Source organism: Heterodontus francisci, chromosome 17 (assembly GCF_036365525.1).
Source record: "Heterodontus francisci isolate sHetFra1 chromosome 17, sHetFra1.hap1, whole genome shotgun sequence".
Taxonomy (NCBI): domain Eukaryota; kingdom Metazoa; phylum Chordata; class Chondrichthyes; order Heterodontiformes; family Heterodontidae; genus Heterodontus; species Heterodontus francisci.
The window spans coordinates 88,257,236-88,388,133 of record NC_090387.1 but is presented as its reverse complement, the minus strand read 5'-3'; the positions used below and the strand labels follow the sequence as shown (position 1 = coordinate 88,388,133).

The window sequence follows — 130,898 nt, the reverse complement described above, 5'->3', positions numbered from 1 at the left end:
TGCATAAATGGGACAAGAGTTGTAGACCCTGCTTAAGAGGGCACAAGTAAAAGAGTGTTGGGAGTAATCCTGAAATATAACCCATATTGATTATCAATTTTCTGCAGCTAGAGATGAAGCCAGGATGATGTGTTGCCTCCCTGGTGACAGGGTCAAGGATGTCACTGAACGGCTGCAGAGCATCTTAAAAGCGAGGCAAGGGATTCTGTGAGCAGCCAGCAGTCGTGGTCCACATTGGTAAGAACGAGATAGGCAGAAAGAGAGGTGTGGTCCTGCCTCAGACTTAGCAAGTAGCACACTCAAAAGTAGTAATCTCCAGATATGTATGTATCGAAATAGGAGGATAAAGCAGACGAATGTGTGGCTGGAAAATTGGGACAGCGCTTTAGGATTCTTGGGTCACTGGGGGAGATGGGGCCTGTACAGGCTGCACCTGAATAGAACTGGATCGGAGTTCTTTGCAGGGTGTGATTTGATAGTGCTATTGGGGAGGGTTTAAACCAACTTGACAGGGGGTGTAGGAACCAAGAGGTAATAGAGGGGAATACCAAGGTGCACAGAATACTGGGAGAGCTGGAAAGAATTAGAGTGGGGAACAGAGTAAGGGAGAACATAATAAAGTCAGAATCAGAGTTACTGTGCATGTTTGTGAATGTGGTAAAGAAGATTGGTGAGTACAGGCACAGATTGCCATGTGCAAATGATATTATGGCTATAACAGACACCTAGTTCAAAGACTGGCAGGACTGGGTATGGGCATGGTCCTGTTTTTTTTCTGGGAATATGTGGTTTGTCTTTAAGGCTTGCCAAGGATCAGTATTGCTTTAAGAACTGACATGCCTCAGGAGTTACAGAAAGGTGCAATTTCTGTTGCCATTAGAAACAGCCATTTGGAGACTGCAATTCAAAGGGAGTGCATTCTTATTACCACGGATACAGCCACTGGGAGTGGGTCTTAAGCAATACATTTGTTACAATTCAATTTTGAACTGGCTCTTTAGTTGAAGACAGTTTGTTCTAAACAGAACACAGATGCAGAGGACACAAGCAGTCAGCTGTGGTGTTTAGCACTCGAAGAAAGAGCTCGCAACCATTTAAACTCAAGGAATAGGATTTTTAGTCTGTTTAATTATTATCTCTCAAAATTCTAACAAAAAGTCAAGCCAAAACAGAGATCTCGGGTAAATTTAAACTGAAGGAAGGGAAGTTAGATTGTGACACTTTATCCCTCAAAAACTCTAAAGTCAGATTGATTCTATTGTAAGTGTTTGCAAGTCGTTAATTATTGAAATTTGCTGGAGAAGGAAAGCATCACCGACTGCTGAAGTTAGACTATGGACTGTTCTACTGTGGAAGAACCTTTCTTCCCGCATTGGACGACTGTGAGGACGTCAAGCAACATTCTGTGAGGACGTTAAGCAGCATTGGACTGTAAATTTGCAAGGACTCTATTTTTTGTTCTATTTAAAATGCTGTTTATATCTTCATAGTGTTTTAAGAATTTAGTTCTAATAAAAGAGGTAATTTGTTGATTTAAAGACACCTGGTTTGGTTAGCCTCATTCGGGGGTTAATAGTTGGTACAATTTGGCTGGATCTTTCTTTCATTTGCAAAGTTTAAAATGATATGTTCAGCGATCTGTGGAGCGACAGAATTGAATTATCTGTGTTTCTCCCACCACAATTAGAATCATATATTTTGATTGGGGGCTTTGACAGGAATGGTCGGTCTTAACAGTATGAAATATTCTTGGCTATGATATGTATTCAAGAAAGATAGGAAAGGAAGAGAAGGGGAAGGGGGTTGTGGTATTGATTAAGCGTAGAATTGCAGTGCTGGAGAGAGATGAGGTTCCAGATGGGTCAAGGACAGAATCTATTTGGCTAGAGCCAAGAAACAAAAAAGGTGCTCAGTGTAGTCTATAGGCCAACAACTAGTGGGAAAGATGTAGAGGAACAAATTTGCAAGGAAGTTACAGAGAGGTGCAATAATTATTGAGTAGTTATAATGGGGGACTTCAATTATCAGAATATAATCTGGGATAGTAGTATAAAAGGGCAGAGAGGAGCAAGAGTTCCTAGAGTGTGTTCAGGAAAAGTTTCTACAGCAGTATGTTTCCAATCCAATGAGAAAGGAGACATTGCTAGACCTGTTTCTAGGGCATGGAGGTGGGCCAACTGCATCAAATGTCAGTAGGATAACATTTAGGAGGACAGTGATCATTGTATCATGAGGTTTAGGTTGGCTATGGAAAAGGACAAAGAACAATCCACAGTCAGAATAATTAACTGGGGGAAAGTGAACTTCAATGGGGTAAGAATGTGTATGGGCCAGATAAATTGGAATCAAAAGTTGGCAGGAAAAACAGTACTTGAACGATGGGCTACCTTCAAAGAAGAGATAGTTCCAGCACAATCAAGCAACATCCCAGGAAAGGGAAGTGTGGGGCATACAAATCCAGAACTCCCTGGATGATGAATGTGATAGCGATTAAGATAAAGAAAAAGAAATGTGCTTATGACAGATGTCAGGCGGATGATATGGCAGAGAACCAAGCTGAATACAGAAGGTTCAGAGGGAAACTGAAAAAGAAAATGAGAAGCAAAGAGACAAAAAGGGAATCCCAAAGTTTTCTATAGGTATACAAATAGTAAAAGGGTGGTCAAAGGAGGAGTGGGGCTGACTACGAACCAAAATGGGGATTTATGCATGGAGGCTGGAGATATTAAATGAATATTTTGCATGTTTCTTTACCAAGGAAGATGATGCTAGCCAGGTCACGGTGAAAGAGGAGGTAATTATATACTAGAAGAATTTAAAATTGATGAGAAGGTATTGGATAGGCTGTCTGTACTGAAAGTTGATAAGCTACCAGGACTGAATGAGATGCATCCAAGGATACTGAGGGAAGAGAGAGAGTGGAAATTGCAGAGGCACTGACCATAATGTTCCAGTCTCCCTTAGACTCTGGGATGGTGACAGAGGAATGGAGCGTTACAAATGGTACGCCCTTGTTCAAAAAGGGTGTACTGATAAGTCCAGCAACTACAGACCACTTTAACTTCACTGGTGGGGAAACCGCTAGAAACAATAATTCAGGACCAAATTGATAGTCACTGAGATAAATGCAGGTTAATTAAGGAAAGCCAGCAAGGATTTGTGAATGGAAAATTGTATTTAACTAATTTGCTCAAGTTTTTTCCAAGAGGTACCACAAAGGGTTGATAAGGGTAAAGCTGTTGATGTGGTGTACATGGACTTCCAAAAGGCATTTGATACAGTGCTGCACAACAGACTTGAGAAAAGTTATAGCTCATGGAATAAAAGGGACAGTAGCAACATGGATACGAAATTGGCTGTGTGGCAGGAAACAGTAGTGGTTAACGGATGTTTTTTGGTCTGAAGGATTGTTACCCAGGTGTCAGTGGTGGGACCCTTGCTCTTCCTGATATATGTTAATGACCTAGAGCTTGGTGTACAGGGCACAATTCCAAAATTTTCAAATGATACGAAACTTGGAAGCATTGTGAACTGTGAGGAAGATAGTCGAGAGCTTCAAAAAGGACAGACAAGTTGGTGGAATGGGTGGAAAAGTGGCAGATGAATGTGCAATGCCGAGAAATGTGAAGTGATTCATTTTGGTGGGAAGAACATGGAGAGGCAATATAAAATAAAGGGTACAATTCTAAAGTGGGTGCAGGAGCAGAGGCACCTGGGTTCATAACTACATAAGTCATTGAAGGTGGCAGGGCAGGTTGAGAGCGATTAATAAAGCATGCAGCATCTTAGGCTTTACTAATAGTGGAATAGTGTACAAAAGCTAGGAGTTTTGTTAAACTTGTATAAAACACTGGTTTGGCCTCAGCTGAAGTATTATGTCCGGATGTGAAGGCATTAGAGAATGCAGAAAAGCTTCACAAGAATGGTTCAGTTAAGAAAATAGATCAGAGAAGTTGGGACTGTTTTCCTTGGAGAAGAGAAGGCTGAGAGGAGATTTGATAGAGGTATTCAAAATCATGAGGGGTCTGGGCAGAGTAGATAGGGTGAAACTTTTTACACTCATGAAAGGATCGAGAATGAGGGGGCATAGATTTAAGGTAATTGCCAAGAGAAGCAATGCCGAAATAAGGAAAACTATTTTCACACAATGAGTGGTCAGGATCTGGAATGCACTGCCAGAGAGTGTAAGGGAGGCAGGTTCAATCAAAACATTCAAGAGGGAATTAGATAGATGTCTTATAAGAAAGAATGGGCAGGTTTCGAGGAGAAGCCAGGGGAAGGCACTAAGCAGGGAAAGCTGGTGCAGATGCAATGTGTCAAATGGCCTCCTTCTGTGATGTAACAATTCTGATTCTGTGATACTGGATAATAACAGTGCCAATAGCACTAATGATGCCCAAGCACCAATCTATCATTGTGTACCAGTTTCAATCCTCTTCGCAAATCAATGTCAGCTCAGCACCTCAAAAAGTACTGAGGAAGGGAACCATACAGTCCAGCAATTTTGAACATCACCTTTGCCAGCACTCTCACTGCACCACAGTCAAGCATGATAGTTATTGGTTGCAAACGAGTTGCCAAGCACAGATGGCATGGGGCAAAGAGCGATGGGTGTTACCTGTCCTAAAACAGACTCAAGTGGTTGGGTGGGAAATTTGAAAATAACCCTTCGAAGATCACCAGACGTTTTACAGCCTGAAAGATGTTAAATAAATGTCATAAAAACAAAGTGCTGGAAAAACTCAGCAAGTCTAGCAGCATCAGGGGAGACCATCCATGGCACCTTCCATGACTGCTTCTGATATGTCTTCCTTTTTCCTCAACTGAGGATTCCCCCCCACTGGTGGTTGACAGTGCCCTCAACTGTGTCTGGCCCATTTCCCGCACCTCTACCCTCACCACTTCCCTCCCAGAAGAGCAACAGGGATCCCCTTGTCCTCACTTTCTGCCCCATCAGCCTTTATATTCAAAGGATCATCCTCCACCATTTCTGCCACCTCCAGCATGATGCCACCACCAAAAGCATCTTCCCCTCCCTTCCCGTCAGCATTCCAAAGGGATCATTCCCTCCGTGACACCTTCTTCCACTACTCAATTATCCCCACCACCTTAGCCCCTTCCCATGGCATCTTCCCCTGCAATCGCAGGAGGTGTAATACCTGCCCATTTACCTCCTCTGTCCTCACTATCCAAGGCCCCAAATACTCCTTTCAGGTGAAGCAGCGATTTACTTGTATTTCTTTCAATGCAGTATACTGTATTCGTTGCTCATAATGTGGTCTCCTCGACATTGGGGAGTCCAAATGCAGAAATGGTGACCATTTTACAGAACACCGCCACTCAGTCTGAAAGCATGACCCCAAGCTTCCTGTTTCTGGCCATTTCAACACCCCCCGCCCCCACCTCTGTCCTGGGATTGCTGCAGTGTTCCAGTGAACATCAAGGCAAGCTTGAGGAACAGCATCTCATTTATTGATTAGGCACCCTACAGCCTGCCAGATTGACCATCGAGTTCAATAATTTCAGAGCATGACAGGCCCCCCATTTTACTTTTATCTTTAGTTATTTATTTTTTATTTTTTTGTGTTTATTTTGTTTTAGTTTGTTCAGTTTGTTTCAACTGTGTCTACTCACTGATTTTTCATGTTTGTGCTTGTGGCTGTTTTGTTTTCAGTCCATTAACACCCTATCTGTACTTATGCACACCATTAACGTATTGTTTGCCTTTGCTCCATGACCTTCTGGTCAGTTATTCTGTGACCTTGTCCTATCAATACCTTCTCTTTTGTTATCTCTTGCCCCACCCCTGCTTTACTTGCTTAAAATCTTTTACATTTCTTATATCTGCCAGTTCTGCAGAAGGATCAGTGATCTAAAATGTTAACTTTGCTCCTCTCTCTCCACAGATGCTGCTAGACTTGCTGAGTTTTTCCAGCACTTTGTTTTTATTTCAGATTTCCAGCATCTGCTGTATTTTGCTTTTATTATATAAATGCAAGTTGTGTATTGTATTGTTGTATTATTGTTGGAGAAAAATCCAGATTATGCCCAATTATTCAACAAATTCTCTGGACGCAGACGTTGAGAATAAACACTTTATTCATGATATCATGGGGTGCACACCTTACCTAAAAGCGGTCCAGTGCTACTCCACAGAACAAAGGAAATCCACAACGGATATACAGTTACTCAGCCCATCCCGGCTGGACACAATCCAATCAGAATGGTTATTGATTACATACATTACACATAGTACCAATTAGATTACTGATTAGGCATCATGTGGCTACATGATTAGCTCATGCAAGCCCCTGATCACCAATTGATGAGCTCAGGCCCCATCAATTATCCTGGAGTCTTCCAACTGTATTGGGCCTGCATTCCTGAGGGTTTCGCGCAGTCTGCAGTTACACAGATAAGAGGGGCCCCCTTTTGGTATCTGCCATGTTGTACCAAGCTCCAACTGTGAACTAACTAATCTGTCTCACAATGCCTCGGATCAAATACTCCATTTTGTACCAATATGTAGCTATACTTTCAACTTATATATGAAAGAATATATGTATACGTATTCACTAGGATTATATTAATCTACTTAGTCAAATAACAGTTATAGAAGCAAAAGCTCAGTGAACTTCTCCCACAATTATTCATCAATTAATGTATTATGGAAAGTGTGATGACGGATGTGTGGGTATCTTGCAAATATTTAATGTCATTTCCTATAAATTAGCTCTCCACGTCAGCAAGTCAATGGATTCCTAAATGAAGTCCCTGTTAAGTATCACAACCTTTGATGTTATTGTGGTGTCAGAGTTAAGCAAAGGCAGACTCCTATGGACAATAAAGGAAAAAAATATTGTAATATCTCAGCAGATTTAATGAATAGAGAACAAGAAACTTTGTAGATGTATTAGAAGAATATGAGCAGGCTGACTTTTACCTTATCAGGTGCATTTTAAATACATTGAGGAGCTCAATGAAGACTGTCAGGAATGCCTGAAATCCAACGAAAACTAAGCTCCACTGAGAAACTCATCAAAAATGGGAACACTGTCCCATCCAGGGAAATTCTCCACTGCAGGCTTGGCAAAGCAGAATTTTGCACTGGATAAACCGACTACATACTTTGTTTTGCACTACTTTCCCGCCCAACAGGATTCAAGTGAGGCTTTGAGAATTTCTCAGTGATTCTGTTCTGCTTAACTTCCCTTTCTCAGTGAAGCCTAATGATAACTGAAACCAGACGCATAATCAAAAAAAGTCAAATTTAAATAGGAACTTGCTGACTAATGAGCCAGGTGATTAAAAAAAGGTAGAACGACACGAGGGAATCAACTGAATAAGTCTGGCACCGCCGTGAGAAACACATGCCAATTGTTTGCCATACCTTTGCTAGAAGACTTGCGAAAACCCTGGAGAAACGGCATAAACGACACTTAGTCCAGGCCTCTGCCTTTTCTGTGGATCTTCTTTCAAAATAAAAAAAAAAAAAGTGTACAATGAGGAGAGAACAACCATGGAAATTCAACCCACACTATCTAACTTTGAAATATCTTGTAATTGCTGCAGATTTAACTTCACCCGTACCCACATTGCATACAAGAAGTCCAAGTGACTGAGCAGGCAGCTCACCTCTTGGGTCATTTTCTTCTGATCTTGGACATGAACTGCGAGCCTCAGACAATTCCTTCTGCATGTGATTCAAGATGGCTCACTGGTCATGCCTGATTTCATTCACCTGAACTCCATTTCCAACTTTCACAACACATGACGGAGGCGGGAGGCGGGGAACATTTTCCTTCAGGGATGGATTGCCCGCAGAAGTGTGACAGGATCAAAATAACACTGCTCCGACCCTATTGCAATCAGATACCATTTTTCAAAATGGTGAGTCAAGTAAGTATGCCTTTTCTTAATAAAAGATGAGGAGACACTGGATTGGCTCAGTCTCAAACAGAAACTAACACAAGTGCCCCTTTTAAATGAGAAGAAAACAAACCAAATCATTAGAAACAAAAAGAATCTCATCCAATTATACAACAATGTTGCAACCCCTTAGGTCTCACGCATAGGGAAATATGAAAAGAAACTTGCAAGGGATTATCAAAAATCAACATAAAAAATTATATAAAGGAAAAAGAGGGTGGTCAGGAGAATTGGAGCCACTTGAAAATTCCAAATATTGTTGACGGAAATAAGGACAGGAGCGATGTATTGAATAATTGTTGTTATGGACAAAGAACTGAAATCCCACTTCCCTTGCCTTCACCATCTGTAATCTGTTTTTTGAAAAGGAATATGGGTGTTTAGTACCTAGAGTGTGTGGCCAATTTGAATAATTAGCAGTCTGCTTTTCATGGGTTGAAATAAAGAGGATTTATTTTTATTCACATGCTCATCTTGAAAGACCATTACATCACTCATACACTCACAAGAAAGAAAGACATTAAAGAATTTACAAATTACAAACAAAGTAATAATTCTGGGTACTGCCTGTGTGGAGTTTGCAAGTTCTCCCTGTGTCTGCGTGGGTTTTCTCTGGGTGCTCCGGTTTCCTCCCACAAGCCAAAAGACTTGCAGGTTGATAGGTAAATTGGCCATTATAAATTGCCCCTAGTATAGGTAGGTGGTAGGGAAATATTGGGACAGGTGGGGATGTGGTAGGAATATGGCATTCATGTAGGATTAGTATAAATGGGTGGCTGATGGTCGGCACAGACTTGGTGGGCCGAAGGGCCTGTTTCAGTGCTGTATCTCTTTTTCTAAAAAAAAAATCATGTCTCCCCTCAGCCTTCTCTGCTCTAAGTAAAACAACTCTAGCCTATCCAGTCTCTCTTCATAGCTGAAATGCTCCAGCCCAGGCAACATCCTGGTGAATCTCCTCTGCGCTCTCTCCAGTTCAATCACATCGTTTTTATAGTGTGGTGCCCAGAACTGTACACAGTACTCCAGCTGTGGCCTAACTAGTGTTTTATACAGCTCCATCATAACCTCCCTGCTCTTGTATTCTGTGCCTTGGCTAATAAAGGCAAATGCCTTCAGTGATTTATGGACAAGTATCGGGGGCACAGCTCTGCAGGCATGAAGGGAGGTGGGAGGGGGGATGATATTACTGGGGGCACAGCTCTGCAGCCATGAAGGGAGGTGGTAGGTAGGAGGGGGGATGGTATTATATCGAAACTTAGAAAGTAGGAGTAGGCCATTCGGCCCTTCGATCCTGCTCCGCCATTCATTATGATCATGGCTTTCCCCCAATATCCTTTAATTCCTTTCGCCCCAAGAGCTATATCGAACTCCTTCTTGAAAACATATCATGTTTTGGCCTCAACTGCTTTCTGTGGTAGCGAATTCCACAGGCTCACCACTCTCTGGGTGAAGAAATTTCTCCTCATTTCAGTCCTGAAAAGTTTACCCCGTTTCCTTAGACTATGACCCCTGGTTTAGTTTAGTTTAGTTCAGTTCAGTTTAGAGATACAGCACTGAAACAGGCCCTTCGGCCCACCGAGTCTGTGCCGACCATCAACCACCCATTTATACCAATCTGACACTAATTCCATATTCCTACCACATCCTCACCTGTCCCTATATTTTCCCTACTAGGGGCAATTGCTAATGGCCAATTAACCTATCAACCTGCAAGTCTTTGGCATGTGGGAGGAAACCGGAGCACCCGGAGGAAACCCACGCAGACACAGAGAACTTGCAAACTCCACACAGGCAGTACCCAGAATTGAACCCGGGTCACTGGAGCTGTGAGGCTGCGGTGCTAACCACTGTGCCGCCCTAATTGATAGGTATGGATAGGAAGGAACCTTTTCCCTTAGCAGAGGAATCAATAACCAGGGGGCGTAGATTAAAAGGTATGGGGCAGGAGGTTTAGAGGGGATTTCAGGAAAAAATTTCAGAGGTTGGTTAGAATCTGGAATACACAACCTGAAGAGGTGGTAGAGGTAGGAAACCTCAACATTTTAGTAGTATCTAGATGAGCACTTGAAACACCATAGCATACAAGGCTACAGGCTAAGTGTGGAAAATGGGATTAGAAGAGAATAGGTGCTTGATGGCCAGCACAGAGTGGGCCGAAAGGCCTCTTTCTGTGCTGTGTAACTGAGTCTAAAGGCCTGTATGTCACTTTCATAGACCTCACCAAGGCATTCAACACTGAGCAGAAATAGACTTTGGAAAATCCTTGAAAAACTTGGATGCCCACCCAGGTCCCTGGCCATGGTGAAGCAGTTTCATGAAAATCAGTACGGACAAGTCAAGCAAACCAGTGACTTCTCAAGTCCCTTCCACATCTCCAGTGGCATGAAGCAGGGATGTGTGCTGGCCCTATTCATCATTTTTAGCATGATGCTGCAGCAGGCAATGGAAGACCTTAAGGAGGGAGGTTACATACACTTCCAGAGTGAGGAAGGCTTTTAAACCTCAGGCGCCTTCAGGCTCACACAAGGACACAAGAAAAACTAATCCACAAACTTCTTTTCACCAATGTCTGTGTTCTCCTGGCCCACAGTCAGTCAGACCTGCAATGTATAACATTTCAGAGGCAGTACAACTCTTCAGACTAAAAATAAGTAAAGAAAACTGAAGTCCTGCATCAGCCTGTACCCCAAGAATCATAGACTACTGAGTATTGTCAGTGGGAACCGAGCTGAATGCAGTCAAGCAATTCACTTATTTGGGGAGCGTCATTTTGATACCACCATAGACAAGGAGGTGGACAATAGACTCAAAACCAAACAGTACATTTGGCAGACTCTACAAATGTGTGAAGAGCAACCACAGCCTCAGAACACAGCCCAAACTCTGTACAAAGCCATAGTCCTCACCACCCTTCCATATATCACCAAGTCATGGTTCTATACTGCTGCCATGTACACCTTCTAGAGTGCTTCTATCAGTGCTGCCTCGACAGCTTCCTCAAGATCCGCTGGCAGGATTGCATCTCAAACCTTGAAGTCCTAGAAACAGCCAATATTACCAGCATCAAGGCCATCTGCCTGCAAAGCCAACTGCATTGGGCGGGTCATGTTTTTTGGATGGACGACAGTCACCTGCTCAAGATGGTGTTGCATGTAGAGCTGACCACTGGTAAAAGGAACAGAGGGACCCCATGCAAATGTTTCAAGGACTCCCTGAAGAAGTCTGTGTGCCACATCGACCATCACCAGTGGGAGGTGCAGGCCATAGATTGTGATGCCTGGAGATGCTACATCAGGAGGGCTACAGACACCTTTGAGACTGAGCGAAGAACCAGCATGAAAGAAAAAGGGAGGATAGATCCAATTGCCCCCAGCAGTGACTACACCTTCACTTGTACCCACTGTGGTAAAATCTGCCGGTCACAGATTGGCCCAAAACCGACGATGGCAACCTTCCCAAAATCTTTGTCCGAAGAAATGCCAAGAGGTCCTTGTGAACACTTGATAGCTTTGAATATTAAGCACCCAATCCTCACCGTTTTTAAGCCATGTTTCCATTATTGCCACCACATCATATTCCCATATTGCTATTTGAGTTTGAATCTCAACCAACCTTATTCACCACACTTTCTTCATTTACATACATGCATTGTAATCCTGTCTTTGCATTCCTCATAGCCTCAGTCCAATATGAAACTACTTCAATCTCTACCAACATGCTCACACTATGCATCTTATTCCTCTTTTCTACTTCTATATGGTGCCCATCCCCTGCCAATTTATTTAGTTTATTAAATAGATGAGATTCTCTCCTCAGTCCCTCCCTGCTTTCCTTAGTTTCGCTTTAAAAACCCCACAAGCAAGAACTATCCTTCCAGAAGTATCTGAAAAAACAGCAGCAAATATAAGGCATCACTTGGTCCAGGGATTTGCATTCACTAAAATAAATTACCTCCACACATCCTCATTACTTTCCATTTAGTTCTAAGCTCTATTTATCTATGACACCCTGAAACATGTGTCATGAGCTGAAGACAATGGGCTGGATTTTCAATCAGGGTTTGGGAACTGGAAAGGGAGGCTGGTTCCAGCTCCTGACCATACACAGCATGCCCACAGGGATTTTTAAATCCTCAGCCAATTAAAGGCCAGGGAGCAGGCTCACCGCCCCTGACGTTGGCCCTTGACACTGGAGGGCCAGTGATCAGCAGCACAACTGGACAAGGTGGGAACTGCTACACAAGAGCAAGCACCTGAGCCTCAATTGGCTACCCACCTGGAAGCAGTGGACAGCCAATCAGACCCCAAGCAAAATGGCTCAGGGTCAGGATTGTGGCAAGGACCTGGCCCAGAGGCACCAAATTGCATGCCTGCCCAAACCAACCACATTTAAAAATCTAGCCCAGGTCTTGGATCATCCCAATATTTAAATATAGGAAATTACAACTTACCCAGGACTAAGTGTTGAACAAGTAGTCTGACAACACACAAGGAATGGAGGGGTCAGGAGAGGTAGTGATAGTGAGGAGATGGAGCTGGGTGTCTTCCATTTACATGGAGAGCATGACTCCACATCTGCAGAAGACATTGCCACATGGCAGCATGAAGATGAGCAAAAGACTGGGGCCAAGGTAGGGTCACTCCAGGTCTCCAGAGGAGACTGTGCAGGGGCAGGAAGAGAAGCCATTGAAGGAGATTCACTTATGAATCTTATGCAAGAATGGATCCAAGCTAGGACAATCCCATTTGTTTGGTTGACACTGGAATAGCTCCAATCTGCACCAGACCTTGTGTCGATGCCCCATTAAATGGAAACTCTTCTTGACACAGCCCTTTAGCCATATGTTATAATCCCTAACTTGCCTATCCTAGCATATGGCAGGGAAAGTAATCCAGAAATTGGAGTCCAGGCCTTCACTTACCCATGTAATTAGTTCCTATATGGAACAAAATGACAGCCTGCTCTCTTCCCTTACATAATCTTTCTTTTTCCAAAACATCCCCTATTCTAGCATTTAGATGAAAAAAAATCTTGCACACAGTCTGGACTGTAGAAGTTGGCAGTCATTCCTTGCACCTCCAATTCTTTGCTGAATTGCTAGCCTCCCACCTTCAGCCATCTCATTTTGTTTTGTTATTTAATCATTGCACCTAAACCTTGTTCTAGTTAACCCTCATTTTTCCCAAGCTGGACATTGGGGTGTGATAACTGGCTGCCATTTTAACTACATTAAAAACAGTTACTACAGTTCAAAAGTCCTTAATTGCCTGTAAATCCCAACGTTTAAGACACTGTATAAATACAGGTGTTGATTTCTCTTTTGTGAATAATCGAAACTCACTCCTCCAATACTAGCGTCCTCTTGTATTCCAATACAACTTTTAATCCAAAAACTCTTTACGTTCAGAGACAATAGAAGGGTCACTCACCTGAAACGTTAACTCTGCTTCTCTCTCCACATATGCTGCCAGACCTGCTGAGTATTTCCAGCATTTCTTGTTTTTATTTCAGATTGCGAGCATCCAGCTTTTATTATTGCAGCTGCTCAATCACCAAGCTGCTAATCAGCTGCTACCTTTTAGCAGTAATTCACCAGTTGCACAAATTTACATTTAAAGTTGTTAGACAGTAAACGATACGTGCACAATACACATGGAATTCTGAGCTAGTTACCCACTAATTACACCCCGCTTTCACTATGTTTCTACCGCACTCCATTACCAACTCATTCTGTCCTTTGTTCTCCACTTTCCCAAACACAACATTAACAGAACCATCAAAGTTTAGGATGAGATCTTATATTGAACACTGAGGGAGGGGGGGAAGGGAGGTGTCACATGACCTCTCTGCGCGGAGCTGGGAGAGAAAGAACATGGGAAGGGGTGGAGCTATTCGGCAGGATCGCATTGATGTCACAAAAGAGCGCAATTCCCCAGAATGGTCAGTCTGAGTAATGTATCACATGTGGACTAAATATCACAGTGAGAGGGGGTGCTTTGTTTTGTTTTCAATGTAATTTGTCGCTGAATGTTATTAACTGTTATACATATTGAATTAACATTGTATTCCATCCATTCAGGCAGGTAGAGTCTCGCATATTTGGGTAGATGTTCGATCTGGCAGATCAACTACTCGTTCCAGACCGCCCGGTTTCCAATTCAATTCAAATCAACAGAAATGAATAGATAAAAGCAAAATACTGCGGATGCTGGAAATCTGAAACAAAAACAAGAAATGCTGGAATCACTCAGCAGGTCTGGCAGCATCTGTGGAAAGAGAAGCAGAGTGAACGTTTCGGGTCAGTGACCCTTCTTCCGAACTGACAAATATTAGAAAAGTCACAGATTATAAACAAGTGAGGTGGGGGTGGGGCAAGAGATAACAAAGGAGAAGGTGCAGATTGGACCAGGCCACATAGCTGACCAAAAGGTCACGGAGAAAAGGCAAACAATATGTTAATGGTGTGTTGAAAGACAAAGCATTAGTACAGATTAGGTGTGAATACACTGAATATTGAACAGCAGCAAGTGCAAACCTGAAGAAAAACAACCTGAAAAAAAACAGTGGGTAAGCAAACTGAACAAACTAAGATGAAATGAAATAAATGCAAAAAAAGATTGTAAAAAATGTAAAAAGGAATGTAAAAAAAAAGGAAGAAAAAATAACTAAAAATGAAAGTAAAATGGGGGGCTGTCATGCTCTGAAATTATTGAACTCAATGTTCAGTCCGGCAGGCTGTAGTGTGCCTAATCGGTAGATGAGATGCTGTTCCTCGAGCTTGCGTTGATGTGAATAGAAATGAATAGATGTCGGTTTTTACAATGGGTCTCTGATCGTCAACGCCAGTCTACACCCGGGCGATAAATTGAAAGTCTATCCTGGTATCACAGTTTCTTTCCATTCCATGATCAGCAGTAATACTGAGTAGAGGCTGGAGATCTGCCAGCAAGGCCAGAGCGAGTGGTTAACAGAAGGCAGCGGGAAGCCAGCGCTGAGAAGACGGGTACAGAAGAAAGTGGCAAAGAGAAGCGTAATGGCAGGAGGGAGTGGGGGAATATTGTAAGTGGGATGGAGGTGGCGAAGGCAGCCACTGAGGGGATATACGGTTTAATTTTTTTGTGATAAATTGAACAGCGCCATCTTTAATCTTGGCAGCTGCCTGAAATGTCGCAGTGACGTTTCAGTGGAAGAGGCTGCATTTGCGCAGGTGCGCCACCTAGTGGTTGTGTTGTTAGCAAAGGCAGCCTTCAGCAATTGTTATATCATTGAACATCAAGTCCATTTGAGCTGAAGCATATTAGATGTTCAGTGCCTGGGATTACCCCTTTCTGCCCATTCAATATATTATTTAATGCTGTTTCTCTGAGAGATTAGCTGTTATATCATTCGTCTTTTTTATTATTTTTTGAAATATGAGGATGTGGGCGTCACTGGCCAGGCCAGCTTTTATTGCCCATCCCTAATTGCCCTTGAGAAGGTGGTGGTGAGCTGCCTTCTTGAACTGCTGCAGTCCATGTGGGGTAGGTATACCCACAGTGCTGTTAGGAAGGGAGTTCCAGGATTTTGACCCAGCGACAGTGAAGGAACGGCGATATAGTTTCAAGTCAGGATGGTGTGTGACTTTGAGGGGAACTTGCAGGTGGTGGTGTTCCCATGTATTTGCTGCCCTTGTCCTTCTAGTTGGTAGAGGTCGTGGGTTTGGAAGGTGCTGTCTAAGGAGCCTTGGTACATTGCTGCAGTGCATCTTGTGGATGGTACACACTGTGCGTCGGTGGTACAGGGAGTGAATGTTTGTAGATGGGATGCCAATCAAGCGGGTTGCTTTGTCCTGGATGGTGTCGAGCTTCTTGAGTGTTGTTGGAGCTGCACCCATCTAGGCAAGTGGAGAGTATTCCATCACACTCCTGACTTGTGCCTTGTAGATTGTGGACAGGCTTTGGGGAGTCAGGAGGTGAGTTACTCACTGCAGGATTCCTAGCCTCTGACCTGCTCTTGTAACCACGGTATTTATATGGCTACTCCAGTTCAGTTTTCGGTCAATGGTAGCCCCTAGGATGTTTATAGTGGGGGATTCAGCGATGGTAATGCTGTTGAATATCAAGGGGAGATGGTTAGATTCTCTCTTGTTGGAGAAGGTCATTGCCTGGCACTTGTGTTGCGCGAATGTTACTTGCCACTTATAAGCCCAAGCCTGGATATTATCCAGGTCTTGCTGCATTTCTACACAGACTGCTTCAGTATCTGAGGAGTCACGAATGGTGCTGAACATTGTGCAATCATCAGCGAACATCCTGACTTCTGACCTTATGATTGAAGGAAGGTCATTGATGAAGCAGCTGAAGATGGTTGGGCCTAGGACACTACATTGAGGTACTCCGACAGTGATGTCCTGGAGCTCAGATGATTGACCTCCAACAACCACAACCATCCTCCTTTTCGCTAGGTATGACTCCAGCTAGCGAAGTGTTTTCCCCCTGATTCCCATTGACCGCAGTTTTGCTAGGGCTCCTTGATGCCATACTTGGTCAAATGCTGCCTTGATGTAAAGGGCAGTCACTCTCACCTCCCCTCTTGAGTTCAGCTCTTTTGTCCATGTTTGAACCAAGGCTGTAATGAGGTCAGGAGCTGAATGGCCCTGGCGGAACTCAAACTGAGCATCACTGAGCAGGTTGTTGCTAAGCAAGTGCTGCTTGATGGCACTGTTGATAACACCTTCCATCATTTTACTGATGATTGAGAGTAGGCTAATGGGGCGGTAGTTGGCCGGGTTGGATTTGTCCTGCTTTTGTTTTGTGTACAGGACATACCTGGGCAATTTTCCACATTGCAGGGTAGATGCCAGTGTTGTAGCTGTACTGGAACAGCTTGGCTAGGGGCACAGCAAGTTCTGGAGCACAGGTCTTCAGTACTATTGCCGGAATGTTGTCAGGCCCCATAGCTTTTGCACTATCCAGTGCCTTCAGTCGTTTCTTGATATCACGTGGAGTGAATCGAATTGACTGAAGTTTGGCAGCTGAGATGCTGGGGACTTTAGGAGGAGGCCGAGATGGATCATCAACTCGTCACTTCTGGCTGAAGATTGTTGCAAATGCTTCAGCCTTATCTTTCGCATTGATGTGCTGGGCTCCCCCATCACTGAGGATGGGGATATTTGTGGAGCCACCTCCTCCAGTTAGTTGTTTAATTGTTTTCCACCATTCACAGCTGGATGTGGCAGGACTGCAGAGCTTAGATCTGATCCGTTGGTTATGGGATCGCTTAGCTCTGTCTATCGCATGCTACTTATGCAGCTTGGCACGCAAGTAGTCCTGGGTTGTAGCTTCACCAGGTTGACACCTCATTTTGAGGTATGCCTGGTGCTGCTCCTGGCATGCCCTCCTGCACTCTTCATTGAACCAGGGATGGTCTCCTGGCTTGATGGTAATGGTAGAGTGGGGGATATGCCGGGCCGTGAGGTTACAGATTGTGGTTGAGTACAATTCTGCTGCTGCTGATGGCCCACAGCGCCTCATGGATGCCCAGTTTTGCATTGCTAGATCCGTTTGAAATCTATCCCATTCAGCACGGTGATAGTGCCACACAACACCTGGACGGTATCCTCAATGTGAAGGCGAGACTTTGTCTCCACAAGGACTGTGCGGTAGTCACTTCTACCAATACTGTCATGGACAGATGCATCGGCAGGCAGATTGGTGAGGACGAGGTCGAGTATGTTGTTCCCTCGTGTTGGTTCCCCCACCACCTGCCGCAGACCCAGTCTCGCAGCCATGTCCTTTAGGACTCGGCCAGCTCAGTCAGTAGTGGTGCTACCCAGCCACTCGTGGTGACGGACATTGACGTTCCCCCACCCAGAGTACATTTTGTGCCCTTGCCACCCTCAGTGCTTCCTCCAAGTGCTGTTCAACATGGAGGAGTACTGAGTCATCAGCTGAGGGAGGGCGGTAGGTGGTAATCAGTAGGAGGTTACCTTGCCCATATTTGACCTGATGCCATGAGACTTCATGAGGTCAGGAGTTGATGTTGAGGGCCCCCAGGGCAACTCCCTCCCTACTGTATACCACTGTGCCACCACCTCTGCTGGGTCTGTCCTGCCGGTGGGACAGGACGTACCCAGGGATGGTGATGGCAGTGTCTGGGACATTGTCTGTAAGGTATGATTCCGTGAGTATGACTATGTCAGGCTGTTGCTTGACTAGTCTGTGGGACAGCTCTCCCAACTTTGGCACAAGCCCCCAGATGTTAGTAAGGAGGACTTTGCAGGGTCGACAGGGCTGGGTTTGCCGTCGTCGTTTCCGGTGCCTAGGTCAATGCCGGGTGGTCTGTCCGTTTTAATTCCTTTTTATAGACTTTGTAGCGGTTAGTTACAACTGAGTGGCTTGCTAGGCCATTTCAGAGGGCATGTAAGAGTTAACCACATTGCTGTGGGTCTGGAGTCACATGTAGGCCAGACCAGGTAAGGACAGCAGATTTCCTTCCCTTAAGGACATTAGTGAACCAGATGGGTTCTAGTTGCACTTGCGTAGGTGGTGGTGAGCTGCCTTCTTGAACCTCTGCAGTACATCTGGAGTAGAAATTAGAGTTTGAGAGTAAATTAGCAAGAAATATAAAAACAGACAGTAAAAGCTTCTATAAATATATAAAAAGGAAGAGAGTAGCTAAAGTATGTGTTGGTCAATTAGTGGATGAGACTGGAGAATTAATAATAGGAATCAAGGAAATGGTAGAGACTTTGAACTCGTATTTTATGTCTCTCTTCATTGTAGAAGACTCAAAAAGCATCCCAAGAACAGCAGAAAATCAAGAGGCAAAAGGAAGGGAGGGACTTAAACCAGTCCTATTATTTCAGAAAAGTACTAGGAAAACTAATGGAACTAAAGGCTGACAAGTCCCCTGTACCTGATGGCCTGCATCCTATGGTCTTTTTTTAAAAAACCGTGTGGAGACAATGGATGCATTGGTTGTAATCTTCCAAAATTCACTTGATTCTGGAACAATCCCAGCAAACAGGAAAACCACAAAAGTAACACGTCTATTCAAGAAAGGGGTGGGGGGGTGGTGGTGACAGAAAGCAGTAAACCATAGGCCAATTAGCCTAACATCAGACACACTAGAATTCATTATTAAGGAAGTGGTAGCAGGACAATTAGAAAATCATAATGCAATCTGGCAGAGTCAACATGGTTTTATGAAAGGAAAATAATGTTTGACAAATTTATTCAAGTTCTTTGAGGATGTAACAAGCAGTGTGGATCAATGGGAACAAGTCGATGTAGTGTATTTGAAATTCCAAAAGGTATTCAATAAGGTGCCACATAAAATAAGATAACACAAGATAAGAGCTCATGGTGTTGGGGTAATATATTAGCATGGATAGTGGATTGGCTAACTGACACAAAATAGAGAGTTGGGATAAATGGAGCATTTCTAAATTGGCAAACTGTAACTAGTAGAGTGTCACAGGGATCAGTGCTGGGGCCTCAACTATTTACGATTTATATTAATGACTTGGATGAAGGGACTGAGTGTATTGTAGCTAAATTTGCTGATGGTACAAAGATAGGTAGGAAAGCAAGTTCAGAGGAGGACACAAAGTGTTTGCAAAGTGATATTGATAGGTTAAGTGAGTGGGCAAAAATTAGAAAATGAAGTATAATGTGGGAAAATGTGAGGTGGTCCATTTTGGCAGGAAGAATAGAAAAACAGAATATTATTTACATGGAGAGAGACTGTAGAATGCTTTGGTACAGTGGTATCGGGACGTCCTTGTACAGGAATTGCAAAAAGTTTGCATGAAGGTACAGCAAGTAATTAGGAAGACAAATGGAATGTTAGCCTTTATTGCAAGGGGGATGGAGTATAGAAGTAGGGAAATCTTCCTACAACTGTACAGAGCATTGGTGAATCTGCACCTAGAGTGCTATGTACAGTTTTGGTCACCTTACTTAAGGAGGAATATACTTGCATTGGAAGTAGTTCAGAGAAGGTTCACTGGGCTGATTCCTGGGATGAAGGGCTTGTCTTATGAGGAAAGGTTGAGCAGGCTGGGCTTGTACTCACTGAAGTTTAGAAGATTGAGAGGTGATCTTATTGCACATATAAGATTCTGAGAGGGCTTTTCAGGGTAGATGCTGGTGCTCTCATGGGTGGAATCTTGAATTAGGGGGCACAGTTTCAAAATTAGGAGTCTCCCCTTTAAGATGGAGATGAGGAGGAATTTCTTCTCTCAGAGGGTCATTAATCTTTGGAATTCTCTTCAGAGAGCAGTGGAGACTGGGTCATTGAATATATTCAAGGCTGAGATAGACAGACTTGAGATTTACAAGGGTCCAGGGTTATGAGGGGCAGGCAGGAAAGTGGAGTTAAGGCCACAATCAGATAAACCATGATCTTATTGAATGGTGGAGCAGGCTCGAGGAGCTAAACGACCTACTCCCTCACCTATTTTTTTATGTTCTTGTGTAGGTACATCTACAGTGCTTTTAGGGAGGGAGATCCAGGTTGTTGATCCAGCAACAGCAAAGGAGCAGAGATATAATTCCGAGTCAAGATGGTTTGTGGCTTGCAGGTGGTAGTGTTCTGATGCATCTGCTCAGTAGTAGAGGGCATGGGTTTGGAAGATGCTGTCTAAGCAGCCTTGTTGAGTTTCTGCAGTGCATCTTGTAGATGGTACACACTGCTGCCACTGTGCATTGGTGGTGGAGGGAGTGAATGTTTAAGGTGATGGATGAGGTGGTAATTATGCGGGCTGCTTTGTCCTGGATGGTGCCAAGCTTTTTGAGTGTTATTGCAGCTGCACTCCTCCGTAAAAATGGAGAGTATTCCATCACACTCCTGACTTTTGCCTTGTAGATGGTGGACAGGCTTTGGGGAGTCAGGAGATGAGTTCCTCGCCATAGAATTCCCAGCCTCTGACCTGCTCTTGTAGCCACTGTATTTATATTGCTGGTCGATTTAAGTTTCTAGTAAATGGTAATCCCCAGGATGGTGATGATGGGGAATTCAGCGATGGTAATGCCATTGAATGTCAAGGGGAAATGGTTAGATTCTCTCTTGTTGGAGAAGGTCATTGCCTGGCACTTGAGAGGCACAAATGCTACTTGCCACTTATCAACCCAAACCTGAATGTTGTCCAGGTCTTGCTTCAGTATCTGAGAAGTTATGAATGGTGCTGAACATTGTGCAATCATAAGCAAACATCCCCACTTCTGACATTATGATGGAGGGAAAGTCATTGATGAAGCAGCTGAAGATGGTTGGGCCTAGGACACTACCCTGAGGAACTCCTGCAGTGATGTCCTGGAGCTGAGATAATTGACCTGCAACAACCACAAGCATCTTCCTTTGTACTCGGTATGGTTCCAACCAGTGGAGAGTTTTCCCCCTGATTCCCACTGACTCCAGTTTTGTTAGGGCTCCTTGATGCCATACTCGGTCAAATGCTGCCTTGATGTCAAGGGCAGGCACTCTCACCTCACCTCTTGAGTTCAGCTCTCTTGTCCATGTTTGGACCAAGTCCGTAATGAGGTCAGGAGCTGAGTGGCCCAGGCAGAACCTAAACTGAGCATTAGCAAGCAGGTTATTGCTAAGCAAGTGCCGCTTTATAGCATTGACGATAACACCTTCTATCACGTTGCTGCTGATCGAGAGAATAAGAGATGGGGTCATAATTGGCTGGGTTGGATTTGTCCTGCTTTTTGTATACAGGACATACTTGGGCAATTTTCCACATTTGCAGGTAGATGCCAGTGTTATCACTGTACTGGAACAGCTTGGCTCAGGGCATGGTTAGTTCTGGAGCACAGGTCTTCAGTAATATTGCCAGAATGTTGTCAGGACCCATAGCCTTTGCAGTATCTGGTGCCTTCAGCCATTTCTTGATATCACGCGGAGTGATTTGAATTGGCTGACGACTGGCATCTATGATGCTGGGGACCTCAGGAGGAGACCGAGATGGATCATTCACCTAGCACTTCTGGCTGAAAATGGTTGCAAATGCTTCAGTTTGTCTTTTGCACTGATATGCTGAGGTCCCCCATCATTGAGGATGGGGATATTTGTGGAGCCTCCTCCTCCTGTTAGTTGTTTAATTGTCCACTGCCATTTATGACCGGATGTGGCAGGACTGCAGAGCTTAGATCTGATCCATTGGTTGTGGGATCGCTTAGCTGTGTCTATCGCATGCTGCTTCCGCTGTTTGTCATGCATGTAGTCCTGTATTGTCGCTTCACCAAGTTGACACCTCATTTTTATGTATGCCTCCTGCAATCTTCATTGAACCAGGGTTGATCCCCTGAGTTGATGATAATGGTAGAGTGGAGAATATGCTGGTCCTTGAGGTTACAGATTGTGGTTGAATACATTTCTGCTACTGCTGATGGCTCACAGCGCCTTAAGGATGCCCAGTTTTGAGTTGCTAAATCTGTTCAAAATCTATCTCATTTAGCATGGTGGAGGTGTCAGACAACACGATGGAGGGTATCCTCAATGTGAAGACAGGACTTCGCCTCCACACGGATGTGTGGTCACTCCTACCAATGCTGTCAAGGACAGATGCATGTGCGACAGGTAGATTGGTGAGGAGGAGATCAAGTAAGGTTTTCCCTCTTGTTGGCTACCTCACAACCTGCTGCAGACCTAATCTAGCAGCTATGTCCTTTTGGATCAGCCAGCTCAGTCAGTAGTGATGCTACTGAGCCACACTTGGTGATGGGTATTGAAGTTCCCCACCCAGAGTACATTCTGTGCCCTTGTCACCCTCAGTGCTTCTTCCAAGTGGTGTTCAACAGAGAGGAGTAACTTCATGGATGAGGAACTTCAGTTATGAAGATAGATTGGAGAAGTTAGGACTGTCTTCCTTGGAGAAGAGAAGGCCGAGAGGTGATTTGATTGAGGTATTTAAAATCATGAGGGGTCTGGACAAAGTAGATAGGGAGAAACACTTCCCACTTGTGAAAATATCGAGAACGAGAGAGCACATATTTAAAGAAATTAGTAAGAGAAGCAAAAATGACATACGGAAAAGCTTTTTCATGCAGCGAGCGTTTAAGGTCTGAAATGCACTGCCTGAGAGTGGGGTGGAGGCAGATTCAATTGAAACATTCAAAAGGGAATTGGACAATTATATGAAAAGTAAGAATGTGCAGGGTTACAGGGAGAAGGCAGGGAAGTGGCACTCGGTGAAATGCTCATATGGCGAGCCAGTGCAGACATGATGGGCTGAATGGCCTCCTTCGCTGTAAAAATTCTGTGATTCTGTGTACTAATTCATCACCTGCGGGTGGGTGGACGGTAGGTGGTAATCAGCAGGAGGTTTCCTTGCCCTGTTTGTCCTGATGCCATGAGACTTCATGGGGTCCAGAGTCAAAGTTGAGGACTCCCAGGGCAACTCCCTCCCAACTGTATCCACTGTGCCGCCACTTCTGGTGGCTCTGTCCTGTCAGTGGGACAGGACATACCCAGGGATGGTGATAGTGGTGAAATGTCAAATCTTCACTAGCAGTAATTCTCTAGGATGAAAGTATCTGAACTCACTTGTGAGAATGAAATGGCATGTGATGTGAGGATGAGGTAGGAACATAGGAAGAGCAGTAGGATTTTTAGCTCCTGGAGCATATTCTGCCATTCAATGAGATCATGGCTGATTTTGACCAAGCTACATATACCCATCTTTTCCCCATTTCTCATAATACCATTGATGAACAAAAATCTACCACTCTTAGATTAAAAATTAACAATTAATGTAGCATCAATTGCCATTTGTGGAAGAGATTTCCAAACTCCTGCCACCATTTGCGATTAGAAGTGTTTCCTAATTTCACTCCTGAAAGGTCTGACTTTAGCTTTTAGGCTATGTCCCCAGTCCTACACTACCCAACCAGTGGAAATAATTTCTCCCTATCTGTTCCCAATAATATCTTGCAAATTTTGATCAACTCACACCTTAACCTTCTAAATTCCAGAGGATACAACCCTAGATTGTGTTATCTCTCCTCGTAACTTAACCCTTGGACACCAGGTACCATTCTAATAAATCGACACCGCACTCCCTCCAAAGCCAATATATCCTTCCTAAATTGTGGTGCTTGCAGTGTTTCAGGTGTGATGTAACCAAGGCTAAGCATGATTTCTACCCCATTGTATTCTATTCCTCTAGATATAAAGGTCAGCATTCCATTAGCCTTTTCGATTATTTTCTGTACCTATTCATGACATTTTAATGATCTATGTCCATGTAACCACAAGTTTCTTTGGACCTCCATTGTTTCTAGCTTTTCACCAATTAGAAAGTACCCTGTTCTTTAAGTTTATGTCCAAAGTGGATGGCCTTGCATGTGCCTATATTGAAATCTGTTTACTTCAGTTTTGCCAATTCATTTTATCTGTTGATATCCCTTTATAATTTTGTATACACCTTGTCATGGTCCTGTAGTTTTTTTTTTCCGGGAATATGTGGTGTACCTTTAAGGCTTGCAAAGGATCAGTACTGCTTTAAGAACCAGCAAGCTTCAGGAGTTAGAGAAAATGCATTTTCAGTTGCCGTTGGATACAACCATTCGGAGACCGCAATTCAAATGGTGCATTCTCATTACTATGGATACAGCCACTTGGATTGAGTAGCATGCAATACATTTGGTACAATTCAATTTTGAACTGGCTTTTCAGTTGAAGACAGTCTGTTCTAACAAACTCAGACAGACAGCTGTGGTGTTTAGCACCTGAAAAAGAGCTCTCAACCATTTAAACTGAAGGAAGGGAATTTTAGTCTGTTTAATTATTATCTCTCAAAATTCTAAAAAAAAGGTCAAGCCAAAACAGAGATCTCTGATAATTTGAACTGAAGAAAGGGAATAGACTGTGACAATCTTTTATCCCTCAAAAACTCTAAAGTCAGATTGATTCTATTGAAGGTGCTCGCAAGTTAATTGTTGAAATCCAACACGGAAGAAGGAAGCATCACCTACTGCTGGAGGTAGACTACGGACTGTTCTACTGTGAAAGAACCTTTTTTCCCCATCGAACGGCTGTGAGGACTTCAAGCAACATTGGACTGTAAATTTGCAATTTGTTGATTTAAAGACACCTGGTTTGGTTAGCCTCATTCAGAGGTTAATAGATAGTACAATTTGGCTGAGTCTTTCTTTAATTTGGAAAGTTTTAAATGATATGTTACACAACCTGTGGTGGGACGGGATTGAATTATCAGTGTGTTTCTCCCACCACAATCCGAATTGTATATTTTGATTGGGGGCTTTGATTGGAGCGGTCGGTCGTAACAATCTATAATTCCATCTACACTGCTTACAATGGCATCTATCTTTGCATAAATAGCAAATTTGGATTTGAGGCTTTCTATCCCATCATCTAACCCCTTAATAAATACGATGAATCATTGAGGGCCCAATACAGATTCTTGCGAGACACCACTAGTTACATCCTGCCAGTTAGAGTACCGACCCATTATTCCTACTCTCTGTGTCTTGCTATTCAACCAATTTCCTAACCAGGGGCCTATTCGGGACAAAGAGAGTAATATATGCTTAGAAGTGCAAGGCAAGGCTAATCTATTTAATGGGTACATTGTATCAGTGTCCACTAAGGAAGAGGAACTGATATGGTATAAAAGAAAAAGGAGGAAGTACTAAAGAGGTTCACTATGCTTGGGATAGATAAGTTACCTGGTCCAGAGGACATGCATCCTGAGTTGTTAAAGGAAGTAGGGGTGGAGATAGCAGAAGGGTTTGCCATAATCTTCTAGTAGTCCCTGGATACAGGGGAGATGCTAGAGATTGGAGAGTGGAAAATGTGACACTCTTATTCAAGAAAGGGTATAAGGACAGTCTGAGCAACTACAGGGCAGTTAGTTTAACATGCAGTTAGTGGTTGGTAAGGTTGTAGAAACAATAATCAGAGAAAAAAATCAATAGACACTTGGAGAGGTTTGAGTTAATTATGGAAAGGCAGCACTGATTTGTAAAAGGGAGATCAAGCTTGACTAATCTAATTGAATTTTTTGATAAAGTAACAGAGAAGGTTGGTGAAAGGAATGTGGTGGATGTTGTTTATATGGATATTAAGGAAAGCACTCGATAAGGTACCACATAAAAGGCTGGTTAATAAAATTGAGGCTCATGGAATAGGATAGTCAGCGTCTAATTGGATAAAAAAAATTGGTAATTGGTTTAAGGACAGAAAACAACTAGTCTTAGTAAATGATTGTTTTTCAGACTGGAGGATGGTTGACTGTGGTGTTCCCCAAAGATCAGTGCTGGGACCACTGCTTTATTTGCTATATAAGTGACTTAGATGTTGGAATACAGCGTAAAATCTCAAAATTTGCCCATTACAGCAAACTTGGAGGTGTGGCAAACGGTGAGGATGATATGAATTGAAACAGGCATAGATGGGCTAGCTGAATGGACAGACACGTGGACATGGAATTTAATACTGACATGTGAGGTGATGCATTTTGACAGAATGAATACAGGGAAGCAATATACAATTAAAGGCACAGTTCTAAACTATGTGCAGGCACAAAGGGACCTGGGGGGATTCATGTGCATCGATCTTTGAAGATGGTAGGACATATTGAGAGAATGGTTTGTAAAGCAGCGGGATGTTCAGCATCATAAATAGAAGCATTGGGTACAAAAGCAGGGAAGTTATGCTGAACCTTTATAAAGCTCTGGTTAGGCCCCAACTGGCTATTGTGTTCAGTTCTGATTACCACACTTTAGGAAGGCTGCGAGCATCATTGAGAGGATGCAGAGGAGAATTATCAGAATGGTTCCAGGGATGGGGGATTTTAGTTACATGGTTAGCTTGGAAAAGCTGGGGCTGTTCTCCTTGGAGCAAAGGAGATTGAGGGGAGATTTAATAGAGGTGTACAAGATTATGACAGGCTTAGTTAGGTTAGATAAGGAAAATTTGTTCCTGTTAATAAATGGCAGAAGGACTAGGGGGCACACTTTGAAGGTTTTGAGCAAGAGGTGCAGGGAGAATGAGGAAGAACTTCCTTAAGCAGCAGGTGGTAATGAGCTGGAACTTGCTGGCCACAGGATGGTGGAAGCAGAGATAATCAATGATGTCAAAAGGAAACTGGATGGACACTTAAAGGACATAAACTTGCAGGACTACAATGATAGAGTGGGACTGATTCAATAACTCCACAGAGAACCGGCATGGACTCAAGAGACTGAATGGCCTCCTTCTGTGCTATAATTGACTCTATGACTCCATGACTTGCCTACAATTCTATAAACTTCAAATTTGTGTTATAATCCCCGTGAGACCACCAATAAATGAAAAGAATTGAATCCACCAATTGATCCCAATTTAGGAAACCAAATCAAAAAGACAAGATTTCACATTTATAAATTTTACTTGACCACTCAAACCAAAACCAACATAAATAAAACATGAAGCAACAAACTGATCAAAGTCAAAATATATATATATATATATATATAAAGAAATAACACCTTAACTATCAGATACAACTGAGATGGGTCTCACGGTTTCACTGGGCAGTCCATCCAGCATATATGGCATCAAATTACGGTCAGACAATTCTTCACAAATCTGAAGTTCCTCAGGTTGATTTTCAGCTCTTTCTTCAAGGAATTAGTCTCTGTTCTTCTTCCGACAGCAGTCCCCTCTTAATCCACACTTCATGGCTGTGGCCTTCAACACAAGGCGCACTTCTCCAGAACCTCCTCAGCTCTGCTCTCATCAGTCTTGATGACATGGATTTACCAGTCTTCCCTTTATCCGAGTCCTTCAGCAACAACCTGTGCACTATATGGTCGGGTGTGGTTAGTCAGCTACTTTAAATAACAGAAACAGCTCCTGGATTCAGTCTTCATTTTCTTCTGCTCACCAGCACCGAACTCCTGCCTCACCTGCCTGGTCTGGGGAGGACTCTGTCTCCTTTTATCTGGTTCTAACCAGTGTCAGTTTCCATGGAAACCTGAAGTTATTTTTCCAACTTCTGTTGCAGTTTTGCTTTCCATTTCTGTTTCAGTTCTAGTTTGTAATTCACTTCTAGTTTCTGTTACAATTCTAGTTTCCTCTTAGTTAGGGTCTAAAAAAAGGACAAGATTAGCAACCACAGATTCCATCACATTTAGCTCACAGTCTCTAATGAAGGACTTTATCAAATGTCTTCTGGAAGTCGATGTAAATAACATCCAAAGACATTTCCCTACCACTAATATAGCCACCTCTTCAAAAAAATTCCATCAGGTCCATCAGGCATGACCTACCTTTTACAAATCGACGCTGGTTCTCTCTGATCAGCTGAAAAGTTTCAATGTGTTCAGTCACCCTACTCTTAGTAATTTTCTGACAACAGATCTTGGATTTGAAGGGTGATTGTGGTCGAGAAACTAATGGGTGGGCATGATCTTTCCTTCCTTGCCCTCTTCAATATCATCCTCTTCATCTCTGTCATCCTCATCAACAATGAAGTAGGAGCTCTGTTTCTCCTCTTCCTTCTCATCAGCATCATTTTCTTCCTCTTCCTCCTCCTGTGTCCCTATTGCTGTGGTGGATCTACAGAAAAGGAGAGTATGGGTGAGAATTACCATCTATAGATTTCGGATATGCTGTCTAGCTCCCCTGAATCTCATGGAGATTGCAAACCGGCTACTCCTGCAAATTAGGGGAAGGCTAACTGAGGACTGTGAGCTAAGTGACTTCAGGCACCTGATGTAAGCAATGTGACGGTATCACTCTGTTACAGTAGAGAAAGGGATTTGATATTTTTCATGCAATGGGTGGAGACGGAGCCACCTACTGCATGAGCCCCTTAAATGGACTTAGAGTGTGAAGGGTTAGTTTTAGAGGGTGAACATGGTGCTGGTGTCCAGGCTGCCCAAGGAAGAAAGGATTTGTTACCTTGCCTGACCTACTTAGATTATTGAACTTCTTGCTACACTGGTCTGTGGTTCTGGGAGTGGGTGGGTTGGCATTAACTGACAGTGTCCCTTCCCTATACATGGAATGAAAGATACTTTCTGGAGGTTTTCTCCTGTGGACACATGTCGTGAAATGTTTGGCTTTGTGTGATAGTGTGTAACTAGAAATATCAATTCAGCCAGCTGTTCCAAATTTCTCCCAATTTTCATTTCCATTGATTTCAATTTAAAGAATCACAGAGCAGAAGCGAGTGCTTAATGTGCACTGCTGAGGGTAGCTGGTTGCTAGGCACTGAAAACCATGTCATGAAGCCTTAAGGTTTCAAGGCACTGGGGGCATTTTTGTCCCTTTACGGCCCAACTTGTGCTTGAGAATTGGGCTGTTGGTGGACGGCAAACAAAGTGACTGTTAATCCTGCCCAATCACTGTTGCTCCTGTGACTCCAGCCATTTTCCAGCAGCCACTAATCTTTGCAGGAACCTCATGAGTTCATGCAAGTAGGAGTCAAATGATGTCATTAAGCTCCTGATGACAACCATGGGCCATACAAGGAGGAAAGGGCCATTTTAAATGATATTTAAAGGGATCCTCAACTGTTGTCAGATAAATATTATTTGAGGCAATTTTTGTGCATATCATCTTTCTTTTAACCTTAAAGTCTTCTCCCTGCTGTATCAAAGCTCTGCAGGTGGAAGTCCTACCTTTGCCTCAGACTCAGAAAGTTCAGAGGCTTTTCCAGGTTGACAATCTCAGTGCAGTGTTGAGGGAGTGTTGCACTGTTTTCGATCTTCAGTTGGCCTGAGAAGGTGGAGGTGAGTCTTCTCCTTTAACTGCAGTGTGGCACAGTTCTTCAACTGAGTGGCTTATTGACCCAGGTCAGAGGGCAGTTTGGAGCCAATTATTAGGTGTGGGACTGGAGTCATATGTAGGCAAGAAGGGTAAGGAAGGAGAGGTCCATTCCTGAAAGAACATGAATGAGCCAGTTGGGATTTTAATGACAATCTGGCAACTTCATCGTCACTTTTATGAATACCTACTTTTTTTTATTAAAACTGAATTAAAATTCAACTGTCATGTTCTCTGGATTATTTAACTTCTGATGAGTTGTTAAACCCTATCTGCTCTCTCACATGGAGGTAAAAGATCCCACGGCACTATTTGACGAAGAACAGGAGAGTTCTCCCCAGTGTCTTGGCCAATACTTATCCCTCAACCAACCTTTTCAGCAGCAGATTATCCGATCAATGTTACATAGCTGTTTGTGGAACCTAGCTGTGTGCAAATTGGCTGCATTAAAACAGTGGGTGCACTTCAAAAGTATTTTATTGGGCTGTGGGATGTTGTGTGGCTGTGAAAGTTGCTATATCAATGCAAGTTTTTTTCTTTCTTTTTTCCTGAGGGCAGCTCTCAGTACTGCAGCTGATTGAAAAGCAATTGTCCAATGACAAGGACAGTATCATCACTCTCACAGCCTCCCAGCCCCTACCCACTGTCAGCCACCACACAACCCCCCCCCCCCCGCCCCCCCCCCACCTGCCCCCTCCCTTCCTGCTGTAGCTGCAGTCATCCCCCTCTGGATCACTGAGCCTGAGGACCTTCAGCACCTTCACAGGATCACAGAATCGTTACAGTGCAGAAGGAGGCCATTTGGCCCATCATGTCTGCACCAGCTCTCTGAAAGAGCAACTCCCTCAATTCCATTCCCTGGCCTTCTCCCCATAACCCTGCACATTCTTCCTTTTCATATAACTGTCTAATTCCCTATTGAATGCTTCAATTGAACCTGCCTCCACCATGTTCTCAGGCAGCGCATTTCAGACCTTAACCACTCGCTGTGTGAAAAAGTTTTTCCTCAGGTCACTTTTGCTTCTCTTACCAAATACTTTAAATCTGTGCCCTCTTGTTCTCAATCCTTTCATGAGTGGGGACAGTTTCTCTCTATCTACTCTGTCCAGACCCCTCATGATTTTGAATACCTCTGTCAAATCACCTCTCAGCCTTCTCTTCTCCAAGGAAAACAGTCCTAACTTCTCTAATCTATCTTCATAACTGAAATTCCTCATTCCTGGAACCATTCTTGTGAATCTTTTCTGTACTCTCTCCAATACCCTCACATCTTTCCTCAAGTGCAGCTCCCAGAATTGGACGCAATACTCCAGCTGAGGCCGAACTAGTGTCTTATACAAGTTCAACATAACCTCCTAGCTCTTGACTCTATTCCCCTATTAATAAAGCCCAGGATACTGTATACATTATTAACCAATCTCTCAACATGTCCTGCTACCTTCAATAATTTATGCACATATACACCTAGGTTCCTCTGCTCCTGTACCCCCTTTAGAATTGTGCTCTTTATTCTTTATGTTCTTTCTACCAAAATGAATCACTTCACATTTCTCTGCATTGAACTTCATCTGCCACCTGTCTGCCCATTCCACCAACTTCTCTCTGTTCTTCTGAAATTCTACACCATCCTCCTCACAGTTCACAAAGGTTCCAAGTTTTGTATCACATGCAAACTTTGAAATTGTGCCCTGTCCACCAAGGTCTAGGTCATTAATATATATCAGGAAAAGCAAGGGTCCCAACACTGATCCCTGGGGAACTCCACTACAAACCTTCCTCCAGCCTGACAAACATCCATTAACCAATATTCTTTGTTTCCTGTAACTCGGCCAATTTCATATCCATGTTGCTACTGTCCCTTTTATTCCATGAGCTGCAAGTTTGCTCACAAGTCTGTTGTGTAGCACAGTATCAAATGCCTTTTGTAACTGCACCTGTTTTGTTCCTTAGCACTCGTCAAATTGATTCTGTCCTCGACCCCTCTGGGACGTCCTTTTACTCCAGCACCGTAAAGCTCTCCTTAATCAATACCGCCACCCTCCCCCTTTTTTCCCTTTCCTCTCTTTCATGAACACCTTGTATCCAGGAATATTTAACACCCAGTCCTGCCCTTCTTTGAGCCAGGTCTCTGCTTTAGCCACAACATCATATGTCCACCTGGCAATCTGCTGGTTCCATGACAAGTTGTTACAATATACAGTTACTGGGCTATATGTTCCTGGGATCTTATTGTTTTATTTACAATGATTTCCCTCACTGACCTGTTGTGCCAAGGTTATGACCTTTTGTAGAATACAGATCGCAAAAGACATGGCCGGGCAAACCAAATATCTGAAAATACCAAAATGAGGGAGAAAATAACCTGGAAAATTTATCTCTGACCCTTTCAGGTGTTTGAGGCCAGTCCTAGAGACCACATGGACGCAGTGTTATCTATAAAGACACTTCCCTTCTATATGACAGCAACACATTCCAGAGGATCACAATTCTCTTGGAAGTGAATAACTGCCTAACATCCAGTCTATTCCTACTGTTGTGCACTTGAAATCATGTCCCCTTTTCCTCCCCAATCTGTGAAACCGAAATAATCTATCCATGGGTATGTTGTCCACCCAGTTCCTTATTTTATAAACCTCCATAAGATTGCCTCTAAGGTTATGCTGCTCTAAATTAAATAGGTCAAAGTCTTCAACCTATATGAATAACAGAGAAACACATTGGGCCCCAAACCCCTCATGGGTTTTTCTAGTTTCCTGCTATAACTTTGGAACAAAATTACTGAAATTCCCAAAGAAATGGCATAAACGGTCATTTTCAACCATCCCCCAGGGAATTGTGCCACAGCTACAGTCTGAAAGAATCCCAGGGAAATTTTTAGCACTGCTACTCAGAACTGTAGAATAACTCAAACAAAAACAAGAAATGCTGGAATCACTCAGCAGGTCTGGCAGCATCTGTGGAAAGAGAAGCAGAGTTAACGTTTCGGGTCAGTGACCCTTCTTCCGAACTGACAAATATTAGAAAAGTCACAGATTATAAACAAGTGAGGTGGGGGTGGGGCAAGAGATAACAAAGGAGAAGGTGCAGATTGAACCAGGCCGCATAGCTGACCAAAAGGTCACGGAGCAAAGGCAAACAATATGTTGATGGTGTGTTGAAAGACAAAGCATTAGTACAGATTAGGTGTGAATACACTGAATATTGAACAGCAGCAAGTGCAAACCTGAAGAAAAACAACCTGAAAAAAACAGTGGGTAAGCAAACTGAACAAACTAAGATGAAATGAAATAAATGCAAAAAAAGGTGAGAGAAGGGTGGAAATTGGAAGCAAAGTTGATAGAGTTTTCTAGTTCGGGGCGGGAGCAGGAAACGGCACCGATACAGTCATCAATGTACCGGAAAAAGAGTTGGGGGAGGGGGCCTGAGTAGGACTGGAACAAAGACTGCTCGACATATCCCACAAAAAGACAGGCATAACTAGGACCCATGCGGGTACCCATAGCGACACCTTTTACTTGAAGGAAATGCATGGAGTTGAAGGAGAAGTTGTTCAATGTGAGAACAAGTTCAGCCAGGCGGAGGAGGGTGTTGGTGGATGGAGACTGGTTGGGCTTCTGTTCCAGGAAGAAGCGGAGAGCCCTCAAACCATCCTGGTGGGGGATGGAGGTGTAGAGCGATTGGACGTCCATAGTGAAGAGGAGGCGGTTGGGACCAGGAAACTGGAAATTGTCAAAATGACGTAGGGCGTCAGAAGAGTCACAGATATAGGTGGGAAGAGACTGGACCAGCGGAGAAAAGATAGAGTCTAGATAGGAAGAAATAAGTTCAGTGGGGCAGGAGCAGGCTGACACAATGGGTCTGCCGGGACAGTCCCGTTTGTGGATTTTGGGAAGGAGGTAGAAGCGGGCTGTCCGGGGTTGTGGGACTATGAGGTTGGAAGCCATAGAGGGAAGATCTCCAGAGGAGATGAGGTCAGTGACAGTCCTTTGGACGGTGGCTTGATGTTCGGTGGTGGGGTCATGGTCCAGAGGGAGGTAGGAAGAGGTGTCTGTGAGTTGGCGTTGAGCTTCTGCAAGGTAGAGGTCGGTACGCCATACAACAACAGCACCACCCTTGTCTGCAGGTTTGATGACCATGTCGGGGTTAGACCTGAGAGAACGGAGTGCCTCAAGTTCAGAGGGGGATAGGTTAGAGTGAGTGAGGGGGGCAGAGAAATTGAGACGACCGATGTCTCGCCGACAGTTTTCAATGAAGAGATCAAGAGCGGGTAAGAGGCCAGGGGGAGGGGTCCAGGTAGAGGGAGAGTGCTGGAGGCGGGTGAATGGGTCCGCTGGTCGGGGGGAGGACTCCAGGTCGAAGAAGTGAGCCCGGAGGCGGAGGCGACAGAAGAAGAGTTCAACGTCATGCCGAGCGCGAAATTCATTGAGGTGGGGGCGTAAGGGGATAAAACTGAGGCCTTTGCTGAGTACAGAACGCTCAGCATTAGAGAGGGGGAGGTCAGAGGGTATAGTGAATACACGGCAAGGGGTCAGATCAGAAGGGGTGGGGTCAGAGGGAAGTGAAGCGGAAGGAGGATCTGGAGGGGCATTGGTCCCCATCAGCTGCTGGAGCTTGCGTTCCGTAACACCTGAAAGAAGAAAAAAAGTTTTTTGTTAATGCGTCGGATGAGACGTAAGATGAGATGAAACTGCGGAGGAGAACAGCTTTGAGACAAGGTGAGACGGTGCTGCTGGAGAGAGAGGTCCAGTGTGTGCATAGCACTGAGTGTGGATCTCAGGATGCGGCGAGAGTAGCAGTCCGAGGAACGTTGTATTTCTCGGAGATACCTGTGATCCTGGGTGGTTTCAAAGCATGATGGGTGAAACTGCAGTTGGAATCCACGTGGAATAAGTCGGAGCCGGAGACAGTCACTGAGGAAGGAGATGTGGCTGTGAAAACGAGTTTTGGTAGATACCTTATCAAACACCAGGAGGGAAATAGAAAGCAATGAAGGTGAACAAGGTAAAAGAGACAAACGAAAATCCCGTCGGAGAGAAGAGCAGAACTTCTGCAAGGTAGGAATTCCTGGAAGAGAAGTGGCAGTGAATTAAACACTAAAATAAAAGCAAAATACTGCGGATGCTGGAAATCTGAAACAAAAACAAGAAATGCTGGAATCACTCAGCAGGTCTGGCAGCATCTGTGAAAAGAGAAGTTAACGTTTCGGGTCAGTGACCCTTCTTCGGAACTGACAAATATTAGAAAAGTCACAGATTATAAACAAGTGAGGTGGGGGTGGGGCAAGAGATAACAAAGGAGAAGGTGCAGATTGAACCAGGCCACATAGCTGACCAAAAGGTCACGGAGCAAAGGCAAACAATATGTTGATGGTGTGTTGAAAGACAAAGCATTAGTACAGATTAGGTGTGAATACATTGAATATTGAACAGCAGCAAGTGCAAACCTGAAGAAAAACAACCTGAAAAAAACAGTGGGTAAGCAAACTGAACAAACTAAGATGAAATGAAATAAATGCAAAAAAAGATTGTAAAAAATGTAAAAAGGAATGTAAAAAAAAGGAAGAAAAAATAACTAAAAATGAAAGTAAAATGGGGGGCTGTCATGCTCTGAAATTATTGAACTCAATGTTCAGTCCGGCAGGCTGTAGTGTGCCTAATCAGTAGATGAGATGCTGTTCCTCGAGCTTGCGTTGATGTTCACTGGAACACTGCAGCAATCCCAGGACAGAGATGTGAGCATGAGAGCAGGGGGGAGTGTTGAAATGGCAAGCAACCGGAAGCTCAGGGTCCTGCATGCGGACTGAGCGGAGATGTTCCGCAAAGCGGTCACCCAGTCTGCGCTTGGTCTCCCCAATGTAGAGGAGACCACACTGTGAGCAGCGAATACAGTATACTACATTGAAAGAAGTACAAGTAAATCACTGCTTCACCTGAAAGAAGTGTTTGGGGCCTGGGATAGTGAGGAGAGAGGAGGTAAATGGGCAGGTATTACACCTCCTGCGATTGCAGGGGAAGGTGCCCTGGGACGGGGACGAGGTGGTGGGGGTAATGGAGGAGTGGACCAGGGTGTCGCGGAGGGAACGATCCCTTCGGAATGCTGACAGGGGAAGGGAGGGGAAGATGCGACTGGTAGTGGAATCACGCTGGAGGTGGCGGAAATGGCGGAGGATGATCCTTTGGATATGGAGGCTGGTGGGATGAAAAGTGAGGACAAGGGGAACCCTGTCACGGTTCTGGGAGGGAGGGGAAGGGGTGAGGGTAGAGGTGCGGGGAATGGGTCGGACACGGTTGAGGGCCCTGTCAACCACAGTGGGGGGAAATCCTTGGTTGAGGAAAAAGGAGGTCATATCAGAAGCACCGTCATGGAAGGTAGCATCATCAGAGCAGATGCGTCGGAGACGGAGAAACTGGGAGAATGGAATGGATGTCCTTACAGGAGGTAGGGTGTGAAGAAGTGTAGTCGAGGTAGCTGTGGGAGTCAGTGGGCTTATAATGGATATTGGTAGACAACCTATCCCCAGAGATGGAGACAGAGAAGTCGAGGAAGGGAAGGGAAGTGTCAGAGATGGACCATGTAAAGGTGAGAGAAGGGTGGAAATTGGAAGCAAAGTTGATAAAGTTTTCTAGTTCGGGGCGGGAGCAGGAAACGGCACCGATACAGTCATCAATGTACCGGAAAAAGAGTTGGGGGAGGGGGCCTGAGTAGGACTGGAACAAAGAATGCTCGACATATCCCACAAAAAGACAGGCATAACTAGGACCCATGCGGGTACCCATAGCGACACCTTTTACTTGAAGGAAATGCATGGAGTTGAAGGAGAAGTTGTTCAATGTGAGAACAAGTTCAGCCAGGCGGAGGAGGGTGTTGGTGGATGGAGACTGGTTGGGCTTCTGTTCCAGGAAGAAGCGGAGAGCCCTCAAACCATCCTGGTGGGGGATGGAGGTGTAGAGCGATTGGACGTCCATAGTGAAGAGGAGGCGGTTGGGACCAGGAAACTGGAAATTGTCAAAATGACGTAGGGCGTCAGAAGAGTCACAGATGTAGGTGGGAAGAGACTGGACCAGCGGAGAAAAGATAGAGTCTAGATAGGAAGAAATAAGTTCAGTGGGGCAGGAGCAGGCTGACACAATGGGTCTGCCGGGACAGTCCCATTTGTGGATTTTGGGAAGGAGGTAGAAGCGGGCTGTCCGGGGTTGTGGGACTATGAGGTTGGAAGCCATAGAGGGAAGATCTCCAGAGGAGATGAGGTCAGTGACAGTCCTTTGGACGGTGGCTTGATGTTCGGTGGTGGGGTCATGGTCCAGAGGGAGGTAGGAAGAGGTGTCTGTGAGTTGGCGTTGAGCTTCTGCAAGGTAGAGGTCGGTACGCCATACAACAACAGCACCACCCTTGTCTGCAGGTTTGATGACCATGTCGGGGTTAGACCTGAGAGAACGGAGTGCCTCAAGTTCAGAGGGGGATAGGTTAGAGTGAGTGAGGGGGGCAGAGAAATTGAGACGACCGATGTCTCGCCGACAGTTTTCAATGAAGAGATCAAGAGCGGGTAAGATGCCAGGGGGAGGGGTCCAGGTAGAGGGAGAGTGCTGGAGGCGGGTGAATGGGTCCGCTGGTCGGGGGGAGGACTCCAGGTCGAAGAAGTGAGCCCGGAGGCGGAGGCGACAGAAGAAGAGTTCAACGTCATGCCGAGCGCGAAATTCATTGAGGTGGGGGCGTAAGGGGATAAAACTGAGGCCTTTGCTGAGTACAGAACGCTCAGCATTAGAGAGGGGGAGGTCAGAGGGTATAGTGAATACACGGCAAGGGGTCAGATCAGAAGGGGTGCGGTCAGAGGGAAGTGAAACGGAAGGAGGATCTGGAGGGGCATTGGTCCCCATCAGCTGCTGGAGCTTGCGTTCCGTAACACCTGAAAGAAGAAAAAAAGTTTTTTGTTAATGCGTCGGATGAGACGTAAGATGAGATGAAACTGCGGAGTAGAACAGCTTTGAGACAAGGTGAGACGGTGCTGCTGGAGAGAGAGGTCCAGTGTGTGCATAGCACTGAGTGTGGATCTCAGGATGCGGCGAGAGTAGCAGTCCGAGGAACGTTGTATTTCTCGGAGATACCTGTGATCCTGGGTGGTTTCAAAGCATGATGGGTGAAACTGCAGTTGGAATCCACGTGGAATAAGTCGGAGCCGGAGACAGTCACTGAGGAAGGAGATGTGGCTGTGAAAACGAGTTTTGGTAGATACCTTATCAAACACCAGGAGGGAAATAGAAAGCAATGAAGGTGAACAAGGTAAAAGAGACAAACGAAAATCCCGTCGGAGAGAAGAGCAGAACTTCTGCAAGGTAGGAATTCCTGGAAGAGAAGTGGCAGTGAATTAAACACTAAAATAAAAGCAAAATACTGCGGATGCTGGAAATCTGAAACAAAAACAAGAAATGCTGGAATCACTCAGCAGGTCTGGCAGCATCTGTGGAAAGAGAAGCAGAGTTAACGTTTCGGGTCAGTGACCCTTCTTCGGAACTGACAAATATTAGAAAAGTCACAGATTATAAACAAGTGAGGTGGGGGTGGGGCAAGAGATAACAAAGGAGAAGGTGCAGATTGAACCAGGCCACATAGCTGACCAAAAGGTCACGGAGCAAAGGCAAACAATATGTTGATGGTGTGTTGAAAGACAAAGCATTAGTACAGATTAGGTGTGAATGCATTGAATATTGAACAGCAGCAAGTGCAAACCTGAAGAAAAACAACCTGAAAAAAACAATGGGTAAGCAAACTGAACAAACTAAGATGAAATGAAATAAATGCAAAAAAGGATTGTAAAAAATGTAAAAAGGAATGTAAAAAAAAGGAAGAAAAAATAACTAAAAATGAAAGTAAAATGGGGGGCTTTCATGCTCTGAAATTATTGAACTCAATGTTCAGTCCGGCAGGCTGTAGTGTGCCTAATCGGTAGATGAGATGCTGTTCCTCGAGCTTGCGTTGATGTTCACTGGAACACTGCAGCAATCCCAGGACAGAGATGTGAGCATGAGAGCAGGGGGGAGTGTTGAAATGGCAAGCAACCGGAAGCTCAGGGTCCTGCATGCGGACTGAGCGGAGATGTTCCGCAAAGCGGTCACCCAGTCTGCGCTTGGTCTCCCCAATGTAGAGGAGACCACACTGTGAGCAGCGAATACAGTATACTACATTGAAAGAAGTACAAGTAAATCACTGCTTCACCTGAAAGAAGTGTTTGGGGCCTGGGATAGTGAGGAGAGAGGAGGTAAATGGGCAGGTATTACACCTCCTGCGATTGCAGGGGAAGGTGCCCTGGGACGGGGACGAGGTGGTGGGGGTAATGGAGGAGTGGACCAGGGTGTCGCGGAGGGAACGATCCCTTCGGAATGCTGACAGGGGAAGGGAGGGGAAGATGCGACTGGTAGTGGCATCACGCTGGAGGTGGCGGAAATGGCGGAGGATGATCCTTTGGATATGGAGGCTGGTGGGATGAAAAGTGAGGACAAGGGGAACCCTGTCACGGTTCTGGGGGGGAGGGGAAGGGGTGAGGGTAGAGGTGCGGGGAATGGGTCGGACACGGTTGAGGGCCCTGTCAACCACAGTGGGGGGAAATCCTTGGTTGAGGAAAAAGGAGGTCATATCAGAAGCACCGTCATGGAAGGTAGCATCATCAGAGCAGATGCGTCGGAGACGGAGAAACTGGGAGAATGGAATGGATGTCCTTACAGGAGGTAGGGTGTGAAGAAGTGTAGTCGAGGTAGCTGTGGGAGTCAGTGGGCTTATAATGGATATTGGTAGACAACCTATCCCCAGAGATGGAGACAGAGAAGTCGAGGAAGGGAAGGGAAGTGTCAGAGATGGACCATGTAAAGGTGAGAGAAGGGTGGAAATTGGAAGCAAAGTTGATAAAGTTTTCTAGTTCGGGGCGGGAGCAGGAAACGGCACCGATACAGTCATCAATGTACCGGAAAAAGAGTTGGGGGAGGGGGCCTGAGTAGGACTGGAACAAAGAATGCTCGACATATCCCACAAAAAGACAGGCATAACTAGGACCCATGCGGGTACCCATAGCGACACCTTTTACTTGAAGGAAATGCATGGAGTTGAAGGAGAAGTTGTTCAATGTGAGAACAAGTTCAGCCAGGCGGAGGAGGGTGTTGGTGGATGGAGACTGGTTGGGCCTCTGTTCCAGGAAAAAGCGGAGAGCCCTCAAACCATCCTGGTGGGGGATGGAGGTGTAGAGCGATTGGACGTCCATAGTGAAGAGGAGGCGGTTGGGACCAGGAAACTGGAAATTGTCAAAATGACGTAGGGCATCAGAAGAGTCACAGATGTAGGTGGGAAGAGACTGGACCAGCGGAGAAAAGATAGAGTCTAGATAGGAAGAAATAAATTCAGTGGGGCAGGAGCAGGCTGACACAATGGGTCTGCCGGGACAGTCCCGTTTGTGGATTTTGGGAAGGAGGTAGAAGCGGGCTGTCCGGGGTTGTGGGACTATGAGGTTGGAAGCCATAGAGGGAAGATCTCCAGAGGAGATGAGGTCAGTGACAGTCCTTTGGACGGTGGCTTGATGTTCGGTGGTGGGGTCATGGTCCAGAGGGAGGTAGGAAGAGGTGTCTGTGAGTTGGCGTTGAGCTTCTGCAAGGTAGAGGTCGGTACGCCATACAACAACAGCACCACCCTTGTCTGCAGGTTTGATGACCATGTCGGGGTTAGACCTGAGAGAACGGAGTGCCTCAAGTTCAGAGGGGGATAGGTTAGAGTGAGTGAGGGGGGCAGAGAAATTGAGACGACCGATGTCTCGCCGACAGTTTTCAATGAAGAGATCAAGAGCGGGTAAGAGGCCAGGGGGAGGGGTCCAGGTAGAGGGAGAGTGCTGGAGGCGGGTGAATGGGTCTGCTGGTCGGGGGGAGGACTCCAGGTCGAAGAAGTGAGCCCGGAGGCGGAGGCGACAGAAGAAGAGTTCAACGTCATGCCGAGCGCGAAATTCATTGAGGTGGGGGCGTAAGGGGATAAAACTGAGGCCTTTGCTGAGTACAGAACGCTCAGCATTAGAGAGGGGGAGGTCAGAGGGTATAGTGAATACACGGCAAGGGGTCAGATCAGAAGGGGTGCGGTCAGAGGGAAGTGAAGCAGAAGGAGGATCTGGAGGGGCATTGGTCCCCATCAGCTGCTGGAGCTTCCGTTCCGTAACACCTAAAAGAAGAAAAAAAGTTTTTTGTTAATGCGTCGGATGAGATGTAAGATGAGATGAAACTGCGGAGTAGAACAGCTTTGAGACAAGGTGAGACGGTGCTGTTGGAGAGAGAGGTCCATGTGGCGGCGCATAGCACTGAGTGTGGATCTCAGGATGCGGCGAGAGTAGCAGTCCGAGGAACGTTGTATTTTTCGGAGATACCTGTGATCCTGGGTGGTTTCAAAGCATGATGGGTGAAACTGCAGTTGGAATCCACGTGGAATCAGTCGGAGCCGGAGACAGTCACTGAGGAAGGAGATGTGGCTGTGAAAACGAGTTTTGGTAGATACCTTATCAAACACCAGGAGGGAAATAGAAAGCAATGAAGGTGAACAAGGTAAAAGAGACAAACGAAAATCCCGTCGGAGAGAAGAGCAGAACTTCTGCAAGGTAGGAATTCCTGGAAGAGAAGTGGCAGTGAATTAAACACTAAAATAAAAGCAAAATACTGCGGATGCTGGAAATCTGAAACAAAAACAAGAAATGCTGGAATCACTCAGCAGGTCTGGCAGCATCTGTGGAAAGAGAAGCAGAGTTAACGTTTCGGGTCAGTGACCCTTCTTCAGAACTGACAAATATTAGAAAAGTCACAGATTATAAACAAGTGAGGTGGGGGTGGGGCAAGAGATAACAAAGGAGAAGGTGCAGATTGAACCAGGCCACATAGCTGACCAAAAGGTCACGGAGCAAAGGCAAACAATATGTTGATGGTGTGTTGAAAGACAAAGCATTAGTACAGATTAGGTGTGAATACATTGAATATTGAACAGCAGCAAGTGCAAACCTGAAGAAAAACAACCTGAAAAAAACAGTGGGTAAGCAAACTGAACAAACTAAGATGAAATGAAATAAATGCAAAAAAGGATTGTAAAAAATGTAAAAAGGAATGTAAAAAAAAGGAAGAAAAAATAACTAAAAATGAAAGTAAAATGGGGGGCTGTCATGCTCTGAAATTTTTGAACTCAATGTTCAGTCCGGCAGGCTGTAGTGTGCCTAATCGGTAGATGAGATGCTGTTCCTCGAGCTTGCGTTGATGTTCACTGGAACACTGCAGCAATCCCAGGACAGAGATGTGAGCATGAGAGCAGGGGGGAGTGTTGAAATGGCAAGCAACCGGAAGCTCAGGGTCCTGCATGCGGACTGAGCGGAGATGTTCCGCAAAGCGGTCACCCAGTCTGCGCTTGGTCTCCCCAATGTAGAGGAGACCACACTGTGAGCAGCGAATACAGTATACTACATTGAAAGAAGTACAAGTAAATCACTGCTTCACCTGAAAGGAGTGTTTGGGGCCTGGGATAGTGAGGAGAGAGGAGGGAAATGGGCAGGTATTACACCTCCTGCGATTGCAGGGGAAGGTGCCCTGGGATGGGGACGAGGTGGTGGGGGTAATGGAGGAGTGGACCAGGGTGTCGCGGAGGGAACGATCCCTTCGGAATGCTGACAGGGGAAGGGAGGGGAAGATGCGACTGGTAATGGCATCACGCTGGAGATGGCGGAAATGGCGGAGGATGATCCTTTGGCTATGGAGGCTGGTGGGATGAAAAGTGAGGACAAGGGGAACCCTGTCACGGTTCTGGGAGGGAGGGGAAGGGGTGAGGGTAGAGGTGCGGGGAATGGGTCGGACACGGTTGAGGGCCCTGTCAACCACAGTGGGGGGAAATCTTTGGTTGCGGAGATAGGAGGTCATATCAGAAGCACCGTCATGGAAGGTAGCATCATCAGAGCAGATGCGTCGGAGACGGAGAAACTGGGAGAATGGAATGGAGTCCTTAGAGGAGGTAGGGTGTGAAGAATTGTAGTCGAGGTAGCTGTGGGAGTCAGTGGGCTTATAATGGATATTGGTAGACAACCTATCCCCAGAGATGGAGACAGAGAAGTCGAGGAAGGGAAGGGAAGTGTCAGAGATGGACCATGTAAAGGTGAGAGAAGGGTGGAAATTGGAAGCAAAGTTGATAGAGTTTTCTAGTTCGGGGCGGGAGCAGGAAACGGCACCGATACAGTCATCAATGTACCGGAAAAAGAGTTGGGGGAGGGGGCCTGAGTAGGACTGGAACAAAGAATGCTCGACATATCCCACAAAAAGACAGGCATAACTAGGACCCATGCGGGTACCCATAGCGACACCTTTTACTTGAAGGAAATGCATGGAGTTGAAGGAGAAGTTGTTCAATGTGAGAACAAGTTCAGCCAGGCGGAGGAGGGTGGTGGTGGATGGGGACTGGTTGGGCCTCTGTTCCAGGAAGAAGCGGAGAGCCCTCAAACCATCCTGGTGGGGGATGGAGGTGTAGAGCGATTGGACGTCCATAGTGAAGAGGAGGCGGTTGGGACCAGGAAACTGGAAATTGTCAAAATGACGTAGGGCGTCAGAAGAGTCACAGATGTAGGTGGGAAGAGACTGGACCAGCGGAGAAAAGATAGAGTCTAGATAGGAAGAAATAAGTTCAGTGGGGCAGGAGCAGGCTGACACAATGGGTCTGCCGGGACAGTCCCGTTTGTGGATTTTGGGAAGGAGGTAGAAGCGGGCTGTCCGGGGTTGCGGGACTATGAGGTTGGAAGCCATAGAGGGAAGATCTCCAGAGGAGATGAGGTCAGTGACAGTCCTTTGGACGGTGGCTTGATGTTCGGTGGTGGGGTCATGGTCCAGAGGGAGGTAGGAAGAGGTGTCTGTGAGTTGGCGTTGAGCTTCTGCAAGGTAGAGGTCGGTACGCCATACAACAACAGCACCACCCTTGTCTGCAGGTTTGATGACCATGTCGGGGATAGACCTGAGAGAACGGAGTGCCTCAAGTTCAGAGGGGGATAGGTTAGAGTGAGTGAGGGGGGCAGAGAAATTGAGACGACCGATGTCTCGCCGACAGTTTTCAATGAAGAGATCAAGAGCGGGTAAGAGGCCAGGGGGAGGGGTCCAGGTAGAGGGAGAGTGCTGGAGGCGGGTGAATGGATCTGCTGTTCGGGGGGAGGACTCCTGGTCGAAGAAGCGCTGACCAAAAGGTCACGGAGCAAAGGCAAACAATATGTATAATAACTCTGCTGATCTGAGGCAAACATCAAGAAACAAACATTTATTACACAACACTGACCTCTAGTGTACAGCAAACAAATGTCAGGCAAATTTTCAAATGCAACATCATTTTTCTCACTGAGCTTCACGTGATTGCCTATCAATCACTGGGGATTGAAGTACTGCACCCATTTTTTGCCTCAAAACGAGGAGTAAAAAGGTCCACATTCACTGGGTTATTTCACTTGGCCACTTTGAGTCAAAGAATATTCAGGCATCACAGGTGGTCATTTTAATCTATCTTTTGGCCCTTTGTAAAGGCTAATGAGAGGCCTAGTGTCTGTTCAAGGACCCGTCCTGGAAATTCATCAGCACTCCTCTCCTCTTGAAACGTATTGGGATCCAATTGATGGGGAGGAAAGGAGGGAGAAACAAAGTGAGGAAGGAAGGATGAGGACATGGAGGAGATGGGGGGGGAATGGGGAAAGGATGATGAACAAGAGGGGGACAACAGCATGAAAGCAGTGAGGAAGAGAGGGTCAAATGAGAGGACAGGATGAGGAGGAGCGGGGAATGGGCGATGGAGGACGAAAGTGGAAAAGGAGGGAAGGAGTAGGGTAGAATGATGGATGGGGGGCGAAGGACAAAGAGGAAGGAGGAGAGGCTGAGTACCATGTGTCGTTTGGATATTGTGTCTCACTTTTGGGGGTGCTCTCATGGTTTTTATGGGAGCCTCACATTACTGCAGAATTGCACGTAGCCCCCTGGTTTTAACACGTGTATCCACCCCACCCCACCTCTCGGTCCCTATGGGTGTGACAAACCAGCTGTAACTTGTCAGTGAGGCATTAAAACCACAGACACTCACAGTAAATGTGTCACCAGAAGCTGAACTATTTCTAAAGGTTTAGATCAGATGATGCAAGAGGGTGAAGGTCAGGAGCCTGTCATACACACAATGACCAGCAGGTAGCCTCAGCTCACTAACATTCTGCTGAAGATCACTTTAACTGTTCAGATCCCAGCAGCAGAGGAACTTCTGCTCCCATTGGCCACGCAGTTCTTTGTCCAGATTTCCCCACAAGTAGGAGGCACTGCAGAATCCTCTCGAATGTGTTTTACCTCATGGCCCCAATAAAAAGGCTGTTGTCCATCCCTGCGACTCAGAGACAAGGGATGATATTAACCTCGCTCACTGGCTTTCCAACGTCCCATTGCCAGATTCTTCCATTTTAACTTGCTCTCTGAGCCATCAGCAAAGACATTTATCTGAAACCAGTGGTGTCCTTCTTTAACAATGCATTTCATGGTCCAGTGACATCATCAGGACCCCACAGCAATTTTAACTTAGGCCCAAGCAGCGAAGTTATTGTTGCTGCAAATTGGTCAGACCTCATGCTGTTGAGGTCGGGTGTAGTTTGGGGGGGAGGCAGGGGAGTTGGCAGTCACCAGAGACCCCACCCTGCCATACCTCTGGCCCTCACTGCTGACCACTTGGCCCTGCACTCCTGTCTCTAACATTCAGCCTCTCTGCCTTGATTGTGCAAGGGCATCAGGATCCCGGGGTATAGAGGGCAGCCCATGTCTGTGAGGAACCATGCCTGTCTTAGCTGCAAGTAATGTGCCTGTTTGTGGGAAACATCCATGTCGGCCTCCTCCAGAGATCCGCAGCATCACAGCTGCCAGTCTTCAGCCGATTCGATTCACTCGACATGATATCAAGAAATGCCTAAACACATTGGATACAGCAAATGCTATGGGCCCTGACAACATCCTGGCTGCAGAATTGTGCTCCAGAACTACCCGCGCCCTTCGCCAAGCTATTCCAGTACAGCTACAACACAGATTTTTTTTTTAATTCATTCATGGGATGTGGGTGTCACTGGCCAGGCCAGCATTTATTGTCCATCCCTAATTGCCCTTGAGAAGGGGGTGGTGAGCTGCCTTATTGAACCGCTGCAGTCCATGTGGAGTAGGTATACCCACAGTGCTGTTAGGAAGGGAGTTCCAGCATTTTGACCCAGCGACAGTGAAGGAACGGCGATATAGTTTCAAGTCAGGATGGTGTGTGACTTTGAGGGGAACTTGCAGGTGGTGATGTTCCCATGCATCTTCTGCGCTTGTCCTTCGAGGTGGTAGAGTTCGCGGATTTGGAAGGTGCTGTCTCAGGAGCTTTGGTGCGTTGCTGCAATGCATCTTGTAGGTGGTACACACTGCTGCCACTGTGCATCGATGGTTGAGGGACTGAATGTTTGTGAATGTGGTGCCAATCAAGTGGGTTGCTTTGTCCTGGATGGTGTCGAGCTTCTTGAGTGTTGCTGGAGCTGCACCCATCCAGATAAGTGGAGAGTATTCCATCACACTCCTGACTTGTGCCTTGTAGATGGTGGACAGGATTTGGGGAGTCAGGAGGTGGTTACTTGCTGCAGGATGCCTAGCCTCTGACCTGCTCTTGTAGCCACGGTATTTATACAGCTACTCCAGTTCAGTTTCTAGTCAATGGTAACCCGCAGGATGTTGATAGTGGGGGATTCAGCGATCATAATGCCATTGAATGTCAAGGAGAAAGGGTTAGATTCTCTCTTGTTGGAGATGGTCATTGCCTGGCGCTTGTGTGGCGTGCATGTTACTTGCCACTTATCAGCCCAAGCCTGGATATTGTCCAGGTCTTGCTGCATTTCTCCACGGACTGCTTCAGTATCTGAGCAGTGGCAAATGGTGCTGAACATTGTGCAATCATCAGCAGATATTCCCACTTCTATCCTTATGCTTGAAGGAAGGTCATTGTTGAAGCAGCTGAAGATGGTTGAGCCTAGGACACTACCCTGAGGAATTGCTGGGGGGTCATCATATAACCAGAAACTTAATTGGACCAGCCTTATAATTACTGTAACGACAAGAGCAGGTCAGAGGCTGGAAATCCTGCGATGAGTAATTCACCTCCTGTCTCCCCAAAGCCTGTCCACCATCTACAAGGCACAAGTCAGGAGTGTGATGGAATACTCTCCACTTGCTGGATGAGTGCAGCTCCAACAACATTCAAGAAGCTCAACAACATCCAGGACAAAGTAGCCTGCGTGTTTGGCACCCCATCCACCACCTTCAACATTCATTCCCTCCACCACTGACGTACAGTGGCAGCAGTGTGCACCATCTACAAGATACACTGCAGCAACTCGCTTAAGTTCCTTTGACAGCACCTTCTAAACTCTCAACCCCTACCAACTAGAAGAACAAGGGCAGCAGACGCATAGGAACACCACCACCTGCAAGTTCTCTTCCAAGTCCCACACCATCCTGACTTGGAACTATATCATTGTTCCTTCACTATTGTTGGGTCAAAAACCTGGGATTCCCTTCCTAACAGCAGTATGGGTGTACTTGTACCACATAGACTGTAGTTGTTCAAGAAAGCAACTCAACACCATGTTCTCCAGGGCAATTAGGGTTAGACAATAAATGCTGCCTTGCCAGCAACACCCAAATCGCATGAACAGATAGGAAAAAAAGCACTGGACCTGCATCATGCGGTGTTCCCGGTCACTGACCAGTTCCACACAGTTGGAGTGAAAGCCATTTCTATTTAAATAGACCTTTATAAGCCAGTGGTTAAGCACCAGCTCGAGTATTGTATTCGATTTGGACACCACACTTTAGGAATGATGTCAAGGCCTTGTAGAAGGCACCGAGGAGATTTACTAGACTGGCACCTGGGATGAGTTCCTTCATTTATGTGGAGAGATTGGAGAAGCTGGGTTGATCTCCTCAGAGCAGTGAAGGTTCAGGGGAGATTTAACAGAGATGTTCAAAATTATGTAGGGTTTTGATAGAATAGATAAGGAGAAACTGTTTCCATTGGGAAAAGGGTCAGTAAGTAAATAGATTTAAGTTAATTATCAGAAGAAACAGAGGGGCGATGAGAAGAATTTCTTTTACTCAAGAAGTTGTTATTATATGGAATGCACTGCCTGAAAGGGTGATGGAAGCAGATTCAGTAATAACTTTCTAAAGGAAATTGGATAAATATTTGTGGAGGAAAAAATGCACAGCTATGAGGAAAAAGCAGGGGAGTGGGCTGATGTGATAGCTCTTTCAAAGAGCTGGCAGGGGCACAATATGCGGAATTGCCTCCTCCTGTGCTGTAATGATTCTCCTGTGGCATTGCTCCATTGGGCCTGCATACACAGGTAGGCAGGCACCATCATTGACTCCTATACTCTGGGGAATACATTGGGAGTGCCCTACGGGGAAAAGTGTTGAAGGATTAAAACTGCAAAATAATGATCAGTCCCATGTGTAAGAAAAGGGTTAATCAGGATGCCCTGGAGTCAACCAATGTTCTGCAGCTGTTGCTTTATCTTTATGCTGTAGTTGGATTCACTTTTATCTTTGTTTGCTAAGCAGGGCAATATGATTCAATTTGAAAGCAATGACCCTTAAACTAATGAACCAAGGCTGACCTTGCAGCAATTTCAATTCCAGGGTGAAGCAATCACCCACAGAAAGAGGGACTTAACTAAACATGGACCACTGTGCACTGGTTCCTCAATTTCAGGCAGCTGCAACCACTGTGAATGAGACAAGGCCATTTACTAATCCTCCAAAGAGAAACCACTTGGGTATACATCATCCTTTTTAATTGGGGTTTCTGTTCAATCAGGAGGTTAACTAAATCATACAGAATCAGACTTATAACTAAAGGTTTCACTTGGAGGCATAATAAATCAAAAGAACAACCCTTGACCCCACCATCCTTCCAAACCATTGTCCCTTCTTCAACCTCCCTTTCCTCTCCAAAGTCCTTGAACATGTTGCCTCACAAATCCATTCCCATCTTTCCCAGAACTCCATGTTGGAATCCCTCCAATCAGGTTTCCACCCCTGTAATAGTACCAAACAGCTCTTATCAAAGTCACATACGACATCCTATGTGACCGTAACAAAGGTTAACTTTCCATCCTCGTGCTTCTCAACCTGTCTGCAGCCTTTCACATGATTGACCACACCATCCTCCTCCAACACCTCTCCACTGTCATGCAGCTGGGTGGGACTGCTCTCACCTGGTTCCATTCTCATCTATCTAATCGGAGCCAGAGAACCACTCGCAATGGCTTCTCCTCCTGCTCCCACACTGTTATCTCTGGTGTTCCCCCAAGGATCTATCCTTGGCCCCCTCCTATTTCTCATCTGTATGCTGCTCCTCGGTGACGTCAGCCAAAAGCACAGCATTAGTTTCCACATGTACGCTGACGACACTCAGCTCTACCTCACCACCACCTTTCTCGACTCCTCCACTGTTGCTAAACTATCAGACTGCTTACCTGACATCCAGTACTGGATGAGCAGAAATTTCATCCATTCAATATTGGGAAGACTGAAGCCATTGTTTTCAATCCCCGCTCCGAACACCCGAGCTACTGACTCCATCCCTCTCCCTGTCAACAGTCAGAGATTAAGCCAGTCTATTCATAACCTTGGTGTCACATTTGGCCCAGAGGTGAATTTCCGACTTCATATCCATGCCATCACTAGGTCTACCTATTTCCACCTCAGTAATCGCCTGACTTCTCCCCTGTCTCAGCTTATCTGTTGCTGAAACCCACATTCATGCCTTCGTTACCTCGAGATTTGACGCCGTCCTGACTGGTTTCCCACATTCTACGTTCCATAATCTTGAGGTCATCCAAAACTCTGCTGCCCGTGTCTTAACTCGCACCGAGTCCTATTCCCTTCATGGCCCTGTGTTTGCTGACCTACTTTGGCACCCGGTCAAGTAATGTCTTGATTTTAAAATTTTCATCCTTGGTTTCCAAATCCCTTCATGGCCTCACCCCTCCCTGTCTCTGTACTCTGTACTCTCCTCCAACCTCACAACCTCTAAGATATCTGAGCTCCTCTAATTCTGGTCTCTTGAACATCCCTGATTTTAATCGCTCCATCATCGGTGGCCACACCGTCAGTTGCCTCGGCCCCAAGCCCTGGAATTCCCTCCCTACACCTCTCCACCTCTCGACCTCACTTTCCTCCTTTAAGACACTCGTCATGAACATGTGCTATACCGAATGAGGACTTTTTAATCCATCGGCTGGGAACCTGAATTACATTTTAGAAAAGGAGAAAAGGAACAGACAAAAGGTGACAGCTAGCAGATAAAGAAAGTGGTCACCAAATTTGCATCAAAATCCCTTGCATTCCACTGCCTTGTTCAAAAAAGGGTGTAAAGATAAACTCAGCAAGTACAGGCCAGTCAGTTTAACTTTGGTGGGGAAAATTCTAGAAAAAATAATTCAGGACAAAATGAAAAGTCACATGGACAAATGCGGGTTCATTAAAGAAAGCCAGCATTTTCTGAAGGGAAAATCATGTTTAATTAACTTTCTGGAGTTTTTTTGAGGAAGTAACAGAGAGGGATGATGAGGGCAATGCTGTTGATGTGGTGTACGTGGACCTTCAAAAGGCATTTGATACAGTGCCACACAACAGACTTGTGAGCAAAGTTACAACTCATGGAATAAACGGGACGTTAGTAACATGGATATGGAATAGGCTGAGTGACAGGAAACAACGAGTAGTGGTTGATGGATGTTTTTCGGGCTGGGGGATGGTTTGTAGTGGAGTTCCCCACCCTCCCCCATAGTGCGCAACCCCCCTGACCCAAGCCCTGTGACCCTCACCACCTCTGTCCTCACTGCTGCTGGACCCCAGGAATCACCGGGTGAATCAAAATGGACATCCAGCCCCAGCCCCTACCCTTCCGAGTGTCCAAGCTGCAAATTCCCCTCCCCCCACACTGCTGCCATCCCCCAGTTCCATTCCACAATATTCCTAGAGCCTGACAGTATCCAGAGCCCCTGCAAAATGAAGGTAATGGGAGAAGCCACACACCAGTCTGAGCCTGCTGTCTGTTCAGCAGCATTTGGCTGCCTATCCTACGGCCCAGGAGAAGGCAATGGATTCAAAACTACGCCATAATGAAAGGAACAGTGATTAATAATCAAGGAATTCTAGTCCTAAAACACTGGCTAAGCATCCAAGAATACCAGGAATTAAAAACAGAATTTGACTAAATCCTATCAATATAAGTGGGTGGCCCCCGGTAATACATGGTGTGTTATATGGTATATTGCCTGAAAACAGCAAATCCTTCAATTTAACCACAAGCACAGGATGCCTGCTAGTTTATTCACAAAGCACCCAATTTAAACTTAAGCTCGACGTCCACAAACTGTTACTTGCTGATTTCATCAACCCCCTCCACTCTTTTCATTCTTAGTGATCTCTTGCACTTTGAGTTGTGACCTTACCCTGGTTTTTCAATATGAAAAACATGAAAAGTTGTGAGTCACAACTTGATATTTGTTTTCAAAACTTGTGTCTTTAAAGCGATTTTCTCATGTTTTCAGGATGTCCCAAATCCCTTTACACCCAATGAAGTACTTTTAAGGTGTAATCACTGTTGCTATATAGGAAACACAGCACCCAATTTGTGCACAGCAAGCTCCCACCAACAGAAATGAGTTAAGAGAATGGATAATTTCTTTTTAGGAGTTAGTTCAGGGTAAAATCTAGGCCGGGTCTCCTTTAAAAAGTGATTTGGAATCTTTATCCTCTGCCTGAGAGGGCAGACAGGACCTCAGTTTAACATCTCATCTGAAAGGCGGCACCCCCGACAGTGCAGCACTCCCTCAGTCCTGCACTGGGAGTGTTAGGTGTATTATGTGCTCACATCTCTGGAGTCGAACTTGAACCTACCTACTAGGTCAGAGGATGACCGGCTTAAAAACTAAAAAGATCGAGGAGCAGCAAATTGATGAGGTGAGATAGCGGAAGCATGTGGAACAAATAAAGTTTGTAAAAGATCACAAACCCTCCATTTTCAGCGATGTCCTTCCTAACTCTTGATTTTTTTCTAATCTGCCTAAGGCTCTGACTCTTGCTATAGCTCAGTTCCATGGGAATTACAAACTCATCCAACAACAATTTGTACTTATATAGCACCTTTAAGTAATATAACATTCCAAGGTGCTTCACAGGAGTATTATCAAACAAAATTTGACACCAAGCCACATCAGTAAATATTACAGCTGCTGACCAAATACTTGGTGAAAAGGTAAGTTTCAAGGAACAACTTAAGTAAGGAAAACGAGGTAGAGAGATGGAGAGATTTAGGGAGGAAATGCCAGAGCGTAGGGCCTGGGCAAATGAAAGCACAGCCACCAAAGGTGGAGCGATTAAAATTGGGGATGCTCAGGAGATAAGAATTAAAGGAACACAGATATCCAGGAGGGTTGTGGGGCTGGAGGAAATTACAGAGATAGGGAGGGATTTGAAAATGAGGATGAGAAATTGAACATCGAAGCATTGCTTGATTGGGAGGCAATGTAGGTGAGCGAGCACGGGGGATGGGCGAACAGATTTTGGTGTGAGTGAGGACATGGGCATCAGAGTTTTAGATGACCTCAAGTTTACAGAGGGTAGAATGTGGGAGGCTGGCCAGACATGTGTTGAAATAGTCCGGTCTAGAGGCATAAATGAGGGATTCAGCAGCAAATGAACTGAGGCAGGGATGGAGTTGGTGATGATATGGAGGTGGAAATAAGTTGCCTTTGTGATGGTGTGGGGTCATGTTGTTAGGAGCATGTCTCTGAGTCAAACATGACACCAAGATTGCGAACAGTCTGGTTCAGCCTCAGACAGTTGCTTGGAGAGAGATGGAGTCATTGCTAAAGAATGGAGGTTGTGATGGGGACTGAAGACGATGGCTTCAGTTCTCCCATTATTTAGTTGAAGGAAATTTCTGCTCATCCAATACTGGAAGTTGGACAAGCAGAATGACACTTTAGAGAGAGTGGAGGGGTCAGGAGAGGCAATGGTGAGGTAGAGCTGGATGTCACCAGCATACATATAAAAACTGAGGCTGTGTTTTGGTTGATGGCACCAAGGGGCAGCATGTAGTTGAGAAATAAGAGGGGACCAAGGGTAGATCTTTGGAGGCACCAGAGGTAATAATGTGAGAGTGGGAAGAGAAGCCACTGGTGGTAATACTCTGGTTACGAATAGATAGATAAGAATGGAAACAGGCGAGTGCAGTGCCACCTAGCTAGACAACAGTGGAAAGACATTGGAGGAGGATGGTGTGGTCAACCATGTCATACACTGCAGAGAAGGACGAGGAGGGAAAGTTTACCTTTACCACAGTCTCATAGGATGTACTGTGGCAGGGTGGAAATCTGATTGGAGGGATTCAAACACAGAGTTCTGGGAAAGTTGGGCACAGAGTTGAGAGACAACAACACGTTCAAGGACTTTGGAGAGGAAAGGGATGGTGACGATGGGACGGTAGTTTATAATGATGGAGGGATCAAGGCTCGTTTTTTGAGGAGAGAGGTGATGACAACAGATTTGAAGGAGAAGGGGGAATAATACATGAGGAGAGGAACCATTAACAATGTCAGCTAACGTGTGAAGCCAGGAAGGGAAGTTGGCTGGTTTAGTGGGAATGGGGTTAGGGAGCAGGAGGTGACTCTCATGGGCTAGATGAGCTCAGCGAGGGCATGAGGGGAGATAGGAGAGAATCTAGAGAAAGATGCAAATTAAGAGCTGGGGCAGGAGGGAGCCTTAGAGGATGTTTGGCCCGCTGAGCTAGTGGAAGGGAGGGATGTGGCAGCTGATCAGATGGCCTCCATCTTAGTGACAAACAAGTCCATAGCTCCTCGCACTTGTTGTTGGAGGTGAGGGTGGAGGAGATATGAGAGAATGGTTTAAGAAGGCAGTTTGCAGTAAAGAAAAGAAGCCAGGGGATATCTTTGCATTCCAGGATGATCCTGGAATGGTGCACAGCTTTGGCCGACGAGAGCAGGGCCAGATCGTGACAGTAAATGGAACAGTTAGCAAAGGAAGAAAGACATGCATTTATATAGGATCTTTCACCACATACATAGAAGACTGCTTTAAACAACATATCCTCGCTCTCACCAAGAACATTACCATGGGCCAAATGCTAGTGTATTTGCAAATCAACCATCCAATCTCCTTGATTTACCATCAGTCTGTATCTCACTCCTGAGTATCTGTTATTCGATATAAAAACCACCCAAACCCTTTGCTTTGATTCCAGCCTGCTCTCACTCCCAAGTATCTGTTATTCTATATAAAGTAACATTTGCGCCACACAAGTGCCAGGCAATGACAATCTCCAACAAGAGAGAATCTAACCATCTCCCCTTGATATTCAATGGCATTATGATTGGTAAATTCCCCACAATCAACATCCTGGGGGTTACCATTGACCTGAAACTGAACTGGAGTAGCCATATAAATACTGTGGTGACAAGAGCAGGTCAGAGGCTAGGAATCCTGTGGCGAGTAACTCACCTCCTGACTCCCCAAAGCCTGGCAACTATTTACAAGGCACAAATAAGGAGTGTGATGGAATACTCTCCACTTTCCTGGATGGGTGCAGCTCCAACAACACTCAAGAAGGTCAACACCATCCAGGAGAAAGAAGCTCGCTTGATTGGCACCCCATCCACAAACATTCACTCCCTCCACCACCAATGCACAATGACAGCTGTTTGTACCATCTACAAGATGCACTATAGCAATGCCTCAAGGCTCCTTAGACAGCACCTTCCAAACTCGCGACCTCTACCACCTAGAAGGACAAGGGCAGCAGTTGCATGGGAACGCCACCACCTGCAAGCCACACACCATCCTGACTTGGAACTATATCACCGTTCCTGGAACTCCCTTCCGAACAGCACTGTGGGTATACCTACCCAACATGGACTGCAGCGGTTCAAGAAGGCAGCTCACCACCACCTTCTCAAGGGCAATTAAGGATGGACAATAAATGTTGGCCCAGTCAGCGATACTCACATCCCATGAATGAGTAAAACAAAAACCAAGATCACTAACTCAGCACAAACACTGGATTGAACCTCAGTCCTTCCTATGTTACATGACTTAGATTAGATTAGATTAATATCTAGTATCACAGCAGCTGCTGTAAAATTTCACTGGTTCTCTATCTGGACATCTTTTTATGAAAGGAAATCATTTAGAAATTTTGCTCTGTTCCCTTTCACTTAATATTTTGAGTTTTTTCATAATTTTTTTTTAGAATTACAGCACTGAAACAGGCCCTTCGACCCACCGAGTCTGTGCCGACCATCAACCACCCATTTATACTAATCCTACATTAATCTCATATTCCTACCACATCCCCACCTGTCCCGATATTTCCCTACCACCTACCTATACTATGGACAATTTATAATGGCCAATTTACCTACCAACCTGCAAGTCTTTTTTGGCTGTGGGAGGAAACCGGAGCACCCGGCGAAAACCCACGCAGACACAGGGAGAACTTGCAAACTCCACACAGGCAGTACCCAGAATTGAACCCAGGTCGCTGGAGCTGTGAGGCTGCGGTGCTAACCACTGCGCCACTGTGCCGTTCCAAAAACAGCAACTTCCTTGGGTCTGTCAATTAGTTACACCCACATACTGCAGAGAAATGTGCGAAAGTACCAAAAAGAATAGAGTGAGTTAGCCACAGACTTGCTGGCCATCATTTGTGTCACAAATACATGATGCAATCTGTCCTTCAAACCACAAATGTTTCCTTAAGAATGGACACTTGTTGCATTAGTGTCTGTAACAATATGTTAGTGTGCCCTTGAACCCTGCTATCTTGCACAGATCTTACCAAAAGCAACTGCAACACGACATCTCTGAGCTCAGGCCTAACTCGCCTGAGCAACCACAGTTTTGTGGTTTTAATAGAAGCAGGTTATTTATTAGTGGGCCTGCTAATGGCAGTTAGATCTGTTTCTTTGATAAAGCCGGTCATTTCTAATGAAACAATTTTCCAGTGTCTTGTCTCATGACTATGTGCTACAACACCTCTCACTGAATGAGGAAAAAACACCTTTCACCCTGCAGTTACTGAGTTTAATCAGTGGAAAACTTCACCCAAGGACTTGCCTCAATATTCCGATCCTGAAGACAATTAGCTTTTAAGGGGAAGCTAAATAGATACATGAGGGAGAAAAGAATAGGAGGATACTGAGTCATACAGGCAGAGTCATGATGGCACAGAAGGAGTCCATTTGGCCCATCAACTCCATGTCGGCTCTCTGCAGAGCAATCCAATTAGTCACTTTCCCCTGCTTTATACCCACAGACATGCTGATCGGGTTGGATGAAGTAAGGTGGGAGCAGGCTCATGTACAAACCTGCTGGGCTGCTTCTGAGCTGTAAATTCTTGCTAATGCTAGGAATTAAATTCCTTCAACCCTCCAACCTTTCTCTCTCTCCACTGTTCTGGTCTCCGCTTTATCAATGTCACTTTGATCGCTGTTCCTGTCAGTAAACCTTTTGTTCTTCCTAGGCTCCAGTTTAACTGTCCTACACACTCCTCCTCCTCCCTGCTTCCTCACTGTTAAAATTAAGACACGTAACACTATCTTCTATTCATTCACCTTTCCCCAGGCCCTCTCTACTGCGATCACTCCATTCTTTCCCCAACCTCCTCCTCCAATCTACTTTTAATACTCAAGCTCAATGTCTCCAAACTCTTACTGGCTGATCTCATCACCTCTCCTACCCTCTTCACTCTTGGTCGGGTCTTGCATTGTGGGTTCAGACCTTCATCTCTTTTTGACGTAAAAAGTGCAAAAAGTTATGATTTACAGTTGGACATTAAATTCTAAGAAAGAACTTCTATTTATATTGTATTTCTCATCTTCAAGATATCTCAAAACTCTGCACAGCCAATAAAGTACTTTTGAAGTGTAGGCACTTTTGTAATGTCTGAAACACAGCAGCCAATTTGCACACAGAAACTCCCACAATGTGATAATGACCAGATCACCTGTTTTTGGTGATATATGTTCAGGGACACCCCAGTTCCCCTTGAAAAAAGTGACCTTTAATCTTTATCCAGGGCAAATGGAGCCTCAGTTTAATGTTGCATGCAAAAGTTAGCACCTTCAACAGGGCAACACTCCTTCAGTCCTGCACTGGACTGTTAGTCTGGATTATGTGCTCAAGTCTCTGGAGTCTCTTCAACCTTCTTGATCAGAGAGTCAGAGGGTTATAAACTGGGTCTTGTTCAGAGGAGCAAGGGGATGTGGGTCAGGAGAGTGAAGGGAGTTGGGTAAGGAGGGTGATGGGGCTGCATGAGCAGATTGAGGAGAGATGGTTGAGGAGGATGGGGGGAGTCAGGATACTGGGGGGGGAGTCAGTGAGGATGGTGGGGGGAGTCAGCGTGAAGGGACAGGGAGTGCACACTGGCAGTCGAGTCCAGTCACCATTACTTTTTAACCAGACAACTCTCTCTGTGTTGGTGTACCTGTGTGTAGATGGGAGTCACCCCTCTCTGTGTTACTGTCCCTGTAGGTGGATGGGGTCTCTGGACACACTTTCTCTCCGTGTTCCCTCTGTGTAAAACAATAGGTTCAGTATGACAGATCTTGAACGAGGGGCTTCACTGAAACCCACCGGATGAGTTAGTGTGACTCAGCTTCCACACCTTACAGACTCTGAACTAAACTGAGACAATCGAGCTGTTGTGTGGTTGCCCATGTTTATTCACATTGCTGAGTGTGAGAGCAGTTTGTAATGTTCCTGATCACAATGGGGAAATTCATTCATATCTCATATTGAAAATGTCTTCTGTATCGACAGTAAAACTGTGCCCCAATTCCAGAGAGAATGGCATTGAGTGGAACACAGGACAGGGGGAGGTTATTCTCAAACAGAGAGTTTTCAAATAACAATGGCCTGTACTTCCTCTAGACTGGGTTATCTTCCTCCATCTCTCTCACTCTATCTATCACATGCTTCTTTCTTTTAATGGCCCTGGTTCACTCTCTCTCTCTTCCCCTCTCCCCAGTCTCTCACTTTCTGCAAACATTCCTGTCAATTTAGAAAAAACAACCATCCATGTCCTGACCTTACACCCACTTTTTATCTTCCAATTCCTCATTTCTGCCCATGTCATCTGGCGTTTGTACCTCTGACACCTCCTCCCCTTCCTCCACCTTCTTTACAAACCCACTCTCACTCCTTGCCTTTCAGATCAGACTGCCCACTCTGTCCCCCACCTCGATATTCAACCCCTCTCCTGGCTGCTCACCCGCCTCTCACATTCCCACCTCCCAACTCTCATCACACACCTACAATCCCCTCACCTCCCACCTCTCGACTTCCCCACCTTCCCACTTCTCATCACCCACCTTCCAGGTTCCCCAACTCCCACTTCACCACTTCTTTACCTCTGCACCCACAACCCCACCCCCTGCTTACTGGCTGCTGTTTTTTTCCACACGTGCAGTTGAAGGAAATTTGCCAGGCGATTACTAGCTGATGGGGCACTAGGACCCAGCAGCCATTCCCTCAGTGTCTCTGACTCAGGTCTGCAGCTGTCAGTCTGAGAAGCAGCTGGACAGGATTCCGGGTCAGAACCCGGTATTTATTCAGAGAACTTGTGAGCAGAATGATGGCAACAATTAATGGAAGAAAAATAAACTGACCACATTCAGAAAACAACAGACATTGAATAAAATTCCAGCGGATGAAATCATTAAGTATTTTTTTATAAAAACTGAGCGGATGTTACAATGTAAACCTAACTTTGAATGTCTGCAGACAACAAACTACTTGGATAAAAGCAAAATACTGCGGATGCTGGAAATCTGAAACAAAAACAAGAAATGCTGGAATCACTCAGCAGGTCTGGCAGCATCTGTGGAAAGAGAAGCAGAGTTAACGTTTCGGGTCAGTGACCCGAAACTGCTTGGAGCTGTTTTCATTAGAACAGAGGAGATTATGGGGAGATTTGAGAGAAGTGTTTAAAATTAGGAAAGGATGAGACAGAGACAGATGTTTCCAGTGACTGGGAGGTCTGGAATAAATAGGTTTCAGATGAAATGTACGAGTGGGGTTGCCAACCCTCCAGGATTGTCCTGGGGAAACTGGAATTAAAGATTAATCTCCAGGACAAAGTTGCCAAAAAAAAAACCAAGAAAAAAATCATTGATACAATTAAAGAAAAGAAACTTCAGGATTTTATTTAAGCAATTTTATTTGTTCTAAAATTATTGGGGATGGGAAAAAGGCTGTTTGACTGGCAGTCAAGAATCATCCAATCAGGCTTTGATTGCATGAAGACTCCCTTTCCAATTGGTGAGGGGAGGCGGAGCTTCCTGGTGATGGACATGTCAGACAACCAATGATAGGGGCGTGGGGGCGGGGCTGGTGAACAAGAGGGCATGTGATAAAACCTCCAGGGACAGGTCGAGCCACAGTTGGCAACTCCAGCAAAGAGCAGGAGGATCTTTTCACACAGAGGATTGTTAAGCTGTGGGTTGTATTATCAGAGTTCGTGATTGCTGCAGAAACCTTGTCAACATTTAAAGAATCGGTTCACTAGCTGGCTGGGAAAAAATGGAATAAAGGGACATGGGAACAGGCGGGTAATATGGGATTAAGGCTTGTGTGCAGGAGTGGCCTGTTTCCTTGTTGTAAATTCAATGTATTTTCAAAATAGCTTCCAGGGTTGATTGGATGTTCATTGTCCAAGCCACATGGATAACAGCCACTTGGGTGAGGGGCTGCTGGTACATTGAGAACTTCTCCCCAGCAAGAGCTGGATCAGGAAGCGGAGGGGAGAAAATTGGCAGAGAGGATAAACAATTCAAACACTGGAAATCCTTAAGAACAAAGGACTGATTCACCACCCATTACTTATGTCATTCTCACACTACCAGCCCTACAGTCCCGGAGACTATCCTCATCCAGGGCTCTAGCACACTGGAGCTGTAATGAGTCCATATCTGGCTTTGGGTTCACAGAACATTCTGATACCAAGGTGTGGGTCATTAAATGTTGCAGAGCTGACTGCAATAAAAGTCAGTCAGGTTCCTGATAATCTCCCCTATTGCCTCATGTGGTGCAATCCATGGATAACTGGGGCATTCAGATCGACCCAAAAGGTGGCAGCTTTGACGGCCAATCTGTGTTGGGTTAGTTGATCGCAGGCAGGGAAATGATTGGTGCAGTATAAGTGGCCTTGGATTGCTCAGGCTATTAATGGAAAACATCCACCTCTCAACCAGTTATCTGCTGGAGAGTCTGTGAGCCATTGTGTGAATTTAATGCAAATGTCCATTGCATGTTAAATGGAATGGAAGGGTTGTTAGGCAACTCACGTTCTGTACTGAAGAAAACTGATTCTTCTGGAATGTCAACTTGGAACTGTTTTGAACTGCTTTGTAATTTTTTTTACAGATTTTTATGAATAAGGTATATTTTGAGGGGAAAAAAAGAATTCCTAAAACAAGGGTTTACCGTTTTAAATAGACCAACGAGGAGAGATGACGGTACCACAGTGTCATCAAACAGAAGATCAAATAAAGGTTTTAGAGGGGCACACTTAATAGAAAACTAAATCAATAAAACAAAAATAAACTCCTCCAATTAAATAATATCAAGTGTGAATGCAGCCCACCATTTGCACAAGTTTTGCAGTCGAGTATCCCACATATGGGGACATCGCATGGACCAGCAATCCTAAAGGTTAGCCTCACCCTGGGAAACGCTTTCTACCTTCAGACTGGCCAATTAGGACAACACTGCGTTGCCCCAGCACCTTCAAACAAAATAAAACTAATCTAACAAAAATGTCGTCTTTTCAAAGCGGCACAAACAATAAACATCCAAATTATCAATACAGCAAAGGAAACTTATTGAATTAAATGATAATATTGCCACTCATGTCTACTACACACTCCAGTCCCTCCTGAAAGCCTCAAGTGTACTGGAAAACACTGTGTACTCCATCGCCAAGGACACCCGGGCACAGTGGAATAGAGACAGACAGCCATAGTGATTGATCATCCCCATTTGGCGTATCTAACCTGGATGTGTGGATGGCCTCCTTGGCCAGACCTGTGGGAAAACCTACAAAGAGGTCCTGCAACCTTTCCACTCTCCTCTGCACCAGCTGGCCAAATATCAGGAGTGAGGACTGAAGTGCAGCTGGACGTTGAGAAGCAACCACATCAAATAGTGGAAGAGGGGCTGCGACCTCTCCCACCTTACGTAAATGTGAAACATGGACTCATCCAGGCTGCAAATGTCACAGGCGGCCTGGGAGTCCATGAACCGACTTAAAAACCTATTGGACGGGACTGCTCTGTACAAACTCTCCATGCCCAATCCCCAATGGGACATGGCATTCTAAACCTGAAATCTCCTTCCTGCCACACCTTCAGGTCCTTAGCAATGCTGGTTGCCAGGAATGCACAGGCATTCCCTGAGCATGGGAGTAACATGGGCACAAGCATGGGAGTAACATCATACAATGCAATTCCCCTATTTCCTTAACACCCCAACTGCCCCACCCCCTCCCCTCTCCTGTTTGTGGATAGGCAACTGATATGGTCAAGGCTCTAACGGATGTGAGGGTCCTTGAGGAGGTGCAGAGGGGATTTACCAGAATGGTTCCAGGGATGAGGTATTTTAGCTACAAGGTTAGGTTGGAGAAGCTGGGATTGTTCTCTTTGGAGCAAAGGGAGATCATGGGGAGATTTGATTGAGGTGTACAAGATTATTACAGGTTTAGATAAAGTAGACAAAAGCTATTCCTATTAGCCGATGATACAAGGACTAGGGAACACAGAAGTAAAGTTTTGGGCAAGAGATGTAAGGGGGTTGTGAGGAAGAACTTTTTTACACAGTGAGTGGTAATGACCTGGAACTCACTGCCTACCAGGGTAGTGGAAGGAGAGACAATCAATGATTTCAAAAGGAAATTGGATGGGCGCTTAGAGTAAATAAACTTGCAGGGCTGCAGTGATAAAGCAGGAGAATGGAGCTGACTGGATTGCTCGACAGGGAACTAGCAGGGACTCAATGGGCTGAATGGCCTCCTTCTGTACCATAAATGACTCTATGACTCTATATTAACTGCAGACTTTGAAGAGTTAAAGAATTGACAGGGGCAGAACATTATTAGATCCTGTCCTGAGTTCCCCCCTATTCCCCCCACCCCAATACCCCACCCAGAAAACCGAGCTTTTGAATCAAGTGATTATATCTGAACTTTCTCTTACCTTTTCTATTCTAAGCTTCAATTCCTGTCCCCTGGTTCGAGAGTTTGTGGAGTGTCTGGAATGTATTATCTGGATTCAGTTTATCTGTTCCCATAACTATGTCCTCTGAGGCTTTTTTCTCCATAGTAACCAGCTCTGGGCTCTTCTTTCAGACTCTCCTCACAGCTCTGATTCATTATTCTCAGAATCAGCTTGCATGCCATTTCCTAGAAGTTCCTAATGCCTGATTGCTTTGCTGTAGCATGGTGACCAGAACTGTCGCCAGTATTCACGTGTGACTGTACCAGAATCTCAAACAGACTCATTATTCCCTCCTCAGATCTGTGCTCTTTCCTTTTGACCAACATCCTAAGAGCCAGTAAATTTTCCCTCTGACTGTTGACCTATTCAATCCTCTCAGATCCCTCTGTTGTGTTATGTACTCTAGAACCTCTTTGGAAGGAAGGGAAGGGGAAGGGAGAAAGAGAACAATAGAGAGAAAGATCGAACATGCTGTAATGTAGAAATGGTTATTTTCTGTAGTTTAGTCAATTTTCAAACGCCCCCCCGCCCCAACTCTGAAATTTTGCCCCTGCCCATTCCACCCTGTCTTTTAATCATTCAGGTGGCTAACTGCTCGAATCCAGTTTGTATCTCAGTTTGTTGTTTCATTCTTCCACCACATCTGCAGGTGCTGACAAGACTGACATTTATTGCCCATCCCAAGACCACAAGAGGGCTGCTCAAATTTGGCTGCCCTTGGAAGTTTGTCACTATCCTCCATCTACTCCACGATGACATGCAAGCCATGATCCTCACCAACGGAATCACCACAGACTCTATCTCAGTCAAGACGGGGTCAAGCAAGGCTGTGTCATCGCACCAACCCCCTTCTCAAATTTCCTCGCTGCAATGCTACACCTCACCTCCAGAAAATTACCCGCAGGTATGGAGATAATCTACAGAACAGTACAGAAACTATTCGACCTACATCGCCTTCAATCCAAAATCATAATCACTCCAGCCACAGTCGTCGAGCTTCAGTATAAAGATGATACTTGCGTGTTCATTCACTCTGAAACTGAGCTCCAGATCATTGTTGACTCCTTCTCAGAATCATATGAGAAAATGGGTCTTTCACTGAACACTTGGAAAATGAAGGTCCTCACCCAACCATCTCGCACAGCACACCTTCCCCATCAATCAAGATGAATAGCGAGCTCCTGGAAAATGTGGACCATTTTCCACCTCTTGCGAGCTTCCTCTTGGTGAAGGCGGACATAGACGACAAGGTTCATCATCACCTCTAATGTGCCAGCTCAGCCTTCGGCCGACAAGAAGCGAGTATTTCAGGATCAGGATCTCAAACCTGGGACTAAGATCATGGTTTACTGGGTAGCAGTGAACCCTGCACTCCTATATGCTTCAGAGACTTGGACAACCTACAGCAGCACCTCAAAGCACCGGAGAAGTACTACCAGAGGTGCCTCCACAAGATCCTCCAAATAAGGTGGCAAGAAAGGTGGTCCAACAGCAGCATCCTCTCCCAAACCAACCTGCTCAGAATCAGGTCACTACTCACCCAAAACCAGGTCTGCTGGGGGGGGACATGTTGTTCACATGCCTGATACTAGACTCCTGAAGCAGCTGTTCTACTAAGAACTGGGTCACAGCAGGAGAATCCCAGCAGAACAGTGGAAACGCTTTCAAGATGTCCTCAAAGCATTCCTGAAGAGATCAAACATCCCTGTCAACTCGTGGGAGTCCCTGACTCATGACTGTCTTAGATGGAGAAAGCTCATTTGGGAAGGCATCGTGCACCTTGAGGGACTTCAAGGGGAACATGCAGAGGTAAGAGGGAGCGCACAAACCCCCAAATTACTCATCTACCTGACCCTTCAAACACCACCTGCCCCTCATGGCAGAGTCTGTAGATCACACATTGGACCTATCAGCCATCTCAGAACCCATCGAACTGGAGTGGAAGCAAGTCATCCTCGATCCCGAGGGACTGCCTAAGAAGAAGGTAGTGTTATGTTTTGGTGTTGGTGTGAGACTGTAGTCACAAATAGGCCAAATCAGGTACAGGCAGCAGGTTTCCCTCCTGAAAGGGCATTAGTGAACGAGCTGGATTTCTACAGCAACCCGACAGTTTCATATTCACTTTTAATGAGACCAGCTTTTTTATTTCCAGGTTTTTCAAACTGAGTTTAAATTCTCAAACTGCCAGGGCCGGTTTTGAACGTGTTTCGTCTGGATTACCAAACGAGGCCCTGAGGTTACATAACTGCTCCACTATCACACTGCCTTTCCCCACAGTGCAGGATGGGCGGTTCTTCTTTTACAAAACAAACAGAATCTTAAAGTCAAAAGCAATTGTTAACCTTCTAATTGATGTTGAAAGTATACCTGGTGTATAATCACCTCACAGGGAGCTGGAGTGCAGATTAACAGTGACACTGGAATGATTGAAGAGCAGCTGAGGTGGAACGGTCAGATACACTCCATACAAAAATCAGCAGATCCCCTGTGGAAAATTACCAGAGAGGGCCCTGACATCTCAGTTCAAAGGTCATCCACAATCAAACACAAATTAAAAAACCCTGCATTCTCTCAGAAACAGGAAGCTGACATTTCCTGCAGATAAACTGGCCTGTGCAAACAAGACTGTGAGGTGAGGTATGTCAATGTTGTCTTGTCTTCACTCTCTCCTGACTGTGAAACAGTGGAATGATTCCTATGGCAAGTAACAATGTGTGAATTGTCACTCCTTCCACAGCTCGAACCATCTTTATATCAGGCAATAGGATGGTTAGTCCTATAATATGGGAGAGTTTTATTGAGGTGGGGGGGAGGGGTGTGGTCACCCATACCCACTAGACTCAAGTATAATATCCCACTCAGTGTTAACCCAGATCTCCTCTGCATTTGCTAGTAATGTCTGAAGAGGGTCTGGACTCTGCAGCTTGTGACTCAGAGGCAGGAAACACAACCACTAGGCCAAAGGCTCACTCCTGCAGCAGTAGCTGTTCAAGAGGCCGATGCAGTAAGAATTCGGTATGATTCCTACACCTGCAGCTTTCCCCTTGCACCCGCACCCTGCCCTAAAGGGAACACATCAGCTGTCCCCCCATCCTCTCCCCTGAAGGAAGTACATCAGCTGCTGTCTCCTCACTTCCCACACCAGAACTTCACCAGATGACATGTTCTTGGCAGGCCAGGTTTCCCGAATGATTGACTATGGTGAGACTCCACATCAGACGATCACACATGCAGATTTCCAACGTACGTTGGTGCTATGCGAGGGACCTCATCCCATCCCCTTGGCCGGGACGCACTGAACCTTTGGATGAGTCTAGGTGCCGTGTTTTAGTCAGCTATTCAGCAACAGAGTGCAGCACAGGGGAATTCAATTCCACCCTCAGACTTGGATTTTCTGGCAGGCATCACAGGACAGCGATTAGGAGCAGGAATCCCGAGGTACTGTTTCCCTCCCGACCCCAGGGCACCAACGGGTGCCAGCTGGTGCCCGCAGATCAAACCTCGCCCTTTAGCTCTCGATGGCTCAATATCATTAGCTATGGGGGAGTCATAGAGTCATTTAATGAATAACCTTAAACTGCAATTGGATTGAGCCAGAGAATTAATACAAAGTGAAGTTCATTGAATAGCAGGTGCAATATCAGTCTCCCATCACAGAGGTTACAGGCAAAGCCAGAAATAGGTGCCTCAGTGAGCGATGATGTAGACACACAGGAAACTCCAGTAAAATGCAGCTGGAACTCCTTTCTGATTGTTAGATCAGTGGCATAGAGACACAGAAACAGAGACACAGAGAAACTGAGAAAAAGAGACAGAGCAAGAGATACACACAGAAACAGAAAGACACACAGAAACAGTGAAACACACAGAGACATACACTGAATCAAAGACACATAGAAACAGAGAGAGACAGAAATGGAGGGCAATCGAAAGAGAGAGAGAGAGACGGAACGACACACAGAAATAGAGACACATCAGAGACTTTGAAACAGGGACTTATGCAGAAATAGAGACAAGCAGAAACAGAGACACAAGGAAACAGAGCAACACACAGAAACAGACAGCCAAAGAACCAGACAAAGAGACACAAAAACAAAGAGAGAAATACAGATACAGAGGGAGATTCACAGAAGCAAAGACGCATGGAAGAGATGCAGAAAGAAACTGAGACACAGAAATAGAGAGAGGAAGGCACACAATGTAAGTGTGTGGCATTAGACTTAGTGTGTGATCAGTCTGTGTGTGTGAGAGCTTGGTCTGTGAGTGAGGGGTCAGAGTGTGAGCGTGTGGGGTGTCAGTGTATGAGATTTGGCTCCTTCCTCTCTCTCTCTCTCTCTCTCTCTGCCGAGTCACCCTGACCCGGGTTCTTTCCCTGTAAATTTGTGCTGAGTCACGCTCGCTCAGCTTCTTTCCTCAACCCAACCTCCTGCTCAGGCTCCTCCCTGTTTCTAACACTGACATTTAATCAGGAGGCACTCACAGGAATGAGCAGTGTGCTGGGAATCTCTATCCTCGCTTAGCTCAGCCCCGTGCAGGACAGAATTCTCTGGTGACTGACCCAGCAGGTAAGCCAGATGTCTCATTGTATAACCCAGGGTATCACTATCCTTTTCTCTCCTCCACTGTTGCAGGCACCAGCCTTTTGCTAGGATCTATTCCCCTGTCCAAGTGCTCATTCTTCATATGTTCCTTTGTGTAGTGAATGCCTGCCAGCTGTTCAACTGTGGAGGGTCTCACACCAGCCTCCTGAGCTGGAGTCACTGGGTGGCGATCAGGAGCGAGAGATCTGACAGAATCCACTCACTCCCCCAAGCCCACCACCATCCTAATGCTGAGGCACTGAGGCAAACTGTTTGCACCTCAACAGGGCCTTCTTGACATGAGATCCATGGACCAGTTTGACTCAGTACCACTGCAGAGGGTGTAGGAGGTGTGGTTCCACACCGTCATCTGGGCCTTTTTAAGAAAGGAAACACTGAAACGTTTTACGGGCCCATTTTACCAATCCGCACTCCCAGTGATGGGCCGATTTGCTCAATGGTGACCAGTGTCAGAAACACAGGTACACATTGTTCACCATTTTCCAGTAATGGTCAGAACCAGGCAGCAAACATTTCTGGTATTCACCGCCAATGCTCAGAAAAAATCCTTTATAACAAACTCCTAATATTTGTTTTCTCTCCCTCCATTTTAATTTTTTAGTTTATTGCTGTGGGGGTGAGGTGGAGGGAGTGGGTGAAATATTGACCCTGAGACTCCTCACCGTCCTGTAAGAAAGTTACATGGGAGAGGTTAACATTTAAAAATTTGATCTCCCAGCTCCAACCCACCGCCTTTCCAGCCATTTACATTTTATCAAACCCAAATCAGGCTATCGATGAGGCTCCCACAAAGGCAGGTGTGTCCTAGTAACATTCACCATGGCAACATCTCAGCTGCTTGGCAACAGATTGAAGGCCAGAGGCATGGGCTGACCAAGGCAGGTATTGTAGATCTGCTCCTTTTAACATGCTGTTGGCCAGGAGGACTCACACTGCTGTCACCCCCGCCCTCCCCCCCCCCCCCCCCCGGTCGCTCCATCCCGATCTCACTGCAACTCCCAGTCCCCACTCTCCTGCAGAGCCCTCCTTCCACTGACTACTGGGGACCCCGTCCAAAGGTCAGGCCTTGGCTGTAGCCGCCTGCCACTAAATACCCAGACCCACCCTCCAACCAGGCAGTCAGTCTGGACACTATCAGCCAGGAGTCTGCACAGAATTATTTCAAAGTGGCCCTGCTGGATCCTTCACACCCTCCCCACCTTCCCATTAATATCTGGGCCATTAACAAACTCAGTTTTGACCAGATTCTCTGTTGGAGCGAATCAAAGAGGAACGATGCACTCCAGCCCGCAGTTTCCAACCCAACCGCAGGGGATAATGTGGGATCTGTCTGTGGGGTGGAGGATGGGTGACTGGTGGGGCGAATCAGAGAGAAAGCACTTGAAGCAAAGGTACTTGTTTTAAGGACAACAACACACAGATCCAGGTGTGAGAGCAGCAGTGGAATCCAAACCCGCTCTGTCGATATTACTGTCAGCTAGTATCCACAACAACCTGTGTTTATACAGAGTCTGTACATTGCATAAATCTTCCACAGTACTTCCACTGGGGGTAATTAAACAAACGAATGCTGAGCTGAAAGAAGAGACATCCTGTGGGAGTGCTGTGGTTATGTTACTGGCCTAATAATCCAAACCCCTGGACTAGTAATCCAGCCAATGGGAATTCAAATCCCATCACATTTTGAATTCAGTTAATAAAACCTGTAAATAAAAAGCTGCTATCAGCAAGTGACATGAAGCTATCAATTGTTGTAAAAACCTAACTGGTTCACTAATGTCCTGAAGAGAAAGAAATCTACTGTCTTTAGCCAGTCTGGGCCGAGATGTGATTCCAGTCTCACAGCAATGCGGCTGACTCTTAACTGCCTTGGAAGGATTTAACTTTGCATTTTTCACAACCTCAGCATGTCCTTTACAGCCAATGAAGTACTTTTGAAGTGTGTTCATTGTTGTAAGGACAGAAACGCAGCAGCCAATGTGTACACAGCAAGATCCCTCAAACAGCAATGTGATAAAGAACAGATCATCTGTTCTAATGATGTTCCTTGAGGGATAAATATTGTCCAGGACAATGGGGAGAATTCTCCTGCCCCTCTTCAAATTGTACCATGTCATCTTTTACATCCTCCTGAGAGGGCAGACAGGGCCTTGCTTTAACATCTCATCCAAAAAGACGGTGCCTCCGACAGTGCAGCACTTACTCGGTCGAGCAAGCCATATGACCTGCAGAAAGAAATTTAACACCTTCTCAAGGCAAAATGGATGGGCAATCAATACCAGCCTTGCCAGCGATACCCGCATCTCGAGAATGAATATTTCAGAAAGTGTTTTTGGATTTTGTGAGATTGTGAAAGGCTCCATATAAACGGTGCCCCAGTGCAGCACACCAACCTTCAGGGATAGGCTGCATTACTTGCATCTTTCATTGATTATCTCTGATCATATTAGCAGAGGATTGTTAAATTATCTGGGATGCATTATCTGGGATGGAGTAATCCAGGATGTAAAGCCTGGCTCGGGTATAAAATTAAAACCCAACCCGGGCCTGGCCCGACAACATCCAACCCGAACCCGACTCGGGCCCGAGTCTTTTAATTTTTGTAAATGCCCGACCCGAACCGAACCGAACCGAACACACCGAGTCAGGTTTGGTCGGGTAGCCAAGCTTTACTGCAGAGTGCGGAATCCAGACTGCACATTTCCCGCCTTGACATCCGAATGTTCAATTGAAGATTACTTCCCGGAGCAAGGCAGCACTGTCCACATCCAGCCCGACCTGACCCGAGCCCGCATGCTGGACCCGGAAGAGTGACCTGACAGATCCAAACCCGAACCCGACACATGTCGTCGGATCTAATCGGGTTCGGGTCGGGTAGCCACGCTTTACCGGGATGTACACACTCTATTTTTTTTAATTCATTCATGGGATGTGGGCGTCGCTGGCCAAGCCAGCATTTATTGCCCTTGAGAAGGTGGTGGTGAGCAGTCCATGTGCTGTAGGTACACAAACAGTGCTGTGAGAAAGGGAGTTCCAGGATTTTGGCCCAGTGACAGAGAAGGAACGACCATATAGTTCCAAGTCAGGATAGTGCGTGGCTTGCAGGGGAACTTGCAGGTGATGGTGTTCCTATACGTCTGCTGCCCTTGTCCTTCTAGGTGGTAGAGGGCGCGGGTTTGGAAGGAGCCTTGCTGTGTTGCTGCAGTGCATCGTGTAGATGGTACACACTGCTGCCACTGTGTGTAAGTGGTGGAGGGAGTGGATGTTGAAAGTGGTGGATGGGGTGTCAATCAAGTGAACTGGTTTTTCCAGGATGGTGTCGAGCTTCTTGAGTGTTGTTGGAACTGCACCCATCCAGGCAAGTGAAATTTGCCAACCTCACTAGTTGTCAGCTGCTCATGTGCTGTTGGTGTGTGATGTAACACCAGTTCCCATGTTGCTTCCTGAATTGATTCTGCAGAGTCACTGCTTGTCAAGGCCGCAATATGATTACACAACCAAAGCCATTATCTCTCATTTACAAAGATTATCACAGACATTACCAGCAAGTGCAGTCACTGAACCTAGAGAAGCTCACGAGCCCATCACTAGATCCACATTTACTCTCAGACCCCGTCTACTCTCAGTCTCCGTTTACTCTCAGTCTCCATTTTTTCCTCAGCCCCGTTTACTCTCAATTCACATTTATTCTCAGTCCACGTTTTCTTTTAGACCCCGTTTACTCAGAGAATTTTATTGACCTAGGAAAGAACAGGCTGGAGAAGCATTGGAACTTTAAATTTTCAATTTACGCACATCCAACTAAGCTCTGGGGCACCCGGACTACAACTGAGAGGGTTAATCAGCACTGGATACACTGAGGGAGTTAATCAGACACTGGATACAGTGAGGGGGGTTAATCAGGCACTGGATACAGTGGGGGGGGGGGGGGGTTAATCAGGCACTGGGTACAGTGAGATGGTTAATCAGACACTGGATACGATGAAGGGTTAATCAGGCACTGGAAACAGAGAGAGGGTTGATCAGGCACTGGATACAGAGAGAGGGTTGATCAGGCACTGGATACAGTGAGGGGGTTAATCAGACACTGGGTACAGTGAGAGGGTTAATCAGGCACTGGATAGAGTGAGAGGGTTAACCAGACACTGGGTACAGTGAGAGGGTTAATCAGGCACTGGATACAGTGAGGGGGTTAATCAGGCACTGGATACAGTGAAGGGGTTAATCAGGCACTGGGTACAGTGAGATGGTTAATCAGACACTGGATACAGTGAAGGGTTAATCAGGCACTGGATACAGAGAGAGGGTTGACAGGCACTGGATACAGTGAGGGGGTTAATCAGACACTGGGTACAGTGAGGGGGTTAATCAGGCACTGGATACAGTGAGAGGGTTAATCAGAAACTGGATACAGTGAGAGGGTTAATCAGATACTGGATACAGTGAGGGGGTTAATCAGACACTGGGTACAGTGAGAGGGTTAATCAAACACTGGATACAGTGAGAGGGTTAATCAGGCACTGGATACAGAGAGAGGGTTGATCAGGCACTGGATATAGTGAGGGGGTTAATCAGGCACTGGATACAGTGAGAGGGTTAACCAGACACTGGGTACAGTGAGAGGGTTAATCAGGCACTGGATACAGTGAGGGGGTTAATCAGGCACTGGATACAGTGAGGGGGGTTAATCACGCACTGGATACAGTGAGGGGGTTAATCAGGCACTGGGTACAGTGAGGGGGTTAATCAGGCACTGGATACAGTGAGGGGGTTAATCAGACACTCTGTACAGTGAGAGGGTTAATCAAACACTGGATACAGTGAGAGGGTTAATCAGGCAGTGGGTACAGTGAGAGGGTTAATCAGATACTGGATACAGTGAGGGGGTTAATCAGATACTGGATACAGTGAGAGGGTTAATCAGGCAGTGGGTACAGTGAGAGGGTTAATCAAACACTGGATACAGTGAGAGGGTTAATCAGGCAGCGGGTACAGTGAGGGGGTTAATCAGACACTGGGTACAGTGAGAGGGTTAATCAGACACTCTGTACAGTGAGAGGGTTAATCAGGCAGTGGGTACAGTGAGAGGGTTAATCAGGCACTGGATACAGTGAGGGGGTTAATCAGGCACTGGATACAGTGAGGGGGGTTAATCACGCACTGGATACAGTGAGGGGGTTAATCAGGCACTGGGTACAGTGAGAGGGTTAATCAGGCACTGGATACAGTGAGGGGGTTAATCAGGCACTGGGTACAGTGAGGGGGTTAATCAGGCACTGGATACAGTGAGGGGGTTAATCAGACACTCTGTACAGTGAGAGGGTTAATCAAACACTGGATACAGTGAGAGGGTTAATCAGGCAGTGGGTACAGTGAGAGGGTTAATCAGATACTGGATACAGTGAGGGGGTTAATCAGATACTGGATACAGTGAGAGGGTTAATCAGGCAGTGGGTACAGTGAGAGGGTTAATCAAACACTGGATACAGTGAGAGGGTTAATCAGGCAGTGGGTACAGTGAGGGGGTTAATCAGACACTGGGTACAGTGAGGGGGTTAATCAGACACTCTGTACAGTGAGAGGGTTAATCAAACACTGGATACAGTGAGAGGGTTAATCAGGCAGTGGGTACAGTGAGGGGGTTAATCAGACACTCTGTACAGTGAGAGGGTTAATCAAACAGCCGCAAACCTGTCGATGAGACTCTGCAGGCACTCTTCAGTGTGAGATGTTAAAGCAGCATCGTCAGCAAAGAGGAGTTCCCTGATGAGGACTTTCCGTACTTTGGACTTCGCTCTTAGACGGGCAAGGTTGAACAACCTGCCCCCTGATCTTGTGTGGAGGAAAATTCCTTCTTCAGAGGATTTGAATGCATGTGAAAGCAGCAGGGAGAAGAAAATCCCAAAAAGAGTGGGTGCGAGAACACAGCCCTGTTTCACACCACTCAGGATAGGAAAGGGGTCTGATGAGGAGCCACCATGTTGAATTGTGCCTTTCATATTGTCATGGAATGAGGTGATGATACTTAGTAGCTTTGGTGGGCATCCAATCTTTTCTAGTAGTCTGAAAAGACCACGTCTGCTGACGAGGTCAAAGGCTTTGGTGAGATCAATGAAAGCAATGTAGAGGGGCATCTGTTGTTCACGGCATTTCTCCTGTATCTGACGAAGGGAGAACAGCATGTCAATGGTCGATCTCTCTGCACGAAAGCCACACTGTGCCTCAGGGTAGACGCGCTCGGCGAGCTTCTGGAGCCTGTTCAGAGCGACTCGAGCAAAGACTTTCCCCACTATGCTGAGCAGGGAGATTCCACGGTAGTTGTTGCAGTCACCGCGGTCACCTTTGTTTTTATAGAGGGTGATGATATTGGCATCACGCATACTTGATGTAATGAGAGATTAATCATGCAGCAAGTACAGTGAGGGAGTTAATCAGACACTGGATACAGTGAGGGTTAATTAGGAGTGGGTACAGTGAGGCCTTAGTGAGACATTGAGTACAGACAGGGATTAATCAGACTGGCTCTTTTCTCAGGATTATCCTGCTGATGTGGTTTAACCCTTACCATTCCTGATTTGGCAGATTGAGAGAGGAGAAACATCTGGAGACGACAGCGATAGCACCTGTGTGCCTGAGTTTGTGAGGACAATGGACGAAACTAGGTCACCCTCAGTGCAGGGACCCACTTCCATCCCTGTCATTGTAATTGGTAAGTTAACTCCACAAATTAATCTCCTGAATCACTCCTTCTCTATCCAATACTCCCCCCTCCTTCTCCCTCTAAACTCACTGTGTCAGAGTCACGACTCCTCACAGCATTTCTTACTCAGACCTGTTCTTTCTCAGGGCCTCAGAGCTGCAGATCTCCGAACATCCTTTGATCCTCCCATAATCTTTAAGCTTTTAAAACTCAATCTTACAGTCCCATTAGCACTGCTTCTTCACCTTTCTTGTCTTCTCTCCTACTCTCTTCAACCTCCATGTGCTCTGTACTGCAGGCCTCAGGCCTTTACCCAAGTGCCTCCTTTGTGAAGTTGCAAGTTAGTGTATTGTCCCAATAGGTGTTCAGTACGGCTCACAACTCGCTGAAAATTCTGACCAGTTCAAATGTACAGAATTTTTCCAGGGAGTTATTTGCACAGCTGGGTGGAGGAGGCAAGGCCTCAAATACATAGTGTGATAGCCAGCTGCCTGTGTTTCTCCCTCCGATATCTCCCTCTGGACAGTTAAGGGGGGTTTACTTAAATCCAGCACCCAGACTAATGCAGAAAGCTTTGTTTGGAACTTTTCTTCTTGATTAGTTACTCCTGAAGGTTGGAGCAGACATAGGCACCAAGTCCAGATTGCACAAAGATGAGGAAAGGCCATTTGACCATCTTCATTCACCCGTCCAGGTGGATCATAACATTCCCCCCACCTCCCATTGTAATCTCCAGTCGTTTCCTAAATGATTCCAGGCTTTTGCCTCCAATACCTCATCTGCAAGTTTCCTCAGAAATTTCCTGAGATCATTTGTAAAGATAATCTTCAGTATAAACCCACAGTTCTACTCACACAGTTTCATTTGAAGTAATATTTGGGGTTATTTTTTTCTGTACCCTTAACAATCTTATATCCTTCTATAAGTTCGCCACTCCGGTAGTGTCTTTCTTGTTTCATGAGCGTATGTATCTCTGGTCTCAGAATTCAGAACCCCTGACCAGGATGGCTGCTTGTTCCTACTGTCTGTCCAGCTGAGAACTGCGAGCATATGGCAGCCTGGGAGCCAAGCCTTCCACCAGTGATTGTGCTTCAGCCAGTTGTTGACAAGCTGAACATTGTTAGGCACTGTATAGTCGTGGGGAGTATCTCATTCTGGGATTGTGAATTCGAGATTTACACATGTACTGCCTTTAATATTTTGGTCCAAGATATAGCAGAATTAGATTTGATAGTGAGTGTTGACAGCCTATTCGACCATGTGAGGCATCACATAGCACACACTGGTCTTCCCAGTGGTGCAGTGGGAAAATGCACAGTCAGACGTGGATTTACATATCAAAAGGTCCTGGCCTCAATCCCGGTGTAGCAGGAAGTACAAAGTCAACTGGTCTCAATGCCCCTGAGTTACAGAGGGGTACATAATCAGTCAGTGTTTCCACTCCTGACCACTGACTGCTAACCCCCAACAGTTGAAAGCACGCATGTCTACATGTGGGGTGAGGATTGACTGTGTTCAGTGGTGATGCCTTCTGTGGTCAAATAGCCCACAGGAACTCATGGCTGGGCTCATCCCTTGGCAGAGCTGCAACGAGTGCCCATGGAAGAGCTTCTGAGGAAATGTTGGTAGTAGGGAGAGTGCACCGAACTGGAGGAGGGAGTAAAGAAATACCCTGTGGCATTGAATAATTGTTGGCTTCATGCCCACTGTGGGCATTGGCGCCTTATACTGAGCGCAGCACCTGATAGGGGACAGGTAGATGTATTGGCTACATTGGATTGGCTACCTGTTATATCTGAATCCGTTTCTTCACATTAATATCACCAAAAATTACAACTAGCCCCTCGCAGTCAGCGTGAGAACATGACTTTGGGATCCAGAATAAAAGTTCAAAACCCTTAACAGCCTCAGCAGCTGACACCTCTGCACGCAAGGCACAAAGTGAAAGACTTAAGTCAGAAGGTTGTGGGTTCAAATCCCACTCAAGAGACTTGAGAACACAATCCAGGCTGATACTCCCAGTGCAGTACTGAGGGAGTGCTGCACTGTCAGAGATGCCATCTTTCAGATGAGACCTTAAACTGAGTAGTGCCTGTCCTCCCAGGTGGATGGAAAAGCATCCATGACACTATTTTGAAGAGCAGGGGAGTTCTCCCTGGTGTCCTAGCCAATATTTATCCTTCAACAAATGCCTGAAAAGTGATTATCTGTTCTTTACTGTTTGTGGGATCTTGCTCTACATAAACAGGCTGCTTGCCTTTCCTACATTACAACAGTGAGTACACAAAATAATTAACTGGCTGTAAAGCTCTTTGGGATGCCCTGAGGGCATGAAAGGGCGAGAAAAATACAGGTTCTTTCTTTCTATCGCTTTGAGGTTGCTTTACATTCTGCTCCTTCAAGGTTCCTTAGAAATGACTTTGAGGAAACAAAACATGTTAGTGCTGACATGTTAAACAGGTTAGTGCTGACATGTTAAACAGGTTAGTGCTGACATGTTAAACATTCTCTGACTGGAACCTTTCCCACAGCCCAGCTTTTCAAACTCACAAAGCCTTAATCTGATCTCTGTGCTGTTGCTTAGCAACTCCATTTCCCTTGGAAATGTTATCTCTTGTCCTCGTCGGCCTGATAACATTCATTATTCACTGGCTCAGTAAAGGCCGCTGGCTGTTAACCAATGATGTGAGCCACTGTGATTTGAGTAAGCTGGCCTGAACCCAGCAGCAGCATGGGTGACCCGGGGCTAGTGGGGAGGGGTGGGGAGGAGGGTGGTGATCAGATCACTATCCAGTGACCCCTGCATCCCCCCACCCCACTCCCACCACCGGACAGTGCTTATACATATGCACAGGATCAAGCTCAGAGGTGATACCCTATGTGGTGGAATAGCCCATTGACACACACTATCTAGGATGATGATGGTTGCCTCCAGTTTCCACCCCTCATGTCCACCTCCCCCTGAGATCTCTACATTCCTTCAATAATGGCCTCTTCAGCATCTCCGGTTTTCATTGCCCTAGCAAGGCCCATTGCTCTGGAATTCCCTCCCTAAACGTTCCACCTCACCACCTCGCTTTCCTCCGAAAGACAGTCCTTAAAACCTACCTCTATGACCAAGCTTGTGGTCCTCAATCCTGATACATCCTTGTGTGGCTCGGTGCCAAATTTTGTCTGATTATGCTCCTGTGAAGTGCCCTGGGCCATTTTATAATGTTAAAGGCGCTATATAAATCCAAGTTGTTGATGTAGTTGTATGATTCTAATTGGTCCAGAAAGCTACTCAGTCAGGGTAACTGGGGTTGGACAAAAAATGTCGGCCTTGCCAGCAATGCCTGCACCCCGATGATGAATGATTAATAAAAAAGAATTGTTCCCCCAGCTGATTTTACACTTGGAACCTTTTGGAACCTGTATGGGGATCTTAACTCCCTCCGCCCTGTGGGATCCTCACCGCTCGGTTACTGTCCTGAAATTATCTTCTTGTCATTGTTTTCCTCAGCAGTTGTGGTATTGCCTGACTCAATGCAAACCTCATGGATTTATACATGAATCAGTCTCCAATCACTGAGAGGGGAACTGCCTGACCTGGACACTCTGCTCAGCAGCAGCACTCGAAGCTGAGGAGTCCCCAAAAGAGAAGTATCTCTGTGAGACCAGGAGGAGCAGGTCTGGCCCATACCCCACCCCAGTGCTATGGTGGTCACCCGAGCCATCTTCCGCTTTATCTGGAGATTGTAAATGGACCGTGTCTGGAGGGATGTGATGTTCAAACCTTTGGATAAAGGGGGAAAAACGTCGCCCTCATCCTGATGATCACCTTTGTGTGCGGCTGCATCAAGCTGTGTGCAGAACCATAGTACGCAAACACCAAATGTCACTACGTGCTGAGGTTCTATCTATCCCCGGTGTTACGAAGGATGGGTCTGGTCACATTGCCACGGAATGCTCCATCCAGTTGGACCATGCCGTACCACTTGTCCTTCGTGGAAAAGTTTGTGCAGAAAAATACCTTTGACCACCAATCCATCAGGCATGGTCCGCACAGAATGTCCTCAAGGCCTTGCAGGGAACGGAGATGGTGGATCCTGTCGGATGGTTCCCCGAGCAGATTGTCATAGGCATTTGGCAGAATGCCTCATCACCAGAACTTTCAAACAAGCACCAAGACGTTGCTTGGCTGGTGGTGAGAAGGGCACTGCCCATCAGATCCTTCCTGCATGCCCAGAATCTCACTGCCTCTGCATGCTGCCCTCGAGGTGGCTGTGCTGGGGAAGAGACCGTTGCCCACCTCTTTCTGGAATGTGTCTTTGCAAAGCAGGTGTGGAAAGAGATGCAGTGGTTTTTGTCGAGGTTCATCCCGAGCAGCTCTGTAACACAGGAGTCTGTGCTCTACGGGCTGTTCCCAGGGACGCACACCGAGATAAACATCAACTGCTGCTAAAGGACCATCAATTTGGTGAAATATGCATTTTGGTCTTTCTGAAACTTGCTGGTCTTCCAGCGCAAAGAGTTGTCCACGACCGCGTGTTGCAGACTGGCATATTCCAAGTTCCAGAACTACGTGCTGAGGGACGCACTAAAGCTTGGGGCAGCCACTGTAAAGGTTCAATGGGGAAAGGCCACTGTGTAAGGCCCTCTCACCATAGTGAACCGAGGGGCTGGAACCCGTGTAAAACCCCTCGGGCTGGATGCACCAAAATATGGTTTTGCTGTGTGGTGGGATGGCAAGAGTTGTGAGGCAACTCATGTTCTGTATCGAAGGAATCTGATTTCTTTTGCACTTTGCACTTAATGTCAAATTGGAACTGTTTTGTAAAGTTTTTTTTATAGGCCTTTATGAATAAAGTATATTTTTAGAAAAAAACAGGAGTAGGGATAGCCGACTGCAGCTCTGAGCTGCCCCTCATTTCCCCTCTGCTTCCCCTCCTCCATCACAGCCCTCCCTCTCTCCCCTCCTCCCTCACTACCAATGTACTCCCTCTAATCTCTCCCCTCCTCCCTCACTACCAATGTACTCCCTCTAATCTCTAACCTCCTGCCTTACTTCCAGGACCTTGCTTCTCCCCTCCTCCCTCACTGCAGGACCCATCTTCTCCCCTGTTACTTCCTCCCTCGCTGTCATTGTCCTCCCTCTCACTTCTCCCCTTCTCTCTCTCCCCTCCTCCCTGTTCCCCCTCCCTCACTGTGAGTACCCTCACCCTCGCACTCCCCTCACCCATTCCCCTTCCTTACCCACTGCCAGTGCCCCCCACTTCCCAACCCCCAGTGCCCTCGCTTCAGGACTAAGCTGATTGCTGGCTGGCCAGGCTCCAGATTCATAGAAACATAGAAAATAGCAGCAGGAGTAGGCCATTCGACCCTTCAGGTCTGCTCTACCATTCAAAAAAGATCATAGCTGATCGTCTAATTCAGTACCCTGTTCCTGCTTTCTCCCCATATCCCTCGATCCCTTTGGCATTAAGAAATATATCTATCTCCTTCTTGAATATATTTAATGACTTGGCGTGCACTGCCTTCTGCGGTAGAGAATTCCACAGGTTCACCACCCTCTGAGTGAAGAAATTTCTCCTCATCTCGGTTCGAAACGGCATACCCCGTATGTTGAGACTGTGACCCCTGGTTCTGGACTCCCCAGCCATCGGGAACATCCTCCCTGCATCTAGCCTGTCTAGTCCTGTTAGAATTTTGTAGGTTTCTATGAGATCCTCTCTCATTCTTCTAAACTCTAGTGAATATGGGCCTAGTCGACCCAATCTCTCCTCGTACATCAATCCTGCCATCCCAGGAATCAGCCTAGTAAATCTTCTTTGCACTCCCTCCAAGGCAAGAACATCCTTCCTCAGATAAGGAAACCAAAACTGCACACAATACTCCAGATGTGGTCTCACCAAGGCTCTGTATAACTGCAGTAAGACATCCTTGCTCCTGTACTCAAATCCTCTTGCAATGAAGGCCAACATACCATTCTCCTTCCTAACTGCTTGTTGCACCTGAATGCTTGCTTTCAGCGACTGGTGTACAAGAACACCCAAGTCTCGTTGCACCTCCCCCTTTCCCAATCTATCACCATTCAGATAATATGCCTTTCTGTTTTAACAACCAAAGTGGATAACCTCACATTTATCCACAATATACTGCATCTGCCATGAATTTGCCCACTCGTGCAACTTGTCCAAATCACATTGGAGCCTCTTTGCATCCTCCTCACAGCTCACATTCCCCCCCAGCTTTGTGTCATCTGCAAACTTGAAAATGTTACATTTAGTTCCCTCATCCAAGTCATTAATATACATAGTGAATAGCTGGGGCCCAAGCACTGATCCCTGCGGTACCCTACTAGTCACTGCCTGCCACCCGGAAAAAGACCTATTTATTCCTACTCTCTGTTTCCTGTCTGTCAACCAATTCTCGATCCATGCCAATATATTACCCCCAATCCCATGTGCTTTAATTTTGCACATTAACCTCTTAGATGGGATCTTATCAAAAGCCTTCTGAAAATCCACTGATTGTCCAATGTGACTTTGTTCAATCCGTTTATGCTTTCCAGGTGTTCTGCTATCACATCCTTTATAATAGACTCTGGCATTTTCCCCAAGGCTAACTGGTCTGTAGTTCCCTGTTTTTTCTCTCCCTCCTTTTTTAAATAGTGAGGTTACATTTGCCACCTTCCAATCTGTAGGAACTGCACCAGAGTCTATAGAATTTTGGAAGATGACCACCAGTGCATCCACTATTTCCAGGGCCACTTCCTTTAGTACCTTGAGATGTAGATTATCAGGTCCTGGGGATTTGTCAGCCTTTAACTCCACTAATTTCCCCAGCACTATTTTTTTACTAATACTGATTTCCTTCAGTTCCTCCCTCTCATTGGACCCTTGGTTCTCTAACATTTCTGGGAGGTTATTTGTGTCCTCCTTTGTGAAGACAGAACCAAAGTATGTGTTTAATTGTTCTGCCATTTCTTTGTTCCCCATTATAATTTACCCCGTTTCTGACTGTAAGGGGCCTACATTTGTCTTCACTAATCTTTTTCTCTTCAAATATTTATAGAACCTTTTTCATTCAGTTTTTATGTTCCCCACAAGTTTACTCTCATATTCTATTTTGCCCCGCTTAATCAACCTCTTTGTCCTCCTTTGCTGAATTCTAAACTACTCCCAATCCTCAGACTTGCTGCTTTTTCTAGCAATTTTATATGCCTCCTCTTTGGATCTAATACTATCCCTAATTTCTTTTGTAAGCCACGGTTGAGCCACCTTTCTGGTTTTATTTTTGTGCCAGACAGGAATGACTGTAATTGTTGTAGTTCAGGCACACGTTCTTTAAATATTATCCATTGCCTATCCACCGTCAACCCTTTTAGTAAAGTTCCCCAATCTACCATAGCCAACTCATGCCCTATACCTTTGTTGTTTCCGTTATTTAGATTCAGGACCCTAGTTTCGGATTCAACTACTTCACTGTCCATCTTAGTGAAGAATTCTATCATGTTATGGTCGCTCCTCCCCAAGGGACTCTGCACAACAAGATTATTTAGTTTAGTTTAGTTTAGTTTAGAGATACAGCACTGAAACAGGCCCTTCGGCCCACCGAGTCTGTACCGCACATCAACCACCCATTTATACTAATCCTACACTAATCCCATATTCCCAACAAACATCCCCACCTGTCCCTATATTTCCCTACCACCTACCTATACTAGTGACAATTTATAATGGCCAATTTACCTATCAACCTGCAAGTCTTTTGGCTTGTGGGAGGAAACCGGAGCACCCGGAGAAAACCCACGCAGACACAGGGAGAACTTGCAAACTCCACACAGGCAGTACCCGGAATCGAACCCGGGTCCCTGGAGCTGTGAGGCTGCGGTGCTAACCACTGCGCCACTGTGCCGCCCCTTTCTCATTGCACAATACCCAGTCTAGGATAGCCTGTTCTCTAGTTGGTTCCTCAACGTATTGGTCTAAAAAATCGTCACGTACACACTCCAGGAAATCTTCCTCCACAGTATTATTGCTAATTTGGTTTGACCAATCTATATGTAGATTAAAGTCACCCATGATTACAGTTGTACCCTTATTGCATGCGTCTCTAATTTCCTGTTTAATGCCATCCATCACACCTCCACTATTGTTTGGGGGCCTACAGATAACCCCCACCAACATTTTCTGCCCCTTGGTGTTTCTTAGCTCCACTCATACTGATTCCACATCATGATTTTCCGAGCCAATATCCTTCCTCACTATTTCATTGATTTCGTCCTTTACTAACAATGCTCCCCACCTCCTTCCCCTTTTTGCCTGTCCTTTCTAAATATTGAATACTCTTGGAGGTTCAGTTCCCATCCTTGGTCACCCTGAAGCCATGTCTCCATTATCACATCTATATCATCATTTTTTATATCTATTTGTGCTGTTAATTCATCTGTCTTATTGCGAATGCTCCCGCATTAAGACACAATGCCTTTAGACTTGTCGTTTTAACATTGTTAATCATCCTAGCTTTATTTTGCACTGTGGCCCCATTTGTTTCTTGCCCTTGTTTTCTCTGCCTTCCACTTTTCCTTCTTACCTTTTTGTCTTTCATTTCTATCCTTGTTTCCCTCTCCTCTGTCTCCCTGCTCAGATTCCCATCCCACTGCCATTCTAATTTAAACCTTCCCCGACAACACGAGCAAACAACACCCCCCCCCCGAGGAAATTGGTCCCGGTCCTGCCCAGATGCAACCCGTCCAGCTTGTGCTGGTCCCACCTTCCTCAGAACCGGTCCCAATATCCCAGGAATCTGAATCCCTCCCCCCTACACCATTTCTCCAGCCATGTATTCATCTGATATATCCTGCTATTTCTGTTCTTGCTCGCACCTGGCACTGGTAGTAATCCTGAGATTACTACCTTTGATGTCCTACTTTTTAATTTATGTCCTAACTCCCTATTTTCAGCTTGTCGGACCTCATCCCTTTTTTTTACCTATGTCGTTGGTACCGATATGTGCCACGACAACTGGCTGCTCGCCCTCCCGCCTCAGAATGCCCTGCAACCCCTCAGAGACAGCCTTGACCCTAGCACCAGGGAGGCAACATACCATCCTGGAGCATAAATGCCTGTCTGTTCCCTTTACGATTGGATCCCCTAGCACTATAGCCCTGCCACTCTTCTTCCACTCCTCCTGTGCAGCAAAGCCACCTATGGTTCCAGGAACTTGGCTCTTGCTGTTTTCCCCTGAGCTATCTCCCCCAACAGTATCCAAAGTGGTATATCTGTTAGAGAGGGAAATGGCCACAGGGGACTCCTGCACTACCTGCTTTCCTCTACTCTGCCTGGTGGTCACCCATTCCCTTTCTGCTTATGCAGTATTTTCCTGCGGTATGACCACCTTGCTAAACGTGCTATCCACGATGATCTCAGCATCATGGATGCTTCACAGTGAATCCACCCGCAGCTCCAGCTCCGTGATGCGGGTAGTCAGTAGCTGCAGATGGATACACTTCCTGCACACATGATCGTCAGAGACACTGGAAGCGTCCCTGATTTCCCTCATAGCGCAGGAGGAGCATATCACGGGTGCGAGATCTCTTGCCATGACTTACCTTTAGATTACTTAGTTACTCCTTTTAAAAAGATACTAATTACGCTAGGGGCCTTTTTCTACTCCAAACACTACCCACTACAATCTAAAGTCCTTACCTTTACTTTTGAAGCTACTGATAAATCCTACAAAAATCAATACAGTTCACTAGTTAAAATAAATCTTACTCAAAAAAAAAGTTACTCACTGTTCCTTATTATTAAGCTATTTACACATGCACACTAACACTGGTGTACGAGCTCAGCTATTTAGAGTTATTCCCTAACAGCAGTTACTCACCAACCAATCACCTTGCAGTTTGCTGTGACATCACTGCTCACTTTGTTTTCAAACTTCGGCATACCTGGACTCCTCTCCGCTGCTCTCTCGGATGTTAAGTGCTCTAGGCCGCGATCTTCGGCCTCTATTTATCCGCTCCTCGCTTCGTGTTCTTCCCGCAGGTCCGCTCCTCTCCGCTGCTCTCCCAGAAGATAATGCACTGGATGGAATGTGGTGAGCTGCTCTTGGAGCTGTTTCATTGGCTGGATTTACAGTGAGGCACAGCAGTTAAAATAGCGATCAGCCTGTGTATCCCATTAGCCCGAAATCCCACTCTGAAGAAGCTTCTTGTTGCTTCCTTTCTCTGGGATTTCCATTTCAATCCAGCCTTGAGCGACAACCTTTCAGGTGGCCCTGACAACATCCCGGCTGTAGTGCTCCAGAACTAGCTGCGCTCCTAGCCAAGCTGTTCCAGTACAGCTGCAACACTGACATGTACTCGACAATGTGAAAAATTGACCAGGTATGTCCTGTCCACAAAAAGCAGGACAAATCTTCTCCGGCCAATTACTGCTCTATCAGTCTATTCTCAACCATCAGCAAAGTGATGGAAGATGTCGTCGAAAGTGCTATCAAGAGGCACTTACCAATAACCTGCTCACCAATGCTTAGTTTGGGTTCAGCCAGGGCCACTCAGTTCCAGACCTCATTACAGCCTTGGTCCAAACATGGACATGGAGTGGTGAGGTAAGAGTGACTGCCCTTGACATCAAGGCAGTGTTTGACTGAGTGGGGCTTCAAGGAGTATTCATAAAATTGAAGTCAATGGGAATCAGGGGGAAAACTCTCCAATGGTTGGGGTCATAGCGAGCACAAAGGAATATGGTTGTAGTTTTTGAGGCCAATCATCTCAGTCCCAGGACATTGCTGCAAGAGATCCTCAGTGTAGTGTCCGAGGCCCAACCATCTTCAGCTGCTTCATCAATGATCTTCCCTCCATCATAAGGTCAGAAGTGGGGATGTTCACTGCTGATTGCACAGTGTTCAGTACCATTCGCAACTCCTCAGACACTGAAGCAGTCCGTGTTCACTTGGAGTAAAACCTGGACAACATTTACACTTGGGCTGTTAAGTAGCAAGTGACATTCATGCCACACAAGTGCCAGGCAATGGTCATCACCAACAAGAATCTAACCTTCTCCCATTGATGTTCAACGGCATTACGATTGCTGAATCCCCCACCATCAACATCCTGGGGGTGGGGGTGAGGGTGGGGTCATTATTGACCAGATACTTAACTGGACCAGCCATATAAATACTGTGGCTACAAGAGCTGGTCAGAGGCTGGGAATTCTGCATTGGTTAATTCAGCTCCTGACTCCCCAAAGCCTGTTCACCATCTACAAGGCACAAGTCAGGAGTGTGATGGAAAACTCTCCACTTGCCTGGATGGGTGCAGCTCCAACAACATTCAAGAAGCTCGACACCATCCAGGACAAAGCAGCCCACTTGATTGGCACCCCATCCACAAACATTCACTCCCTCCACCACCGACGCACAGTTGCAGCAGTGTGTACCATATACCAGACGCACTGCAGTAACTCACCAAATCACCTTCAACAGCTCCTTTCAAACCCGCGACCTCTACCACCTAGAAGGACAAGGAAGAATTAAAGTAAAAGTGACCCTGATCCTTCCTCTAATGTCCAGTTAGAATTTGACTCAGTCAGTACCAGAACTGATTGAGCCAAAAGCTGGTCAGTACACTTCCATTAATAACTTCCAATGGGTCCCAACTAAGACCCAAGAGTTAAAAGGAGTTGTGGATTCAGAAAATGTTTTCATTTAAACCATTCTTGGGATGTGGGAATCACAGGCAAGGCCAACCATTTATCAGCCATCGCTGATTGCACTCGAGAAGGTGGTGGTAAGCGACACCTTCTTGAACCACCGCAGCCCATGTCATGCGGGTACACCCACAGTGCTGTTAGGGAGGGAGTTCCAGGATTTTCACTGATCGATAGTGAAGGAACAGTGATATAGTTCCAAGTCAAGATGATGAGTGACTTGGAGGGGAACTTGCAGGTGGTGGTGTTCCCATGCATCTTCTAGCTGGTAGAGGTTGCAGGTTTGGGAGGTGCTGTTGAAGGAGGCTTGGTGAGTTGCTGCACTGCATCTTATAGATGGTACACACTGCTGCCACTGTGCTCCACTGGTGGAGGGTGTGACTGTTTAAGGTGGTGGATGGGCTGCAGATCAAGTGGTCTGTTTTGTCCTGGATGGTGTCATGAATACACAATAAGCTCCATGTACTTTCGAAACCCACCCGGTCATTAATCCCTCATTGTATGCTGTGAACAGTGGTTTGGTGTGGAATGTGTGGAGTTAGTTTTATTTCACACTCCTCAATCACCTGAATTAACAAACTGGCCGCAATCTCAATCTATTGTCTAATTTGGAATCTCAATTAAAGTTAAAACAAGCAGAGTGAGTTCACAACAGTTGATCATTTTTTTTGTAAACAGGGAATGGACCCTCAGCCATTTGTCTATCGTACTTCCTGTCTGGATATCGGCCTTACTTCAAGGAATCTTCAATCCATCCTAATCCCATTCTTCAACGGAAATTGGAGCAGAATCTGGGAATATCCATCATCGAACAGGTAACAGTAAACAGAACTGTTTGAGTTGCAGAGCAAATGTCAGGAAGTCTCACTCGCTCTCTAGCTCTTTCTCTCTCAGCTTGATTTTCTACTGTATTTTGAACCTGACATTTATAGAATTAGAATAGGGATAATGGGCAGGCAATCTAATTGACAGAATGTAACTAGTAGTGCCTGGCAAGGGTCTATGTTGGGGCTTCATCTATTCACCGTATTTATTCAGGGAGTTAGTTGATGGGATAGAAATCCTCAAATCCAGATTTCTCAATGGCACAAAGATAGGTGGTATTGTAAACAGTGTAGATTGAGGTGTAACATTACAAAGACAGACTGATAGATTAATGGGCAAAACTATGGCAAATGGATTTCAATGCAGGCAAATGTGAGGTCATCCAATTTGGACCTAAAAAGAATAGAACAGAGTCTTTTCAAAATGGTGAAATGCTAGCAACAGTGAAGGTCCAAAGAGACTTGGGGGTCCAAGTACACAGATCATTAAAATGCCAAGAACAGGTACAGGAAATAATCAAAAAGACTAAAAAAAATGCCGACCTTTAGATTTTTAAAATTCATTCATGGGATGTGGGCGTCGCTGGCCAGGTCAGCATTTATTGCTCATCCCTAATTGCCCTTGAGAAGGTGGTGGTGAGCTGCCTTCTTGAACTGCTGCAGTCCATTTGGGGTAGGTATACCCACAGTGCTGTTGGGAAGGGAGTTCCAGGATTTTGACCCAGCGACAATGAAATAACGGCGATATAGTTCCAAGTCAGGATGGTGTGTGACTTGGAGGGGAACTTGCAGGTGGTGGTGTTCCCATGCATTTGCTGCCCTTGTCCTTCTAGTTGGTAGAGGTTGCGGGTTTGGAAGGTGCTGTCAAAGGAGCCTTGGTGCATTGCTGCAGTGCATCTTGTAGACGGTACACACTGCTGCCACTGTGCGTCGGTGGTGGAGGGAGTGAATGTTTGTAGATGGGGTGCCAATCAAATGGGCTGCTTTGTCCTGGATGGTGTCGAGCTTCTTGAGTGTTGTTGGAGCTGCACCCATCCAGGCAAGTGGAGAGTATTCCATCACACTCCTGACTTGTGCCTTGTAGATGATGGACAGGCTTTGGGGAGTCAGGAGGTGAGTTACTCGCCTCAGGATTCCTAGCCTCTGACCTGCTCCTGTAGCCACGGTGTTTATATGGCTACTCTAGTTCAGTTTCTGGTCAATAGTAGCCCCTAGGATGTTGATAGTGGGGGATTCAGTGATGGTAATGCCATTGAATGTCAAGGGGAGATGGTTAGATTCTCTCTTGTTGGAGATGGTCATTGCCTGGCACTTGTGTGGCGCGAATGTTACTTGCCACTTATCAGACTAAGCCTGGATATTGTCCAGGTCTTGTTGCATTTCTACACGGACTGCTTCAGTATCTGAGGAGTCACGAATGGTGCTGAACATTGTGTAATCATCAGCGAACATCCCCACTTCTGACCTTATGATTTAAGGAAGATCATTGATGAAGCAGCTGAAGATAGTTGGGCCGAGGACACTACCCTGAGGAACTCCTGCAGTGATGTCCTGGAGCTCAGATGTCTGACCTCCAACAACCACAACAATCTTCCTTTGCGCTAGGTATGACTCCAGCCAGCGGAGGGTTTTCCCCCTGATTCCCATTGACCTCAGTCTTGCTCGGGCTCCTTGATGCCGTACTCGGTCAATTGCTGCCTTGATGTCAAGGGCAGTCACTCTCACCTCACCTCTTGAGTTCAGCTCTTTTGTTCATGTTTGAACCAAGGCTGTAATGAGGTCAGGAGCTGAGTGACCCTGGCAGAACCCATACTGAGCGTCACTGAGCAGGTTATTGTTAAGCAAGTGCCGCTTGATGACACTGTTGGTGACACCTTCCATCACTTTACTGATGATTGAGAGTCGGCTGATGGGGCGGTAATTGGCCGGCTGGACTTGTCCTGCGTTTTGTGTACAGGACATACCTGGGCAATTTTCCACATTGCAGGGTAGATGCCAGTGTTGAAGCTGTACTGGAACAGCTTGGCTAGGGGCGCGGCAAGTTCTGGAGCACAGGACTTCAGTACTATTGCTGGAATATTGTCAGGGCCCATAGCCTTTGCAGTATCCAGTGCCTTCAGTCGTTTCTTGATATCACGTGGAGTGAATCGAATTGGCTGAAGTCTGGCATCTGTGATGCTGGGGACTTCAGGAGGGGGCTGAGATGGATCATCAACTCGGCACTTCTGGCTGAAGATTGTTGCAAATGCTTCAGCCTTATCTTTCGCACTGATGTGCTAAGCTCCCCCATCATTGAGGATGGGGATATTTGTGGAGCCACCTCCTCCAGTTAGTTGTTTAATTGTCCACTGCCATTCACGGCTGGATGTGGCAGGACTGCAGAGCTTAGATCTGGTCTGTTGGTTATGGGATCGCTTAGCTCTGTCTATGGCATGCTGCTTACGCAGTTTGGCATGCAGATAGTCCTGTGTTGTAGCTTCACCAGGTCGACACCTCATTTTGAGGTATGCCTGGTGCTGCTCCTGGCATGCCCTCCTGCACCCTTCATTGACCAGGGTTAGTCTCCTGGCTTGATGGTAATGGTAGAGTGGGGGATATGCTGGACCATGAGGTTACAGATTGTGGTTGAGTACACATCTGCTGCTGCTGATGGCCCACAGCGCCTCATGGATGCCCAGTTTTGCATTGCTAGATCTGTTCAAAATCTATCCCATTTAGCACAGTGGTAGTGCCACACAACACGATGGAGGGTATCCTCAATGTGAAGGCGGGACTTCGTCTCCACAAGGATTGTGCAGTGGTCACTCCTACCAATACAGTCATGGACAGATGCATCTGCGGCAGGCAGATTGGTGAGGATGAGGTCAAGTATGTTTTTCCCTCTTGTTGGTTCCCCCACCACCTGCCGCATACCCGGTCTAACAGATATGTCCTTTAGGACTCGGCCAGCTCGGTCAGTCGTGGTGCTACTGAGTCACTCTTATGTCAGAGGACTATAATACAAGTGGATAGAAATCATTCTTCAGCTATATAAATCCCTGGTTGGACTACACCTGGTGTACTGTGAGCATGTCTGGACACCACACCTTAGGAAGGATATGTTGACCTTGGAGGGAGTGCAGTGTAACTTTACCAGAATGATAGTTAGACTCCAAGGGTTAAATTACGAGGTGAGATTACACAATCTAGGGTTTTACTCCTTGAAATTTAGAAGGTTAAGGGGTGATTTGATTAAAGTTTTCAAGATATTTAGGGGAACGGATAGGGTAGTTAGAAGCTATTTCCACTAGTTGGGGAGTCTGGGTTTTATCCAACCAGCAGGAGTGGGAGTGGAGGCGGGGGGGGGGGCAAGAAAATCCTGATAGCCGTGCTCACCTGGAAACCAGACGTTGTGACGTCAGTTCCGGAATTTGCATTGAATTGAGCCAATTTTATGCAGTTTCAGATTTAGTCAATGGTGCACGGGGGATCACATGCCTTCAGCTGCCCAGTGTTTAAAGGTGGCGGCACTGAGGCGAAGCCTCGGTGACACCGTTGGAAAGCAGGCATGGGGAGCAGTGGATAAGGGAAGAAGAGAGAGCAAAGGCCATTGTCAGCCTGCAGTGCTGGGCTCTCTGCACGGGTGGGCGCAGTCTCAGGTGCAAGGGTCGGGTGGGCGCAGTCTTGGGTGGAAGGGTTGGGTGGGCACAGTCTCAGTTAGATTAGATTAGATTAGAGATACAGCACTGAAACAGGCCCTTCGGCCCACCGAGTCTGTGCCGAACATCAACCACCCATTTATACTAATCCTACACTAATCCCATATTCCCACCAAACATCCCCACCTGTCCCTATATTTCCCTACCACCTACCTATACTAGTGACAATTTATAATGGCCAATTTACCTATCAACCTGCAAGTCTTTTGGCTTGTGGGAGGAAACCGGAGCACCCGGAGAAAACCCACGCAGACACAGGGAGAACTTGCAAACTCCACACAGGCAGTACCCGGAATCGAACCCGGGTCCCTGGAGCTGTGAGGCTGCGGTGCTAACCACTGCGCCACTGGGCTCTCTGCAAGGGTGTGCACTGAGGAGCATTAGCATGTATTCAGAGGGGAGTAGCAACAGGAAGATCCCAAGGCAAGTTCGCCTCTGCAGGGACAGCACTCTGGAGGGGTACTGGTCAGATGGATGGGTCTCATACATCTCGTCTTTGTGGACCCCCGTGCCACGCAGCAGCGGCTCAGAGGGAGGGAGGGCCAGGATCCTGCTGGGCATGCCCATGAAACTCCAATAGGAGAGTGGCAGCAGTTGGCCATACCAAGAAGAGCCTATCCACGCCAGAGATTCCACCAGACTCGCCTCAGCTACCTCCAGATGTCCGAGCGGCAGTGTCAGCGAAGACTGCAGCTCTCCAGGGAGGCCGTCACGGACTTATACACCATACTGCAGGACAAGATGTGACCCATGGGCTTTGGTTGATACCCAGTGCCTGCAGCCCTGAAGATCACTGTTGCACTCAATTTCTACTCGTGTGGCTCCTTCCAGGGATCCACTGGGGATATTGGTGGGGTTTCCCGGGCTGCAGCCCACTGCTGCATCAAGGAGGTGACCAATGGTCTATTCAAGAATACCAGTGACAGTGTGCGCTACCAGACCGACCTTGACAATCAAGCAGAGAGGGCCTTCAGCTTTGGGGCCATCGCTGGATTCCCACAGATGCTAGGTGTCATCCACTGCACACATGTGGCCACCACCTTCAACATTTACTCCCTCCACCACCGGCGCACAGTGGCAGTAGTGTGTACCATCTACAAGATTCACTGCAGTAACTCTCCAAGCTTCCTTCAACAGCACCTTCCAACCCCGTGAACTCTTAACACGTAGACGAACAAGGGCAGCAGACATATAGAACCACCACCACCTGCAAGTTCCCCTCCAAGCCACACACCATCCTGTCTTGGAACTGTATCGCTGTTCCTTCACTATTGCTGGGTCAAAATCCGAGAACTTCTTCCCTAACAGCACTGTGGGTGTACCTAATTCACAGGGGCTGCAGCGGTTCAAGGCATTGGCTCATCACCACCTTTTCAAGGGCATTTAGGGATGGCCAATAAATACTGATATTGCCAGTGATGCTCACATCCCATGAATTAATATAAAAAAATCCCTTTCAATATTATTTCTGGAATCAGCTTCTACCACCTCTTCAGGTAGAGTGTTCTTATTAGCTTCCTTTTCCTGTTGTATTTTAATCTCTGTATCTTTCGTCATCCAGAGAGCTCTAGATTTGGATGCCCCTCCTCTCCACTCACGGGATTGTGTTTAGTCTGTCCCCAAACTATCTCTTCCTTAAAGGCCTCCCATTGCACATTTAATGACCAATTTTTAAAAATGCAGGAACTAGGACTTTTGTGCGTGATTTTTAAGATGCTCATTCGGTTGGTAGGGCATTAATTAAAGATAGAAACTTCCTGATCAAGAACCCAGCCTGAGAAGAACTGTCTTCTCCAATAGTCTGCCAGAATGGAGTGATTTTGTTTTCATTCATTAACACTAGAACAGGGTTAATTTCTGGGAGTGATATAGTTCTCTAACACTGAGAGATGGAGATGGTCGGGCAGGGGCTGATTCCCTAAGGATGATTTTCCAAATACAGACGACCAGCGATGAATCCTGGCTGTACTGAGGAAACCAGCATCAATTCTATTTTAGTTTCCTAGCTCATTGGTTTGGACTTTCCCACTGTGGGTGTTTGGGGGGCTGTGGTGGGCAGGATTGGGTGGGTAGTCACACCATTTGTTTTTTCATTCTCAGGATGTGGGTGTCAATCAAAAGTTGCCCAGAGAAGGTTATAAATTTCTTTCCAGTGGTTTCACACAACTGAGTGTTTTGCTAGACCACTTCAGAGGGCAGTTAAGAGTCAGCCACGTTGGTGTGGAACTGAAGTGACTTAGAGTCCAGATTGGGTAAGAACAGCAGGTTTCCTTTTCTAAAGGACATTAGTGAAACAGTTGGGTTTTATGACAATCTGACAGTTTCCTCGTCAATTTTACTAATCCCAGCTTTTTATTTCCAAATTTTTCAAACTGAATTCAAATTCTCAAACTGTCCTGGCGGGATTTGAACTCACTTCAGTGACAAGATAACATTCCCATTTGCATGTGTAATCATATTTCCGAACTGTGAAGGTAGCTCAGGCTGACCATTGTCACTGCACCAATATCTCTCCAATTTACCGGGACCCATCCTGGCCTCCTGCAAGCTGAGCTTGGGGAGCCACGTTTCCTAATTCCAGTTTACCCCCATCTCTCCTTAAATTACTGACTCTTAATGGTCCAGTCACACAATATTCATCTCAAGTAACCATTTGTCATGCGTGAGCTCAAGTCATGTCTGTCAGTAGGTTATTCAACCTGGGGAACATCACAGCTGACCCTGTCACCCAATGATCACATTCATTTCATGGGGATCATGGAGCAGGAGCCATGGTTGGTCACACTGATGTCAATCATAGGGTGACTATGAAAGGTCCCCAGCTCAGGTTGGCTAATTCATCAGACACAAGAGATCAAACCTGGAATCTCATGTTGCCTTTACTCACTGAGACATCCACTCTCTCATACAAGGATTGTGAGCTGCTTTTCTATTGGGTTGCATTTTTATTCATTCAGTAACCAAGGACAAGGACTTATGAAGCAAGGCACCACCAAGCTTGTCGAGAGTTGAAGAGAAGAAAAAGCAAAACACCAAGGAACACTTAACTAATGCCAATATTAGTGTTTGAATACTGTCGGCTGTAAAATGAGAGACAGATTGAGGGACGTGCGGAGTATGCACAGGAAAGGAATGAATTAGAGCAGGACACAGTCCAATGGATCTTGATTTCACCACAGAGCAGAGGAAGAGTGTGTGGGCCTGGATAGTTGGAACTGAGGTGGAACAAGAAGGGAAGTTTCAGAGTAAGACTGATTTTAGTGTTGATAAAGAGGGGGACCAAAGAAGTTGGGATGGAAAGGTTAGAGGCTCTGAGTTGGAGAACCAGTTCTCTGTTGGACTTCCTGTCATAGATGTTGGAGATCTCGATAGTTGGCAGTTCTCCCATTACACATTGGTCCATGGGTATTCCTTACACCCTTCTTCCTTTGCCCTGTCTTGTTAGGATTTGGAGTTCCTGTCTGAAGGGCTGGAGGGGCGTTCCCATAATCCGGTTGCCATTCTGTTTGACTCCCTGCTACGTCCCAATGCTGATTTAGGTGTATCCATGGATTCGGTGCTAAGCTGGAGGCACGAACCCGACCACTACATTCCTCACCTGGTCCTGGGCAAGGGACCACTGGGAGGGGCTTGGCATGTAAGTATAAAAATATCTCTAAAGACAATTCACAAATGTGTTGCTTCCCATACCTCTTTGTCCACGTGCCCTGTTTGTTTGTACTGGTGGGATTGTCATGTATTTCTAACGCACCCTATCACACTCTTCACTGAAATGTTTAGAAATTGCAACAGGGAAACAGGCCATTTGGCCCAACCAGTCCATGTCAATGGTTACCCTCCACGTGAGAAAATATCCCAATCAAGCCTGTTCCCATTTCCTTTTATCCTCTTTTTCTTTATCCACAGACGTAATTGTATCTTCAACGTTGTCATAGTTTCTGCCATAACCAGTAACCCTGGAAGTAAATTCCACAGCCCCACATCTCTCTGTTCTAAATCTCTTACATTTAACTTGTATTTCTGGCTCCTCAGTTACTGGAAACACTCTGATTCTATCCACTTTGCCTCATCCTTTCATAATTTTAAAACTTCTACTATATCGCCCCGTATTCTGAATTGGTTGAAACAAAAAAAAGACCCAATATTTTCTTGGTATTTATATTCCTCCGTCCAAGGCAGCATCCGAAAGAATCTGCAGTGTTCCCTCTCGAAACTCTCAATATGCTTCCTATAGTATGAAGACCAATACTACAGACAGCACTCGAAAAAAGCTCTTAGTAAGGTTTATATAGGCTGATCATTACCTGTTTGATTTTATATTCTATATGTCTTGTGTTAACATCTAGATTTCTAGCAACTTTTTTTTACAGCCTCATCCGCCTGAGGTGCTGCCATTAATGTCCTGTGAACCTGCAACCCAGTCCCTCTGTTCTTCCACAACTCCTAGTACAGATACTCCTGAAAATACTTCCCATGAAATGAATCAATGTTTCTGAGGCGGAATCCAGTCAGTTTGAGATAATGACTGGCCGACAACAGGAAAGAGCTGCAGTCTTGAGAGGAGAGGAGGGAGGGAGAGATTGTGTGTGGGGGTGGTGTTGGGTGGGGGCGATAAGATATCCTGAGGGGAAGGAGCTTGACATCGTGGGCCGGGTGGGAGATTGTGGGTCGGAGGGAGGCGATCACGGGGAGGGAAGCAGGTTAGTTTGACCGGCTGGGGGAAGCGCTCCTGCACCTCCTGCCCACTAGCAGTGCTGGATCCGGCCATTCTCCCCTCCCTTCAGCTGCCGGGATTCCCAAGCCATTGCTTTCCTGTCCCACGGCCATTAAATCCACATGGCTGCTAAAACTGGAGGCACGCATCCTCATTGACATATTTAAATAAGTGAGTCATCTCCATTTGAAACATAAGTGGCCGTGCTTGAAGTGGGTTGGAAACAGGTTTCAGATTTGTGGGATTTTAAAACCCCATTTCCCCCATCACCTCTGACAGTGCAGCATTCCCTCAGTACTGGACTGAATGCCGGCCGAGGTAATAGCCCCAAGTTCCACACTTGAGCCTGAAACACACAATGATCTGACTGAGGGACAAGAGTGATACCTACAGAGACAAGCTAGCACTGATATAAGCATTAACCATGAACTATGAGATAGATATATGAATATAAGGGTAAGTTCAGTGCTCCCGCATTCCCACTGGTGAGCCATGTACAGAAAGAGTGGACTCGGAGATAGGGTTACAGTACCTAGTGCACCCAGATCAGGTACAGCATAGGTTAGATACAGAGTAAAGCTCCCTCTACACTGTCCCATCTCCCCCTACCTTGTTCCAACCTCTGAACCACACACTATGCTGCTTCAATGTAACGCCCATTTCTCACACCAGAAAATAAAAGCAAAATACTGCGGATGCTGGAAATCTGAAATAAAAACAAGAAATGCTGGAACCACTCAGCAGGTCTGGCAGCATCTGTGAAAAGAGAAGCAGAGTTAACGTTTCGGGTCACTGACCGAAACGTTAACTCTGCTTCTCTTTTCACAGATGCTGCCAGACCTGCTGAGTGGTTCCAGCATTTCTTGTTTTTATCTCACACCAGACATCCCTGTAACCGTTGAGTGAGATCGCCAACTTGTTGCAAATTCAGGCCAGTTTTGTGATAACAACAACATCATCAATGTGTGTGCTGAAGATATTCAGCTCTACCTCACTATCACTCAGGACAGTATGGTTGAGCCTCAGACACTTGCCAGGGCGAAAGTTGGAGTTGGTGACTGGGGAATGGAGTTTGTGCCAGGGACTGAAATCTTTGGTCAAGATTTCACGGGACTCAGCAGGAAAGGGAAGGTGGAACTGGAAGTGGCTGGTGAAGGCCCTCCTGCTCCGACTCCCATTTCCACTGGAATCTTGTGCTGGCCGGCCAATTAACGGCCAGCAGGTGAAGTGGCCGGGCTGGCGGTGGGCCTTGAGGTGGCAACTGCATCGTCAGCTGTCACGGAAGGAGGTGCTGGCGGCATGTTGAAAAGGCCACCAGCACCGGAGCCCTGTATCATACTGTGGCCAGCAGGAAGCCTGAGACCAGTTGTGGAAGCTGAGGTGAGCCATCCTTGGACTAGGGGTGTGAGTTTGCTTGGTCAGTATGTTTCTCACGAAAACTGCTCCTTAGGAATGTGCCATGTCTGGGTGATAAGAAGAGTGTTGTTGAAGCCTGATGTCTCTTTCTGTTATTGCACTGTACCAGCTGCAAGGCCAATGGTGAGATAGATATGTAAACGAAGGATTGAAAATTACTGTATCTTATTCGTTTAAGAGCAAAAATTAAATTGTAATATTATTGGTGCTTTAGAATGCAAATTAAGGATTGAAATATTGTTGTAAGATTATTGGTTGCAGAATAGTATAATTGCCACTGTTTGACTGTAATTCTTTAGAACATCGCACTGAGTCTCAATGTGAGCTCTACTGTGTTTGTTCTCCTTGTGCACAAGTTACTAAAAGTTGGTTGCGAGTACTCCCCGTGCCAAGTCTGATTATTTTACTACAGTTTCTTCGACAGTTTCTTGGAGGTCCCACCGAGATGACGAACACCCGGAGTGCTAGCACGGGAGAATAGCGTGGTGCCTCGCGGGTCAACAGCTCGATGACCACGGCTGCCTGATTACCTGTGTAGCACTACCGGGGTAAGTCAGAAGTTGAGGGAGGTTAGAGTCCCCCTCAGAGGGAGGTTGGAGTCCCCCTCGGAGGGAGGTTAGAGTCCCCCTCAGAGGGAGGTTAGAGTCCCCCTCAGAGGGACGTTAGAGTCCCCCTCAGAGGGAGGTTAGAGTCCCCCTCGGCGTTAGAGTCCCCCTCAGAGGGAGGTTAGAGTCCCCCTCGGCGTTAGAGTCCCCCTCAGAGGGAGGTTCGAGTCCCCCTCGGCGTTAGAGTCCCCCTCAGAGGGAGGTTAGAGTCCCCCTCGGCGTTAGAGTCCCCCTCAGAGGGAGGTTCGAGTCCCCCTCGGCGTTAGAGTCCCCGTCTGGATCCGGAGAAGTCTGATTATTTTACTACAGTTTCTTCGACACAGTTACCATCCTCTTCAGCCAGCAACCAGACCCCTTCAGCCTCCAGCCAAGGAGCCCATCAGTCTGCACCATGCCCATGCCACCTGGGCCATGCCACTATAATAGGGGTATCCTTCCAGTGGGTTCTGAAACACTACCCAGTCCATACCCCCTCTCAGACCCCTCTCCAGTGAGCTCCCTAACAAAACGAATAACTCCTCAACGGGGCCTCGACCCCAAATAAATAGTTGCCCTACTCCTTCCTCGCAATGAAAGTGAAACGCCTCACTGCACGGCTGCCGAGTGCAGCAACACCAACAGCCGCTACTCCGTTCCCGCCTTTTAAAAGTTGCTGAGGCTCTGACCCCCTGTAATACCCGTGCGGTAGTCAAAAACTTCAGAGGGGCTTGGAAAATCGGTTTCAATTGCCTCCCTAATCATTTCTAATTGCTCATTTTCAAAACACAAGTGGAGTCCTCACACGACTTGCCGTCTGCTGTTCGTGAAATTGCGTCCTGGCCACCCCACCCCACCTCAATCGCCATCTGTTTCTTTTCCCGTAAAATCCCCGCCATTAGTTTTGATCTTCCCAAGATTTATTTAGAGGGAATTTCTGTTCATCCAGTACTGGATGTTGGACGAACAGTCTGAGAATTTAGAGATGCTGCGGGGGTTGGGACAGATGGTAGTGAGGGAGAGCTGGGTGTCGTCAGCGTTCATATGCAAACTGACATGGTATTTTCGGATTATGTCGCCAAGGGGCAGCATGTAAATGAGAAATTGGAGGGGGCCAAGGATAGATCCTTGGGGGACATCAGAATTAACTGTGCAATACTGGGAAGACAAGCCATTGTAGAAGATTCTCTAGCTATGATTAGATAAATAAGAATGGAACCGGGAGAGTGCAATCCCAACTCGCTGGATAACAGTGGAGAGGCTTTGGAGCAAAATAGTGTGGTCAGCTGTGTCAAAGGATACAAGAAGGTCATAATGGATGAGGAGGGATAGTTAATGCTTGTCACGGCATATAGGATGTCATTTTTGATTTTGATAAGAACCGTTTTGGTACAATGGCAGGGGCGGAAACTAGATACGAAGGAATCAGAAATGGAGTTCCAAGAAAGATGGGCATAGATTTGGGAGGTGACAACATATTAAAAGGGAAATAAAAGGAAGGTTGGAGATGGAGCAGTAGTTTGCAAGGATTAAAGAGTCAAGGATTTGGTAGGGAAGCTGCTGGAGAAGATACTGAGGGATAGGATCTATTCCCATTTGGAAGAAAATGGGCTTATCAGTGATAGGCAACATGGTTTTGTGCAGGGAAGGTCATGTCTAACCAACTTAATAGAATTCTTTGAGGAAGTGACAAAGTTGATTGATGAGGGAAGGGCTGTAGATGTCGTATACATGGACTTCAGTAAGGCGTTTGATAAGGTTCCCCATGGTAGGCTGATGGAGAAAGTGAAGGCGCATGGGGTCCAGGGTGTACTAGCTAGATGGATAAAGAACTGACTGGGCAACAGGAGACAGAGGGTAGCAGTGGAAGGGAGTTTCTCAAAATGGAGACGTGTGACCAGTGGTGTTCCACAGTGATCCGTGCTGGGACCACTGTTGTTTGTGATATACATAAATGATTTGGAGGAAAGTATAGGTGGTCTGATTAGCAAGTTTGCAGATGACACTAAGATTGGTGGAGTAGCAGATAGTGAAGGGGACTGTCAGAGAATACAGCAGAATATAGATAGACTGGAGAGTTGGGCAGAGAAATGGCAGATGGAGTTCAATCAGGGCAAATGCGAGGTGATGCATTTTGGAAGATCCAATTCAAGAGTGAACTATACAGTAAATGGAAAAGTCCTGGGGAAAATTGATGTACAGAGAGATTTGGGTGTTCAGGTCCATTGTTCCCTGAAGGTGGCAACGCAGGTCAATAGAGTGGTCAAGAAGGCATACGGCATGCTTTCCTTCATCGGACGGGGTATTGAGTACAAGAGTTGGCAGGTCATGTTACAGTTGTATAGGACTTTGGTTCGGCCACATTTGGAATACTGCGTGCAGTTCTGGTCGCCATATTACCAAAAGGATGTGGATGCTTTGGAGAGGGTGCAGAGGAGGTTCACCAGGATGTTGCCTGGTTTGGAGGGCGCTAGCTATGAAGAGAGGTTGAGTAGATTAGGATTATTTTCATTAGAAAGACGGAGGTTGAGGGGGGACCTGATTGAGGTGTACAAAATCATGAGAGGTATAGACAGGGTGGATAGCAAGAAGCTTTTTCCCAGAGTGGGGGATTCAATTACAAGGGGACACGATTTCAAAGTGAAAGGGGAAAAGTTTAGGGGGGATATGCATGGAAAGTTCTTTACACAGAGGGTGGTGGGTGCATGGAACGCATTGCCAGCGTAGGTGGTAGACGCGGGCACGATAGAGTCTTTTAAGATGTATCTGGACAGATACATGAATGGGCAGGAAGTAAAGAGATACAGACCCTTCGAAAATAGGCGACAGGTTTAGATAGAGGATTTGGAGCGGCGTAGGCTTGGAGGGCCGAAGGGCCTGTTCCTGTGCTGTAATTTTCTTTGTTCTTTTGTTCTTTGATTAATTTTTTGAGGAGAGGAGTGATAACGGCAGATTTGAAGGAGAGAGGGATAGTACCTGAAGCGAAAGAACCGTTAACAATATCGGCTAACATGGGGCCAGGAAGGAAGTTAGATGGTCAGCAGTTTAGTGGAAATAGGTCAAGGGAGCAGGAGGTGGGTCTCATGGAGTTTGGAGACGGCATGAGGGGAGGTAGGAGAGAAACTTGAGAAAGATGTGAGTTCAGGGCTCGGGCAGTGGGGAATCCTTAGACTCAGTTTGGCTTGGTGGGCTAAGGGAAGGGGAAGGATGTGGCAGTGGCAGCTTATTGGATTATCTTAATTTTAGTGACAAAGAAATCCATGAGCTCCTTGCACTTATCGTAGGAAGTGAGGGTGCAGGAAACACGGGAGAGGGGTTTAAGAAAACAGTTTGCAGAATGGAAAAGAAGCTGGCGGTTACATTTGCATTCCAGGATGAGCTTGGAATAGTGAGAAGTTCTGACAGATGTGAGTAAGACCTGATTTTTGTGGTCCAGCCAGATCTGGCAGTGAATGTCAAAACCAACTGGCAGCCATACCCGTTTAAATCTGCATCCCATGGACTTAAGGAAGCGGAGATGAGGCCCATACAGGGGAAATGGCTAGGGGAGAGAGAGAGAGTAATGGTTTAATGGGGACCAGGCCATCAGAGGTAGAGGTGAGGGCGTGGTTGAGCAAATCAGTAGCTGCAGAAATGTTGTGGTAAATCGAGGACGGAAAACAGTTGGAATTTTGAAAATGCAGTTGTAAGTGAATTGGGAGAGGATTTTTTCAGAGACAGGCTCAGAAGGAGGAGGAAGGAAGAGGTGAGTGGAGAGTGATACAGCACCTCAATTTTAACACTCTTTTCTTTGTTTTCAAATCCCTACTTGTCCTCTCCCCTCCCTACCTCTATAACCTCCTCCAGTCCTACAACCCTCCGAGATCTCTGAATTCCTCAAATTCCGGCCTCTTACACATCAAATTGGTAAATATGCCTTTGGCTGCCTAGGCCCTAAACACTGAAATCCCCTCCTGAAATGTCTCTACCTCTCTCTCCTCCTTTAAGATACTCCTTAAACCTACCTCTTACTACAAGCTTTTGGTCATCTGCCCTAACATCTCTTTACGTGCTTGGTGTCAGTCCAGTGAAGTGCCTTGGGACATATTTTTTATTTTTTTATTCTTCCATGGAATGTGGGCACCACTGGCCAGACCAGCATTTATAGCCAATCCCTAATTACCCTTGAGAAGGTGGTGGTGAGTTGCTGCCTTGAACCACTGCAGTCCATGTGGCTTAGGTACAATGCAGTTAGGAAGGGAGCAGGATTTTGACCCAGTGACAGTGAAAGAACGGCGATATAGTTCCAGGTCAGGATGGTGTGTGGCTTGGAGTGGAGCTTGCAGTTGGTGGGTGTTCGCATGCATCTGCTGCCCTTGTCCTTCTAGGTGGTGGAGATCACGGGTTTGGAAGTTGCTGTTGAAGGAGGCTTGATGAGTTGCTGCGGTGCATCTTGCCTATGATACCTACTGCTGCTACAGTGTGCCGGTGGTAGAGATAGTGAATGTTTAAGGTGGTGGATGGGGGGGGCCGATCAAGTGAACCGCTTTGTCCTAACTGGTTTAGAGCTATTTGAGTGTTGTAGAAGCCGCACTCATCCAGGCAAGTGCAGAGTATTCCATCACTCTGTGCTGACTGTGCCTTGTAGATGGTGGACAGGCTTTGGTGAATCAGGGGGTGGGTTACTCGCTGCAGAATTCCCAGTCTCTGACCTGCTCTTACTATGTTAAAGCTGGTATACAATACTTCTTGTTGTACATTATCACGAAAATTGCTTGCTTTGGAACTGCCATTTTTCATAGAACTTTTCGCTCGTGACATTATTAATCATTAACTTGGAACATCATAAAGTGCCAACTTCAGGACGAATGACACAAGGTCAAAGTTTGACTAAGAAAACTTTTTGGGGTGATAACTCTAGTTGTTTCAGTACTGTCCATGTGAGGACCAAATGACTAACTCCTGCTTTGCACTCACCCCTGTTTGGTTTGGACCCAACTTAATTAGTCCAATCCACTGAGAGGTTAAGTATGTTCCTTTACTGTGCAGCCTTTTTACCTCATGGATTTTGTTTGACTTCTTCAGACTGAAGTTAAAAGAGGCAGAAGCACCATATAGAGTGATTGATCTTTGGGGATGGTTAACTGGTCCATGTGTAGATGTGATCAATAACTCCACGCAGGTTGAAAACAAGTTTGTGAAGTGGCTTTACTTTCATGTAGGAAAAGCACAGCTGCTATTCAGGACTAACCTTCCATTGTTCTTGTCCCCATGACAGTCTATTGAGGGATCCATGGTCACCCTCAGTCTTGGTGACTGGATGGAGCTGCCTGACCTTCCCTTCAGGAACTGGATAAGGGTGAAGAGAAGGTGAAAGCTTTTCTATGTTTTAAACAATAGCACATGCACACAATATTCGCCCAATTTTGTCCCCACCTCCTCTGAAGACACTGACTCCTTGCTGATTTACAGTATGTCAGTACTTCAACCAAGTGGTCCTGGACAGGAATTAATAAAGGAGTAGAAATGCTAGCTAATTGTTGGCCCTTGACTGTTCCTCTAGCACCAGTGTTCTAACCTGGGACCCATGCTTGATCTGTGTCGCTCAGGGCCACACTGAGACCCAAATTAAGAATTCTTGAGTTCAGAGCACCAAGAACGTTCACAGCCTTTCCCTACTCCCACACAGCCCCTCCTCCATCCCACCCCTATTCCAGTGGAGAGGTCTGGGCTGTTCCCTGGTGCTGGGACTCACAGTCCCTGTTGGGAGGTTCCTTCTTCCAAAGGGATGGTGGAATGAGTTCCTAAGGGTGGAACAGGCCAGCAGCCTGTTGAGCACAGATTGTCACCCGCTGCAGATGTCCATGTTTGTCTGGGGTCCCTGGGCACAGGTCCTGTAGGCCTGTGTGTTAATGTGCTCCTGGACACCCTGGTCAGTAACTTTAGCAGCTGAGCACTTGGGGAGGTCACAAGGACACATCAATGAGGTGGATCTTACTGTTACTTCAAGATAAAAAAAATGGGAATGCAAGTAATCCACTATCGCCTGACAGCACAGTGAAAATTCACCCAATGTTATAAACATTGGACACACCCTGAATTACATAAATTGAGCATCCAGGGGCCATTTGAGGTAACTCCTCCATCTCAAACAATTTAAAGGGAATGTTACTGGATTCATAAGCCAGAGAACGGGAGTTCAAATCCCACAATGGCAGCTTGAAAATTTAAATTCTGTAAATAAAAAGTTGGCCTCAGTGACAGTGACCATGAGGCTGTCAGATTGTCATAAAAACCCAACAGGTTCAGTGACATTCTTCCCCAGTTTGGTCTCTTGCAGGGCTCTGCTCCCACATCGATGTGGTTGTGTCTGAACTGTCCTCTGAAGTGGCCCAGGAAGCCACTCAGTGGTTTGAAATGCAGAAGTTCTCAAAGGTATCTAGGGATGGGCAATAAATGCCAGCCTTGCCAGCAAAACCCACATCCCGAGAATGAAAACTAAAAAAAAACCTCTGTCAAAGTTCATTGTGTGTTGTGGAAGAATGAGGAGAAGTTGCAACGTGTCACTGATCAATGATCTGGTTTCCAAGCTCTTCAATGTGGAAATCTAACAGCACAGGTCAAGTTATCCTGTTTAGGAAGCAGTGAGCTCTGGAATTAGAGGTCACCATGGAAATCCGGGTGCTAACTTGAACAATAGGGCCAGTTCAAACAGAATGGACACTGGGGTTTCAATGGAGTCACCTATCACTATTCCAAATAAGGAATTGCAATCAGTTATTGTGTATTGGACATCATTTGAATAGGAATAACATATGGAATAATGGAGAGTGGGAATGTTTCCAAGATACCAAACTAATTGAGGGGTTTAGATGGTCTTATATTGAGATTATAATTAATAAACACCTTGGATTGGGTTAATGTCTGTATCTGGTATTAATTCATACACAGGTTGTACAGTGCCAGTTGGGAGACACTGGTTGCTGTTGAGAGTTTAGTTGGTCTGAGTTATTCGAAAGTGTTGTTCTCATATACTGAGATCACTAGCTTCAAGAAGCTGGCTGCCCTCCTTGACTGAATGTTCAATGGTTTGTATTTTCTCTCCCTCGTTTGGTCTCTGACAGTGATTGGAATTGTCTTACAGATGCCTGCGGACTGACAGGGCCATGACAACAGACATTGCCGAGTATTACCAGCATTACGCCAAAGTCAAGGGTCTGCGGGAAAACTTTGCGTGTGGCACTGTCGTGACTTCAGTGAGAAGGGTCAGTCCAAGTTCCAGTGAGGAAAACCAGGCACATGTGACCACAGACAATATGACAGGAGTTCAGACCTCTCACCAATCCACCTGCACAAGCCTGTTTGAGGTGAACGGTTACAGCAAAACAAAGGATGGTTCACACAAGGCTTTCTGTATCTATGCAGAGAAGGTTGTCTTGGCAACAGGGACATATGACAGCCCTTCTTGGCTTGGGATTAATGGTGAAGACCTTCCATTTGTTCATCACACAACTTCAGAACTAGAAAATACCCTCAAAGAGCAGGAGATGGGAGTGAACTTTGACCCCATTCTGATTGTGGGGGGCGGCCTGACCGCCGCGGATGCTGTCATCTCTGCTCACCATAGCAACGTCCCAGTGATCCATGTCTTCCGCAGAGACGTCAATGACCCAGGCCTGATATTCAATCAGCTTCCCAAAGTGATGTACCCTGAGTATCACAAAGTTCACCAGATGATGACCCAGCAGTCCTGCACGACCACAGGGCCCTATAAAGGATACCTCAGCCTCCCCAAACACCGAGTGCTGTGCTTCACCCCTGACAGGAAGTGTATCCTTCAGGACAAGGCATCAGGTGAAAGAAAGACATTCAACATCTCCATGGCTCTAATCCTGATTGGCTCAAACCCCAATTTAACATTTCTGCCCAATCAGGGAAGGTCATTGGCAGTCAACACGGAGTTCCCAGTTAACAGCAAACGTAATCCAGTAGACGTGGACAGCTTCACGTACGAGTGTGTGCAAGAGCGGGGACTCTACGCTCTTGGCCCCTTGGTGGGAGATAATTTTGTACGTTTCCTGCAAGGAGGGGCTCTGGCTGTCACCAGCACTCTGCTAAAAGATAGACATGGTACTCAACATCCAATCCACAGGCAGCCTCTGATCAGCTGGCAGTTACATTGTGGCATCTATTCTGGAGTTGTGCCTGAGAAGAAATCATTAAGGTTAGTGTAAGGTCACCTTCAGGAAGTCCAATAATTCTTTCCATTTGCCCATCTTTATAGTGCTTTCCAAACCCTGGGTGTGAGGCCACACCTGCTTCCAAATCCAGGCTGGTGCTACTCTTTGTTGAGCTATCAAGAGTGACGTGGCTGAGATGGGCAACTCAGCTACAAATCCCGTACTACATAACAACGTGGCCAGTTACCACTGGCTGCCTGGCTTCGGGCAGAGAAATGGATGATTGTTTTGAATATATCTGTACCATAACTATCTCCATTACTGTGCCTATCCAATCCAATTCAATTTTAAAGTTTGTAATACTCCATGTTATTTAAGGGGATCATTAACCCTTTCATATTCAACAGCATCCTGAGAGTAGGCTATGTACAAGGAAAAGAGCAACACCCCAGTCCGGCTTTTCTATGTGTCTGGAAGCCTCAGACAGATGCCCTGCGAATCCCAGATAGATACCCTGGGAACCTGAGACAAACACCCTGGGAATCTCAGACAAACACCCTGGGAACACCAAACAGGCATACTGAGAACCTCAGGCAGACATCCTGAAAATTGCAGACACACACCTTGGGAACCTCAGGCAGGCACAATGGGAATACCAGAGACCTTGGGAACTCCAGACAGATATACTCGGAATTCCAGACAGACATCCTGGGAATTCCAGGCAGACACCCTGGGAACAAACAGACAACCTGGGAACACCAAACAAACATCCTGGGAACCCCTGGAAGACCCTGGGAACCTCAGAAAGACATAATGGGAACACCAGACAGATACCCTGAGAATTCTAGACAGACACCCTGGGAACTCCCAGACAAACAGCCTGAGAACCAGGACAATACAGAATTACCCGGGGTCTCTGAGTTTTTCTCACTGTGTCCTCATTTGTAATACTGCCTCTGTGACAGCCCATTCAGTAGCAGAGACTTTTGCTCTAACTTGAATTCTGGTGTCCTGCTGTGTAATGTAAGCTCCTAACTATTGAGCATAATTCTTTTTTACAACACCTACAATTTGTAAAGAATAAAATTATTCAAATAAAATAATATTTTACAATGAAACCCTCAGCTTCATGTTTGTGTGAAAAAGGTAATATTGTGATTTGTAAGAAATTATTATTCCAATCGAGTTTCTGGCGAACATTTTCTGTCCAGAAAGATCAAGAATAATTTTGACCTCAGATGATAATGTAAAACCAACACGATCAGCTGGACTTCAATTAAACACCTCTCCTGGTTTCAGATCCCATTGAAGTAAATGGGCGAGGTATTTGATGGGTGGATCAGCTGGTACAATATCCAATGATGTCAGTATTAACCGCCAAGTATGTTAGTGCTGCAGAGTGGAACATTTTTCAGGGACAGCACAGGGTTAGATACAGAGTAAAGCTCCCTCTACACTGTCCCCATCAAATACTCCCAGGACAGGTACAGCACGGGGTTAGATACAGAGTAAAGCTCCCTCTACACTGTCCCCATCAAATACTCCCAGGACAGGTACAGCACGGGGTTAGATACAGAGTAAAGCTCCCTCTACACTGTCCCCATCAAATACTCCCAGGACAGGTACAGCACAGGGTTAGATACAGAGTAAAGCTCCCTCTACACTGTCCCCATCAAACACTTCCAGAAAAAAAAAGAAAAAAAAAAACCGGGTTAGAGAAAAAAAAAGCAAAAAGAAAAACGGGGCGAGATCCAGAATAAAGCTCCCTCTACACTGACCCCATCAAATACTCCCAGGACAGGTACAGCACGGGGTTAGATACAGAATAAAGCTTCATCTACACCGTCCCCATCAAACACTCCCAGGACAGGTACAGAATGGGATTAGATACAGAGTAAAGCTCCCTCTACAATGACCCCATCAGGGAACCTGCCCTTGGTAGGGGTGTCTGTGGACCCCAAGGGAGAAATCATTCCTTTGGCCGATGGGTCGGGTGTCCTGGGTGAGGGCGAGACCTGTGACGGTCCGCCCTCCCAACAGCCTGATGCTCCTGCCTGGGATGTACTTGACCCAGAGGCCAATCTGTGTAATTGCCTGTCTGCTGGTCCTGTGGGTGCTGACTGGACGGGAGATGGCCTCCTCTCTCCGCCTCCAGCTGGATTTCTGGAGTCAGGCAATTCCATCTCCCCTGAACCACTCATTGGCCTGGGGACGGAGATGGAGGGGGGCCCTGAACCGCTGGTACCCACAGGCTCCAGTTCCTGTCTAGAACACAGAGAGGACACCTCCGCCATCAGTCCTGGGGGGTGGGATCGTGTCGGAGACGGGACCAGCTGGCGCGGCCGCAACGTTCGCCTCACAATGTGTGGTGGGTCTGACGGCCACTTGCGGGGACAACCCGGAGGAATTCGGGGACTCAATGTGGGGCACAGAGGACGATCTTGATTCCATCGCCAGTGAGGGGTTGGAGTCCCTCGTGCCTCCCACCGAGTCTCCTCTCATCCCCACGGCGGAACTCTGGGATTTCCTTGTGGCTTACGGGGGTTGCCGCAATAAAGTTCAGCTGGCCCTCGGCCATTGGTTGAGTCGTGCCGCCCTCAAGAAAGCGGGCAAGGGCGCGGGCGAGAAACTGGTTGAGAGACACCGAGGAACTGATCAGCTCCCTCAACTTGGTGGACGTCTGGTGGAATCTCCATCCCGAGTCCAGCGCCTTCACGTGGAGGTCTGGAGGAGGAGGGTCCCGAAACGACCGCCTCTACTTTTCACAGGCGTACGTCTCCCGCGTCTCGGCGGCCTCCATGCGGCTGGTGCCGTGCTTGGACCACCACCTGGTGTGGGCGGAGTTCATTCCGCTCCGCACGAGGGCGGGGTCCACGTACTGGCACTTTAACAACCGGCTGCTGGAGGACAAGCGACTCCAGGATTCGTTCCGTCGATTCTGGGCCAACTGGAGAAGGAAGCAGGGGGGCTTCCCCTCCTTGAGGCGATGGTAGGATGTGGGCAAGACTCACGTCCTGATTCTGGAAGATTTGGACCATGCCTCACTCTTCTTCTACTCGCTGGAAAAATGGCGGGGGGTCCGTAAGCAGCTCGTTGAGCTGCTGGCCGACGACGGATCCTCCATCACGGATCCGGAGGGAATGGACCTCCTGATCCGTACCTATTACAGTGTGTTGTTATCTCCGGATCCATTCAGCGAGGACGCGTGCAGAGTTTTGTGGGATGACCTGCCGCAAGTCAGCCTGGAGGGTGCCGAAGGATTGGCGGCTCCGTTTACGTTGGCGGAGCTGACTGGCGCCCTCCACCAGCTCTCGAGGGGCAAATCCCCGAGGCTGGACGGGCTGACCGTGGAGTTCCTCAGGGTGTTCTGGGACGTCCTGGGGGACGATTACACGCGGGTCCTGGGGGAAAGCCTGGCGACCGGAGAGATGCCCCTCTCGTGGCGCAGTGCAGTCATCGTCCTGCTGCCGAAGAGGGGCGATCTCCGCCTGCTTAAAAACTGGTGTCCGGGCTCCCTCCTCAGCACAGTTTATAAAATCGTTGCCCGGGCTATGTCTACCCGTCTGTGCTCCGTGCTGGCCCACATGATCGACCCTGACCAGTCCTACACGATCCCGGGCCGGTCAATCCAGGACAATATCCTCCTGGTCTGGGACCTGATCCATCTTTCCCAGAGGACTGGTCAAGCAGTCACCTTTCTCTCCCTCGATCAGGAGAAGGCATTCGACAGGGTGGATCATGAATACCTTTTCAGGACTCTGTGCGCTTTCGGGCTCAGGCTGCATTTTGTGGCCCGGGTACGACTTTTATACGCCGCCGCAGAGTGTCTAGTCAAGGTTAACGGGTCCTTGACTGCGCCCCTTCGCTTTGGGAGAGGAGTGCGTCAGGGATGCCCCATATCCGGCCAATTGTACACCATCTGCGTGGAGCCCTTCCTGTGCCTGCTTCGCAGGAGGTTGACGGGATTGGCTCTGCGCGAGCCGGCCATGCGGGTCATCCTCTCGGCTTACGCCGATGACGTGCTCTTCGCGGTCACCGATCCCGTTGACTTGCGGAGGATGCGCAACTGCCAGCAGACCTTTTCTGCCACGTCCTCCGCAAGGATCAATTGGGAGAAATGTTCCAGTCTCCTGCTGGGTCAGTGGCGGGTGGACTCCCTGCTGGAGGAGTTGACACCTTTTGCATGGAGCACCACGCACCTCCTCTATCTAGGAGTCCACCTTAGCCCTGCTGAAGAAGCCTGGCCGGCAAACTGGCAGGAGTTGGAGGCGAAAGTCACCACTCGGCAGGGGCGCTGGACAGTACTGCTCCGAGTACTTTCCTACAGGGCCGAGCGCTGGTCATAAACCAGCTGGTGGCCTCCATGCTGTGGTACCGGATGGTCACTTTGGCCCCGCCCCCTGCATTCGCCACCAAGGTCCAGAAGAAACTCATCGATTTCTTCTGGGGCAAGAGGAAACACTGGGTCTCTGCCGTGGTGCTGAGTCTCCCGATCGAGGAGGGCGGTCAGTTGCTGGTGTGCGTCCGCACCCAGACGGCGACCCTCCGCCTTCGAACCCTGCAGACATACCTGTACGTCGAGCGTCCTCCCAGATGGTGTGCGCTGGCGACGTATTTTTCCACCAGTGTCACTGCCTTCAAGATGACATGCAGCTCCCGGCGGAGTCCGTTAGCTGCGCCTCTCTGAGGGAGTTGCCTGTCTTTTACCGGGATCTATTCCGAGTCTGGAACATGGTCGCCTCCAGTCAGGGCGCTGCCCCGCCGGCGGAGGAGAGCGTCTCGGCTGTCCGGGCGGCCGACCCCGGGGACGGACTGGCGGAAGGAGGAGTAGCCGAAGCCCCCGAGACAGCCCTCACTGTGGGTGGCGAGGGGGATCGGGAGCGTAGAGCGCCAGAACTGCTCATCGGACCCAGGCCCCAAAACCGTCCTCGGGAGCCAGTTCTGCACAACCCGAGCGGCCTCTCGGAAATGCCCTCCGTGCCATTCCAATCGGCGCGGAAGGATTTCCTTTACGCTGCTCCTGCACACTCTCCAGTTCCTCGCCCTCGTCAGCAGGCCGGACATGCCCTGGCGGTCCGAGTGGCCATCTGGCAGCGAGGGGAAACCCCAATGGAGGTCTCTCTATGCGGGAGTCCCCCCCTCTACTTTGAGCACCTGGGATGGAGGGTGCTGCACAGGGCTGTTCCCTGCAATAGACTTTTAAATAGGTTCACAGACTCCCAGGCCGCCTGTACTTTCTGTGGCCTGGACGAGTCCGTGTTCCATGTATATATGGAGTGTGCGAGGTTGCAGCCCCTCTTTGAGTATTTGAAGGGGCTGCTCCTCAGGTTTTGGCTGCACTTCAGCCCCACGTTCCTGATCTTTGGGGCACCCGGTGCAGAGGGGCGTGGGCCGGGAGGAGGATCTCACCGTTGGTCTGTTCCTGGGCCTGGCCAAGGTGGTCCTTCACAGGTCCAAGCTGCGGGCCGTCGGGGGATCCATCCTCCCTGATTGCCTGCCCCTCTTCCGAGGTTACGATCATGCCTGGGTGTCCCTGGAGAAGGAGCATGCGGTGTCCGCCGGTACGCTTGAGGCCTTCCGCGACCGGAGGGCACCGCAGGGACTGGAGTGCATCGTCGACGCTGAGTATGGCATTTTAATTTGAGTTTTGTTTTATTTATCTACTTTTTTTAAATAAAGTTATTTTTATAAAATGTATATAAAGGGGGCCTGAGGAATAAAGGCCCCCTTGACATAAAATATATAAAAGGGGCCTGGGGTATAAAGGCCACCTTATTAAAAAAAAAGAGAAGAAAAAAACTAAAAAGAAAGAAAAAAGAAAAAAAAACGGGGTTAGATACAGAGTAAAGCTCTCGCTACACTATCCCAGCTGTGGATAAGAAATTCTGCTAGTGTTGATGCGCGGGTGGCCCTTCTGCTTGGAGTGATGCAGCTTCTTTTGTTTGAGACTAACCTTGCTGCACACCAGGGAGTGGTCGGTGTCGCAGTCCGCACTGTGGAAGCTGTGTGTGATTTGAACACAGTTTAAGGAGGCTCGCCTTGTGACGATGAGGTCCAGCTGGTGCCAACAACGTGATCTTGGGTGCCTCCAAGAAACCTGGTGACAGGGTTTAGTATGAAAGAACAAGTTGGTGATGCAGAGGTTGTGATAGGTACACAACTCAAGCAGGCTCTGTCCATTCTCATTCATCCTTCCAATGCCATAGCGCCCAAGGCAGGAGGGCCATAAGTCATGGTCGGCCCCAACCCTGGCATTAAAGTCCCCCAGCAGGAATAGGTGTTCGGTATTAGGAATGCTACTAATGATATTATGGAGTTCCTCGTAGAACTAGTCTTTAACTTCAGGTGGGGAGCACAGTGTTGGAGCATAGATGCTGAGTAGGTGTATTGGACCAGAGGCGGTGAGCAGTCGGATGGACAGTATGCATTCCGAGCCATTTGAAGGTGGCTCTATCATGCGTAGCAAGGAGTTTCTGATGGCAAAGCCCACTCTATGCTGTCTTGGCTCTTCAGGATCCCTACCCTGCCAGAAGAAGGTGTCGTCTTGCTCTCTTAGAGATCTGCTCACAGGGAGGCGTGTCTCCTGAAGTGCTGCAATGTCCACATTGAGTCTCCTGAGCTCGTTGTTGATGATGGTGGTCTTCCGAGAATCGTTGATTTGTGTAAGGACTTCCAACAGGCCAGGACAGATAGTTCTGACGTTCCAGCTTGCAAAATGAAGGGCTGGTACCTTCTTTCCTTTTTTCGTGCTGTTTGGTGCGGTGTTGCAGTCCACTTTTCCGGCAATGACCCTGAGCTCCAAGCACCCATTGAAGCAGGTGGACTGTGGCGGGACAGAACCTTACAGAACGGGGGCTGCGCGGTTTGAGACGGGCGGTAGCTGTCCAGTGAGATGCGATGACCTCTCCCACCGACAAAGGCAACCCGTGGCGCCCAATCACCATGCCAATTGAGCTGGACTTATAACCTGTAACTGCTGCCTGCCGTGTTGTTTCAGTCGCTGTGAGGCGACTATGGAGTGACTTCTCCATGGCGCATGCCTGGGCGGATGTATGGAAGTTGTGAGTTGCCCAAGCGTCAAAACCCCCCTCTCAGCCTTCCTGGTGAGGTCCAAAGGGCTGCAGAGCACGATGTTTGGCACAACATTTGGCACCGGTATGGCTGCAGGAACTGCCGGAAACATGTCAAAGGTGACATATGACCGCCTTCGGGGTTCCGCTCCGGATTTTCTGCAATGAATTTGGCCGAACCATCAGCCTCAAGAAAACGAACATCATGGGACAGGACGTCAGAAATGCTCCATCCATCAATATTGGTGACCACACTCTGGAAGTGGTTCAAGAGTTCACCTACCTAGACTTAACTATCACCAGTAACCTGTCTCTCAATGCAGAAATCAACAAGCGCATGGGAAAGGCATCCGCTGCTATGTCCAGACTGGCCAAGAGAGTGTGGGAAAATGGCGCACTGACACGGAACACAAAAGTCCGAGTGTATCAAGCCTGTGTCCTCAGTACCTTGCTCTACGGAAGCGAGGCCTGGACAATGTATGTCAGCCAAGAGCGATGTCTCAATTCATTCCATCTTCGCTGCCTCCGGAGAATCCTTGGCATCTGGTGGCAGGACCGTATCTCCAACGCAGAAGTCCTCGAGGCGGCCAACATCCCCAGCTTAAACACCCGACTGAGCCAGCGGCGCTTGAGATGGCTTGGCCATGTGAGCCACATGGAAGATGGCAGGATCCCCAAAGACACATTGTACAGTGAGCTCGCCACTGGTATTAGACCCACCGGCCGTCCATGTCTCTGCTTTAAAGACGTCTGCAAACGCGACATAAAGTCCTGTGACATTGATCACAAGTCGTGGGAGTCAGTTGCTGGTGATCGCCAGAGCTGGCGGGCAACCATAAAGTCGGGGCTAAAGAGTGGCGAGTCGAAGAGACTTAGCAGTTGGCAGGAAAAAAGACAGAAGTGCAAGGAGAGAGCCAACTGTGTAACAGCCCCGACAACCAATTTTATCTGCAGCGCCTGTGGAAGAGTCTGTCACTCTAGAATTGGCCTTTATAGCCACTCCAGGCGCTGCTTCACAAACCACTGACCACCCATTGTCTCTCAAGACAAGGAGGCCAAAGAAGAAGAACACTATCCCCATCAAACACACCCAGGACAGGTACAGTATGGGATTGGCTGGGCAATTTTCAGCACTTCCTGTGTACGATTAGTCGAACAAGTTGCACCTGAGCAGGCTGTGGGAGCTGGAACTGGAGTGGAGACAGTTGAGTGGAGAGAGCTGCATTTACCACTTTAACTGTGGAACTGTTGTACTTTATTCAAGGACAAAGGTGACCTGCAAGTCATTTTGGAGAGGTGGGTGTTGGAACACCAGAGAACTGTTTGTTGTTTGGACTGTTGGGCAGGGAGGAGGATCCGAAAGATCCGGGGTGGGGCTGCCAAATTCTATAGGGAGCCTCTGTATTTGCTCTTGTGTTTATCTTCCATCTTGCACAAAAGGGTCTCCCTCCCCACCCCAAACTGTGTGGCTCGGGATGGCTGGAGCTGCCCGGCTGAAGACAATCTTTATCGAATAGAAGGAAAAGGAGAGAACCAGGCAGCTGTAGCCGACCCGGGCGAAGAGCTCTCCCCTAACTGGAAGACTGAACTGTGGACTCTGCAGCAAGGTGCTCCAACCACCAATTGAACAGTAACATCCTTGCAGCCCTTCTCTCCCTTCCATCATTTGGCCACATATCCTCTTCTCTCCTTGTCCTTTTCAGCCCTATCCTCCTCTACTTCCATCCACCACCCCCATCATACTGCTTGTGTTTAAGAGAAAACTGTTCTTTGCTTTGTTTCTTGGGGTTGGGCGTGGCTCTGCGACCCCATGGCAAGCCCCTCTTCAGTAGTGGTGGGGCCTTCATGCACGTATGCTGCTGCGGCTGCTGAAGTTCCCCCTGTTGCCCCGTCACCGTTTGTGCTGATAACATCAAAGCATAGAGTCAAGAGCTACGTCCACCCCAATATGTCAATAGAGGTACATGTGAAGGCAATGGCTGAGGTTGTCGGCTCTTCGGCCATTGTTGCTGCCTCAAAAATGTACGGGAAGGCGATGTTTTTCCTGAAGACCGAGCGGGAGGTGTCCCTGGCCCTGAACGAGGGGCTCACCGTGGGCGGGACCTTTCTGCCAGTGGACCCCCTGGAGACAACTGCGCAACGGGTCATTCTGTTGAATGTCCCGCCCGTCATTCCTTGTGAACCCACCCTCCCCCACCTGCACCATCTGGGGGAGGTAAAGACAGGGCTCACCCCAGTCCTACTTGGTCTTCGGGAGAACAGCCTCTGGCATGTGTACTCCTTCCGCCGCCAGTTATTTATGCAGCTGGCGCAGGAGGAGGTCACGGATGGCAACTCCAATGTGGAGTTCCAGGGGACGGCCTACCGCGTCTTCTGATCCTTGGACGGGGCACGGTGCCATGTGTGCAAGGGAGTGGGGCATGTTCGTAAGAACTGCCCCAACCTCCCAGCTGCCAATTCCACCTCAGCAGCCCAGGGTGGCATCGCTGCACCTCCTCCCACTCCCCCTACACCTCCACCAGACACCGTTCAGTCGGTACCGGAGGCTGTGGTTTTCACAGCCTCCGGAGAGGAGGGAGGTGCCTGTCCAAGTGGTCGGAAGGCACAGAGGAACAATAAACATCGAGAGGTGCGTCCCCTCGACACTGTGGCACAACCCGAGCCAGAGCTCAGCCCAAGGCCCGCTCACGGGGAATCCACCTGCCCCAGGGCTGGGCTCATGACCAGGGTGACCAGGCAAAAGGTGGGTGCGGAGGCAGAAGCCCCCGATGACATGGAGGTCTCTGAGCCTCCGCGCCCCTCCCGAAATGAGAGGAGGAGACGTCCATCCTCTGAAGAAGGCCCTGAACCATGGGGTCCATCTCCTGGAGTGGGTCCTCAGGCTCCCCCTGCCACCAGCACGATCAGGGCCTCGAGCCCTGGGCGGGAACCCGCCACCCCTCGGAACGGAAGTGGGGGAGATGCCCCTGTAATCTTGTCAACTGCTGAAGTGGGGGACCCGCCCTTGGTAGGACAGTCTGTGGACCCCACGGGAGAAATCATTCCTTTGGCCGATGGGTCGGGTGTCCTGGGTGAGGGCGAGACCTGTGAGGGGCCGCCCTCCCAACAGCCTGACGCTCCTGCCCGGGATGTACTTGACCCAGAGGCCAAGCTGTGTAATTTCCTGTCTGCTGGTCCGTTGGACGCTGACGGGACGGGAAATGGCCTCCTCTCTCCGCCTCCGGTCCCGGCTCCAGTTAGATTTCGGAGTCGGGCACTTCCACCTCCCCTGGACCACTCATTGGCCTGGGGACGGAGGTGGTGGGGGGCCAGAACCGCTGGTCCCCACAGGCTCCAGTTCCTTTCTAGAACCTAGAGAGGACACCTTCGCTATCAATCCTGGGGAGTGGGATCATGACTGAGGCGAGACCAGCTGGCGCAGCCGGGACATCCGCCCCACAGTGTGTGGTGGGTGTGTCGGCCACTGGCGGGGATGACCCGGAGGAGGATGGGGACTTGATGTGGGGCACAGAGGACGATCTTGATTCCATCGCCAGTGAGGTGGTGGAGTCCCTCGTGCCTCCCACCGACTCCCCCCTCATCCCCACGGCGGAACTCCGGGATGTCCTCACGGCATGCAGGGGTTGCCGCAATAAAGTTCAGATGGCCCTTGGCTGTTGGTCGAGTCTGACGCTGATCATCCAGTCTGTCTGTGCCGTTGCCAAGTAAGCGGGCAAGGGCGCGGGCGTGAAACTGGTTGAGAGGCGCCGATTTAATGCGTTCCTCAATGGGTTGCTGGGGGAGTGGAAGGCGAGGTGCACTTCCACTCCCTCCTCACAGTGAGGTATTGGTGACGGGTTTCAGAGTACTTTTGATATGAAGATAACCACAGCATCATCATAACCTCAACATCAATGGCAGCAGGGGGTCCCTCCGCAGATTTCACAGTCTCTCAGTCCTCAGGGAAGGGAGATATGAGGTGAATGTTCTGCAGGACACCCACACCATTCTGGGAGATGAAGCCACCTGGCTCCTAGAGTGGCAGGGTGGGGTCTACATGAGTCACCTCACCCCTATTTCTAGTGGGTTGGCTAACTTGTTGGCCCTGACTTATCAGCCGGAGATCTTGGGGGTCGAGGAGCTCATGCCAGGCCGCTTGCTCCATCTCGCCATTCACCTGGGTAGCGTGCCGCTCCACTTTGTGAACATGTACGAGCCCAGGCCCGGAGTGTTGCAAGCTCCATCAATAGCGGCGAGTGCATCATCCTCGGGTGTGGGGGGGTGGGGTGGATTTTAACTGTAACCTCGAGGTGGGGATCGCTCTGGTCCCCAGCACGGCCAAGCAACGGTGGAGAAGTTGAGGGAACTGATCAGCTCCCTCAACGTGGTGGACATCTGGTGGAATCCCTATCCCGACTCCAGCACCTTCACATGGAGGTCTGGAGGAGGAGAGTCCCAAATCAACTGCCTCTACTTTTTGCAGGCATACGTCACCCGCGTCTCGGCAGCCTCCATGCAGCTGGTGCTGTGCTCGGACCACCACCTGGTGTGGGCGGAGTTGACTCTACTCCGCACATGGGTGGGGTCCGCGTACTGGCACTTTAACAACCGGCTGCTGGAGGACGAGCGATTCTGGAACTTGTTCCGTCGATTCTGAGCCAACTGGAGAAGGAAGCAGGGGGGCTTCCCCTACTTGAGGCTATGGTGGGATGTGGGCAAGACTCACATCCGTGTCTTCTGTCAGGAGTACGTGTAGGGGTCGACCAAGAGGAGGGTAGCCGTGATCGGGCGCCTAGAGAGGGAGGTGCTCAACTTGGAGTCCCGCCTCGTTCATGCTGTCGCGGACCCGGCCCTGTGGCAGGCGTACAAAGAGAAGAAGGGCACGCTGAGGGACCTGCAGCTCATAGGGTCCCGAGGCGCGTACGTGAGGTCGCGGATCCAGATCCTGGAAGATTTGGACCGCGCCTCACCCATCTTCTACTCACTGGAAAAATGGTGGGGGGTACGGAAGCAGCTCATCGAGCTGCAGGCTGATGACGGATCCACCATCACGGATCCGGAGGGAATGGGCTTCCTGGTCCATATCTTTTACAGTGCGTTGTTCTCTCCGGATCCGTCCAGCGATGACACATGCAGAGCTTTGTGGGAGGACCTGCCAAAGGACAGCCTGGAGGGCACTGAGGGTTTGTTGGCTCCACTCACATTGACGGAGCTGACCGGCGCCCTCCACCAGCTCGCAAGGCACAAATCCCGTGGGTTGGACAGGCTGACCGTGGAGTTCCTCAGGGTGTTCTGGGACGATTACACATGGGTCTTGGAGGAAAGCCTGGCAACCGAGGAGATGCCCCTCCCGTGGCGCAGGGCAATCTTCATCCTGCTGCCGAAGAGGGGCGGTCTCCACCTGCTTAAAAACTTGCGTCCGGTTTCCCTTCTCAGCACAGATTATAAGATCTTTGCCCAGGCTATGTCTACCCGCCTGGATTCCGTGCTGGCCCACATGATCCACCCCAACCAGTCCTACACGGTCCCGGGCCGGTCCATCCAGGACAACATCCACCTGATCCGGGACCTGACACATCATTCCCAGAGGACTGGTCTGTTGGTTGCCTTTCTCTCCCTCGATCAGAAGAAGGCGTTTGACAGGATGGATCACGAATACCTTTGCGGGACTCTGCGCACTTTCGGGCTCGGGCTGCATTTTGTGGCCCGGGTTTGACTTTTATACGCCGCCGGAGTGTGTCTGGTCAAAGTTAACGGGTCCTTGACGGCGCCCCTTCGCTTTGGGAGAGGAGTGCATCAGGGATGCCCTATGGTCCGGTCAATTGTATACCATCTGCGTGGAGCCATTCCTGTGCCTGCATCGCAGGAGGTTGACGGGATTGCCTCTGTGTGAGCCGGAATTGCGGGTCATCCTCTCAGCTTATGCCGATGATGTGCTCCTCGCGGTCACAGATCCCGTTGACTTGCGGAGGATGCACGACTGCCAGCCAACCTTTTCTGCCGTGTCCTCCACGAAGATCAATTGAGAGAAATGTTCTGGACTGCTGGTGGGTCAGAGGCAGGTGGACTCCCTACCGGGGGAGTTAAGACCTTTTGCGTGGAGCACCATTCACATCCTCAATCTGGGAGGCCACCTTAGCTCCGCTGAGGAAGCCTAGTCGGCAAACTGGCAGGGGTTGGAGGCGAATGTCACCACTCGGCTGGGGCGCTGGACAGGACTAACCCGATTGCTTTCCTACAGGGGATAGGCGCTGGTCATAAACCAACTGGTGGCCTCGATGCTGTGGTACCGGTTGGTCACTTTGGCCCCGCACCCTGCATTCACCACCAAGATCCAGAAGAAGCTCGTCGATTTCTTCTGGGGCGAGAGGAAACATTGGGTCTCTGCCGCGGTCCTGAGTCCCCCGATCGAGGAGGGCGGCCAGTCACTGGTGCATCCACACCCAGGCTGCGACTTTATGCCTTCGGACCCTGCAGAGATACCTGTACGTCGAGCGTCCTCCCAGATGGTGTGCGCTAACGATGTATTTTTTCTGCCAGTGTCACTGCCTTCAAGACGACATGCAGCACCCGGCAGAGACCGTTAGCCATGCCGCTGTGAGGGAGTTGCCTGTCTTTTACCGGAATCTATTCAGTGTCTGGAACAGGGTCGCCTCCAGTCAGGGTGCTCCCCCGCCGGCAGAGGAGAGTGCCTCAGCTGTCCCGGCGGCTGGCTCCAGGGACGGACCGATGGGCGGAGGAGTAGCCGAGACCCCCAGAACGCCTCTTATGGCGGGTGACGAGGGGGCTTGGGAGTGCGGAGCGCTCCCGGCTGAGCTGACCCCTGCTCGGCCAGAACTGCTCATCGGACCCAGGCCCTGAAACCCTCCTCGGGAGCCAGTCTCGCACAACCCGAGCCGCCTCTCGGAAATGCCCTCCATGCCATTCCAATCGGCGCAGAGGGGTTTCCTGTATGGGCTGCTCCTGCACACTCTCCACTTCCTCGCCCTCGTCAGCCAGCCAGACATGCCCTGGCGGTTTGTGTTGCCATCCGGCGGCGAGGGGAAACCCTGGTGGAGGTCTCTCTACGTGGAGTCCTCCTCCTTTACATCAGGGACCTGGGGTGGAGGGTGCTGCACAGGGCTGTCCCGTGCAATAGACTTTGAAGTAGGTTCACGACCTCCCAGGCCGCCTGTAATTTCTGCGGCCTGGACGAGTCCATGTTCCACGTATATATGGAGTGTGCGAGGTTGTAGCCCCTGTTTGAGTATTTAAAGGGGCTGCTCCTCATGTTTTGGCTGCACTTCAGCCCCATGTTCCTGATCTTTGGGCACCCGGTGTGGAGGGGCATGGGCTGGGAGGAGGATCTCCTCGTTGGTCTGCTCCTGGGCCTGGCCAGTGTGGCAATTCACATTGGCTGCGGGCCATCGGGGGGTGGGGGGGGTCCGTCCGCCCTGATTGCCTGGCCCTATTCTGTGGTTACGTTTGCGCCTGGGTGTCCCTGGAGAAGGAGCATGCAGTGTCTGTCGGTACACTTAAGGCCTTCCGTGACCGGTAGGCACCACAGGGACTGGAGTGCATAATTGATGCCAAGAATGGCATTTTAATTTGAGTTTTGTTTTATTTATCTGTTTTAATAAACTTATTTTATGAAATGTATATAAGGGGGGTCTGATAAACAAAGACCCCCTTGACATGAAATACATAAAATGGGCCTGAGGTATAAAGGCCACCTTAAAAAAAAACACAGTTAGATAACAAAGAAAAGCGGGGTTAGATACACAGTAAAGCTCCCTGTACGCTGTCCCCATCAAACATTCCCAAAAAAAATGGGGTTGGCTGATGCCTGATTGGATTGCTGAGTGCTGATTGCAGCAATGATCTGCAGCCTCCCGCTGCAGTCAGTCAGTTGGAGGAGTCGCTGCTAGGGAGAGGAGCCACCACAGGAGAAGCAAGTGCTGCAGTTTTCAACAACTTTTACTGAAGAGACATTACAATCAGGCTGTGTTTGGAGGTGGGTGAGAAGTAAAAGAACAAAAGAACAAAGAACAGTACAGCACAGCAACAGGCCATTCGGCCCTCCAAGCCTGCGCTGATCTTGATGCCTGCCTAAACTAACACCTTCTGCACTTCCGGGGCCCATATCCCTCTATTCCCTTCCTATTCAGTACCTGAAGCTTTCGTTGTGGAAAAAAAAGAAAAAAAAAAGGGTTAGATACAGAGTAAAGCTCCCTCTTTATCGCATCTCACATTTATCCGTGTAAACATTCATTTGACATTTAACTGGACGTTTTCTAATGTCTTGTTATGTTGCATCCTTCCTCAGTGATTAGTTATAGCCCCCACTCTGGGGCCATCTGCAAATTTTGACATTGAGCTACTTATTCCTGAGTCCAAATCATTAATGAAAGTTATGAATAACTGTGATCCCAGCACTGATGCTTGTGGAACACCACTTTCTACATTCTTTCAGTATGACCCATGTTCTCTGCTTTCTATCTGCGATACATTCAGATTTTTGTCGCTGATTCCACAGGCCCTATCTGTTATCATGAACCTACAGTAGCTCAATGTCAAAATTTGCAGATGGCCCCAGAGTGGGGGCTATAACTAATACTGAGGAAGGATGCAACATAACAAGACATTAGAAAACGTGCAGTTAAATGTCAAATGAACTTTAACACGGATAAATGCGAGATGCTATACTTAAATAGGAAAAACAGAAACATCACTTACAGCTTTGGAAAACAAGAAAGTGAATGGTGTTGAAGAGTAAAGCGATCTAGCCATATAGGTGAACAAATCATGAAAAGCAGCATCGCAATTAAGCAATTAAAAATGGTAAAAAAAAACACTGGGATTTATTTACAAAAATAGTGAACTTAAGTTAAATTTGTATAGGACCCTGATCAGGCCAAGGCCGCACTTAGAAATACTGTGCACAGTGCTGGTCTGCATACTATAAAAATGGCATAGAAGCACTGGAGAAAGTGCAAAAAAGATTCACAAGAATGGTACCAGAACTGGTGGTTGCAGCTATAGGGAACGATTGAACAGATTGGGCCTGTTTTCTTTGGAAAAGAGAAGATTTAGAGAAGGCCTGATACTGTTGGTGCTGTTGCTAGTGTAAGTTTAATTCCTTGTAATGACTTCTTGTAATATCCTTTAAACTACTAAAAGAGCGAGAAGCGAGACAGTGGGCCTCATACAATTTGCTGACTGAGTGGAATGTGCCTTGAGTCGCAGACATGTTCTGTAATGCAATAACTTCTGTAAATAACAGTTAAATGCTGGCTATGTCTCCTGTCCAATAACGAAGATATCGTAACAATCATAAACTAATCAAGCCCATAACGAAATAATGGCAAATTGATCAAAGAGTTTAGGATAACCAAATCAGAATGGCCAAAGATGAGGTTTTACCCTACTCAAGGGTAAACTAATCAATCACCTCATATGGGATAAGGCTAGGCCCAGAAACGGGTACAAAAAGTAGGCTCTTGAGACCCTCGGTACGCAACCCAAGAAAAGAAAGAAAAAAGAGAACTTCGGTCAACAGAAAACCTCAAGAACCAGTGCCACAGTTTCTACGGTCCGGGGCTCAACTGAACCAGCTGTATCCTATTGCCTACATTAAGTATTGACATTTTGAGTGTCTGTATGATTATTAGTTAATAAATTTACTCACTCATTTAAGACGAATACTTGTACCTGTATTGGGTTGTGAACAGTCACGATTCCAGGTCCATAAAGTCAGTTAATTCTAGTAACGATGTTACACAAGTGCCTCTGCATAGTCAACTTGTGAGAACTCCATCCTAGGCTTGCTGGACATCTCCGAACAGTGCTCAGTGGTGAAAAGTCACATAGTCACAGGGTCATTTATGGCACTGAAGGAGGCCATTCAGCCCATCGACATGCTGGCTCTCCACAGAGCAATCCAATCAGTGCCACTCCCCTGCTCAATGCCTGTCTCCTGCAAGTTTATTTCCTTCAAGTGGCCATCCCATTTCCTTTTGAAATCATTGATTGTCTCCGCTTCCACCAACCTTGTGGGCAGCAAATTCCAGGTCTTTACCACCCGCTGTGTCAAAAAGTGCTTCATCATATTCCCCCTGCATCTCTTGCCCAAAACCTTCAATCTATGTCCTCTCATCCATGTACCATTAGGTAATGGGAGCAGTTCTTCCTTGTCCAATGTATCTCAGCCTGTCATAATCTTGTTCACCTTTATTAAATCTCTCTCAATCTCCTTTGTTCTAAGGAGAACAGCCCCAGCTTTTCCAACCTAACCTTGTAACTAAAATCCCCCATCCCTGGAACCATTCTGGTAAATCTCCTCTGCATCCTCTCAAGGACCCTCACATCCTTTCTGGAATGTGGTGACTAGAGCTGGACATAATACTCTAATTGGAGCCTAACTAGAGCTTTACAAAGGTTCAGTATAACTTCCCTGTTTTTGTACTCTATGCCTCTCAGCATGTCCTGCCACATACAAAGATCGATGCACATGCACCCCCAGGTCTCTCTGTTCCTGCACACTCTTTAGAACTGTGCCATTAATGATACATTGCCTCTCCCTATTCCTTCTGCCAAAATGCATCACTTCCCACTTAGTGGTTATGTTACTCGTAATCCAGAGGAAATTAGTTCACATCCTACTATGGCAGTTTGAGAAACTGTATACAGTTTTAAAATATGGAAATAAAAAAAGCCAGTATCAGTAAAAGTGACAATGAAGCTGTTGTTAAAACTAATGTCCTTGAGGCAAGGAGACCTACCATTCTTTCCCAGACTGGACTATATTGGACTCTGATCCCAGACCGACCTTGGTCGACTCTTACATACCCTCAGTCATCAAGGCTGCCTGGGATGGACTATAAATGCTTGCCTGGCCAGTGGCGTCCACCCACATCCTAGGAATGAATTAAAAGAAACAAACAGTGAGAAATACAGCCGCGGCCATTTTTCCCTTACAAACAGATGAATTAGGAGCAGGAGTAGACCACTCAGTCCCCGAGCCTGCTCCGCCATTTAACAAGATCATGGCTGATCCGATTCTAAACTCATCTTTACTTTCCCGCTTACCCCCAATAACCTTTCACTCCCTTGCTTACCAAGAATCTATCTACCTCTGCTTTAAAAATATTCAAAGACTCTGCTTCCACTGCCTTTTGAGGAAGAGTTCCAAGGACTCTCCACCCTCAGAGAAAAAAATTCTCCTCATCTCTGTTTTAAATGGGCCACCCCTTAATTTTAAACAGTGACCCCTAGTTCTAGATTCTCTCACAAGAGGAAACATCCTTTCCACATCCACCCTGTCAAGACTCCTCAGGATCTTATATGTTTCAATCAAGTCACCTCTTACTCTTTTAAACTCCAGCCGATACAAGCCTAGCCTGTCCAATCTTTCCTCATAAGACAACCCACCCAATCCAGGTATTAGTCATGTAAACCTTCTCTGAACTGCTTCCAATGCATTTACCTCCTTCCTTAAATAAGGAGAGTAATACTGTACACAGTACTCCAGATGTGTTCTCACCAATGCCCTGTATAACTGAAGCATAACCTCCCTACTTTTGTATTCAATCCCCCTCGAAATAAATGATAACATTCCATTAGCTTTCCTAATTATTTGCTGTACCTGCATACTAACCTTTTGCGATTCATGCACTAGGACACCCAGATCCCTCTGCATCTCAGAGGAAAAGTACATTTTTTCACAATTTTTCAGAGTTAGTCCATGGTTTTTGTATCATTGTATTTCCGGTGTGCATGACAGTACTAATACTGGATCAGTACTCATACAGCATCATTATCACTGCTGGACGTGCACCAGTGCTAAATCAGTACCAAGCTGGATTTGTACCAATACAGGATCAGTGTCAGTGCTGGAACAGAACCACTGCTAAATCAGCATGAGAACTGCATCAGCAGCAGTGCTGGTTCAGACCAGTGCTAAATCAGTACTAGAGCTGCATCAGTGCCAGTGCTAGATTGGTACCAGTGCTGGATTCATTCTAGTGCTGGATTTGTGCCAGTATTGGATTTGAACCAATGCTGGATCTGTACGAGGGCAGAATTGATTCCAGTGCTGGATTGGTACGGGAGGATGATCAGTACCAGTGCTGGATCAGTGCCAGTGCGGATGCGGTACCAATACTGGATCAGTACTCATTCTGGATCAGTACTAACACTGGATCAGTACCAGTAGTGGATTGGTATCAGCGCCAGTGCCGGATTTGTATCAGTGCTGGATTAGCACCAATACTGGATCAGTACAGGTGCTGGATAGGTGCCAGTGTTGAATCAATGCAGTGTTGGAAGATTACTATTGCTGAAACAATGTCAGTGCTTGATCATTACCAGCGCTTGGTCAGTATCAATGCTGTACCTGCACCAGTGCTAAATCAGTACCAGAGCTGAATTGGTACCAGTGCTGGATCAGTGTCAGTATTGGATCAAAACCAGGAGTGGATTGGTATCAGTGCTGGATTGGTACCGGTGTTAGTGCTGATTCAGCACCTATACTGGATCAGTACTCATTCCGGATTGGTACTAATACTGGTTCAGTACCAGTAGTGTATTGGTATCAGTGCTGGACCTTCACCAGTGCTAAATCAGAATGAGCTGCATCGGTACCAGTGCTGGATCGATACCAGGGCTGGATCGGTACCAGAGCTGGATCGGTACCAGTGCTGGCTTGGTACCGGTGCAGGATCAGTACCAGAGCTGGATCGGTACCAGTGCTGGATCGGTACCGGTGCAGGATCAGTACCAGTGCTAAATCAGTACCAGAGCTGGATCGGTACCAGGGCTGGATCGGTACCAGTGCTGGCTTGGTACCGGTGCAGGATCAGTACCAGAGCTGGATCGGTACCAGTGCTGGATCGGTACCGGTGCTGGATCGGTACCGGACCTGGATCGGTACCAGTGCTAAATCAGTACCAGAGCTGGATCGGTACCAGTGCTGGATCGGTACCAATGCTAAATCAGTACCAGTGCTGGATCGGTACCAGTGCTGGATCGGTACCAGTGCGAAATCAGTACCAGAGCTGGATAGGTACCAGGGCTGGATTGGTACCAGTGCTAAATTAGTAACAGAGCTGGATCGGTACCAGTGCTGGATCGGTACCAGTGCTAAATTAGTAACAGAGCTGGATCGGTACCAGTGCTGGATCGGTACCAGTGCTGGATCGGTACCGGTGCTGGATCGGTACCAGTGCTGGATCGGTACCGGTGCTGGATCGGTACCAGAGCTGGATCGGTACCAGTGCTGGATCGGTACCAGAGCTGGATTGGTACAGCTGCTGGATCGGTACCAGTGCTAAATCAGTACCAGTGCTGGATCGGTACCGGTGCTGGATCGGTACCGGACCTGGATCGGTACCAGTGCTAAATCAGTACCAGAGCTGGATCGGTACCAGTGCTGGATCGGTACCAATGCTAAATCAGTACCAGTGCTGGATCGGTACCAGTGCTGGATCGGTACCAGTGCTAAATCTGTACCAGAGCTGGATAGGTACCAGTGCTGGATCGGTACCAGTGCGAAATCAGTACCAGAGCTGGATAGGTACCAGGGCTGGATTGGTACCAGTGCTAAATTAGTAACAGAGCTGGATCGGTACCAGTGCTGGATCGGTACCAGTGCTAAATTAGTAACAGAGCTGGATCGGTACCAGTGCTGGATCGGTACCAGTGCTGGATCGGTACCGGTGCTGGATCGGTACCAGTGCTGGATCGGTACCGGTGCTGGATCGGTACCAGAGCTGGATCGGTACCAGTGCTGGATCGGTACCAGAGCTGGATTGGTACAGCTGCTGGATCGGTACCAGTGCTAAATCAGTACCAGAGCTGGATCGGTACCAGTGCTGGATCGGTACCAGTGCTAAATCAGTACCAGAGCTGGATCGGTACCAGTGCTGGATCGGTACCAGTGCTAAATCAGTACCAGAGCTGGTTCGGTACCAGTGCTGGAATGGTACCAGTGCTGGATCGGTACCAGTGCTAAATCAGTACCAGATCTGGATCGGTACCAGTGCTGGATCGGTACCGGTTCTGGATCGGTACCAGTGCTGGATTGGTACCAGTACTAAATTAGTACCAGAGCTGGATCGGTACCAGTGCTGGATCGGTTCCGGTGCTGGATCGGTACCAGTGCTGGATCGGTACCGGTGCTGGATCGGTACCAGTGCTGGATCGGTACCGGTGCAGGATCGGTACCAGAGCTGGATCGGTACAGCTGCTGGATCGGTACCAGTGCTAAATCAGTACCAGAGCTGGATCGGTACCGGTCCTGGATCGGTACCAGTGCTAAATCGGTACAAGTGCTGGATCGGTACCAGTGATGGATCGGTACCAGTGCTAAATCAGTACCAGAGCTGGATAGGTACCAGTGCTAAATCAGTACCAGAGCTGGATCGGTACCAGTGCTGGATCGGTACCAGTGCTGGATCGGTACCAGTGCTAAATCAGTACCAGTGCTGGATCGGTACCAGTGCTGGATCGGTACCAGAGCTGGATCGGTACCAGTGCTGGATCGGTACCAGAGCTGGATCGGTACCAGTGCTGGATCGGTACCAGTGCTAAATCAGTACCAGAGCTGGATCGGTACCGGTCCTGGATCGGTAACAGTGCTAAATCAGTACCAGAGCTGGATCGGTACCGGTGCTGGATCGGTAGCAGTGCTAAATCAGTACCAGTGCTGGATCGGTACCGGTCCTGGATCGGTACCAGTGCTAAATCAGTACCAGAGCTGGATCGGTACCAGTGCTGTATCGGTACCAGTGCTAAATCAGTACCAGTGCTGGATCGGTACCAGTGCTGGATCGGTACCAGAGCTGGATAGGTACCAGTGCTGGATCGGTACCGGTGCTGGATCGGTACCAGTGCTGGATCGGTATGAGTGCTAAATCGGTACCAGAGCTGGATCGGTACCAGTGCTGGATCGGTACCAGTGCTGGATCGGTATGAGTGCTAAATCAGTACCAGTGCTGGATCGGTACCAGTGCTGGATCGGTACCAGTGCTAAATCAGTACCAGTGCTGGATCGGTACCAGTGCTGGATCGGTACCAGAGCTGGATCGGTACCAGTGCTAAATCAGTACCAGAGCTGGATCGGTACCAGTGCTGGATCGGTACCAGTGCTAAATCAGTACCAGAGCTGGATCGGTACCAGTGCTGGATCGGTACCAGTGCTGGAACGGTACCGGTGCTGGATCGGTACCAGTGCTGGATCGGTACCGGTGCTGGATCGGTACCAGTGCTGGATCGGTACCGGTGCTGGATCAGTACCAGAGATGGATCGGTACAGCTGCTGGTTCGGTACCAGTGCTAAATCAGTACCAGAGCTGGATCGGTACCAGTGCTGGATCGGTACCAGTGCTAAATCAGTACCAGAGCTGGTTCGGTACCAGTGCTGGATCGGTACCAGTGCTAAATCAGTACCAGAGCTGGATCGGTACCAGTGCTGGATCGGTACCAGTGCTAAATCAGTACCAGAGCTGGATCGGTACCAGTGCTGGATCGGTACCAGTGCTAAATCAGTTCCAGAGCTGGTTCGGTACCAGTGCTGGATCGGTACCAGTGCTAAATCAGTACCAGAGCTGGATAGGTACCAGTGCTGGATCGGTACCAGTGCTAAATCAGTACCAGAGCTGGATCGGTACCAGTGCTGGATCTGTACCGGTGCTGGATCGGTACCAGTGCTGGATCTGTACCGGTGCTGGATCGGTACCAGTGCTGGATCGGTACCGGTGCTGGATCGGTACCATTGCTGGATCGGTACCAGTGCCGGATCGGTACCGGTGCTGGATCGGTACCAGTGCTGGATCGGTACAGGTGCAGGATCGGTACCAGAGCTGGATCGGTACCAGTGCTGGATCGGTACCAGAGCTGGATCGGTATAGCGGCTGGATCGGTACCAGTGCTAAAACAGTACCAGAGCTGGATCGGTACCGGTCCTGGATCGGTACCAGTGCTAAATCAGTACCAGAGCTGGATCGGTACCAGTGCTGGATCGGTACCAGTGCTAAATCAGTACCAGAGCTGGATCGGTACCAGTGCTGGATCGGTACCAGTGCTGGATCGGTACCAGTGCTAAATCAGTACCAGAGCTGGATCGGTACCAGTGCTGGATCGGTACCAGTGCTAAATCAGTACCAGAGCTGGATAGGTACCAGTGCTGGATCGGTACCAGTGCTGGATCGGTACCAGTGCTGGATCTGTACCGGTGCTGGATCGGTACCAGTGCTGGATCGGTACCGGTGCTGGATCGGTACCAGTGCTAAATCAGTTCCAGAGCTGGATCGGTACCAGTGCTAAATCAGTACCAGTGCTGGATCGGTACCGGTGCTGGATCGGTACCAGAGATGGATCGGTACAGCTGCTGGTTCGGTACCAGTGCTAAATCAGTACCGGTGCTGGATCGGTACCAGTGCTGGATCGGTACCGGTGCTGGATCGGTACCAGTGCTAAATTAGTACCAGAGCTGGATCGGCACCAGTGCTGGATCGGTACCAGTGCTGGATCGGTACCATTGCTGGATCGGTACCAGTGCCGGATCGGTACCGGTGCTGGATCGGTACCAGTGCTGGATCGGTACAGGTGCAGGATCGGTACCAGAGCTGGATCGGTACCAGTGCTGGATCGGTACCAGAGCTGGATCGGTATAGCGGCTGGATCGGTACCAGTGCTAAAACAGTACCAGAGCTGGATCGGTACCGGTCCTGGATCGGTACCAGTGCTAAATCAGTACCAGAGCTGGATCGGTACCAGTGCTGGATCGGTACCAGTGCTAAATCAGTACCAGAGCCGGATAGGTACCAGTGCTGGATCGGTACCAGTGCTGGATCGGTACCAGTGCTAAATCAGTACCAGAGCTGGATCGGTACCAGTGCTGGATCGGTACCAGTGCTGGATCGGTACCAGTGCTAAATCAGTACCAGAGCTGGATCGGTACCAGTGCTGGATCGGTACCAGTGCTAAATCAGTACCAGAGCTGGATAGGTACCAGGGCTGGATCGGTACCGGTGCTGGATCGGTACCAGTGCTGGATCGGTACCAGTGCTAAATCAGTACCAGAGCTGGATCGGTACCAGTGCTGGATCGGTACCAGTGCTGGATCGGTACCAGTGCTAAATCAGTACCAGAGCTGGATCGGTACCAGTGCTGGATCGGTACCAGTGCTAAATCAGTACCAGAGCTGGATAGGTACCAGGGCTGGATCGGTACCGGTGCTGGATCGATACCAGGGCTGGATCGGTACCAGGGCTGGATCGATACCAGTGCTGGATTGGTACCAGAGCTGGATCGGTACAAGTGCTGGATCGGTACAGCTGCTGGATCGGTACCAGTGCTAAATCAGTACCAGAGCTGGATCGGTACCGGTGCTGGATCGGTACCAGTGCTGGATCGGAACCAGTGCTGGATCGGTACCAGAGCTGGATCGGTACAGCTGCTGGATCGGTACCAGTGCTAAATCAGTACCAGAGCTGGATCGGTACCGGTCCTGGATCGGTACCAGTGCTGGATCGGTACCGGTCCTGGATCGGTACCAGTGCTAAATCAGTACCAGAACTGGATCGGTACCAGTGATGGATCGGTACCAGTGCTAAATCAGTACCAGAGCTGGATAGGTACCAGTGATGGATCGGTACCGGTGCTGGATCGGTACCAGTGCTGGATCGGTACCAGTGCTGGATTGGTACCGGTGCTGGATCGGTACCAGTGCTAAATTAGTACCAGAGCTGGATCGGTACAAGTGCTGGATCGGTACCAGTGCTAAATCAGTACCAGAGCTGGATCGGTACCGGTGCTGGATCGGTACCAGTGCTGGATCGGAACCAGTGCTGGATCGGTACCAGAGCTGGATCGGTACAGCTGCTGGATCGGTACCAGTGCTAAATCAGTACCAGAGCTGGATCGGTACCGGTCCTGGATCGGTACCAGTGCTAAATCAGTACCAGAACTGGATCGGTACCAGTGATGGATCGGTACCAGTGCTAAATCAGTACCAGAGCTGGATAGGTACCAGTGATGGATCGGTACCAGTGCTAAATCAGTACCAGAGCTGGATCGGTACCAGTGCTGGATCGGTACCGGTGCTGGATCGGTACCAGTGCTAAATCAGTACCAGTGATGGATCGGTACCAGTGCTAAATCAGTACCAGAGCTGGATCGGTACCAGTGCTGGATCGGTACCGGTGCTGGATCGGTACCAGTCCTGGATCGGTACCAGTGCTGGATTGGTACCAGTGCTAAATCAGTACCAGAGCTGGATAGGTACCAGTGCTGGATCGGTACCAGTGCTAAATCAGTACCAGAGCTGGATCGGTACCAGTGCTGGATCGGTACCGGTGCTGGATCGGTACCAGTGCTAAATCAGTACCAGAGCTGGATCGGTACCAGTGCTGGATCGGTACCGGTGCTGGATCGGTACCAGTGCTAAATCAGTACCAGAGCTGGATAGGTACCAGTGCTGGATCGGTACCAGTGCTAAATTAGTACCAGAGCTGGATCAGTACCAGTGCTGGATCGGTACCAGTGCTGGATCGGTACCAGTGCTAAATCAGTACCAGAGCTGGATCGGTACCAGTGCTGGATCGGTACCAGTGCTGGATCGGTACCAGTGCTAAATCAGTACCAGAGCTGGATATGTACCAGGGCTGGATCGGTACCGGTGCTGGATCGGTACCGGTGCTGGATCGATACCAGAGCTGGATCGGTACCAGGGCTGGATCGATACCAGTGCTGGATTGGTACCGGTGCTGGATCGGTACCAGTGCTAAATTAGTACCAGAGCTGGATCGGTACCAGTGCTAAATCAGTACCAGAGCTGGATAGGTACCAGGGCTGGATCGGTACCGGTGCTGGATCGGTACTGGTGCTGGATCGATACCAGGGCTGGATCGGTACCAGGGCTGGATCGATACCAGTGCTGGATCGGTACCAGTGCTAAATTAGTACCAGAGCTGGATCGGTACCAGTGCTGGATCGGTACTGGTGCTGGATCGGTACCAGTGCTGGATCGGTACCGGCGCTGGATCGGTACCAGAGCTGCATCGGTACAGCTGCTGGATCGGTACCAGTGCTGGATCGGTACCAGTGCTGGATCGGTACCGGTGCTGGATCGGTACCAGTGCTAAATTAGTACCAGAGCTGGATCGGCACCAGTGCTGGATCTGTACCGGTGCTGGATCGGTACCAGTGCTGGATCGGTACCGGTGCTGGATCGGTACCAGTGCTAAATTAGTACCAGAGCTGGATCGGCACCAGTGCTGGATCGGTACCGGTGCTGGATCGGTACCGTTGCTGGATCGGTACCAGTGCCGGATCGGTACCGGTGCTGGATCGGTACCAGTGCTGGATCGGTACAGGTGCAGGATCGGTACCAGAGCTGGATCGGTACCAGTGCTGGAT

General features: G+C 47.5%; 1 protein-coding gene and 1 long non-coding RNA gene across 7 annotated transcripts; one reads left to right on the top strand and one right to left on the bottom strand.

Annotated features, from left to right (window-relative positions):
* Positions 1–27,318: 27,318 nt before the first annotated feature.
* LOC137379254 (uncharacterized) lies at positions 27,319–64,564 on the bottom strand. 3 transcript variants are annotated; one of them, XR_010976778.1, is made up of 5 exons: positions 64,427–64,564; positions 57,274–57,361; positions 29,547–29,805; positions 28,191–28,479; positions 27,319–28,009 (listed from the first exon to the last, which is right to left on the bottom strand). It is a non-coding gene; the product is annotated as an uncharacterized lncRNA (long non-coding RNA). The 3 variants fall into 3 exon arrangements; XR_010976776.1 differs by having other exon boundaries at positions 27,319–28,479; XR_010976777.1 differs by lacking the exon at positions 57,274–57,361 and having other exon boundaries at positions 27,319–28,479.
* Positions 64,565–66,520: 1,956 nt separating this feature from the next.
* On the top strand, positions 66,521–105,569 carry LOC137379114 (oxidative stress-induced growth inhibitor 1-like). Of its 4 annotated transcripts, none has more exons than XM_068049817.1 (6): positions 66,521–66,624; positions 73,243–73,369; positions 85,738–85,874; positions 93,027–93,218; positions 101,550–101,641; positions 103,416–105,569. In XM_068049817.1, the coding sequence occupies exons 2-6, from the start codon at positions 73,309–73,311 to the stop codon at positions 104,503–104,505; spliced, it is 1,572 nt and encodes a 523-aa protein (XP_067905918.1). In that variant the 5' UTR covers positions 66,521–66,624; positions 73,243–73,308; the 3' UTR covers positions 104,506–105,569. The 4 variants fall into 4 exon arrangements, with proteins under 4 accessions (XP_067905918.1, XP_067905919.1, XP_067905920.1 ...); XM_068049818.1 differs by having other exon boundaries at positions 73,195–73,369; XM_068049819.1 differs by lacking the exon at positions 66,521–66,624 and adding an exon at positions 72,537–72,675.
* Positions 105,570–130,898: the final 25,329 nt, after the last annotated feature.

Excerpts from the sequence above, each read along its gene's own strand:
- LOC137379114 (XM_068049817.1), top strand. The coding sequence starts at position 73,309 with ATGGACGAAACTAGGTCACCCTCAGTGCAGGGACCCACTTCCATCCCT. Across the intron at positions 93,219-101,549 it reads CACTGGGAGGGGCTTGGCAT|TCTATTGAGGGATCCATGGT; the intron begins GTAAGTATAAAA and ends TCCCCATGACAG. Across the intron at positions 101,642-103,415 it reads TGGATAAGGGTGAAGAGAAG|ATGCCTGCGGACTGACAGGG; the intron begins GTGAAAGCTTTT and ends ATTGTCTTACAG.